Source organism: Corylus avellana, chromosome 7 (genome assembly GCF_965113065.1).
Source record: "Corylus avellana chromosome 7, dhCorAvel1.hap1.2, whole genome shotgun sequence".
Lineage (NCBI taxonomy): Eukaryota > Viridiplantae > Streptophyta > Magnoliopsida > Fagales > Betulaceae > Corylus > Corylus avellana.
The window spans coordinates 22160740-22304477 of NC_142496.1; the positions used below are offsets into that span (position 1 = coordinate 22160740).

A 143738-nucleotide genomic window follows, 5' to 3' on the forward strand; every position below is an offset into this window, starting at 1 on the left:
CTGATGTTGTTGTTGTGGCTATCCTTCGGGTGTGCTGTAACAGTTCTCTTTGTTGTACCATTTATGGTGCACCTTCACAAACCACCTCTTTAGGTGTACCAAGAAGCTATAGGATCACGTCATTTATTTGATGCATTCCATTTTTATTTTCTGTTTATCTACTATGATGATGACCTTTTGGAGCTTATTGTTAGGTTGCCCAGCATGTTGATGTTGTTTCCCATCCCCTATTTTTTCATATTTGCTCAAAAAAAAAAAAAAAAAAACAAACAAACAGAGATACTTCTGCGCTATTTCCATTTAGATTGGGTTCACCTATTGACTAGGATGTATGGGACAATTTTCTTCTAAATCAGGTTGGAACAACTTCCTCCGATTCAATTTACAAAAAAATTATAAAAATAAAATGTATCCCTTTATTAATAGCATATGCACCCAAATTAACAAACTCAAATAAACAAGACAAAAGGCTGGATAATATCAAGGGCCACGTACAAGGTTCAATTTGTAAGGGGAAGAAGCAAAATGAGATAAGAACATGTCTATTTTTTTTTTAAAAAAAGATAAGAACATGTCAAGCTTCTTACCCACCAAGTTTCTGACTACCTCAATTAACGATGCATTGGAATATTAAAATATAGAATTTACATTTTCATTGGATACCGCATTTACCTGCATAGATGGGGCATCCTAAAGCAATCAAAATATTGTGCTGCTATACATATCTTCATCCGCATGAACCGGAGCAGCTTGTATAAAACTAGGGTGATAGAATAGTCACTAGATTGAAGAGAATTCCAGAGAGCCCCTTAAGCCTGTTACCCTTCCCTGACCATCTGATGTCGAATCCTCACATAGTCCGGCACATCTCAGAGTGCTTTGTTAAACCAGAGCATGCTTTAGAAGAGTCCAAGCGGCCTTTTTACCTGACGCCATGGGATCTTCAACTGCTCTCTTCACACTATATCCAGAAGGGTCTTCTCTTTAACAAATCTCCGGCAGCATATGACCAAGAAGGCTTCATCGACACTCTCTTGGACAGGCTTAAGTGCTCCCTCTCGAGAGCCCTTGTCCATTTCTACCCACTTTCTGGTCGCCTTGTGACACAAACAAATGAAAACCCACCTTCTTGCTTGATTTATGTTGACTGTGATAACAGCCCAGGAGCTAAATTCATCCATGCAGCTTTAGACACTACAATATCTGAAATCCTTTCACCGATTGATGTGCCGTTGGTTGTTCAATCTTTTTTTGACCATGACAGAGCTCTCAACTATGATGGGCATACCATGTCTTTGCTTTCCATTCAAATTACAGAACTGAAAGATGGCATTTTTGTAGGCTGTGCCATGAATCATTCCATTGCTGATGGAACTTCATACTGGCATTTCTTTAACTCTTGGTCTGAGATCTTTCAGGCAGAAGGAAATGATGTCTCCCTTGCACGCCCGCCCATCCACAAGCGATGGTTTCCTGATGGTTGTGGTCCAATCATCAACCTCCCTTTCACCCACCAAGATGAGATCATCAGTAGATTTGAGCCACCCGCGCTGAGAGAGAGGGTGTTCCACCTCTCATCCGAATCCATAGCAAAGCTCAAAGCGAAGGCCAATGCAGAGTACAAAACCAACAAGATCTCTTCCTTCCAGTCCCTGTCGGCACTCCTTTGGAGGTGCATAACGCGTGCGCGTCGTCTACCGCTTGATCAGATAACCAGTTGCAAGCTGGCAACCAACAGCAGATCAAGAATGGATCCACAACTTTCTCAGGACTACTTTGGGAACTCAATTCTCGCTGTGGCGGGAGTAGCCACAGCTGGTGAACTGCTTGAACAGAGTCTTGGGTGGGCGGCATGGCAACTGCACCAGGCCATGGTTAACCACACTGACAAGGCGATCCATGGATGGCTCGATGCTTGGCAGCAGTCTCCCATTATTTACCAACTTGCTCGGTTTGTTGACCGATACAGTATAATGATGGGGAGCTCACCCAGATTCAACATGTATGGTAATGAATTTGGTATGGGGAAAGCAGTGGCACTTCGCAGTGGGTCTGCAAATAAGTTTGATGGGAGTGTGACGTCGTTTCCGGGATGTGAAGGAGGAGGAAGCATAGATTTGCAGGTGTGCCTTCTGCCAGACTTCATGAGCGCTCTTGAGTCTGATGAGGAGTTCATGGATGCCACCACTCTGCCCCCATCAGTGGCAGTAGTTTGCAGATGACCATACAAAATCTCCACTTTCTGAGGAAATTAAGAAAGTACTAACATATTTGGAAGGGTCTAAAGGTTCCAGTTATCTGTCCTATGATTCTTATGATGATATCGACAGTGCAGGAAATGGAAAGGAATAATTGTCGACTGGTAATCTTAATTAAGATAATTAATTGCAGAACATATCATACATGTTATAAGACATATCAAGTATTCCAAATACTCAAAACACCTGTTTTAGTTAAATTTTAACTAAAAGATCACCCTTTTTTTTTTTTTTTTTTTTTTTTTTTTTTTTCTACCTACTTTTTTAAGGTACCCATATCCGACTTACCATTTTAACTATTCACTTTCACTTTTTTCATTTAAGTATTATTTCTCTATTCTTTCTCCAACAATCATATTTTTAAAAATTTGTCATTTCTTAACTGTCATAGTTTTCTAAATTTGTCTTTTACTAATGATTATAATTTTTTAATTTTTTTTTTCTAATGGTCATTTTTTTTAAAAAAAAAAAATTGTATTTTTTAAAATTTTAATAGTACATATTACCATTTATTGAATCTTTTATTAAAGAATTTAATAACACCCATGCGAAAAAAACAGATAAAAGATTGAACCAAAATTGCAAATTTGATGATGCCCATCAGATCAAATATGCAAAATAACTTTGATTTCAAGATAAATAAAACCCTTTACAATAATATTAGGTGGGTACTGTGAGGCTGATTTTTTATTTTATAGTAGAAGGATGATAAAATTATTTTTTATTAGAGTAAAGATAAAAGAACACATTTTTTATTATATAAGATATAGATTGTTGAGCTACGGTACTCAGCAAACTATATAAGATATAGATTGTTGACCAGTAGGGACGGACCTTGATAGGGTTTGTTGCTACGGGCTTATCGCAACAAGGGTGGTTCGTCAACGCGGGCTTGCCTCATCAAGATGGCTCGGTGTGATGGGCTGGGATCTTCGTAGTCCAGCAGCGATGGACCTTGATGAGGCTCGTCATTGCATGCTTACTGCGGTGGGATGGTTCGTCTGACGGCCCGTACTGTTTGACAGTTGTTTCTTTGGAGAGCCTTAACGCGGTCCTCCTTTTAATTCGAGGCCTGTGACTGATTCATGGGTGGGTTAAAGCAGAAAACCCCTGATTATTGGTTTTCTCCCCCCAACAAATTCTTTCCTTAGGCAGAGGGCCGGGTGCCTAAAGAAACTAGACTTACCTTGCGGAGGTCTTCAAGTGGGCAGTGGGTGCCGGACGAATCTAGACTTTTAGCACCCTACGTAAGAATAAAATAATATAAAATAATGAAAATGAAAAAAATAAAAAAATATATGTTGGTGAAAATACATGGAGCACGGTGAGTCTTGCAGGTGTTTGATCGAAAGGAGGTTGAAATTTTCGGTTTTAAGTTCATATGTTTTTCAAATTTGTGCAATCTCAATTGGGCTCGTTGGACCAGGAAAGCATCTTCATGTAGCAAGGTCTACATGCGAGAGATGAGATTTAGCGGGTGGGATTTAAAGTTCGAGAACCTCGATCGACCGACCGAGTATGTGTTTTAATATGTACATGAAATGTGTTTTAATAACACCCAAGTGTTTTAAGCATATGTTTTCTCAGAATATTCTTTGGAAAATTTTTATTGTTTTGTGAATTGAAAAGTGTTATTTGTTTAGAATTGTTTATTAATAGTTTTGAGAGAAGTGTGTTTCTTTTTTGTGTTTGTATTAATTAGTTGCAGTTCGTCTGCTGGTATATATGTTAAAATTCTGTGATCTAGCCTTTTGATTTGTATTACCCTCTCTTTATCTTGCCACATTAGTTGTGTAGGGATATGATCTATTCATGTCTTAGATCTAGTCTGTTATGAATAGATCTATGCCATAAAATAAAGTTTGTATATGGGTGAGATCGGAGGTCATGGATACAATTTGATTATTAGATTTTTTTGATGTATTTACGACTTTGTAAGCATTCCTAGCAACTTTATCAAATTTTACTCACCAAAATAACTAAAAGTACACTTTTGGTTATTTTGACAACTCACTTTTTTATAGCACCCCAACAACCTCGCTATTTTAACAATCTATTTTCGCTATTCCATTTAAATATTCATTTTCAAAGATTTGTTTATTCTTTTTTTAACTATTAAAGGAAGAGAGAAACAAAAAGCAAAAAGAAAGAGAGAAATGATTTGTTTAATTAATAGGTGAGCCGTGAGAGAATAGTAATTTTTAAATTTGGTGAGTATTGTTCACCTCACTACTTTTTTTTGTTAAAGTAGTGAGGTTGAAAAGTGGACATTTAGGCCATTTTGGTTAAATTGCCTCACCAAAATAATCAAAAAATGGTTTTTGTGAGATTGCAAGAAGTGCTCTAACCGCATAGCTTTTAGGAGTTTATGGATGCCGCCACTCTTGTAACACCCCAAAAATTTAATTAACTAGTAATTAAATTATCAAGCGCCTTCCAAACTTATCCACAAAATTGGTAAGTCCACATGGATCTGTTTTCCTCAATCAGAGTAGTTATGCATGGGAAGTTGATGAATTTATTTCTATTTGTAAGTATTTATCATTATAATCAGAGCATTACTAAAATCTCAATGTAAGTTGAATCATCAATTTATACATGATACTATAAAGAATATCTGGACCCTCCTAGAATATACAAATACATCGTATAATGCTAAATATCACAAATAACCATTGAAGTTCTACAGTGGGTCTTCAAGTTATAACCTGATCAATACTTTTACGCTGAACGACATCTGCCTCCAAGTCCAGTCTACTCAACCTTAGCTAGCCCCTCTATAAAATGGCGTCATGCTCCCTTGGTGTAGAAAAGTAAGGGGTAAGTCCGAGGACTTAGTAAGTAGGTAATCTCGTGCTAGTGTGTGACAGTGAACAGTTTATATCCAGATAAAAAGGTTAAGCATGGATATCGTTATTCTCAAAATATTCATTGGGATGCCTTCACAATATTATAGCTTTAAATAATATTATCCAGGCCCTTACTTTGTTTGTAACTACTTGTGCCATCTCCAAAGTAAGACCAGATTTCCAAAACATAGCTCGCTCTGATTAACTCCCAGAGGAAGGTTGTGCTTGTCTTGCACATCACCTTTCGGCAAGGACTGGTCCGTTCATCCCCTCTCTTCAGAACTTTATTAGCTTAACCCCCTTTACTTAGGGTTAACGGCTTATGAGGCCACACCAAACAAATGGTGTGTTGCATTGCCTCCAATTATATTCACATAACACACACACGGGGTACTGGTGTCACCACATTTGTCACAATATAAATAGCATCACATCACATATAATATTATAAAGTAGCCCAATAAACAGTTCATGTATATTTTCGAGACAACAATTATAAAAATAGCTCATGTCACATTTTTCATGCATAAAATGGTATTTTATTCGGTTCAAGAGATAACCTGGGTTTGTCTTTAAAAGCATTATGTATAAAATGCACCAGGTCATTATTCATGAAAATACTAACACAAGATAGTCCACTTACATTGATTCTCATATTCTCCTTCGACACACTGATGTGTAGCGTTCTATTGATCCATGGATGGCTCGATGCCTGGCAGCAGTCTCCCTTTATTTACCAACTTGGTCGGTTTTTTGACCGATACAATATAATTATGGCGAGCTCACCCAGATTCAACATCTATGGTAATGAATTTGGGATGGGGAAAGCAGTGGCACTTTGCAGTGGGTATGGAAATAAGTTTGATGGGAATGTGTCATCGTCTCCAGGATATGAAGGAGGAGGAAGCATAGATTTGGAGGTGTGCCTTCCGCCAGATTTCATGAGCGCTCTTGAGTCTGATGTTGAGTTCATAGATGCCGCCACTCTGCCCCATCAGTGGCAGTAGTTTGTAGATGACCATGCAAAATCTTCCACTTTCTGAGGAAATTAAGAAATTAAGAAAGCACTAACATACTTGTAAAGGTCTAATAAAAGCTTTCAGTTTATCTGTGCTATAACTATTATGAATCTATTATGATATTGACAGAGCAGGAAATGGAATGGAATAATTGTCGACTAGTAATCTTATAGTGTACTTTGCGAAGCAATATAATGCAGAATATATCATACATGTTGTAAGACATATCAAGTATTCCAAATACTCAAAACACATGTTTGAGTGAACACTAGCAGCTACTAATGTACCGTATGGAAGATATCGTTATAGCTCCACTTTTTTGATACAGAACAAGAAGCCGGAAAAGCAGGCTTAATTTAGAATCTCAATTAAAGTGAAACCTAACTTCACATTTACCTTCAGCCGTATTGAAGATAAACTCAATCTCTCCTGTGTAGAAGAGGTTAACGCAACAAAGGAGTCTGAACAAAGCAATCCAAAACAAACTGTAACTACTGCAGATGAAGATAAAGACCAACTTGGGTGATGTAAAACACTGGAATTATAAACACAACATAGCCTCTCTGGAATCGTCAACTGGTTGAGGCCTTTCATCAAACACTCGCTACAAAAAAAAAAGAAAAAAAAAAAGAAAAGACCATTCCTAGCGTTTTTAATACTAGAGTCAGTATTTTAAAAATTTCTCATCATATTTTCTAATACACCACTGTTCTTAAAAAAAAAAAGAATGACGTATATATAAACGACATTAAATAAATTCATTTTCCTGGCATAAATTTATACGCTAGGAAAGTGCATTATGTTAAACGCTTTTAATGGCGTTTACCCGTATACGCCAATAATTTCCTATTTGGGGTGCAGGAAATTGGAAAAAAATAAAAAAAGAAGATAATTTTCCCACATTGTATATGTCTATAAATTTAAGTCTTTCAAACGCAATCTCAAACAGACTCTTAATAGAAACTCATAATGTTCAAGATCAAAGCTCCAAATTTGTGTATGTCCCATAGCATAAAAGAACCTACAGAGAATAATAACTTGTGTTAGCAAAATAATAGTTCTTTTTCTAAACCTAGCAGCATTTCCTTGTGTTCTTAAAAGATCAAGGAACATTGTTCTTTCATTCTGATTTGATCTTGTTTCTAATTGTCTTTCATTGAATCTTTTTCATCTTAATTCATTTTTGGTACACAGTTTAACCTTTTAGAATTCTCCTAGTCAAGAAAAGAAAAGAAAAAAATTGAAGGATTCTGTGATGTTATAATTTTTTTTTCTTGTTTGGTAAATATGGTCTAATTCTTTCTCTCGTTTGAGTAGAAGCAGCACCAAAGTCTTGAAGACTGGGTCATCATCCAAATGCAACAAGTTTGCTGCATTTGAGACTGTAGAGAATGAACAGCCTAAAATGCTTCGCATTTGCCGTGAGTCTCCCTCTCCCTCTCTCCATCTCTCTCTCTCTTGCTCAGGTCTTCGTAATACTCTCCATACGTGTCAAAGAAAATACCTGAAAGCCAACATATAAGAGAGTTACCATATCAGCAAAGAGTGTCATAGAGTTTTTCAATATATCTCTTTCATTCTTTAATGGATCTTTTTTTCTGGGCAAGAAAAATGTGTTGAAATCACTATGCAGAGTTTTTCTCTCTTTTCTTTTGTTTTATTATTCAAAAAGATGTATATAGGAGAGAGATGAACAGAAAAATGGCTTTCAAAAGGGATTTTAAAAGACGGCATCTTCCTGCGTTGTTGAAGCCTAGGGGAATCTACTCATTCTTCAATGGCCTTTGTGGAGGTAATGCATTCTTCTATGTTGTCTACTGTTGGTTAGTTTCTCTTTTAACTTTAAAATTGGGGCTACTTCACACAGTTAATATCATTGCCGATTAAGGATTGCATATGAGAAGAATTTTGAAAAGGACAGAAAACCGTAGGATTCACTTCTGTTTTAGAACATGAAAAATTGGGGTGAACTGAACATAAGATTCCATTTTTCACTTCCTCGGCAAAATGGTGCGCATTGAGTTAGATTGACAGACGTTAAAAAATTGGGAAAAAATGTAACATAAGGATTTATAACGGATAAACTTAAGGAGTTATAAGTGAGAAAAAACATTGAGGGTATTATTAATTTTCACACGTTGACTCAGGAATTTATTATAAAATTTCTCAAATAAAAAATATATGTTGGAGAAAATACATGGAGCACGGTGAGGCTTGCATGTGTTTGATCGAAATTAAGAAGGTTGAAATTTTAAGTTTTAAGTTTATATATATGTTTTTCAAATTTGTGCATTCTCAATTGGCTGTGTATGGAGCTTGTTGGACCAAGAGTAAAACGGAAAAGGATCCTCTCTATTTCCAATATTTTCAATTTCGTTTAGCTAGTGCATTTAGAAGGGTAGTGTTGTCCAAAAATTTTAACCTCAAAAAAATTTGAACAATTTTACCCTTTTAAATGCACTAACTTGAGGAAATTGAACGAATTTAAAATGGAGAGGATCCTTTTCCGAGTAAAACATAGTATATAATGTCATAAATATCATTGGAATGATCCATGAATTTTCCACCCATCAACCCATACCCATTCACACCATTTGATTTAATATCATTTTTTTTTCATCATCAAAAAAAAAAAAAAAAAAATTAGGTGGTTTGTGGATTACTTTTGTTCTTTATATTGTTAGTCAAACAGCGTTAATTATGCACCATTGCCATTTAGATTCAGTTCACACCTATTGACTGGGTATAGGCCTACAGCAATATATGGGACAGTTTTCTTACAAACATATCCTTAATCAAAGGCCACGCACAATGTTATATGGGTGAGGGAAGAAGCAAAATGCGATAAGAACATGTCTACTATGACAAGTTTCTTACTCACCAAGTTTCTGATTACCTCAATTAATGATGGACTTTAATATTTGAATTTAGAATTTACATTTTACCTGCATAAATAGGTGGTGCATCCTAAAACAATCAATATTAATAATTTTGCATGCCTAACTTACTGATTAAGAGATTAGATGTACGTAGATCTATACGTGTACCATGATTAACGTTTCGAGGAAAGAGGGCGAAGCGATGACCATGACCAATGGAATGATCAACGAATTTTTCCACCCACCAACACATTCGGACGGTTTGATTAATGACCGAAGAGCATGTCTCATCTGTCTTTTAATGAACATAAAAAAATTAAAATAAAAAAAAGAAAGGTCACCCGTGAACATTGACTAGGTCAACAACGATGGCTGGAATATTTATTATTTTAATTAAATTTTAACGGGATGAAGTGGTGGGGGCATCCTAGAACAGTCCGCACAATTCAAAATTGTGCTGCTACTCAACCAGAAGTCAACATTTGCATATCTTGATCAACGGCATGAACCAGAGCGCGCCGCTTCTATAAAAGTAAAACTACAATGATTGGAGAGATTCAAGAGAGCCCCTTAAGCCTGTTAGCCTTCCCTGACCATCTGATGTCGAATCCTCAGAAAGTCCGGCACATCTCAGAGTGCTTTGTTAAACCAGAGCATGCTTTAGAAGAGGCCAAGCGGCCCTTTTACCTGACGCCATGGGATCTTCTCATGCTCTCTGCACACTATATCCAGAAGGGTCTTCTCTTCACCAAACCTCCGGCAGCAGATGAGCAAGAAGGCTTCATCGACACACTCTTGGACAGGCTTAAGCGCTCCCTCTCGAGAGCCCTTGTCCATTTCTACCCACTTTCTGGTCGCCTTGTGACACAAACAAATGAAAACCCACCTTCTTGCTTGATTTATGTTGACTGTGATAACAGCCCAGGAGCTAAATTCATCCATGCAGCTTTAGACATGACAATATCTGAAATTCTTTCACCGATTGATGTGCCGTTGGTTGTTCAATCCTTTTTTGACCATGACAGAGCTCTCAACTATGATGGGCATACCATGCCTTTGCTTTCCATTCAAATTACAGAACTGAAAGATGGCATTTTTGTAGGCTGTTCCATGAATCATTGCATTGGTGATGGAACTTCATACTGGCATTTCTTTAACTCTTGGTCTGAGATCTTTCAGGCAGAAGGAAATGAAATCTCCCTTGCACGCCCGCCCATCCACAAGCGATGGTTTCCTGATGGTTGTGGTCCAATCATCAACCTCCCTTTCACCCACCAAGATGAGATCATCAGCAGATTTGAAGCACCCGCACTGAGAGAGAGGGTGTTCCACTTCTCACCCGAATCCATAGCAAAGCTCAAAGCGAAGGCCAATGCAGAGTATAAAACCAACAAGATCTCTTCCTTCCAGTCCCTGTCGGCACTCCTCTGGAGGTGCATAACGCGTGCGCGTCGTCTACCGCTTGATCAAATAACCAGTTGCAAGCTGGCAATCAACAACAGATCAAGAATGGATCCACCACTTTCTCAAGACTACTTTGGGAACTCAGTTCACGCTGTGGCCGGAGTAGCCACAGCTGGTGAACTGCTTGAACAGAGTCTTGGATGGGCGGCATGGCAGCTACACCAGGCCGTAGTTAACTACACTGACAAGGCGATCCATGGATTGCTCGACGCCTGGCAGCAGTCTCCCGTTATTTACCAAATTGCTCGGTTTTTTGACCCATACAGTGTAATGATGGGGAGCTCACCCAGATTCAACATGTATGGTAATGAATTTGGGATGGGGAAAGCAGTGGCACTTCGCAGTGGGTATGCAAATAAGTTTGATGGAAAAGTGTCATCGTTTCCGGGATATGAAGGAGGAGGAAGCATAGATTTGGAGGTGTGCCTTCCGCCAGACTTCATGAGCGCTCTTGAGTATGATGAGGAGTTCATGGATGCCGCCACTCTGCCCCATCAGTGGCAGTAGTTTGCATATATATGACCTTGCAAAATCTTCCACTTTCTGAGGAAATTAAGAAAGCACTACCATACTTGTAAGGGTCTATAGGTTTCAGTTTATCTGTCCTGGTAATCTTAAGAGTGTATTTTGTGAAGCAATATTATGTCATTATAAAGATAATTAATTGCAGAATATATCATACATGTTATAATTCATATCAAGTATTCCAAATACTCAAAACACTTGTTTGAGTGAACAGTAGCAGCTACTAATTTACCGTATGGAAGATTAGAGCTCCACTCTTTTGATACATAACAAAAAGCCAGAAAAGGAGGCTTAATTTAGAATCTCAAAGTGAAACCTAACTCACATTTATGTTCAGCCGTATTGAAGATAAACTCAACCTCTCCTGTGTAGAAGAGGTTAACGCAACAAAGGAGTCTAAACAGAGCAATCAAAAATAAACTGTAACTACTGCAGATGAAGATAAAGACCAACTCGGGTGATGTAAAACACTGGAATTATAAATACAACATAGCCTCTCTGGAATCGTCAATTGGTTGAGGCCTTTCATCAAACACTTTCTGTGTGTGCATTCGTTTAAGCCGTTCCATACTGGCTATAACCAATTAGACCCTCTTCTAAAAAACTTTCCCACCACGGAATAGAAAACATACAAAAGCAGTTTGGCATAAACAACGTATAAAAGATACCATTCCGCAGTATACTTCTTCAAGCTGAACAATTAGACTACGCTTCAGTTTAATATTAAACAATTAATCGCGTAAAAATTGTAACAATCAGCTTCAGGGATTTGGACATTGATTAACAATATAAAATACAAAAAAAGGTCATAGATTAGGCAGCCAAGCTAGGACCTGCGCACAGTACTTGAATTGATTATCAATAAACAGCCGAACAGGGAAGACCTATGGCACCGTAGCTGTCTCTGCTACTGATGTGCATTTTCGCACTGCTAGGTTGCCCCACAAGATACTCGCAAAACAGGGAAAGAACCACCCAGTACTGTTGTTAGCACATGCTGGTGATCAGTTATCAACTTTTTATGAGTTTTCTGATTGTTGGCCATACTGTGGACTCTTAGATATGGCCACTGTATCTAATATATTTTTTAAGCAAGTAATCTTCCGCAGAGAATTTGCTCATCCATCTTGCTTCTTCAAGCTTTTCCACCAATACCCAGAAAAAAAATAATAAAAAAAAATTCCAGCAATTTACAGAGAGCTTGAAAAGGTTAATTTCCCAATGTGGAAGGCTGTGTGATTTCAGCACGATAGTCATAGAGTAACCGAATCCATGATCACACATATATTCTTTTCACAGCTGAGGATAACCAGAGCCATTCACCATCTCCCTCTCACTTACTGTGGGAACCAAACTCAAAAGACTCTTAATTTCTTGAGCTCAATAGATTCTTTTTTTTTCTTTTTTCTTTTTTTCCTTCGGATGGAACTCGGAAACAACGTGTTGGCCGCCGGCCGATCAACCTTTCTCAGTTGACGGTTGAGTTAAGAGCATGCATGAAGGTTGTCGGTTGGATTTGTTGAAGAATTTCAGTTGCCCACCACAGCATGTGAGTGATGAGTTGAGAACTTTTGGTTGAAACCGTCGGAAAGAATAAAATATTTCCCCGTGCATTGGCCTCTGCTTTAATAACCTCAACCTACATATCACATAATTGATAATATCTTCATATTTTTTATTGTGACAATATTCTCCAGGGTTTTTTTCTCGTAAAAATGACTTCTTTCTGGATAGCTTTCACGTTAAATCAATTTTAACACTATGACAAAACTTGCTTCCACAAGAAATGAAGCTCGTAAGTAGTAATGTAGGTCCCTATTTTTATAGTTTTTATTTAATTAAAATAAGCCAACGTGGCTGAGCTATATCAGCTTGTACAATTATATTTATGAAAATGTTTAGTGTAGCCATTCTCATTTTGTATTTTGTGAACCGAACTTACTTTTGCAGTGTTGAATCTTGTTCACGTAGTTTCCAGCCAGCAGCCACCTCTAATAAGTGCCTACACACCCACTCCCACGCAAGCTTGATAATGATAGGCTTAATCTTGAACATGCAAGTGTAAAAGAGAGGGAGAGAGAATTAGCAGTGATTTCTGAATTACATGGTCAAAGACCCCATTTTAGTCACATTATCCTACGGTTCTTTCTTAGGGATTCGTGCCAGTCATGCCCAAGGTGGTGACACTTGGGTCGTTTGGACTAACCCGGTAAGGCCTCCGTAGGGGCTGGCCCACCCATTGCACGAAGGGAGATGTCTCTCATGCCTCATGTGGCGTGGATCGTGTTGATTGGATGTTTCACTGTGGCAAAAGGACGTACGCCTCTCTTGATGTGACAGATGCTCCTGTTTACCGTTTGGGGTTAGGGGTTCAGTAGGCAAAGCATGGCGCTTCTTACAACCCTTTTGTACAGTTTGTTGTATTTGAGGAGGCGGTTCATCAGGCGGTTCATCAACCTTGCCTGCGTTGTTGGCCAGCAGGGACGGACCTTGATAGGGTTTGTTGCTACCGCAACAAGGGTGGTTCGTTAGCGCGGGCTCGCCTCATCAAGATGGCTCAGTGTGATGGGCTGGGTCTGGCCCAATGATCTTTGTAGTCCAGCAGCGATGGACCTTGATGAGGCTCGTCACTACATGCTTACCGTGGTGGGGTGGTTCGTCTGACGGCCCGTACTATTTGATAGTTGTTTCTTTGGAGAGCCTTAATGCGGTCCTCCTTTTAATTCGAGGCCTGTGACTCATTCATGGGTGGGTTAAAGCCGAAAACCCCTGATTATTGGTTTTCTCCCCACAACAAATTGTTTCCTTAGGCAGAGGGTGCCTAAAGAAACTGGACTTACCTTGCGGAGGTCTTCAAGTGGGCAGTGGGTGCCGGACGAATCTAGACTTGTAGCACCCTACGTAAGAATAAAATAAAATGAAATAATGAAAATGAAAAAAATAAAAAAATATATGTTGGTGAAAATACATGGACCACGGTGAGTCTTGCAGGTGTTTGATCGAAAGAAGGATGAAGTTTTAGGTTTTAAGTTTATATGTTTTTCAAATTTGTGCAATCTCAATTGGGCTCGTTGGACCAGGAAAGCATCTTCATGTAGCAAGGTCTACATGCGAGAGATGAGATTTAGCGGGTGGGATTTAAAGTTTGAGAATCTCGATCGACCGACCGAGTATGTGTTTTTATTTAATATGTACATGAAATGTGTTTTAATAACACCCAAGTGTTTTAAGCATATGTTTTCTCAGAATATTCTTTGGAAAATTTTTATTGTTTTGTGAATTGAAAAGTGTTATTTGTTTAGAATTGTTTATTAATAGCTTTGAGAGAAGTGTGTTTCTTTTTTGTGTTTGTATTAGTTGCAGTTCGTCTGCTGGTATATATGTTGAAATTCTGTGATCTAGCCTTTTGATTTGTATTACCCTCTCTTTATCTTGCCACATTAGTTGTGTATGGATATGATTTATCTATGTCTTAGATCTAGTCTGTCAGGAAAAGATCTATGCCATAAAATAAAGTTTGTATATGGGTGAGATCGGAGGTCATGGATACGATTTGATTGTTAGATTTTTCGATGTATCTACGACTTTATAAGCATTCCTAGCAGCCTCACCAAATTTTACTCACCAAAATAACTAAAAGTACACTTTTGGTTATTTTAACAACTCACTTTTTAAGAGCACTCCAGCAGCCTCACTATTTTAACAATCTTCTTTCATTATTCTATTTAAATATTTTTTTTCAAAAATTTGTTTATTCTTTTTTTAACAATTAAAGGAAGAGAGAGAAACGAAAAGCAAAAAGAAAGAGAGAGAAATGAATTGTTTAATTAATAGGTGAGTGAATAGTAATTTTTAAATTTGGTGAGTACTGTTCACCTAACTACTTTTTTTTGTTAAAGTAGTGAGGTTGAAAAGTAGACATTTAGACCATTTTGGTTAAATTGCCTCACCAAAATAACAAAAAATTGGTTTTGGTGACGCTGCAAGGAATGCTCTAACTGCATAGCTTTTAGGAGTTCATGGATGCCGCCACTCTTGTAACACCCCAAAAAGTTAATTAATTTGTAATTAAATCATCAAGCGCCTTCCAAACTTATCCACAAAACGGGTAAGTCCACATGGATTTGTTTTCCTCAATCAGAGTAATTAAGCAGGGGAAGTTCATGAATTTATTTCTATCTGTAAGTATTTATCATTACAATCAGTCAATCAGAGCATTACTAAAATCTTAATGTAAGCTGAGTCATCAATTTATACATGATGCTATAAAGAATATCTAGACCCTCCTAGAATATACAAATACATTTCATAATGCTAGATATCACAAATAACCATCGAAGTTCTATAGTGGGTCTTCAAAGTCATAACCCAATTAAGAGAGCCCCTTAATACTTTAAGGGATAAGTCCGACGACTTAGTAAGCGGGTGATTTTGTATTAGTGTGTGACAGTGAACAGTTTATATCCAGATAAAAAGGTTAAGCATGGATATCGTTATTCTCAAAATATTCATTGGGATGCTTTCACAATATTATAGCTTTAAATAATGTTATCCAAGCCCTTACTTTGTTTGTAACTACTTGTGCCATTTACAAAGTAAGACCAGATTTTCATAACATAGCTCGCTCTAATTAACTCCCAGAGTAAGGTTGTGCTCGTCTAGCACATTACCTTTCGGCAAGGACCGGTCCGTTCATCCCCTCTCTTTGGAACTCTATTAGCTTAACCCCTTGACTTAAGGTTAACGGCTTATGAGGCCACACCAAACAAATGGTGCACTGCATCTGATCATATTCACATAACACATAACACATACACACGGTACCGGTGTCACCACATTTGTCATATCATAAATAGCATCACATCACATATAATATTATCAAGTAGTCCAATAAACAGTTCATGTATATTTTTGAGACAATAGCTATAAAAATAGTTCATGTCACACTTTTCATGCATAAGATGGTATTTTATTTAGTTCAAGAGATAATCTGGGTTTGTCTTTAAAAGCATTATGTATACAATGCACCAGGTCATTATTCATGAAAATACTAACACAAGATAGCCCACTTACCTTGATCCTCATATTCTCCTTCGATACACTGATGTGTAGCGTTCTATTGATCCATAGATGGCTCGATGCCTGGCAGCAGTCTCCCTTTATTTACCAACTTGCTCGTTGATGGATACGATGTAATGATGGGGAGCTCACCCAGATTCAACATGTATGGCACTGAATTTGGGATGGGGAAAGCAGTGGCACTTTGCAGAGGGAATGCAAATAAGTTTGATGGGAAAGTGTCATCGTTTTCGGGATATGAAGGAAGAGGAAGCATAGATTTGGAAGTGTGTCTTCCGCCAGACTTCATGAGCACGCTTGAGTCTGATTAGGAGTTCGTGGATGCTGCCACTCTGCCCCATCAGTGGCAGTAGTTTGTAGATGACCATGCAAAATCTTCCACTTTTTGAGGAAATTAAGAAAGCACTAACATACTTGTAAAGGTCTAATAAAAGCTTTCAGGTTATCTGTCTTATAACTATTATGAATCTATGATGATATTGACAGAGCAGGAAATGGAATGGAATAATTGTCGACCGGTAATCTTATAGTGTACTTTGCGAAGCAATATAATGCAGAATATATCATACATGTTGTTAGGGCCGGCTCAATGGCTAGGCCATTGAGGCGGTCGCTTAGGGCCCCCAGTTATGAAGGCTCAAAAAAAATTTTAATAAGGCCTAAAAATTTTTTTAATAAGGCCTAAAATTTTTTTTAATTTTATTTTAACTTAAGGCATAATTTTTTTTTTTTTTTTTTTTTTTTTTTTTTTTTTAAATAAGGCCCAAAATTTTTTCACATAAAAAGTTTAGGCCTCTAAAATAAGGCCTCAGTATATAATAAGCTCATTGTAAAATAAGATCAATTAACCCAAAAAAACAAATATGCCACATCAATTTTTTTGGGCAACTAGTTAAAAGTTAAACTTAAAAGTCATGAAACAACAATGAGAATGAAAATAATAATAATATTATAAGAATATAATAATATTATTAAAATAAATATTATTTAATTAATATTTAAATATTAAAAAAATAAGGCCCAACTTCAAAATTTCGCCTAAAGCCCCCAAATACATTGAGCCAGCCCTGCATGTTGTAAGACATATCAAGTATTCCAAATACTCGAAACACCTGTTTAAGTGAATAGTAGTAGCTACTAATGTACCATATGGAAGATATCATTATAGCTCCACTTTTTTGATACAGAACAAGAAGCCGGAAAAGTAGGCTTAATTCAGAATCTCAAAGTGAAACCTAACTTCACATTTACCTTCAGCCGTATTGAAGATAAACTCAATCTCTCCTGTGTAGAAGAGGTTAACGCAACGAAGGAGTCTGAACAGAGCTATCCAAAACAAACTGTAACTACTGCAGATGAAGATATAGACCAACGCGGGTGATGTAAAACACTGGAATTATAAATACAACATAGCCTCTCTGGAATCGTCAACTGGTTGAGGCCTTTCATCAAACACTCACTACAAAAAGAAGAAAAAAAAAAACCCATTCATAGCGTTTTTAATACTAGTCAGTATTTTAAAAATTTCTCAGTGTATTTTCTAATACACCACTGTTCTTTAAAAAAATGCATGGCGTATATATAAACGACATTAAATAAATTCATTTTCTTGGCATAAATTTATACAAAAGTGCATTATGTTTAACGCTTTTAATGGCGTATACCCGTATACGCCAATAATTTCCTATTTGGGGTGCAGGAAATTGTAAAAACAAATAAAAAAAATAATAACAATTTTCCCGCATTGTATATGTCCCTAAATTTGTTTTTTTTTTTTTTTTTTTTTTTTTTTTTCTTTAAGCCCCTCAAACACAATCTCAAACAGGCCCTTAGTAGAAACTCGTAGCATTCAAGAAGCTCCAAATTTGTGTATGTCCCATAGCATAAAAGAACCTACAGAGAATAATAACTTGCGTTAGCAAAATAATAGTTCTTTTTTCTAAACATAGCAGCATTTCCTTGTTTCTTAAAAGATCAAGGAACATTGTTCTTTCATTCTGATTTGATCTTGTTTCTAATTGTCTTTCCCTGAATCTTTTTCATCTTCATTTATTTTGGTACACAGTTTAACCTTTTAGAATTCTCCTAGTCAAGAAAAGAAAAGAAAAAATTGAAGGATTCTGTGATGTTATAATTTTTTTTTTTTCCTTGTTTGGTAAATATGGTCTAATTCTTTCTCTCGTTTGAGTAGAAGCAGCACTAAAGTCTTGAAGACTGTGGGTCATCATCCAAATGCAACAAGTTTGCTGCATTTGAGACTGTAGAGAATGAACAGCCTAGAATGCTTCCCATTTGCCTTGAGTCGCACTCTCCCTCTCCCTCTCCGTCTCTCTCTCTTGCTCAGGTCTTCGTAATACTCTCCATGCGTGTCAAAGAAAATACCTGAAAGCCAACATATAAGAGAGTTACCATATCAGCAAAGAGTGTCATAGAGTTTTTCAGTATATCTCTTTCATTCTTTAATGGATCTTTTTTCTGGGCAAGAAAAATCTGTTGAAATCACTATGCAGAGTTTGTCTCTCTTTTTTTTTGTTTTAATATTGTTCAAAAAGATGTATATAGGAGAGAGATGAACAGAAAAATGGCTTTCAAAAGGGATTTTAAAAGAAGGCATCTTCCTGTGTTGTTGAAGCCTAGGAGAATCTACTCATTCTTCAATGGCCTTTGTGGAGATAACGCATTCTTCTATGTTGTCTACTGTTAGTTAGCTTCTCTTTAACTTTTAAATTGGGGCTACTTCACATAGTTAATACCATTGCCGATTAAGGATTGCATATGAGAAGAATTTTGAAAAGGACAGAAAACCGTAGGATTCACTTCTGTTTTAGAACATGAAAAACTGGGGTAAACAAAACATAAGATTCCATTTTTCACTTCCTTGGCAAAACGGTGCGTATTGAGTTAAATTGATGGACGTTAAAAAATTGGGAGAAAATGTAGCGGAAGGGTTTATAACGGATGAACTTAAGGAGTTAAAAAGTGAGAACAAACATTGAGGGTGTTATTAATTTTCACACGTTGACTCAGAGATTTATTATAAAATTTTCCAAATAAAAAATATATGTTGGAGAAAATACATGGAGCACAGTGAGGCTTGCATGTGTTTGATCGAAATTAAGAACGTTGAAATTTTAAGTTTTAAGTTTATATATATGTTTTTCAAATTTGTGCATTCTTAATTGGTTGTGGATGGCGCTCGTTGGACCAACAGTAAAATGGAAAATTATTATCTCCATTTCAAATCTCCTCAATTTCCTCTAGTTAGTGCATTTAGAAGGGTAGTGTTGTTCAAAAATTTGAACATCAAAAAAATTTGAACAATTTTGTCCTTCTAAATACATTAACTGAAGGAAATGGAGCGAATTTGAAATAGAGAGGATCCTTTTTCGAGTAAAACATAGTATATAATGTTATAAATATCATTGGAATGATCCACGAATTTTCCACCCATCAACCCATACCCATTCACACCATTTGATTTAATATCCAGCACAAGCTAATAAATTAGGTGGTTGGTGGATTACTTTTGTTCTTTATATTGTTAGTCAAACAGCGTTAATTATGCGCCATTGCTATTTAGATTTAGTTCGATCACCTACTGACTGGGTATAGGCCTATAGCAATATATGGGACAGTTTTCTTCCAAACATATCCTTAATCAAAGGCCACGCACAAGGTTATATGGGTGAGGGAAGAAGCAAAATGCGATAAGAACATGTCTACAATGACAAGTTTCTTACTCACCAAGAACATGTTATATTGTTAGTCAAACAGCGTTAATTATGCGCCATTGCCATTTAGATTTAGTTCGATCACCTATTGACTGGGTATAGGCCTATAGCAATATATGGGACAGTTTTCTTCCAAACATGTCTACTATGACAAGTTTCTTACTCACCAAGTTTCTGAGAGTATGTCTACTATGACAAGTTTCTTCTTACTCACCAAGTTTCTGAGAACATGTCTACTATGACAAGTTTCTACTCACCAAGTTTCTGATTACCTCAATTAATGATGGACTTTAATATTTGAATTTAGAATTTACATTTTACCTGCATAGGTGGTTCATCCTAAAACAATCAATATTAATAATTTTGCATGCCTAACTTACTGATTAAGAGATTAGATGTATGTAGATCTATACCTTTACCATGATAAACGTTTCGAGGAAAGAGGGCGAAGCGATGATGACCAATGGAATGATCAACGAATTTTTCACCCACCAACCCACCAACCCATTCAGACCGTTTCGTTGTGTCGTGCTTCTAACATTTCGTAGTTTATGATTTATATTCAGCAGGAGCTAATAAATGAGGAGGTTGGTGGGATTCCTTTTGTTCTTTATGTTGTTAATTCAAAATTCATAAAGCTTTACTTCTACTCCATTGCTTAATCAACATATAATATATGGGTGATGGGAATAAGCAGCATGCGATAAAATCTAGGTTGATTTGGTTGTCTTTTGAAATCATTTATGGACCAATTTCTAAATTATTTCTGATACTGTGGAGTCTATTCTCTCTCAATTGAAAAAATAGCTTAATTGACCTAAAATCATGTCTCATGAAGTGATAATCACTAGTTCAAAATCTCTCGTCTCTTTTAATGGACGTAAAAATAAAAATTAAAAAAAAAGAAAAAAAAAGGTCACCAGTGAATATTGACTAGGTGAACAACGATTGGCTGGAATATTATTATTTTAATTAAATTTTAACTGGATGCAGCCTTTACCTACTCTGTTGGGGGCATCCTAGAACAGTCCGTAAATTGTGCTGCTATGCAACCGGAAGTCAACATTTGCATATCTTGATCAACGGCATGAACCAGAGCGCGCCGCTTCTATAAAAATAAAACTACAGTGATTGAAGAGATTCAAGAGAGCCACTTAAGCCTGTTAGCCTTCCCTGACCATCTGATGTCGAATCCTCAGAAAGTCCGGCACATCTCAGAGTGCTTTGTTAAACCAGAGCATGCTTTAGAAGAGGCCAAGCAGCCCTTTTACCTGACGCCATGGGATCTTGCCATGCTCTCTGCACACTATATCCAGAAGGGTCTTCTCTTCACCAAACCTCCGGCAGCAGATGAGCAAGAAGGCTTCATCGACACACTCTTGGACAGGCTTAAGCGCTCCCTCTCGAGAGCCCTTGTCCATTTCTACCCACTTTCCGGTCGCCTTGTGACACAAACAAATGAAAACCCACCTTCTTGCTTGATTTATGTTGACTGTGATAACAGCCCAGGAGCTAAATTCATCCATGCAGCTTTAGACATGACAATATCTGAAATTCTTTCACCGATTGATGTGCCGTTGGTTGTTCAATCGTTTTTTGACCATGACCGAGCTCTCAATTATGATGGGCATACCATGCCTTTGCTTTCCATTCAAATTACAGAACTGAAAGACGGCATTTTTGTAGGCTGTTCCATGAACCATTGCATTGTTGATGGAACTTCATACTGGCATTTCTTTAACTCTTGGTCTGAGATCTTTCAGGCAGAAGGAAATGATATCTCCCTTGCACGCCCGCCCATCCACAAGCGATGGTTTCCTGATGGTTGTGGTCCAATCGTCAACCTCCCTTTCACCCACCAAGATGAGATCATCAGCCGATTTGAAGCACCCGCACTGAGAGAGAGGGTGTTCCACTTCTCACCCGAATCCATAACAAAGCTCAAAGCCAAGGCCAATGCAGAGTACAAAACCAACAAGATCTCTTCCTTCCAGTCCCTGTCGGCACTCCTCTGGAGGTGCATAACGCGTGCGCGTCATCTACCGCTTGATCAAATAACCGGTTGCAAGCTGGCAACCAACAACAGATCAAGAATGGATCCACCACTTTCTGAAGACTACTTTGGGAACTCAATTCACACTGTGGCCGGAGTCGCCACAGTTGGTGAACTGCTTGAACAGAGTCTTGGGTGGGCGGCATGGCAGCTACACCAGGCCGTGGATAACCACACTGACAAGGTGATCCATGGATGGCTCGACGCCTGGCAGCAGTCTCCCTTTATTTACCAACTTGCTCGGTTTTTTGACCCATACAGTGTAATGATGGGGAGCTCACCCAGATTCAACATATATGGTAATGAATTTGGTATGGGGAAAGCAGTGGCACTTCGCAGTGGGTATGCAAATAAGTTTGATGGGAAAGTGTCATCGTTTCCGGGATATGAAGGAGGAGGAAGCATAGATTTGGAGGTGTGTCTTCTGCCAGACTTCATGAGCGCTCTTGAGTCTGATGAGGAGTTCATGGATGCCGCCACTCTGCCCCATCAACGGTAGTAGTTTGCATATTACCATGCAAAATCTTCCACTTTCTGAGGAAATTAAGAAGGCACTAACAGATAGGCCACTAACTAATTGCCTATGATGTGGAGAGAAACATGGGTTATTCTAATTGGGAAAGTGTATTATGGGTAGTGTTAGTATAGTCTTTAAATACTAGGTAGTGAGGGTAGTAGGGATATGGAGGATTTGGTGTAGAGTTCTAATTCTGTTGTGGTTCAACTCTCGTGGAGTATTATCTTGTTTATCTTGTTCTGAGTGAGATCCACTAGGGTATCAAAACGTATTATCTTATTTATGTGTTTGTATTGTGATAGAACTCCAACCATAAGTGGAGATTTGTAACATGCTGTTTGGGACCTATCAATTAGTATCAAAGCACAAGGGTATGGCTACTAATCGTGATAGAATTGAATCTTTGGAGGCAGACGTATACGACGTTAAGGAAGGCATTCAATGCTTGGAGGAAGGAGCAACTAGCTCCACTGATCGCATGCAAAGAATTGAAGAAGCCTTAAATGAAATCTCAACTCTTCTTTTAGTGCAACATGGACCAGTTAACTGTCAACCATACTGCACGTATGAGCAGGGTGGTCTTTCAAGAGGTTTTCATGGGGCAATTGGGAAACAAGTGGTGGTGCCACATTATGCCAAAATGGACTTTCCATGTTATCAAGGAGATGATCCCATTGTATGGTTGAAGACATTAATCCAATGGGAACATCTGCCACTGGAGGAAGTGATCTGGAGAGTGGTTACAAACCTTCAACTTCAAATTCTCACGTTCCACCTTTAGGACAAGGTGCTTGTCGAAGAGGGGAGGAATGATAGGCTACTAACTAATTGCCCATGATGTGGAGAGAAATGTGGGTTATGTTAATTGGGAACGTGTATTATGGGTAGGGTTAGTATAGTCTTTAAATACTAGTTAGTGAGGGTAGTTGGGATATGGAGGATTTGGTGTAGAGTTCTAATTCTGTTGTGGTTCAACTCCCACTCTAAGTGGAGTATTATCTTGTTCTGACGATGACCCACTAAGATATCAGAATGTATTATCTTGTTTATGTGTTTGTATTGTGGTAGAACTCCAGCCATAAGTGGACATTTGTAACGTGTATTTTCTTTATATTATATTAAATATTAGTTGTGTTTCTATTATCTATTTGGGACCTATCACTAACATATTTGTAAGGGTCTATAGGTTTCAGTTTATTTGTCCTATAATTCTTATTATGATATCGACAGTGCAGGAAATGGAAATGAATAATTGTCAACCGGTAATCTTAAGAGTGTATTTTGCGAAGCAATATTATGTCATTATAAAGATAATTAATTGCAGAATATATTATACATGTTATAATACATGTCAAGTATTCCAAATACTCAAAACACTTGTTTGAGTGAACAGTAGCAACTACTAATTTACCATATGGAAGATTAGAGCTCCACTCTTTTGATACATAACAAAATGCCAAAAAAGCAGGCTTAATTCAGAATCTCAAAGTGAAACCTAACTTCACATTTACGTGCAGCCATATTGAAGATAAACTCAACCTCTCCTGTGTGGCTATGTAGAAGAGGTTAACGCAACAAAGGAGTCTGAACAGAGTAATCCAAAACAAACTGTAACTACTGCAGTGAGATGAAGATAAAGACCAACTTGGGTGATGTAAAACGCTGGAATTATAGATATAGCATAGCCTCTCTGGAATCGTCAACTAGTTGAGGCCTTTCATCAAACACTTTCTGTATTTGCATTTGTTTAAGCCGTTCCATACCTTTAACCCATTAGACCCTCTTCAAATAAACTTTCCCACCACGGCACCATGAAATAGAAGACATATAAAAGCAGTTTAGCATAAACAACGTATAAAAAGATACCGTCCCCAGTATACTTCTTCTGTTTAATATTAAACAATAAATCACGTGAAAATCATAACAATCAGATTCAGAGATTAACAATATTAAATACTTGAGTTGATTATCAATAAACAGCCAACCAGGGAAGAGCTCTGGCACCGTAGCTGTCTCTGCTGAGGAGGATTTTCGCACTGCTAGGTTGCCCCCACAAGATACTCGCAAAACAGGGAAAGAACCACCCAGTACTGTTGTTAGCACATGCTGGTGATCGTTATCAACTTTTTATGAGTTTTCTGATTGATGGCCATACAGTGGACTCTTATATATGGCCACTGTATCTAATATATTTTTTAAGCACGTAATCTTTAGCAGAGAATTTGTTCATCCATCTTGTTCTTCTTCAAGCTTTTCCACCAGTACCCGTAAAAAATTAAAAAAAAAAAAAAAAAACTTGTTACATAAACAACTACCTTAAGATTATTTTGGTTGTGTGGTAGTTTAATATTCAGCATAAGCTAATACATTAGGAGGTTGGTGGATTACTTTTGTTCTTTATATTGTGAGTCAAACATCGTTACTTCTACGCCATTGCCATTTAGTTCACCTATTGAGTTGGTGTAGGCTTATAGCAATATATGGGATAGTTTTCTTTTAAACCGGGTTGAAAGAACTTCTTCCAATTCAATTTATAAAAAATTTATAAAAATAATATGTATCCTTTTTTTAATAGCATATGCACCCAAATTAACAAACTCAAATAAACAATACAAAAGGCTGGATAATATCAAGGGCCACGCACAATGTTCTATTTGCAAAACATATCCTCAATCAATATAATATATGGGTGAGGGGAAGAAGCAAAATGCGATAAGAACATGTCTACTATGGCAACTTTCTTACGCACCAAGTTTCTGACTACCTCAATTGACGATGGATTGGAATATTATAATTTAGAATTTACATTTTCATGGGATAACGCCTTTACTTTACTTGCATAGATGGGGCATCTTAAAACAATCAAAATCTTGTGCTGCTATGCATATCTTCATCCGCATGAATTGGAGCACCTTGTATAAAACTAGGGTGAATGAATAAATTGAAGAGAATTCCAGAGAGCCCCTTAAGCATGTTAGCCTTCCTTGACCATCTGATGTCGAATCCTCCGAGAGTCCGGCACATCTCAGAGTGCTTTGTTAAACCAGAGCATGCTTTAATTTAGAAGAGGCCAAGCGGCCCTTTTACCTGACGCCATGGGATCTTGCCTCGCTCTCTGTACACTATATCCAGAAGGGTCTTCTCTTTACCAAACCTCCGGCAGCATATGACCAAGAAGGCTTCATCGACACTCTCTTGGACAGGCTTAAGTGCTCCCTCTCGAGAGCCCTTGTCCATTTCTACCCACTTTCTGGTCGCCTTATGACACATACAAATGAAAACCCACCTTCTTGCTTGATTTATGTTGACTGCGATAACAGCTTAGGAGCTAAATTCATCCATGCAGCTTTAGACATGACAATATCTGAAATCCTTTCACCGTTTGATGTGCCATTGGTTGTTCATGTTGAGGAAAAATCGAGCATAAACAATAATTAAAAAAATCAATGCGACTTTGAGGCGTGTATAAATACTATCTTTATGGTGATAATTGTCCCCACTCTAAAGAGTTTGTTGCCAGGTACGTTGCAAGTAATTCACCTCTAGGATACAACAAAGTCACTAACTGCAACAATAATTCTAAATTTGTTCTTCAGAGTTTTTCTACAAAATTGTGTCTTTGACTAAGAAAAAATGAGAAAGTAAAGTCATGAAATTTGTAGAGCAAAAATGTTCTATTTATAGATTTCTGGAGACAATTAATTAGAATGCATTTCATAACTTTACAACTGCCAAGTAGTTGGCTCAACAGTTCACTGGTGCCCCTTTGTCTACAATGGTGCTGGTTCGAATCCTCACAGCAACAAAAAGCTTCTACCATTGAACCACATAAACTCTTTTTTAATTTTACAATCTAGGCAATATTTATAACAATCCCCCACTTAGATCAAATACAGATATCCTCATGCATACAAGAAAGTATCTTTTGATTTAAACTTTCAATTAGTGTTAAGCATTTCAAATTTTTAACAAAGTCAATGGTTGCCTAAGCTTAAACCAAGACTTTATATGTTAGGAACAGAAATACCACACACATGATTCTATCCAATTTTAGCAAAAAACTCACAAATTTTATTGCACTTATTTATGTGCTCCATACTGGTTTTCACGAATATTTACAAAAGTAAACCTTAAACTTTTGCTAGAAGTTGTCTTACTTCTTATATTCATATAGGTAAAGTTCCTTTATTGTCTCGGTTATTTTAGTCACTTTAAGAATTATTGAACTTCATTAAGAGTATAATACTCATCCTTCATTTATCTAATAGCCAACACTGAACAATCTAGAATGAGTTTATATATATATATATATATATATATATATATTTCAGTGCTCTGCAGCCACTTAACTGTAATTTGTTATTACCCTTTAAACCTTAAACTACTTGTAAATAGTTTAAGGTTGGGTTCCTATTACAGGTGACTTTTAAATAAAAGGTTTCAAACCCATTCCACTAGATGTACTTTTCACTAAAGCTCTCAAGAATCCCTTGGTAAATGGATCTGCCAAGTTTTTACTTGACCGCACATACACATTAGTAATAATACCATCGATTATTAAATGTTTGACATATTCATGTCTCAAGCTTATATGTCTAGATTTTCCATTCTAAACTTTACTATATGCCCTAGACATAGTAGCTTCAGTATCACAGCACAAAGAAATGGCTGGCATCAGCTGTGGCCACAACTCTATATCTAATAACAAATTCCGCAACCATTCTGCCTCTTTGCCCGCTGCTGCCAAAGCTATAAATTCGGATTCTACTGTGGAATGTGAAATACACACCTGTTTCTTAGAAGCCCATGAAACCGCTCCACTACCAAGGGTAAAAACCCACCCAGACATAGCCTTGTTATCACTCACACTAGTTATCCAACTAGCGTCAGTGTATCCTTTTAGTACTGATGGAAAATTGGTATAATATAGTCCTAATCCAATTGTTCTTTTAAGGTATCCAAGGACTCTACCAATTGCTTTGCAATATTCCGTACTAGGATTGTTCGTATACCTAGAAAGTTTACAAACTGCAAAGGAAATATCTGGCCTAGTGTAATGCATTGCGTACATTAAGCTACCAATTGCATTAGCATATTCTAACTGAGCAATTGCCCTATCAGAATTCTCAGTTAATTTAAATGCAGAATCATATGGGGTACTTGCTTCTTTAATTCCTAAGTGTTGAAATTTTAGAAGCATTTTCTCAATGTAATGAGACTGACATAGAGCATAGCCCCCACCATATTTCTTTACTTTGATACCTAAGATAGTATCAACTTCCTTAAGATCTTTCATTTTGAACTTTGACGTTAGATACTTCTTAGTTTCAAATATTCCTTCCATATTTGTTCCAATATTAACAAGTCATCCACATAAAGACAGATAATAACACCATAACAATCAGTGAATTTAGAATAAATACATTTATCAGTATTGTTATGTTTAAATCCGTGAGATAAAATAACCGAGTCAAATGTCCCATGCCATTGTTTTGGTGCTTGCTTTAATCCATACAACGACTTAACTAATTTGCAAACTTTCTTTTCATTGCCAAACATAACAAATCCTTCCGGTTGTTCCATGTACACCTCTTCGTCAAAATTACAATTTAAAAATGCAGTCTTAACATCCATTTGATGTACATATAAATCAAAAATAGAAGCTAGTGCCATAAGCACTCTAATGGATGTTACTCTAGCTACCGGTGCATAGGTATCAAAATAATCTATGCCTTCATTTTGTTTAAATCCTTTAGCTACCAATCTCGCCTTAAATGTTTGGAGAGACCCATCTGTATTGTATTTCCTTCTAAATACCCATTTAAATCCTATAGGTTTAGATCCATGATGCAAATCAACTAAAACCCAAGTATTATTTGACAATATTGAGTCCATTTCATCATTAATTGCCTCTCTCCAAAATGCAACATCTCTAGAAGCCATAGCTTCTTTATATGTTTTAGGATCTTCTTCTATATTTAATAAAATGTGTATTTTGTTTAGAACAATTTCTCTGTTTCCTTTCAAAAGAAAAACAATAGCCTGCGATGACACAAAATCAGGATCCAAGTTCTTTTCTTTTCTAGCTCTTTGACTTCTCCTAGGTTCAGTTAAAGCCTCATGATTTTTTCTTTTATTTTCCTCTAATAAACTAGGATTTAAGTCAAGTTCTGGTGTTTGAGTAGGATTTGAAACAGTTTTAGAATCATTATAGAATTTATTTTCAATAAATTCTACATCCTTTGATTCTACTATGATATTAGAATCCAAATTTAAAAGTCTATAAGCTTTTGAATTTTCAGCATATCCCACAAAAATACTCTTCAAAGCCCTTGGTCCTAATTTTGTTCTTTTTGGGTCTGGAACTCTGTAAAAGGCTAAACAGCCCCCATACCCGAAGGTATTCCAGATTTGATTTTCTGCCTTTCCACAATTCATATGGTGAAACTTTAAAAATCTTAGAAGTTATTTTGTTATGCACATGGCATGCTGTAAGCAAAGCTTCTCCCCACAAATTAAAATTTAACTTTGCATTCAAAATCATAACATTTACCATATCAACTAGTGTCCTATTTTTCCTTTCTACTAAACCATTTTGTTGTGGGGTATAGGGTGCACTAGTTTGATGTATAATGCCATTCTCTTTGCAATATAGAGAAAATGCGGTAGGAAAGTATTCTCCACCTCTATCACTGTGAAGTATCTTAATTTTCTCTTCCCTTTGATTTTCAACAACAGACTTATAACATTTAAACATACTGAAGGCCTCATCTTTACTTTTCATTATATATATATCTTGAAAAATCGTCAATGAAAGTAATGAAGTATGTATTGCCTCCTCTAGTTAAAACGCCGTTAAGTTCACAAACATCAGAATGCACAAGTTCTAATAATTGTGAATTTCTGTTTGTTTTTGGGAAAGGCTTCTTTGTCATTTTCGCTTGAATGCAAATTTCACATTTAGCACTATGATCATTATTATATGAAATCAAACCATGTTTTCATACGGATATAAATTGTTCACTATCACACACTAGCAAGCTTTTCAAGCTTGGTGGAAAAGCTCGATAGTGTGTGACAGTGAACAATTTATATCCAGATAAAAAGGTTAAGCATGGATATCATTATTCTCAAAATATTCATTGGGATGCCTTCACAATATTATAGCTTTAAATAATAAGGTTTATTACCTTTTTCCTCATCAACTATAATGCATTGTCACTTTGCCCCCATGAACTGACAATTCTACTGTCCGACCCTATCAAACTACCATTTTGTGCCCAAAAACCCCCTTCCGTTAGTCAAAGACGTTAACTCAGACAGTCAACCTGTCACGTGGTGCCCCACATGCCATCTTGAAATTTTCTACCTCACATTTTTCCCCCATCAACTACAATGCATTGTCACTTTGTCCCCATGAACTGACAACACTACTGTGGGCAAAAGTGGGATAGAAAATTTCAAGATGGCATGTGGGGCACACGAGTTGACAGTCTGAGTTAACGCTTTTGACTGACGGAATGGGAGTTTTGAACACAAAATGGTAGTTTGATAGGGTCGATTGTGTCTTCTACAAAGTAAGACAAGATTTTCATAACATAGCTCGCTCTGGTTAACCCCCAGAGTAAGGTTGTGCTTGTCTTGCACATCACCTTTTGGCAAGGACTAGTCCGTTAATCCCCTCTCTACGGAACTCTATTAGCCTAACCCCCTTTACTTAGGGTTAACGGCTTATGAGGCCACACCAAACAAATGGTGTGTTGCACTGCGTTCGATCATATACACATAACACACACACACACACACGGTACTGGTGTCACCACATTTGTCACATCATAAATAGCATCACATCACATATTATATTATCAAGTAGCCCAATAAATAGTTCATGTATATTTTTGAGATAACAGTTATAAAAATAGTTCATGTCACACTTTTCATGCATAAAATGGTATTTTATTTAGTTCAAGAGATAACTCGGGTTTGTGTTTAAAAGCTATGTATAAAATGCACAGGATCATTATTCATGAAAATACTAACAAAGATAGCCCACTTACCTTGATCCTCATATTCTCCTTCGACACACCGATGTGTAGCATTCTATTAATGTGGATGATCCTTTGAAAACCTTCTTGGAGGCTTTATATAAAAACCCTACATTAGTGTCACATAATATCCTGGTTAGAATAATACAATCTACAACCCCTTTTAGGATCCTAAACCTCAACACAATTGCAACCCCAAGACAATAGCAACTCATGCAATCTTCAATCTCCCTTTCACCCACCAAGATGAGATCATAGTAGATTTGAAGCACCCGCGCTACGAGAGAGGGTGTTCCACGTCTCACCCGAATCCATAGCAAAGCTCAAAGCGAAAGCCAATGCAGAGTACAAAACCAACAAGATCTCTTCCTTCCAGTCCTTGTCGGCACTCCTCTAGAGGTGCATAACACGTGTGAGTCGTCTACCGCTTGATCAGATAATTAGTTGCAAGTTGGCAACCAACAACAGATCAAGAATGAATCCACAACTTTCTTACGATTACTTTGGGAACTCAATTCATGCGGTGGCACGAGTAGCCACAACTAGTGAGTTGCTTGAACAGAGTCTTGGGTGGGCGGCATGGCAGCTGTGCCGTGGTTAACCACATTGACAAGGCGGTCCATGGATGACTTGACGCCTGGTAGCAATCTCCCATTATTTTCCAACTTGTTCGGTTTTTTGACCGATACAGTATAATGATGGGGAACTCACCCAGATTCAACATGTATGGTAATGAATTTGGGATGGGGAAAGCCATGGCACTTCGCAGTGGGTATGCAAATAAGTTTGATGGGAAAGTGTCATCGTTTCTGGGATATGAAGGAGGAGAAAGCATAGCTTTGGAGGTGTGCCTTCCACCAAACTTCATGAGCGCTCTTGAGTCTGATGAGGAGTTCATGGATGCCGCCACTTTGCCCCATCAATGGCAGTAGATTGCATATGACCATGCAAAATCTTCCACTTTATGAGGAAATTAAGAAAGCACTAACATACTTGTAAAGGTCTATTAGAATGTTTCGGTTTATCTAGCCTATAATTCTTATGATGATACAGACAGTGCAGGAAATGGAAAGGAATAATTGTCGACTGGTAATCTTAGAGTGTATTTTGCGAAGCAATATTATGTCATTATAAAGATAATCAATTGCAGAATATATCATACATGTTATAAGACATATCAAGTATTCCAAATACTCAAAACACATGTTTCAGTGAACAGTAGCAGCTACTAATTTACCATGTGGAAGATTAGAGCTCTACTCTTTTGATACAGAACAAAAAGTTGGAAAAGCAGGCTTAATTCAGAACCTCAAAGTGAAACCTAACTTCACATTTACCTTTAGCCATATTGAAGATAAACTCAACTTCTCCTGTGTAGAAGAGGTTAATGCAACGAAGGAGTCTGAATAGAGCAATCCAAAACAAACTCTAACTACTGCAGATAAAGATAAAGACCAACTCGGGTGATGTAAAACACTGGAATTATAAATACAACATAGCCTCTCTGGATTCGTCAATTGGTTGAGGCCGTTCATCAAACACTTTCTGTGTGTGCATTCGTTTAAGCCGTTCCATACCTCTAACCAATTAGACCCTCTTCAAAAAAAAATTCCCACCACGGAATAAAAAACATATAAAAGCAGTTTGGCATAAACAACGTATAAAAGATACCATCCCCAGTATACTTCTTCGAGCTGAACAATTAAACTATGCTTCAGTTTAATATTAAACAATTAATCGCGTGAAAATTATAATAATTAGATTTAGGGATTTGGACATTGATTAACAATATAAAATACAACGAAAAGCCATAGATTAGGCAGCCAAGCTAGGACTTGTGCACAGTGCTTGAGTTGATTATCAATAAACAGCCAAACAGGGAAGACCTCTAGTACTATCAGGAACTTAAAGTATTTAGAGTTGTTGTTTTGTATAACTTCTAACTAACGAACCAATTCAGTTAACTTAGTTGCATTTAGTTAGCTGTTAGTTAAACTTATAGTTAGTTAGTTAGATAGTTCTATGTTATATAAACTCCTCTGTATTGTAATTACATTCATTCAAGTAATGCGAACAGAAAGTTTCTCTCAATTCTTGAGTTCACAAGTTTTCATTATGTTGGTTTTTATTCTTGTTATGGTATCAAAGCTCTTCACGAGTTTGTGAAGAATTCATCAATGGAGTTTGTTCCGTCATCCTCAACCGGCGTTCCTTCTGTTCCTTCTTCTCATCCTTCTTCAGCTGAATCCAGTCCATTCTTTCTCACCAATGCTCATAATGCGGCATTTTGTTGGTGTGCACACCGCTTTCTAGAGATAATTACAATTCTTGGAGTTGTTTTTTGCTCATGGCTCTCAGTGCCAAGAACAAGATTGGGTTCATAGATGGTTCTTTGAGAGAAATAATGAACACAGCTAGTACTGAGTTTAGAATTTGGAATCGTTGTAATGATCTGGTTGCATCATGGATTATGAATTCCATCTCAAAGGAGATTGCAACTTCTCTTATCTACATAACCAATGCTGAAGATATTTGGTTGGATTTGAAAGAAAGATTTTCACAGAAAAATAGTCCAAGAATTTTCCAGTTGTAGAAGTCTCTTTCCACTCTCACTCAAGACAACATGCCTGTAAGTCAATATTTCACTCATCTTAAAGCCTTATGGGATGAATGGAACAATTTCAAACATCTGGATTTATGCGATTGTTGTCAGTGTGGAAAGATGAAGAAAATTATTGATCTTCGAGGCCAAGAATATATAATTCAATTCCTTATGGGTCTCAATGATTCTTCCTCCCAGATTCGGGGCCAAATCCTTCTTAAGGATCCAATTCCATCTATAACTAAAGTTTTTTCTTTGATTGTTCAAGAGGAAAAACAAAGAGAAATCTCTCTTAGTTCATTATCTCATGAGACCGCTACACTTATGACAAGAACTCAACAAGTTGGAAATATGTTTATTCAACCTGCAAAATAGAGCATTACTAGGAAAGAACGCCCAATATGTTCTCATTGTAAGATTCTTGGACACACTGTAGACAAATGTTACAAGCTTCATGGCTACCCTCCCGGTTTTAAGTTTACAAGAAATAAGATAGCTTCACATTCAGCCAATTATGTTCAAGAAGTTACCAATATGGAAGAGTTTTCTCCTTCTCCTCAACATTTCTCTCCACAATTGCCAATTACATCTAATCAATGTCAACAATTGATAAGCATGCTGAAACAATATTCCCCAATGCCCTCTGTAATGTATCCATCAATGCCTTCTATCATGTCTCCAGCTTCCGCAAACATAGTAGGCAGTGTGTGCATAATCTGATGATTTTTTTTCAAAGAGGACACGTTCTTATTCTGACATTGATCTTCTTCAATACTCTATTTTTTTTGCTAATACAATTTACCCTCCTACTCACAATGATCCAAAACACAATCCTTGGATCCTAGACACGGGTGCTACAGATCACATGATTTGTTCCTTATCATTTTTTACTTCCATTACAACTCTATTTTCCACTCATGTCAAATTACCAAATGGCACTGTTGTTTTTGTTACACATATAGGAACTGTCAAAATTGCAAAGAGTCTTACGCTCACTGATGTGTTGTTTGTTCCTTCTTTTACTTTCAATTTGATTTCTGTCAGTAAACTCATCAAGAAATTACATTGTTGTCTTATCTTTCTTGCTGATTTTTGTTTCATACATAATCTACACCATTGAAAAACGATTGGTGTGGGTAAGGAACAAGGTGGCTTATTTCATTTACTGCAGCAATATGAAGGTTTGGTTTCATCATCTTCTCCTTCTTCTTTGCATGTTTTTTCTACTCAAATAATAACACCATCAACTAATGTGTGGCACTATAGGTTAGGTCATCTGTCTAATAATAGGTTACAACTGTTGCAAAGCATTGTACCTGAATTTTTTTTTTTTTTTTATTCCAAACATGTATGCACTATCTGTCCACTTGCTAGACAGCATGGGTTACCTTTTGTTTCAAGTTCTTCTGTTTCAACTTCCCCATTTGATATGATACATTGTGACATTTGGGGACCTTTCTTTACCAAATTAATAAATGGTTATAGTTATTTCCTTACTGTTGTGGATGATTATAGCAGATTCACTTGGGTACATCTGTTACAACATAAATCACAAACTAGAACAATTCTTCAATCTTTCTTTAATCTAGTCCAAACTCAACATAATACCAAAATCAAGTGTGTGAGATTTGATAATGGTTCTGAATTTAAAATGGATGATTTTTTTTTTAAAAAAAAACAAGGACCATACATCAGCTTAGTTGTGTTGAAACTCCTCAACAAAATTCTATTGTTGAGAGAAAGCATCAACATCTCTTGACTGTGGCTAGGTCTCTTAGGTTTAAAGCTCATCTTCCTTTACCTTTCTGGGGAGAATGTGTTCTTACTGCCACACATCTCATCAACCGAATTCTTACTCCTAATCTTGCAAATAAATCTCCTCATGAACTGTTATTTTTATAGCCCCCATTATACTCCCACCTTAGAGTCTTTGGTTGTTTTAGTATATGCTTTCACCTTAACCAAAAATTGTACTAAGTTTGAACCTAGAGCTGTACCATCCATCTTCATTGGGTTATCCATATGCAATGAAAGGTTATAAACTTTACAATCTTTCCACAAATACTGTTTTTATCTCAAGAAATGTTATCTTTCATGAAACAATCTTTCCATATGCCTCCAATCTTACTAATCCTAATGCAAATGGCTGTTTTAGTCATAGTCCAAATAGTCATACTGATTCAGTCAACATTGATCATTCTCTATTAGCCAATGACCTTCATAGCTCTCCATTTGTTATTCCAAATCTGAGTTCTCCTGTTGTTATTCCAAATTTGAGTTCTCCTGCTACTATTCCATTTCCAAATCCTAGCTCTCCTACTGATATTCAATCTACAAATAGTTCCCCTGCTTTAGTTAACAATTTTGTTGACCTACATTTCAAATCTAACTCCAATCCTACCATTCATGAGAATCAATCTTCTCACCCCATCATTCAACCTAGAAAATCTTAGAGGATGAAACAAACTCCAAGTTATCTGCAAGATTATCACTGTCACTTGGCTTCTTCTCCACTTATTTCTAATTCAATGGTCAATGATTCTTCTTCCATTTCAGGTATTACTCATACATTGTCTCCTTCCATTTCTTATGATCGTTTATCTTTGAATCATAAACACTTTTGTTTGTCTATTTCATCACAAGTTGAACCACAATTTTATCACCAAGTTGTTTCCAGTCCAGAATAGAGAGTTGCCATGAAGAAGGAGATAGAAGCTCTTGAGGAAAACAAGACATGGGTTGTCACTGATTTTCTTGTAGATAAACATCCCATTGGTTGCAAATGGGTATATAAAATCAAACATAATTCTAATGGCAGTATTGAGAGGTACAAGGCAAGGTTAGTTGCCTACACCCAAAGTGAATGATTGGATTATCATGAGACCTTTTCTCATGTGGCAAAGATGACTATGTACTGTCTGAACCCTATTAGCAATTGCAGCTGCAAAATGTTGGATTCTACATCAGTTGGATGTGAACAATGCATTCCTTCATAGGGATCTTGATGAAAAAGTATATATGATCATGCCACCTAGTTTCAACACTAAGGGAGAGTCTAAGGTGTGTAGATTAACCAAGTCCTTATATGGCCTTAAACAAGCCCCAAGACAGTGGTTTGCTAAATTTTCTACCACAATTCTTGGTCTTTGTTTCACTCAAGAAAAGTCAGATTATTCCCTTTTTACTAGGGTTCAAGGGTCTTCTTATATTGTATTATTAGTGTATGTTGATGATATTGCAATTGCAAGTAATGATACTACAGCAGTAAAGGCTCTGACTTCCCTTCTCAATGAAAAATTTCGTCTCAAAGATTTAAGTACTTTGAAATTTTTCTTAGGTCTAGAGATTGCTAGATTTGATAAAAGGAATTCTGTTTCTCAAAGGAAATATGCTCTAGAAGTGTTACAAGATTCTGGTCTATTGGCTTCCAAGCTAGCTAAATTCCCAATGAAGCAAAATGTGAAGTTATCTAAGGATAATGACCCTTTGTTAGCTGATCCTACAAGCTATAGACGTTTCATTGGTAGGTTACTTTACTTGACAGTAACTAGACCAAATTTGTCTTACTCGGTTCAAACCTTGAGTCAATTCATGGATAAGCCTTGTCAGCCATATTTGGATGTAGCACATAGAGTTCTAAGATATATAAATTTTGAACCAGGGCAGGGATTATTTTTTCTAGCTCTTTTAGATTTTATGATCAAGGCTTTTTTTAATTCTGATTGGGCTGGTTGCCCTGACAGTAGAAGGTCTATCATAGGCTTTTGTGTGTTTATTGGTGACTTTATGATTTCTTGAAGACCAAAGAAGCAGCAAAATGTCTCCAGGTCCTCTGCTAAAGCTGAGTATAGGTCTATGGCGGCGCGGCTATTTCTTGTGAATTAACATGGTTGTTTTCTCTTTTGGATGATTTGCAAGTCTTTTGTCAGAAACCTGCTTTGCTTTTCTGTGATAGCCAAGCAACCCTTTACATTGCTGCAAACCCTGTTTTCCATGAACGAACAAAGCACATAGAGATTGATTGTCACTTGATTCGTGAGAAAATTCAGTTAGGGCTACTTAAGACTTTGCATGTTCCATCTCATCATCAATTGGCCGAAATCTTCACCAAACCTCTTGGTTTCGCATTGTTTCATGATCTTTTTTCCAAGATGTTTGCAATTGATCTCCACCATCCATCTTGAGGGGGAGTATCAAGAACTCAAAGTATTTTGAGTTTTTGTTTTGTATAACTTCTAACACTAATTCAGTTAACTTAGTTGCATTTAGTTAACTGTTAGTTAAACTTATAGTTAGTTAGTTAGATTAGTTCTATGTTATATAAACTCCTATGTATTGTAATTACATTCATTCAAGTAATGCGAACAGAAAGTTTCTCTCAATTCTTGAGTTCACAAGTTTTCATCCTATTGGTTTCTATTCTTGTTAGGCATCGTAGCTGTCTCTGCTACTGATGTGGATTTTCGCACTGCTAGGTTGCCCCACAAGATACTCACAAAACAAGGAAAGAACCACCCAGTACTGTTGTAAGCACATGCTGGTGATCAGTTATCAACTTTTTATGAGTTTTCTGATTGTTGGCCATACAATGGACTCTTATATATGGCCACTATATCTAATATATTTTTTAAGCAAGTAATCTTCAGCAGAGAATTTGTTCATCCATCTTGCTTCTTCAAGCTTTAAAAGAAGGCATCTTCCTGTGTTGTTGAAGCCTAGGAGAATCTACTCATTCTTCAATGGCCTTTGTGGAGATAATGCATTCTTCTATGTTATCTACTGTTAGTTAGTTTCTCTTTAACTTTAAAATTGGGGCTACTTCACACAGTTAATATCATTGCCGATTAAGTCCCATATGAGAAGAATTTTGAAAAGGACAGAAAACCGTATGATTCACTTCTGTTTTAGAACATGAAAAACTTGGGTGAACAAAACATAAGATTCCATTTTTCACTTCCTCGGCAAAACGGTGCATATTGAGTTAGATTGATGGACGTTAAACAATTGGGAGAAAATGTAATAGAAGGGTTTATAACGGATGAACTTAAGGAGTTAAAAAGTGAGAAAAAACATTGAGGGTGTTTAAATTTTCACACATTGACTCAGAGATTTATTATAAAATTTTCCAAATAAAAAATATATGTTGGGGAAAATACATGGAGCACGGTGAGGCTTGCAGGTGTTTGATTAAAATTAAAAAGGTTGAAATTTTAGGTTTTAAGTTTATATATATGTTTTTCAAATTTGTGCATTCTCAATTGCTGTGGATGGAGCTCGTTGGACTAAGAGTAAAACGGAAAAGGATCATCTCCATTTCAAATGTCTTCTATTTCCTTCCATTAGTGTATTTAGAAGAGTAGTGTTGTCCAAAAATTTTAACCTAAAAAAAATTTGAACAATTTTGCCATTCTAAATGCACTGACTGAAGGAAATGGAGTGAATTTGAAATGGAGAGAATCTTTTTCCAAGTAAAACATAGTATATAATGTCATAAATATCATTGGAATGATCCACGAATTTTCCACCCATCAACTCATACCCATTCGTTTGTAAACATTGTTCAACTACACGTAAATTTCATCCTTTTAACACCTCGCTCTCTCCCCTACAGCTCTCCCTTTTTCCTTCATGGAAAACTCCTAGGACGTAGTCCTCTCCATCTCCCTTAACTCCATTATTCCTCTACTTTTCCTTAAACACTAACCCCCTAATCATCCTGCATCCTTCTATATCTTTCTTAAACACAACCCACTGATCATCCTGTATCTTTTCTACTTTTCCTTTTCTGTTATTTTCTGAAATTCTATGGAAGACTCAGTAACGTCCAAAGTTGATCTCCAAGCTCTCATTGCTGAGACTGAGGCGTTGGGATGGGAGAACTCGGATCAGCTAGAAATTCATGATGGTAATCCAGCTTCTCAAGAAGGTTTTGCGTTTATTGGTAAGCTCCTAGCTCTCAAACCTCTAAGTACCTATCATGTACGTCAAACTCTCTCTTCGAGTTGGAGTTTTGCAGCACCTCTTTCTATGGAGGTTTTGACTCCAAATAAGTATCTTTTTACAGTTCCTCTTGCAAGTGATTTCACTCGCTTAATCAATCAAGGCCCTTGGAATGTTAGAGGATCTCTCCTACTACTTCAACCTTGGTCTCCTAATCTTGTCATAGATGAAGTAAAGCTTCTCTTATGTTCATTTTGGGTCCAAGTGCATAATCTGCCTCATCAATATATGACAACTAAAAATGCCATCAGAATTGGCAAAGGGATAGGGACCCTTCTAGAGCTGGATATTAACAAATCTGTTGGTCTTATATGTCGACAATATATCCGTTTCAAGGTTGAAATCAACACATTCCTACCACTTGCACCGGGCTTCTATCTTTCACGTTCAGGTATGGAACCTCATTGGATTGCTTTTAAGTATGAAAGGTTGGATGATTATTGTGTTTCTTGTGGGCTTGTTGGACATAAGAAAGGTGTTTGTTCTGCTCCTCAAAATCTGGTTCCCCTAAAAAAGTATGCTATTTCTCTCCAAACTACTACCTATAGCAGCCCAAGGTTGGTAACACCAGTCCAACATGAAGACTCGGATTCAAGCTTGTCCTCTGCAGCTTCTGTGGGAAACTCCTCTTGTAGTATTGAGCCTTCTCAGAATGACGCTTCTTCATGCAAGAACCATACTCAAATGGTCCCATACGTGGCTTCCAAGCAAGCTCTTTTGGCCCCTCATGTGGTTCTAATTCAATCAATATGGTGCCACACGTGGCCTCCTATCAAGTGGGTCTTCCTTCTTCTTCATTTAATCTGGAGCCAGTACTACATGTGGAAAACCCAACCCCTTTGCTTGGAAGCTAGGAAAATTAATAGAAACGCAAACTTCTGTGCCCACTCAGTGGCACGTTGAGCCGTAGCCAGATCTCACTCTGGCAGCATTCTCTTTTCCTCTACTCCTTTCCTTTCTTCCCCTCTAGCTAGTGGGAATTAAGGATCCTCCCCTTTCTGTTTGTCTCTTGTAGTTTGTTGTTTTGTTGTTTGGTTTCTTGCAATGTACTTATAAAAAAAAAAAAAAAAAAAAAAAACCCCATTCCCATTCACACCATTTGGTTTAATATCCAGCATAAGCTAATAAATTAGGCGGTTGGTGGATTACTTTTGTTCTTTATATTGTTAGTCAAACAGTGTTAATTATGCGCCATTGCCATTTAGATTCAGTTCACCTATTGACTGGGTATAGGCCTATAGCAATATATGGAACAGTTTTCTTCCAAACATATCCTTAATCAAAAGCCACGCACAAGGTTATATGGGTGAGGGGAAGAAGAAAAATGCGATAAGAACATGTCTACTATGACAAGTGTCTTACTCACCAAGTTTCTAATTACCTCAATTAATGATGGACTTTAATATTTGAATTTAGAATTTACATTTTACCTGCATAGGTGGTGCATCCTAAAACAATCAATATAGAATTTTGCATGCCTAACGAACTGATTAAGAGATTAGATGTAGATCTATACGTATACCATGGTAAACGTTTCGAGGAAAGAGGGCGAAGCGATGACCATGACCAATGGAATGATCAACGAATTTTTCCACCCACCAACCCATTCAGACCGTTTCGTCGTGTCGTGCTTTTAACATTTCGTAGTTTATGATTTATATTCAGCAGGAGCTAATAAATGAGGAGGTTGGTGGGATTCCTTTTGTTCTTTATGTTGTTAATTCAAAATTCATAAAGCTTTACTTCTACACCATTGCTTAATCAACATATAATATATGGGTGATGGGAATAAGCAGCATGCGATAAAATCTATGTTGATTTGGTTGTCTTTTGAAATCATTTATGGACCAATTTCTAAATTAATTATGATGTTGCGGAGACTGTCTACTCTCTCTGGGTCGTTGTCTGTTTCAAAAATAGTCTAATTATTAAAAATTATGTCTCATCAAGTGAAAATTATTAGTTCAAATACTTTTTTTTTTTTTATGGAAATGAAAAATTAAAAATTAAAAAAAAAAAAAAATTGAAAAGAAAGGTCACGAGTGAATATTGACTAGGTCAACAACGATGGGCTGGAATATTATTATTTTAATTAAATTTTAACTGGATGCAGCCTTTACCGACTCTGGTGGAGGCATCCTAGAACAGTCCGTAAATTGGGCTGCTACGCAACCTGAAGTCAACATTTGCATATCTTGATCAACGGCATGAACCAGAGCGCGCCGCTTCTATAAAAGTAAAACTACGGTGATTGAAGAGATTCAAGAGAGCCACTTAAGCCTGTTAGCCTTCCCTGACCATCTGATGTCGAATCCTCAGAAAGTCCGGCACATCTCAGAGTGCTTTGTTAAACCAGAGCATGCTTTAGAAGAGGCCAAGCGGCCCTTTTACCTGACGCCATGGGATCTTGCCATGCTCTCTTCACACTATATCCAGAAGGGTCTTCTCTTCACCAAACCTCCGGCAGCAGATGAGCAAGAAGGCTTCATCGACACACTCTTGGACAGGCTTAAGCGCTCCCTCTCGAGAGCCCTTGTCCATTTCTACCCACTTTCCGGTCGCCTTGTGACACAAACAAATGAAAACCCACCTTCTTGCTTGATTTATGTTGACTGTGATAACAGCCCAGGAGCTAAATTCATCCATGCAGCTTTAGACATGACAATATCTGAAATTCTTTCACCGATTGATGTGCCGTTGGTTGTTCAATCGTTTTTTGACCATGACAGAGCTCTCAACTATGATGGGCATACCATGCCTTTGCTTTCCATTCAAATTACAGAACTGAAAGATGGAATTTTTGTAGGCTGTTCCATGAACCATTGCATTGTTGATGGAACTTCATATTGGCATTTCTTTAACTCTTGGTCCGAGATCTTTCAGGCAGATGGAAATGAAATCTCCCTTGCACGCCCGCCCATCCACAAGCGATGGTTTCCTGATGGTTGTGGTCCAATCATCAACCTCCCTTTCACCCACCAAGATGAGATCATCAGTAGATTTGAGGCACCCGCGCTGAGAGAGAGGGTGTTCCACTTCTCATCTGAATCCATAGCAAAGCTCAAAGCGAAGGCCAATGCAGAGTGCAAAACCAACAAGATCTCTTCATTCAAGTCCCTGTCTGCACTCCTCTGGAGGTGCATAACGCGTGCGCGTCGTCTACCGCTTGATCAGATAACCGGTTGCAAGCTGGCAACCAACAACAGATCAAGAATGGATCCACCACATTCTCAGGATTACTTTGGGAACTCAATTTACCCTGTGGCGGGAGTTGCCACAGCTGGTGAACTGCTTGAACAGAGTCTTGGGTGGGCGGCATGGCAGCTACACCAGGCCTTGGTTAACCACACTGACAAGGCGATCCATGGATGGCTCGACGCCTGGCAGCAGTCTCCCTTTATTTACCAACTTGCTCGGTTTTTTGACCGATACAGTGTAATGATGGGGAGCTCACCCAGATTCAACATGTATGGTAATGAATTTGGGATGGGGAAAGCAGTGGCACTTCGCAGTGGGTATGCAAATAAGTTTGATGGGAAAGTGTCATCGTTTCCGGGATATGAAGGAGGAGGAAGCATAGATTTGGAGGTGTGCCTTCCGCCGGACTTCATGAGCGCTCTTGAGTCTGATGAGGAGTTCATGGATGCCGCCACTCTGCCCCATCAGTGGCAGTAGTTTGCATATAACCATGCAAAATCTTCCACTTTATGACGAAATTAAGAAAGCCCTAACATACTTGTAAGGGTCTATAGGTTTCAGTTTATCTGTCCTTTGATTCTTATTATGATATTGACAATGCAGGAAATGGAAATGAATAATTGTCGACTGGTAATCTTAAGGGTGTATTTTGCGAAGCAATATTATGTCATTGTAAAGATAATTAATTGCAGAATATATCATACATGTTATAATTCATATCAAGTATTCCAAATACTCTAAACACTTGTTTGAGTGAACAGTAGTAGCTTTTAATTTACCGTATGGAAGATTAGAGCTCCACTCTTTTGATACATTACAAAAAGCCAGAAAAGCAGGCTTAATTCAGAATTTCAAAGTGAAACTTAACTTCACATTTATGTTCAGCCGTATTGAAATTAACTCAACCTCTCCTGCGTATAAGAGGTTAACGCAACAAAGGAGTCTGAACAGAGCATTCCAAAACAAACTGTAACTACTGCAGATGAAGATAAAGACCAACTCGGGTGATGTAAAATACTGGAATTATAAATACAACATCGTCTCTCTGGAATTGTCAATTGGTTGAGGCCTTTCATCAAACAATTTCTGTGTGTGCATTCGTTTAAGCCGTTCCATACCTTTAACCAATTAGACCCTCTTCAAAAAAACTTTCCCACCACGGAATAGAAAACATATAAAAGCAGTTTGCCATAAACAACGCATAAAAGATACCATCCCCAGTATACTTCTTCAAACTGAACAATTAGACTACGCTTCGGTTTAATATTAAACAATTAATCACGTGAAAATTATAACAATCAGATTCAGGGATTTGGACATTGATTAACAATATAAAATACAAAAAAAAGCCATAGATTAGGCAGCCAAGCTAGGACTTGCGCACAGTACTTGAGTTGATTATCAATAAACAGCCAAACAACTGATGTGGATTTTCGCACTGCTAAGTTGCGTGCCCCACAAGATACTCGCAAAACAGGGAAAGAACCACCGGTACTGTTGTTAGGACATGCTGGTGATCAGTTACCAACTTTTATGAGTTTTCTGATTGTTGGCCATACAGTGGACTCTTATATATGGCCACTGTATCTAATATATTTTTTAAGCAAGTAATCTTCAGCAGAGAATTTGTTCATCCATCTTGCTTCTTGAAGCTTTTCCACCAATGCCCAAAAAAAAAACAATAAAAAAAAATTCCAGCAATTTACAGAGAGCTTGAAAAGGTTAATAATTTCCCAATTTGGAAGGCTGTGTGATTTCAGCACGATGAAGCTTATAATAGTCATAGAGTAACCGAATCCATGATCACACATATATTATTTTCACAGCTGAGGACAACCAGAGCCATTCGCCACTGACGATGAAGCTTATAATAGTCTTGCGAGTCATTCACCATCTCTCTCTCACGTAGACACGTACTGTGGGAACCAAACTCAAAAGACTGTTTCTTGAGCTCAATAGATTCTTTTTTTTTTTTTTTTTTCCTTCGGATGGAACTCGGAAACAACGTGTTGGCCGCCGGTCGATCAACCTTTCTCAATTGACGATTGGGTTAAGAGCATGCATGAAGGCTGTCGGTTGGATTTGTTGAAGAATTTCAGTTGCGCACCACAACACGTGAGTACGTAATTTTAGCCCATTTAACAATTATAGTCACCTTAATTAAAGCCATTTAATTAATCCTTGGTGGATCGAATTAAAGAAACATTAAATCACGAAATAACAATTTCAATTGTCAAAACTGTACCCTACTAATTATCGCAATTTTAATACTCCTAAAATATGTCACTAATTGTCTGGATTTTAGACCTCCTATATTTATTTTCTCAAGTTTTCTATTATATATTATATGCATCCTATAGAATTGGAATAGAATGTCCAATTCAATTTTAAATATATATATGCATTTGACACAAGTTAAAGGCCCAATTCATTTTTAAATATGCCAGTAGTCGTAATTTTAGTCAACTCTCTTAAGCATTCGACTGTTTTATATATATATATATATACACACACTATTAGAATATTCTATTCTCCATCATATCTCACGTCAAATATTCTGGATTTGGGAGTTGTAACCCGCATTCAATCTCCATCTTTAAAGTTAATACAATACTATATAGCTTTGAGATGCACAATGTAATAGAATTGCTACCTAAAGCATTCATCTCTATTAAGAAATTCAAATTTGAATTTCAAAAAATAATTTGTGCCCCTTCCATCCACTGCGATCCAAAAGGGAGTCCATCCTTCCTCCCTTCTCTTTTTGCTTGTTTTTGTTTTAGATTTTGTTTAAACTCCAGCAGTAGCACCCAGCTTCTTCCACCGCTTTGACCATCTACTCCACCTTGCCGTTCATTGTCCTCCCCAATCTTTTGGTTTTGTCGGTTTCTGCAAGGGGTCTTAATTAGATTGGTTTTTTTCGTAGCAAATTTGCATTTTCGCCGCCGATCCAAGTCCTATACGTGTCATTACACCTTCTTTCCCGGCGTCAACGAGTCCTGTAGACAACAAACGTTTTCCCTCCGGTCGGCACACGATAGTTGTGGTTCGAACTCGTCAGAGCATGGATAGCGTGAATCTTAGCTTTTGCCTATATTTTTTTAGAGCTTTAAACTCTGTGATGCAATAGCTTTATGCTCGTAATCTTTTATGAAATGAGAAAAGATTTTCCTATTTAACAAAAAAAAAAAAAAAAATTCAAATTTGGGCCTTCGCTTGATTGGTTGGCCATCACTATCTCTCTCTCAGTTGACGATTGGGTTAAGAGCATGCACAAAGGCTGTTGGTTGGATTTGTTGAAGAATCTCGGTTGCGCATCACATCACGTGAGTAATAAGCTGAGAGAACTTTTGGTTGCAACCGCCGTTCGTCGGAAAAAATATATAAAATATATGCTTTTACCACCCTCGTCGTCTTCCGGAACCTACAAACAATTCAACGAATTCATGCACGCGTTCCATTCCGGTCACTGATCAGATCCATTATTGTGTATATAATAATGGTTGCAACCTATTCTTTAATATATTGATAATATAAAATAATGTGATTGTTGACTTGGAAAATTATGATTGTCACATCAGAAATTATCTTGCTCTCTCTCTCTCTCTATATATATATATAGAAATGAAGAGGAATCGTACACATGTATGAAATAAAATGAACTCCAAGAACATTTATACGATGATAGAGTATCTGGGCATTATGCTGCTTCTTGGACAGTCTTTTTGCATGGTTCAAGGCGATGTCCATTTCTATGATTTTATTGTAAGTCCGTCCTTATTACCATTTTCCTAGCTAGCCTGTAATTGGTGTTTCAAACATTCATATATAAGCTTTATCGGAATCATGCACCTTCATGAAATGTTCTGTTCTTCTTTTGTAGCTTAGGGAGAAAAACTTCACCAGGCTGTGTAAGACGAAGAGCATGCTGGTTGCAAATGAGAGTTTTCCAGGGCCAGTAATCCGGATTCACAAAGGGGATACGGTGTATGTTAATGTCCACAACCAAGGATACTATGGGATCACTATTCACTGGTAATTAATTAATGACAGTCTCCCCCAATTACCCCCATATTCTTTGCGTTAATTAAGATTGGTGAAAGGTAATTCCTTTATTTATCACCCATAAACGGTGAATATATAAATTAATTGGCCATTAATAAGATGCAAAATAATTAAATTCAAAGGCCAGTTTATTAATTATTGCCATCCATATTATCTGTTCTTTTTTCCTTTGGAAGAGGTTCTTTTGGTTGTCGTGTGTGTAGAGATCCTGTTGCATTGATTTCTTGCTGCTATTCTTGTTGGGTTTGCAGAAGATAAAAGAATAAAAATTAGTTTGCTAAACAGCACACCTTTATTTTACTATGCATTTTGTGCTTTTTAGTGTGTGTGTATATATATATATATATACACTAATGGGAAGACTTTTTTTTTTTTTTTCTAATTATGGGAAGACTTAAAGCCTCCTTGAGAAGACCATATACTACTCTCAAAAAAATAAAAAATGACATACAATATTAGTAAACAATTCATCTAGGCATGGACTTTAACGAATTGAAGAAGCCACAAATTAAGAGAAAACAATATTAGAAAAATATTTATAAATAATTCAAAATTAACGCAAGACACTCAAAATCATTTAAATTTTAGAGAAAAGTCTACATATTCCCCTTAAATTACCACCCAATTAACAATTTTAAGAGTGTTCAAACGGGGCGGTTATAATCGCCTCGCCACCAACCGCTAACTGCTTTGATAGGCGGATATAAAAAACCACTAACCGCTTAGGGCAGTTGCGGTTAGCGGTTTTAAGGGTTATATATAATAATATAAATATATATTTTATAATTTATATTAATAATAATTATAATATAACATCCAAAACTATGTCGTTTTGGCCATGTATGACTGTATGTATGTGAAATATAATGTGATATGTTATGTTTTGGGCCAAGTCTATTCAAAAACATTACCTGGCCCAAAAAAAAATAAAAAATAAAGTTTTTTTCATCTTTTTGGGAACACCTTGACCAAAAATGTTTAAAATAAGCCAAAAAATATAGGTTAGGGATGGCCCAAAACACTTTAAAAGCCCATGTAAAAAAAACGGTTATAAAACCACCGATTATTAGTTTGAATAACTGCTAACCGCCTATGCGGTTGCAATTATTAAAAATCGCTAAACGCAGTTGCGGTTGTGGCCAATAACTGCTAACCGTAACCACTTGTACAACCCTAGACAATTCCCCGCCCCTTGACTTTCAATTAGGACAATATCCCATTTGAATTACCAAAAAATTGACAATGTCCCCTCAAAGGCTAGCAAAATGAAGAAAAAAAAATGATCCTAAACTTTTTTTTTTTTTTTCAAAGATTAATTGGTAATAGTTTGAAGAAGGTATGTGGACTTTCTCCTAACTTTATCTCACCTTAAAATACAACAAACTAATTAAAAAAGAACACCTCCTAACACACATTAACAAACTCACCTTGGTTTCTAGGCGATCTTTAACATTTTGTCATAATTTAGAAGAAAGACATTAATTCTATGGATTGGGTATTATAATGCCATTATAGGCACGGTGTGATGCAACCAAGAAATCCGTGGTCAGATGGTCCAGAATACGTCACACAGTGTCCCATCCAACCCGGAACAAACTTCACGTATGAGGTTATATTTTCTGACGAGGAAGGAACCCTTTGGTGGCATGCTCATAGCGATTGGACACGAGCCACAGTTCATGGTGCCATAATTGTCTTGCCTCGAGTTGGATCCACCTATCCATTTGCCAAACCGGACGCAGAAGAGATCTTAGTTCTTGGTATGCAAAGATGTATATTTGTGTGACTAATAATGAATTTGGTACTATGATTTCGCAAACAAAAAGTATGATTTTAAATCAAATCACAAATAATGTATCATTTAGTAGTGCGTTTTTTTTTATAAAAAAATTGTGCGATTTAAAAACGTAGAAAAAGTTTTTGTTTTCAAATCGTAAACAAAGAGTGCGTTTTAAAAAATGCATGATTTTATAGGTCAAACTATGTTTTCAAATAGCAAACCCTGGCAAATCGTCAATGCAAGTCCGAGAAATAAGTTCTTGTACATTTAGCATAGATCTAATTCAATTTTGTTGAACGTACATTTAGCGGCATGGTACACTGGGGATTTGAAGGAGTTGGTGGATGAGGCCCTGGTAACCGGTAACGACTTGCCGAGTTCTGATGCTTATACAATCAACGGTGAACCGGGAGATTTCTGTGCTTGCTCCAACGGTATGCCTTTAGCTTTTGATTTTGTTAGCAAGGATCTTCAGCGATAGTACTAGTTAAAATACCTAGTGAAAAAATGTAATTCTCTAGTTTAGCTACAGATTTTATATTATATTCTCTACTTGCTTTTAAATATAATTTTTCATTTTTTTAAATTAATATATTCTATTTCTCATATTTTCATTTGGAAGAGAGAGGAATGGTGAGAAACAATTTTTTATTTGGACATTATTGTATATAGTGAATAGCATACTAGCAAAATAAAAGGAGAAACTTCACGAAACCCCTTGAACTTCTATGTGTTTTGAAATTATTCTCATATCTATTTTTTTTTTAAAAAAAAAAATTACTCTCACAAAGTTTAAAAATTTTCAATTTTTTGCGATGTCCTCCTTTTATTAGGATTTTCTGTTAAATCTGATCAAAATTCCTAAAATACACATTTTTTTTTATTAAAAAAAAAATTGCAAAGATTCAGCTGTAGGTATCTTTACAAATTTCGTTAAATCTTGATCAACACATGAATCCTTACAATTATTTTATTTTATTTTTATAATAAAAAGCAGGGATATTTTGAGAATTTTGACTGCATTTAACGAAAAATCCTAACGGATGGTAACATTGCGAAAAAATTGAAAGTTTGATATCTTAAGGTGAGAGTTTTTGAACTTCAATAGAGTAATTTCAAAACGCGTGAAAATTCAGAGTTATTTAGCGAAATTTTCCCTATATAAAATGTAAACATTAGCTCTGTTGTAAATGCTCTGATGGAGGCGCCGTAGATCATTTTCATATATTATGTCTCCAAGTAAAATTGTGGTATTTTCATCGTTCAAATTACCTAATGGACTCTGATTCAACGGCGATCTTAATACTGCAGAAATGACCTACCATTGGATGGTTGATTACGGCAAAACCTATCTTCTCCGAGTAGTCAATGCTGTGATGAACGCAGAAATATTCTACGCAGTTGCTGGACACAATCTCACTGTTGTCGGGATGGACGGACATTATATCAAACCCATCTCCACGTCATACATCATGGTAAGCCCAGGACAAACAATGGATATCTTATTCAAAGCAAACCAGTCTGTCGGCCAATATTACATGGCTGTCAGACATTACTCAAGCGAAGACCCCTCCGTCACAGCATTTGACCACGTCAATACAACTGCAATTGTAGAATACAGAGGGAATTATACGATCCCATCATCTCCTGAGTTTCCAAGTACACTTCCTTCTTACTTGGACTTCATCTCTGCCAGGAACTTCACCAATCGTATAAGGAGTTTGGCAAACAAAGAGTACCCAGTTGATGTCCCCCTCAACATTACTAAGAGAATGTTTATTACAGTTTCCATGAATTCCCTCTACTGTCCAACCTGTACCGGAGGGCTTGATGATGCAATTATTGCTACAAGCATGAATAACATAAGTTGGGTCAACCCTAGTACTACTGACGTGCTATATGCCTACTACAGGTTTTTCCCCATTTCTCAAATATTAATTGCATATGATTGTTGTATAAATGGAATGCCGTTACAGTGAAAATTAGTAAAGACTTGTAAAAAAAAAGGTTAATTTTTACTGCCATGTCATACCAGTTAGAACACTAGCAGCAAATACCTTATATATGTCATTCACTTCCTTATATTTAGGAATTTTTTTTTTAAAAAAAAAAACCACAAAAACCTATTCACATTAGATTCTGTACATTTAACCAATCTTCAAGGGTCACTATAATATTTCCAAATGTGTAGGGAGCCAAAAGTGATTCCTTATACATTATTTTAATATAAACATTTCTCTTGATTTTCTCCTCTTTCATATTTTTGTCTTTAATGGGAGATTGTGTTAGAATTTTATGAAAAAAAAAGTGTGAGTAGGTAGAGAACTTGTATTTTATAAAGAAATAATATTTTAATGGTATAAGAAAAATGTAAGGGAAGGTATTGTGAAATATATTTTCATAGAGAAGTAAAAAGTAATTTTGTACTATAAACTTGAGAAAAACAAAGAGAAGCTGCCTGCTGGTACTCCAATGATCTAAATAGCACTCTTGTATTATTGTAGAGGTGTATGTTGCTATTGAATATGCCGGTCTGTTTAAAAACATGATGAAGCAAAATCCTCTTGCGCATGCAGGAATATCAGTGGGGCTTACACCTCAGACTTCCCAGACTACCCGCCTTCATTCTATAACTTTACAGGTGATGAATTTTCAGAAAACATTGATTTAACAGTGCAAGGGACGAAGGTGAAGGTGTTGAACTATGGCGAGGAAGTGGAGATAGTTTTTCAAGGGACCAGCCTGCTATCAGGCTCGATGAATCATCCGATGCATTTGCATGGATATAGCTTCTACGTAGTTGGAATAGGTTCTAATAATTTTGATAATGAGACAGATCCAAAAGGGTTTAATTTGGTTGATCCTCCAGAAGTGAATACTTTCGGAGTTCCTAAGAAGGGATGGCTTGCCATCAGATTTCTTGCAAACAATCCAGGCATTTCTAATTACTCTTGTTGTTATATATTGTCGTTTGCCTTTCTTTCTTTCTTTCTTTCTTTTTTTTTGAAATTCCTTTGATTTAATAACTCGTAGGAGCTAAACACATCAAATGATTTTTCGCAGGTGTGTGGTTTTGGCATTGTCATTTTGATCGACATCTGAGCTGGGGTATGAACACTGCATTTATAGTAAAGAATGGGGCCACTACTGAGACAAGTATTCGCCAGCCACCTGTTGACATGCCTACTTGTAAAGTTCCGTTAAAATCTTGGATACGAAGTGACGATGGGTTGGATGAGGAAGAGACGGGGAACAAAACAAAATTGGGTTATTGATTTTAATCTATGCTTTATATAATATTTAGGGGCGACGGGTGTTTTTATAATTCAATAAATAGGCCGGTGTTGCCCTAAATTAATTTAAGTAATTCAATAGATTATGTTAGGTAAGTACTCAAGAAATGAAACATTGCCCCATGTTTTAGTTTTTAGTCTCTAGTTGGGCACGTTTTGTACTCCAATGGAGGCATATTTAAAATTATGAGAAAGTGATTTTCTCTCTTCTTTTCCTTCTCTTTAATTTCCCTCTTCTCTCTCTTTCTCTCCCCAACTTCTCTCTTCTCTCTCTCTTTGTCGGCTTGTTGAAGACATCCGAGAAAGAATAGGCCAATGTTGAAGACAATATCAGTGATGACCAGCTCGTCTTTACGTGTCGCGTGGAAGAATAGACCAGTGTTTGACTGTTGTTGGCGGCAGACTGAGCTCGGACCTCTTATGAATTTTACCAAGCCCGCCACTTGCCGGAGTCAACTTCCTTTTTCGGAGGGAGGGAATTGATGGGATCCTCGTTAGTTGTCCACGTGATCTGAAGAATCAGCTTTGCAGAATTGGAGTTTCTTTACGTTCACTAACTGCATATGTGAATGCGGTTAACAAAAAAATTATTAATAGTATATGCAGATGTGAATAGTGGTTTAAGGTAAGCGTATTCACTTACCCTTATAAATAAACAAAGAATAAGAAAATAAAAATATCCCAAACATCTTAGAAACTGCCATATATATCTGTTGGCTTTCCCTTCCTTATCAAGAACCCTCAAACCTTAAGTCAAAAAAAAAAAAAAAAAAGAACCCTCAAACCTAAGGAAACAACTTCCTCTATCAAAGACTCTTTTTCTTTCCCTCATTGCACTATGACGCAACCCATGGCAAACAAAAGAGGTAAATGGGACAATGGTATGAGATAGCCTCATTTCCACCAAGGTTCCAGCTAGCCCAAAAGTGATGAAAACACAATGACTATATTTTCCAAATTGTTTAAACTTTAAACAAAGGCCTCTATTAGGGCCCAAAAGACTAAGTATATGCCACTACAAAAAAAGTGCTCACCCCTCTGTATATGCTCACTCCTCTGTATACGACACTACAAAAAAATTATCAAATAGTAATTTTTGGAACGTTTTAAGTTAAAAAACGTCATTATTAATGTAGTGACGTTTGCATAGTCACATTTGTCAAAAGACTCTAAATATAGTGATTGGATTCAATAGTAGTGACGTTTGTACAATAAAAACGTTATTACAATGTGACATTTAGGGCGCGTCACCTTGGAATGTGACGCTTGAACAGCGCAAGCATCACCTTTTTGGAAGATGACGCTTGCACTATATATTCAAGTGTCCCTACTCTTTCATAAAAAGAAAAAATAATAATAATTTTTACCAAACAAATATTTATAATACCAAAAAAAAAAATAATAATTAAATTAAATTAATTTTTTTAACAAAAATAAAACAAATTCATTTTTTTTAAAATATATATATATAAATAAATTAGAGGGGTGGTTGGCAGCCACACCCCAACTCCCCCGAGGGGTGGCTGCCAACCTTTTTTTTTCAAATCTTTTTTAAACAAAAAAAAAAAAAAAATCATTTTTTTATGTGTGTAGATAAGAGAGGAAGAAATTTTGAAGATTTTGGGTGCGTGGATGTTATAAACGCAAATTTTGAGCGCCAATTTTTTTAAAACTTATGTAGTGTCGTTTGAACAGTAACACACTATTCAAATGGCGCATTTCAAACATGAATAGTAACACTATTGAAACATTGTCTTTTCAAAAACGTGAATAGTGATGTATGAATAGTAATATTATTTAAATATGGTCTTTCATGGGTAAATAGTAACACTATTGAAACATCACTTTTCAAAAGCGTGAATAGTAATACTATTGAAACATCATCTTTTCAACGCGTGAATAGTGACACTTAAATAGTAACACTATTGAAACATGGTCTTTTTAATGTGTGAATAGTGATGCATAAATAGTAACATTATTCAAACGTCACATTTCAGTGTGTGAATGGTAACGCATGAATAGTACCACAATTGAAACATTGCTTTCCAAAAGTGTGAATAATGACGCATAAATAGTAATACTATTCAAATGTTGCATTTTATGTGTAAATAGTGATGCATGTATACTGCACACTCTTGAAAATGTCGACTTTCAAGTGTGAATAGTGATGTGTAATAGTGACACTTGAACGGTTAAAAAAAAAAAAAAGCTCAGTTACTGATTGAGCCTTTATTTATTTTTTATTTTTATTAAGGGGTGTCCAAAAGGCCTATAACCTAATATGTGAATGATAATTAATAACCACTATAATCATGCGGATAACCATTAATATGCAGATGCAGTTTTTGCGAGTAACCACATCTACCTACTAAATGCATCACATTATACTATATTAAAAATGCATTTAATAACCATATGTATTTTAAATAGATGTTAGTTTAATAGAGTGAAGTAAATAAATTTCATTTTAGAAAAACAGTTGTCCTAATATTGTTATCGTCCTCATATCAATATCATCAAATCCAACGGCTGAAATTGTGGTACTATGATTTTACGATGTGGCGGGGGATACAAATAGTTTCTTCCAGTTCTCATCATGACTAAGTTAAACCCCAGTCAACCTTTTACTATCACACAGCTAATGAAAACTTGACATAAGAAGGATCCTCTTCCTCTAAGACGTCAGTCAACCTTTTATTTGTTGCCACGTAGCGTCTATACTGAGCGCGTCCAGCATAGCGCACGCATTAACGGCGTGGAAATAAGGAGGACGTGCACTTTAGTACCAAGCTATCACACAAACACTCTCTCTCGTAGAGGTGGCTTCAGGGGCACGCTTCCTTGTGCCATGTACAAAAACCCCAGTTCCCCTCTTTCCGATTCTGCTCTCCAATCCAACCCTATGAACCTCTCTCCCATCCATTCATGGGAGACCCTCAGGACCCCAGAGCGACGTCGTTTTCTCTCCCACCTGGTTGCCGATTCTACCCGTCCCACCAACAGCTCGTCTGCCACTACCTGACCAACAAGAACAGTAACGGTAACAGTAACCCACGCATCGATGACAGTGTCAACGGCTACGATTTGATCCGAGAGCTGGAGCTGTATAACTACGAGCCGTTCGAGTTACCAGACACGGCGTGCTTTTCGTACGGTTGCGGAGGAAGGAAGAGGCACTGGTACTGTTACACGGTTAGGGTTGCGAAGGAGAGAAAGGGGAGGAAGAGGAAGACGATGAATGGGTACTGGAGAAGAAGAGGAACGGTGAGGGATGTGGTGGGTTCCAGAGGGAAGGCGGTGGTGGGGACCAGGACGAGCTTCGTGTTTTATCTGGGGAATTCACCAAAGACCGCGGTGAGGACCGACTGGGTCATGTATGAGTATGCCCTGCTTGATAATCTTAAGGTACCTGAACGACATCCTCACGTCTTTGTGTCTGTTGCAATTCGATGTGAATTAGCGAATAATGTTGATTTGCTTTTGTGTGTCTAGGTATGGATTGAATTATTGAAAATGTTGGGAATAGCATCGTTGAATTGGTTAATTGATGGGTACATTAGTCAAAGAATGCAGGAACGGTTTAATTTCCATTTTCATTTGTAGTCTAATTCTGCAAAGGGCCATGGGTGTTGAACAGAAATGTTCTTTAATTTGGATGAAGTATATGATCCAGTTGACCATTTTTATTTTTTTAATTTGAAGTGTGCGTCTAAATCCTTTAACTGTGCAGAGCTAGAAAATTCATTTATAGTTAATAATGCTCGATTGGGTGTTTGTTGCGATTTGTAGTAATGAAGTGTGAAATATCAGGGGTTCATTCTGTAAGCTTTGGTATGCTTTGGTTATAGAAAATTGCCTGGCGAAAACCCAAGAGGTTATTCTCATGTTGTGAAGTGCTTTTTATAGGTGAGACATTAAGAGAAGCAAAAGTACTTATTGGAAGCGTCTGCTTCAGACAAGTGCCACTTTTCCCTCGTTGACCAAAAGACAGCTATACTTGTGATTAGGATCAAGATATATACCATTGGTTGCTTTCTTTACAGGCAAAATTTGCTTCCTAATTGTTCATGAAAAAAGTATCTTCTGGTAGATGCTCTCAAAATCATGAAAAGGGTATATGATGGATAATTATATCAAAGAGGGAGAAGTAGTTAATGACCTATTTCTACATTTCTGTTTTTTCTAGTCAAATCCATGATCAATGGACTGAGTCGTTTCATCTTGTTTGGTTCCCACAGCTGTCCTTCTCTCTCTCTCCCCCACCCCCCACCCAAAATAAATAAATAAATAAAAAGAAAAAGAAAAAGAAAAAATCTCTTTCCCTCTAAGCCCATCAAGAATGTCACATAATATTTTTGATATGCACTTATCACAAAAAATAAAAATATATCTGGGATATTTTTTGTTTATTTTCACAATATTGTATCTTTTAGAATATGTAGGATACCTGCTTATCAAAAAGAATATGTAGGATATATTTCATATTAGCCTTTATATATTTTCTTTATGGTATTTACCATTGTTGTCTATTTGTAATCAAATGTCTAGGATTTGATCAACTTTTCTAGTGTACCTCACCTACCACATTTTCTCTATAAATAGACCATGTGACACAGTTGTATGGTCAAGTCATTAATGAAGATGTAGACATAAACTCCAAGGGGTTGGCCCAAGTGGTGAAGGCTTTGGACTTGGTGGCGTCCACATCAAGTCTAAGATTCAAATCCCATTAGGTGCAAACAATTTCTTGGGGCTACGCCAGTGGTGAAGCCGAGTCTTACCCAATCCGTGTGTGTGAGCATTTTGGGGGGTTGGGGGGAGGCTTGCACGAGACCGGCGTTTGCCATTTAAAGGTGGGTACACGAAGTGACCTTGCCTTGGAGGGTTTCCCGTCATAAAAAAGAAAAAGAAAAAGTTGCATAGTTTTCTAAGGTAGAACTACTCCAAATTTTTGTGTTCTTTATTTTTCTTGTTTTCACTATTCTGTTAAGTTTTACAATTTATTATAAAATTACAATGTAACCATTAAGACTATGAGTCTTAAGAGCATTTCCAACAGTATTAGGTAAAGTAGCTAATGAAAAAGTACAACTCTATTTTAACTGCTCATTTTTTCGTATACACTCCAACAGATTATCTATTCTATTCTCTATTTGATTAAAATATTATTTTTTTCGAATTTTTTTATTCTTTTCTTAAACTCTCCCTCTCTCTCACGATTCTCCGCCACAATTCTCATGGAAGAGATTGAGATGGGGTTTCAGCTCTGCACCACGTTTGGTTTGATTCAATGTTACGATTTTGATGGTGGTGGTCTTTTGGTTGAGAGGATGCCGAGAATGATGAAGAGAAAGATCCCCATTTATCCTGAGAGTGTTGAGAGAGAGAGAGAAGAGAGAGAAGAACATTAAAAAACTTGAACATTGTGCTATAGTGAATAGCTACTTTTTGCTATTCACTGTTGCAAAGTATGTAGTTTAGCTACTCTGGAGCTATTTTGCTGGATGCAAAAAAATGGTCATAATAGCTAAATATAGCTATTATGAGCATTTTAACTACTCTGCTGGAGATGCTCTAAGGAAAGGAAAGAGCATAGAATAGCTAGTTAGAGGTAGAGTCTTAGCTACGATAAGGCAACTTGCTTGTAGCGTAAGGTAGAGTTGGTTGACTCTGCTGTTTTTGCAGAATTATGCCTCCCTAAAGGAACGTGCCCACTGAGGACATGATTGTGGACTAGGAGTGGTGAGGACGCCCACCTACTTGAGCATGATACCGTGGAGATCCCTATTAATGAGCCAGTTAACACCGGCGTGGCTCGGGTTTTACCGTGGCTGCCCACTTGGTGGAAGCTATGTCTAATGCCCATGTCTAGACCTCATACGGGCGGGAGAGCAAGGGTACCTGTTCCGAGATACTTTCCTCCTCTTGATGGTATTGGAGGACATCTTGATGGAGAAAATTGGCTCAACAATATTGAGTTGCGTCTGGAAGCTACTGGCTGCATGGAGGAGCAGAAGGTAACTTGCATTGCCTATAAGCTTTTTGGGGAAGTTAAGAGGTGGTGGTAGGCAAGGAAGGAACTGTTCTTGTTGGAATTAGGAGCTGGACGAGCCATTTATTGGGCCTCATTCAAGATTTTCTAAGGTGGTACAAGAGGCGAAGGCCAGGGAGTTCATGGACATGGTATGACGGTGACGGAGTATGCCACCAGGTTCATCTAGTTATCACAGTTTGCTGTATACCTAATACCAAATGAGAAGAAGGCCCATAAGTTCGAGAGAGGTTTGAATCCTTGCATTAGGACCCAGATGAACCGGGCTTGAAATCAAGAAGTTCTCTAAACTAGTGAACCGGGCTTCCTTGTTTGAAGAAAGCTCGAAGGAGACTGCGGGAGTGGTTAAGAGGATAGCCACAAGAGGCTACCCAACCTAGAGACCAACCCAAAAAGGGCCCGATGCCCACTTCAGTCGTATCTTAGCAGCAGCAGCATTGGCAGAATCGGCCACTGCCACAATGCAGACAGTGCAACAAGTTGCATTGGGGACCTTGTAGAACAAGCACCAATACTTGTTCTCATTGCAGTCAAATGAGACACTTCAGTAGAGATTGCACTCCACCTGCCACCATCGATACGGCTCAGTTGAAGAGGAATGATTTGCAGCTGACAGTTCCTGTCCGAGTTTATGCAATGACTCCTGCAAATGTGGAGACCAAATCAGAGTCGCTGACAGGTAAGATACCTATTTATGGAAATAAGGCTACAATTTGGTTTGATTCTGAAACCATTCACTCTTTTATGTCAAGCACACGAACAAATAAGGTTGTGGTAGAGCCCTTTGATGTTGAGATAGCAGCGGCCATTCCAGTAGGAAGTATTGTAGTTTGTAAGTGTGTAGTACGAGGTTGCCTGATCAGCATGAAGCGAAGGACGCTTCCAGCAGATATGGTCGTATTTCAAATGCAAGGGTTTGATGTGATCTTGTGAATGATTGGCTAGCAAAACATTGTGCAAGTATGGAGTGCACACGGAAGAAAGTGACTTTTAGACCACCTAGAGGTGCGGAGTTTACTTTTGTTGGATAGCAAGTACGGACGATCCCTTTCCTCAGCCTTATTGGTTGTCTAGGCTAGGAGACTAATAGCAGTTGGAAGTTAGGCATTTCTTTCTTTTATTATCTAACCACTTAAGGAAGGGAAAGAGTTGCACGAGATTCCTGTGGTTTGAAAATTCACTGACTTTTTTCAGGGGAATTCTTAGGATTGCCTTCGGAGCAGGAGATCAAGTTAGGCATCGATCGTTTTTTGGGTACCACGCCACTGTTTAAAGCACAGTATAGGATGGCACTTGTGGAGTTGAGAGAACTGAAAGTTCGGTTGCAGGAACTGCTAAACAGGGGCTTCATTTGCCCTAGCGCAACTCCATGGGGAGCAATCCTTTTAGTATGTCTAGGTATGAATTGAGTTATTGAATTTTTAGGCTTTATGTTGGGAATAGTATCGTTGAATTGGTTAATTGATGGGTACTTCAGTCAAAGAATGCGGGAATGGTTAAATTTCCATATCTATTTGTGTCTAATTCTGCAAAGAGCCATGGGAGTTGAACAGAATTGTTCTTTAATTTGGATGGAGTATATGATCCAATTGCCCAAAGGTTCTTTTTTTTCAATATTTTTTGAAAGGTGCGTCTAAATCCTTCAATGGTGCAGAGTCAAATGCTAGAAAGTTAATTGCAGTAAATAATGCTCAATTGAATGTTTGCTGTGATTTGTATAATGAGGTGTGAAATAAAATGGGTTCATTCTGTAAGCTCTGGTTATAAAAAAGTGCCAGTTGAAAACCGAAGAGGTTTCTCATGTTGCGAGGTTCTTTTTATAGTTTGAAAGACACTAAAAGAAGCAGAAGTACTCATTGGAAGTGTCCGCTTCAGACAAGTGCCACTTTTCCCTTATTGACAAAAGACTGCTATACTTGTGACTAGGATCAAGATATATACCATTGGTTGCTTTCTTTACAGGCTACAGACTAAATTTGCTTCCTAATTGCTCATGAAAAACATAGCTTCTGGTAGATGCTCTTTGGACACTTCGATATCAAAGAGGGAGTTCTGCATCTCTGTTTTTTCTAGTCAAATCCATGATCAATGGACTGAGTCATTTTATCTTGTTTGGTTCCCACAGTTGTCCTTCTCTTTCTCTCTCCCACACCCTCTGCACACAAAAAAAAAATCTCTTTCCCTCTAACCCTGAACAGTGCTCTTCTCTCCCGAACCTTTCTCTCCCAAACAGGGCTTTACTCACTGTGATTATGAAAACCTGCTGTGCCAAATCATGTATACATGTCCCTAAACCTAACAAGTACAAAATTTTTTTTTGATAAGTAATAATGCATTAAGAGCGCAGAGGGGCGCAACCCTAGTACACAGGAAGTATACAAAGGAGCGACTAAGTAGGGGAGAAAGAAGAAGAGAACAAAAAGAGAAAATCAGGAAAATCAATCACTAAAGGAGCAAGCCATCCTGCTGTCCATGTGAATAAAGTGTACAAAAAGAAGTGAATAAGATCCTCTAGGTTCCTCGACAAATCCTCGAAGCATCTCGCATTCCTTTCCTTCCAAAGACACCATAGAAGACACAAGGGAGCCATCTTCCAAACCACCGCACTACTAGATCTACCTCCCGCCCACCAACTGGCAAACATCTCCATGACGCTTCTAGGCATAACCCAACTCAAGTTAAAGCGAGAGAAGATGACCTCCCACAACTTGCGCGCGACCCCACAATGAAGGAAGAGATGATCCACAGACTCCCCATCCACCTCACACATGCAACAACGATTAACCACAACAATACCTCTCTTCCGAACATTATCCAGAGTGAGAGATTTCCCAAGAGCGGCCGACCAAGCAAAAAACGCCACTCGCAAAGGAGCCTTAGTACGCCAAATCCTTCTCCAAGGGAACTGATTAGGCTCCTTAAGGGCAAGCCTCTTGTAGAAAGTGCGGACCTCAAACTTCCCTTTCCTTGAAGGAATCCACCACATACGGTCAACCCCTTCCCCCCGGATCGGAGACGAATACAAGAGTGAGAAGAAAGAGGCTAAGGCCAACTCCTCCCAATCATGGATACTACGGGTAAAAGTAACGTTCCAGTGCACCATCCCATTTACACACTCCCGAATATCCGCAATGGAGGCATCCTTGTTGCGGGCTATAATAAAAAGGCCCGGAAAAGCATCTTTGAGGGGCGTCTCGCCACACCAACAATCCTCCCAAAATTTGACCTTCCCCCCCAAACCGGGAACTAATCTGAAGTGGCACCGAAACGACCTCCAAACCCCACAAATGAATTTCCATAGCCCCACCCCATGCGTTCCACGAGGAACATTTGAACGCCAACCACCCCAAACCACCCCATACTTAGCCACCAAGATACTTCTCCACCAAGCTTCTTCTTCATTTGCAAATCTCCATAACCATTTCCCCAAGAGGGCTTGGTTGAAAAGGCGCAAGCTCCGAATCCCTAGACCTCCCTCAGAAATCGGAGAGCAAACCTCGTGCCAACTGACCAAGTGGAATTTGGGTTCATCCTTGAAACCTCCCCATAAAAAATCCCGTTGAATCTTCTCAATACGGTTCGCCACGGATATAGGGATGGGAAACAGGGACAGAAGATAGGTGGGCAAGTTGGATAAGGTGCTCTTGATGAGAGTGAGCCTCGCCCCCTTGGACAAATAAGAACGCTTCCACGAGGCCAACCTTCTAGCAATTTTCTCCACCATATCATCCCAAACAGCCAACTGCTTGAAAGAAGCCCCTAACGGAAGACCCAAATACTTCAAGGGAAGCGAGCTAGTGCCACAACCCAAGACGCCGGCCAGCTCATCCGTCTCAACTGAATCTCCGACTGGGACCAAAACAGACTTGGCCCGATTAATCTTTAGCCCGGAAACCGCCTCAAAGCCTATACTGAGAGCTTTAATATATCTAACATGTTCCGGTTCTGCCCCACAAAACACCAAAGTATCGTCAGCAAAAAGAAGGTGGGAGATCGACACCCGCTCATGCTCCCTGGCACCCACATAGAACCCATTGATGAAACCCCTACTTATGGAGGCATTAATCATCCTACTAAAAGCCTCCATGACCAAGATGAACAAAAAAGGCGATAGAGGGTCACCTTGTCTAACCCCACGCGAGCTCACAAAGAAACCGGAGGGCGAACCATTGATCAACACCGAGAACCGCACGGACGAGATGCAATGCTCAATCCAAGAGCACCATTTGTCACCGAAACCACACCTTCTTAAAAGATAGAGAAGAAACTTCCAGTTCATATGATCATAAGCCTTCTCCATATCCAACTTACACAAGAGGCCGGGGTCCCCGGATCTGAGACGACTGTCCAGGCATTCATTGGCAATAAGCACCGAATCCAAAATATGTCTACCTTTGACAAAAGCGTTTTGCGGATTGGATATGACCCGATTCATGACTCCCCGCATTCTGTTGGCTAAGACCTTCGCAATTATCTTATAAATCCCTCCCACAAGACTAATAGGACGGAAGTCCTTCAAATCGGAAGCCTCATGCGACTTCGGGATGAGAGCAATGAAAGTAGCATTGAGGCTTTTTTCGAACTTACCTCGATCATAGAACTCCCCAAAAACAGCCATGACGTCCTTTTTGATCACCTCCCAACAATCCTGAAAGAAAGCCATAGAAAAACCATCCGGGCCTGGAGCCTTGTCCCTATCCATTTTTTTGACCACCTCCCACACCTCCCTCTCCTCAAAAGAAATTTCTAGACTAGAAGACTCTTCCTCCTCCAACCTATCAAATTGAAGATTGTCCAACCTTGGTCTCCAACTTAGGGTCTCTGTGAAAAGAGACTCATAAAAGCGAGTAATATGAATACTAATAGCCTCTTGATTAGAGGTAGTAGTTCCATGAATGTTCAAAGACTCAATGTAGTTCTGTCTACGGTTGGCATTAGCGATCCGATGGAAGAATTTAGTACACTTGTCACCCTCTTTCAACCAACGGATTCTTGATTTTTGTCTCCAACTAATTTCTTCTTGAAGGAGAGAGATTTCTAACTCCCTAGCAAGCTCCTTTTTCTTCTCAATCTCTTCCGCGGATAACCCTCTTTCTTCCTCCACCCTATCTATAGCTTTGAGATCTTCCATACGATCCTTGATCCGAACCCCCACATTGCCAAAATCTTGCGTATTCCATCTCCTTAAATCCCACTTTAGAGCTTGCAACTTCTTTGAAAGAATGAAACTCGGCGTACCCTGAAAATGATACGAGTCCCACCAGCTGCGCACTTTGTCCACAAATCCCTCCACTCTAAGCCACATGTTCTCAAACTTGAAAGGCCTTTTACCACCCTCATGAGAGCTACAATCCAAAATAATAGGAGCATGATCGGAGCAAACCCGAAGCAACCTCTTTTGGCGCAAGTCCGGATGGCGTACTTCCCACTCCGGGGTCACAAGAAAGCGATCAAGCCTAGACCAAGAATTGTTGTTTGACCAAGTAGAAATACCCCCCACTAAGGGAAGGTCCATGAGGCCCTGATCCGAGATGAAATCGCCAAAATTCCTCATAGCCGACCGAGAATGAGCTCCCCTAGACCTTTCACTAGAATAAAGAGTGACATTGAAGTCCCCACCAATACACCACGGGACGTCCCAGCAACTCATAATCCCTGCCAATTCCTCCCAAAGTAAACGCCTAGCAATAGCTCTGTTAGGACCATAAACCCCCGCAAACGCCCACTCGAAACCATCCTCAATATTCTTGAAAGAACAAGCCGCCACATGCCTTCCCAGCGCTATATCTACCTTCTCCACAGCTCTCTTGTCCCACATGAGCAATATACCCCCCGAAGCCCCAATGGAAGGAACACAACACCACTCCACATACGGGCAACCCCATAAGCTCCTCACTAAATTATACGAAAAGAACTCCATCTTAGTCTCTTGGAAACAAACAACATCAGCCTTCCAACTTCTAAGCAAATTTCTAACCCTCAACCTTTTATCCCTCTCATTCAAACCTCTCACATTCCATGAAAGAATTTTCAGCTTCATGATTTAACTCGGCTGGCCCTCCCCTTATTTCTTTCCCTTGATGAATGCTCCAGAAAATTTACAGAGGACTGCAGACTAATAAGCTCCCTCTTGCCTTTTTTGACAATAGGAGTGTCCACTGCCCTCTCCACTTCTTTGCCTCTGTTGTCAGCCATAAGCCCCCCAATGGTCTCCTCAAGCTTACCTTCCTCACCATCACAAGTTAGGCCAACTTCCTTACAAGCCTGAATGATAAAAATTTTCTCCTGCACCTCCAATTGTGTCTCCTGAATAGAATCTGGGACAAAAGACTCCTGAATGCTAGAACTCACCTCTTCTGTAGAATCTTCAACCATATTATCCGCCTGTGGTATGCCACACCCCATCTCCTTACCCTGAAGACCCTTCCCAGAATCACCCTGACACCCTCCCAAACCAACCTTCTCACCGACACTGGTAGCAGGCCCAGAGAGTTCCGGAGACACCCCACTGCTGGGGTGCTTACCCAGAATCCCAGAAACAGCGACCCCCAAGACCCCCTTACGATCACTTTGGTCGACCAGCCCCTTCTCCAGAGTGGATAGAGGCCCCTGCCACTTCATCGGAGAAGCCATCGACACTGTAAACTCAGCCAAGGAGTCCGCCGAAACTGTATCACCCAATGTGTCGACCCTTATCGGGCTCGCCGCCCCCTCACTGGACACATCTACCTTAGTCGGCACCTCTGCCGGAGAAGTGGTTGCTAACTCCCGGGCCGGAGCAACCTCCCTGTCGCAGGACAGCAAACTCTCCACAGAATGGGCATAGATGCCGGCGACACCCACCAAAGACTTTGGGTCTCCCTTCAAACAGTCCAGCTCACCGGCCGGAGGCGCCGAAACTTGATCACTGGGTGTCGGCACCTCTGCCGGAGACGAAGCACCAGTTTGCGCGATAGACCCGGCATGGGGCACCCTGTCGCGAGGCATCAGCCTAATCTCGGGACTACCGGCGAGGTCCACCGGAGCTAGAGGTCCACCCGCCGAACACTCCGGCATGTCCACCAGCTTCGCACCACCATTCGATGTCTCCCTTTGCTCCACGGGCCGGACTGCTTTTCTCCTGAAATAGGTCTTAACCGGATGGTATCTCTTACCATGCTTGGGCCTACCCCAGAAGACCTTCCTGGGCTGGGCTATTTCCCCTCCTACTAGCCCATAAGCTCCCGAACCCCCAGGCCTAGGTAGAGCACTCAGGCCTTCCACAAAACTGATAGTCCTCTCCAATCTGTCGAGCCCCACGTCGACCTCGCCTCTCAGTCTTACCAACGTCTCCTTTGCATTAATTAAGTCTTCTTTAACACGAAACCAGGCTTGCACGACAGGGCTACCTGCCCCCTCCCATCCCTTCGCCTGATCAGCACCGCAAACCGAGACTGGCAGACTCGACGTGGTAGTCAACCTGCTCGCCTGAACCGGAAACCTACTCCCCGGAGCTCCGCCGAGAAGACCCAGTGTCTCCCCTGCCTTTGGATTGCTCGTTCCCTCCCCATACAAACTCTGATTCATCTTCGGACCCTCCATGCCGCCCCTGTCCGACCTCCCTGCGGCTAGGGACACATGCAGACCCTCCCCCTGAGTATCCGAAAGCTGGTCTTGCTTATTCTTCCCTATAGAAACCTCCTTCAACCACCTTGGGACCCTGGCGATTGGCTCAGTGAAGGTATCGAAGCAGTCCTCTGTCCTCTGCAGCGATGACCCCATAACTTCCGCGTAGCTCCTCCTTCTCCCCCCGACATCGTTTTTCTTACTAACATCCCTAACCTCCCTAGGCTCACACAAGGAAAGCTTGGCGAAGTGCACCTCCGTAATGAGACGTTTCCATCCTTGACCATGACGTCCTTCTGGTATAAAGACCGAGCCACTCCTATGCCTCCCATCAAATTCTTCAATAGTCAGGAACCTCCCATGTCTGTTAGCACATTTCTGTGCAATTATCCGTGGATACCTTGCTCTGGATTGGTCCCAAAAAACCTCAGAAGAATCCACTGCCACCAGGTCCTCAACAATTCGTGCCAACCACACCACCTCATCCTTGTGCAAGAAGATGGTTTTTTGTTTCCTATTGCCTCTTTCGAATATTCTCACCCCTGAAACCCCACTCTTAATCAGAAATTCGAAAGATTTGGACTCCACATTCCACTTTCTCGACATAGCCATACCGCTCCCTATATCACCAGCAAAAAAACTAGACCCCCAACCAGTAACCACGCGCCACCTACGCGCCTAATCTCAGGCGAGGTTTGGAAGAGAGAGAAGAGAGAGAAGAGAGGCCTTATTCTTCATTTAGAAATGTTATTCACAGTACATTCCTAACAAGTACAAAATTACCACAAACATCCACCAACATTTTTTTTTTGCTTCATTCCAGTGATGCATATTTGTGGGAAGACTATATTTGTCTTCTTTTCTATCTCTGCATCTTCTTTAATGCTTTTAAAAGTTTCATTCTTTGCAACCTCTCAGGGAACTTGTTCAATTTGACACTGACCAAGTAAGAAAGCCTTGTAAATTGTTGATTGGTGGAGACATCTTGATCAATGTATGTCTAGACTACAAATGTCATGAAGCATTGTATCTTATGCGGGTCAACTAAATTGTGCATTATGCCAATCAATGAGGCATTGTTTCTTTTTATGTTTACTATATTGATTCTCTTCTATATATTAGCTTCAGAGCAGTTCAGATAATGATTATTTTCTTTTTTAGATTGGGTTTTACAAAATCAAGGTGGGCAGAGTGGGATGTGAGTGTTATCAGGTTTTCTAATGTTTCTCTTGTGAGATCTTATACATTTATCATCTACAGGCTTCTTTTGTCCTATGTCGAGTATTTGCCAAATCTCATGCTGGAAATAGCATATCGGATAATGGTCTAAGTTGTTGTGCTGAAGAAAGTGTACCGGCAGTGCGTCACATTGGTATTCAGCATGATGGATACCTTACACCTGATACTGTTGAAGCTGCAATGTATGATGACAACTCTGTTGACAGGAACAGCGAAATTCCAAAATATCCAAAGCCATTGGTTAGTGAGCTAGACAATCCGATTATGACTGGGCCTGTTTGTGTTCCCAGCTTTCCATTTCCTTCAGGCTTGCAGCCTAGGGAGCCGGTAACATTTCTAAACATCTTCTCTCTAGTGATCATGCTATGTATATAATATTTGGTGCTAGAACAAGTCCTCACTCTGTGTCATTTAATTTTAAAGATGTATTTTCATGCTCAAGTTGTATTTTATATTGAGGATTCTATGTTCATGTGCATAACATATACCATACACTCCAATATTGTATTATTATTGTCGGCTATATTTATTACGCAATGTCAAAAAATTCTTCTAGAAAACATTTCCCACAATTTTCCTTCAACAAATTTTCCTTCTACAAATTACAAGTTGCCACATCAGCAATAATCTGTGATTTTGTTCAGACCTAAAATTGACATGCAGTTTAAATTACCTAAAGTTTTGCCTAAAGATCCATAATATTTTTATTAGCTATATTTCATATATAATATTTTTATTAGCCATATTATGTATAATTTGTTTGAAATGACACTTGTTAATATGATGATAAGTATAGCTTTTCCTACCGCTACACATTCTGCTGATATTTGTGAAATTTGAAGTTCTGTGCTATTGGAAACCTTTAATATATTTTCCTTATTTCACCTTTGTTTCTTCATGCTCCTTTTACTCTTAAAATTTTCTAGTGAATTTACTGTCTGGAGTGTGCAAAACAAATACTTCAGTGGTTATCTCATATTTCTACCAAGTAATACAGGAATAACGTAGCAGTTTTATATAAGAGTTATTTTTTACTTTTTTGGCATGTTTAGTACGCATCCTTTCACAAATACACTGTGTTTCCTTTCATATTAGTTATATTCCTTTCTGTGGTGTGGCCGGTGTGCAGGTGAGCTCATCTGCACTTCCTGGAAGTGACGCAGTGATTTTTGAAGCTCTGACAGACCAACAATTACTCTCCATTTTAGAGGACGATTTTATTGAGTTGGACGATCTTATGCGCTAACTATTCAATAGAGACATTGAATCAGTTGACTTCAATGATATGTGAATGCTAATCCTAGTGGTCAGGCTATTGCTGGAAACAATTGTTATGGGAGAAGGTTTATATACCCAAAAAACAGATGAGAAGGGTCTTAAATATTGCAAAACCTTGAGAAACATTTAATCCTAGTGGTCAGGCTATTGCTGGAAACAATTGTTATGGGAGAAGGTTTATATACCCAAAAAACAGATGAGAAGGGTCTTAAATATTGCAAAACCTTGAGAAACATTTAATTAGAAAAAAATAAGATGTCAGCTTTGAAGTTGAGAGAGATGTAGCGACAGAATAACTTCTCCTGTTAAGGTAATTACTATATTATTATCTTGTAATTGTTTTCCCAGTCCCATTTGAGAAACATTCAGCAATTATTCTTTTGGTCTGGGCATGCAGATTTGTTATTGTGCCTGGTAGAAGGCAATTTTCTCCAGCGGAGTGCCACAAAACGATTATTATGTTTGATGAGGATAATTCCAGAGTGAGTTATGCAAGTATTAGCTGCGTCGCCTAGCTTGATAATGCTGCAATTGTTCCCTTGATGGTGGAGGTCATCGTTTTCATTCATTTGCTTCTGTGGCAAAGTTAAAATTTTCCACCACCTGTCCAGAGCCTTCCCTTAGCAGGGCCACTTTTCCTTCAGCCTTTCTTTCTATGTTTTTGAACTTTATTGTTGAAGAGATGGATGGAGCTTATATAAATTATGGATTTTGGATATAGATGAGTGTATTTAATTACTTGAATTGTGTATTTTAGTGCTTAACATTCTTGTTTCTTGCATATAGCTAAATGGAAAAATGTTTCATAATTGTGATGCTAGAGGAAGCATTATCTTTAATGCTTATTATCACCTCTTTGATGCTACATATTAGTTTTTTTTTTTATTACATTTGTATTGCTTATTTTGTTGTCTTTTTAGTTGCAGAACCTGAATTATGGAGCCAATTTCAACATTTTAGGTGCATATTGTATTTCAGAAAGTCTAGGGAAACCCTAAAATCATCTGGATCTGCGCAACTCTCTATATATTTTTCTTCTTTCTGTTATACTTTGCAGATTGGTGTAGAGATGTCATAATCATGTCACATATATGTCACCTTTGTGGCACAAGCTTGTGATTAATCATGCCAGTGATATCAAATTAAAGCCATTGGGGTGGTGGTGGTGGTTTGGTAAGTGCAGTAATTGCTATTTAGAAGCAATGAATATGATTTTTCACGTAATAGTGGAAGAACTTTAAAGCTGTCAGGATAGTACTTTGAATAATTTTGAGATTCAATTACCATTACTGAGAGAGCTGTGCTTGTTAATCAATCAATCTCTCTAGCATTGCCTGTCATCACATTGAATTATGCGTGAAGGAGTTTCTGATGGCCCCCGGTTCCTTTTCAAGTTCTTGCCCCAAAATTATATTTTTATATACTTCGAACAAAAAAAATAAAAGGCATTAACTAATGGAGACAAATTTGTGTACAGAGATGGATTGAGCTAGGGTTTTTCTTTTGAAGAGTCGGACTTATGAAATAATTCTATTAGAAATAAAATTTATTCTTTAGAACCGTGGAAGAGTATATAAAAGTATTTGGAGTTGAAAATAGATGTGGAGTCATAAATTTCTTATAACAGTGGGACATGACGATGATTTATACCATATAAATAAATAATCTTTCTACCTTTTTGTGCTAAACTTTTCAGCGACTTTTTCCTTAATTAAATAATTTACAAGAAGCTTATCCTTCATCTTATTGCAAAGTCTTATTTTAATGATTTTTATGGACAAAAAATGCTTGTTTGTGCACTAATTGTTAAAACTGAAAGAGTTAAGACTGACATTCTGACAATTGATTACAACACAGTTAAAAACAATCAATTGGTGGGTAGGCACCAGTTTCAAAGATTTTTTATTGTTTATTTTTTTTTTTTATAATTTTCATCGGAAGAAAAAAAGGAAAATTCTTTGGAGTAATTACTTTTTGCTCCCATGAATTACAGTGCCTTGGCACTTTTTTCCCATGAACTACCAACTATGATACCTAATTCCATCAAACTAATATCTTATGAAAAAAAGCCTATTTCCGTCAGTTAAATAGGTTAAAATTGATGGTCAACAGTTATGCGCAAGTCATGTGCCATTTTAAATTTTTTTCTTCCACTTTTGCCCTCACTTTAGACTAAGAAAATGACACTTATACCCTCTTAAACCCTAATCCAACACATGAAAACAATTTAAAATGAGGACAAAAGTGAAAAAAAAAAAAAAAAAAAAAAAAAAATTAAAATGGTACATGACTTGCACATGACTGTTGATTGTCAATTTTAATCTCTTTAACTAACGGAATGAGACTTTTTATCATAAGATGATAGTTTGATGAGGTCAGGTGTAATAAGCAAAAGGTAATTACTTCAAATTCTTTCATTCCCATAGGATTTGATCTATAAAAAAACAAATGTTGTAAAATACATTTCAAATTGGCATCACCCCACTTACAATTTACAAACCAAAAGAGAAGGGTATAACTTTTCTCCATAAAAGCACCAAATTTTTTGCCCTAATAAAATAAAATTAAACATCTTATTATAACTTGAAAAATAATTAGTAGAAATAAAATGAATACCCACGGGCGGTGGTGGTGGTGGTACGTGGCAATCTTGACCTCTTCAAAGTTTGAAAGTAAACACAAACGTATAAACCATTTTAACATTAAACCTTTCGTTATCCCTCCCTCTTTCATGTGCACGATCATTATCATACACACAACCTCCACCTTCCCCACCATATGCTCATACAAGTGGGTCATTTCAATCCCTGCAATTTTTGCAGGTCATTAGTTTTGCTCTGTGGGAATAAATTCACCCAATCACTATACCACCCAACTTTTAGAAGAAAAAGAAAAGGGTTTTTTTTAAAAGAGATTTAAAGAGATGAAAGAGTCAAATGTGCAATTTTTGTTTTCAACTTGGTACATGATTGAACCCAAATGGGGTGAGCTGTGTTTTGTAGGTTGCCTGATTTTTCTTCATTGTCAAAAGCAAGGAAAATTTCTAATATTCTCTTCGGTGGGGGAATCACCACCCTTATCTTAATAGTATATTTATTAGTTTTAAATAGCCCATACGCAATGGGTTATATAAGCAATCCATAGGGGAGGATGGGGAGCTTGTTTCCAAGGCCAAAAATTAACATATAATACAAAGTTATGAAAGCAAAGCAACCACCTTCAAAAGGTGAGAGAAAAAAAAAAAAAGAAAAAAAAAGAAAAAATGAAAGGGACAAAAATGATGAAAATATAAAGAATAAGAGGCCCACGATGGAGAAGTGAACGGTAGGAGACGGAAAAGAAAGAGATACTTATTAGGGGCTTTGGGTCTATCTATTCACACCTCTTTTAAGCAAAGTTATATACAATGTCAGCACTCAGCAGCCGCATTGTACCAAAACACAAACACCTAGAGTGCAGAAAAACCTTACCCAAAATTTGACAAATCACTCCCTGAAACTGTACCCGACACAATATTTGATGCTTCTAATTTGGTAATTGGCTCGTAAACCCATTACCCCTATGATGGGACCATCAGCCATGGTCTTTTAATGTATAGCCAACCAAAAATCAAACGAGCACCCAGATTCTTTTAACCATATTGAAGAAAAAAAAATTTAGTCATTAAAAACAGGGACCCAAAAAAATAAAAGGAAGAAAAATGATTAATTTTTGGTCTACAAGGGAGACTCTTCAAAAAAGGAGGGAGGCGAAGGGAGAGGGTGTGATGGGGACTAGGGTGGGAGGGAGGAAGGGGAGAGGAGGACAGGTGCTTGGCGTGAAGGAGATGCATACATGATACAACGTAACATATAACAACAAGTTTTACAACAGCAACATCATCAACAGCAACAACAAACAACAGCAATAAACATCAAAAGTCTTTAATTTTGGTTTAGTTTAAGAGAGAGAGAGAGAGAAAATATCACGAGGAAAGAGGGGGACCTTAAAGCCCATTTGGTAAGCAGCCGAATAGTAGTGCAAACTTTTGCCTCTACCAGTTGTTGCTTGCTTGCTTTTTTATTTTTTTTGTTTTATTTTATTTTATTGTATTCAATTCTTTGTTGGGAAACTGCTCTGTTAGGACTAATCCCCTGGTATTACTCTCTTTCTCTCTCTTTCTCTCTCTTTTGGGGTTATTTCGTAAATTAAAGATTGTTGTCCTCTTTAATCTCTCTTTCCCTTTCTCTCTCCATTCTCAAATCCTCCACCCAAGGGCCAAGGCTCTCTCTCTTCCTCCCTTTGCTCCTTGGGTTTGGTTTTTTCGCCTCTTTCTTTTTCTCGAGCTAAGCGTAAGGAAAATCAAAGAGGCAGCGGAACGAAAATACAGCTTTTTTTTTTTCATCGTTTTCTCTGGGCTGGTTCTTTGTTTTCTGGCCCATATTTTTCAGGTAGATCGGTGTTCTATTTTCATCTGCTGGGTGAGTTTTTCTTTTTTTTCTTTTTGGATTTATCCCTTTGTTATCTGCACTTTTTTCTTTTGGATTAATTAGTTGGTGATAAGATCGGATTGGAATTAGTATGTTTGATCTCTCGGTTCTATATTTTCTTTTTATATTCTTGGGGTTTTAGAAAAATTTCATGAGGAATTGTGGATAAGTTTGTTTGAAGCTTTTAATAATATTTTAAACCCAATACCTGGATGGGTTCCGTGTGTTATGTCTGTTTTCTGATGTTGGGTCTTTATCTGCTCTTTGATTTGTAAAATCATTCTGTTAAAGCTTGGTTCGAGTGATATTTGGCTCATAGCTTCTTCTATCCTAAAATGACCCAAAAAAAAAAATAAAAATCTCCCTCTTATGTATTACTTTTCTATAAAAGGATTGAGTCCGTGTGTGTATGTGTGCGCTTACACCAAAATAAACAAACAAGAAAGAAATACAGACAGTTACTGAAATTTGTTTGGAGTGCCTTTGTGGGTCTGTTTTGCCGTTGCCTGTTTGAAAGGGTGCAACTTTAACTTGGTGGTTTTGTATCATTAGATCTTTCCCTGGTGGGTGCCTGGTTATATGTGATTGTGATGAATTGCTTTGGTGAGATGTCTAGCATGGGTGCTTCATGATTCTTTACTTTGTAGGTAGAGGTTTAGGTGGTGGGGATTTGTGATTTTCAGGAATGTGTATGTGTGTGTGTATATATATCTTTTGTAGCTGAGGTTAATGATGCCTAGTTGATCTATTTGCTTCTGCAAACTGTTGCTTTGATTCTTAACATTCACGTTGTTGCCCTTTCCTTGTTTGTGTTGTCATTTTATTTGTACTATTCAATTTTTTGGGTAGAAATGATGTTATGAGCTTGTAGTGTTTGTGAAAAATATGTTGACCTATGGATTAGCGACTTATGTTTGGATGATTCTACGCCCTTTATGGGTCAAGTAGTATTTGGTGTTGATTCTCAATGTTACTTTGTGTCTGGGATAGTTTGCCTTCTATTTTTTTTTTTTGGGTCCTGAGTCTGGCTTCATTGATGGAGTTTCTTCATATCTAAGAAGACTAGAGGGGATGCTTGAACCTGCCAAAAGATAACTAAATGAAAGCAAGATAATGACTTGGTACATATCAATGTTACGAATCTAAGCTCAATTTGCACCTTTCCTTTAGGTCGAGTTAGCTACATATTCCAATGCAAATACATATTGTAAATTTCAACCCCCCCTCCTCCGCCACCAGTACCATTACCACCAAGACCACCAAAAACGAAGGAAGTAAAAGATTTGAAGAAAAAAAAAAAAAAAAGAATAAGAAAAGAAAATGAAGCATCGCTACACGGCATAAAAATTACTTTTGCATCAGCAACTTCATTTACACACCATAGCAAACAGAAATGAGTCCAACATAGTGTTATATTGGTGAATTAGATTATAGCTCTCTGACTTCCAAATCTGATGATTTGTGTTGTCTTCTTGTATCAGGTGTACCAACAGTGTACTTGATTTTTTCTGTTGGAATTTCTTTGAGATCGTTACCTATATCTTTATAATAAAGTTGTTAGTAGCCCTAATGCAAGGGCAGAGGGGTAGAGTTGGTTCCTTGCCTGAAACCTTGGAAATTGACCATGGATCTACATCAAATAATGTTCCTATAAGTCAGCAGCTTTGCTGGAATAACATGCGAAATACTGCAGGAAACCAATTACCAGACTATATGCTGCCACCTGGTGATATGAACACATATTTGAATTCTGTGAACCACGAACGACAGATGTCAAGTGGTTGGAGCTTGGGTGAGCCTAGTTCTAGCAACAGCCAGAGTGAGGTCAGGTGTGATGAGCAGAAAGCAGAACTTGGATGGTCATCTTCTGAAAGTGCTTGCCCCAGGGCTGGTCCAAGGTTGGAAGAACGGAGCTATGAACCACCTAATACATTTTCAGTTGCCAATGTCAATACGAACCCTCTGTTTCTGCAAAGTTCCAATTCTGATGTGCTTACCCAGAATCTCAACATAAACACAGGTTTTGTGGGTAATGGTGGTGATAATAGTCAAGTCATGTTATGTCCTAATATGCACAAGTCTAGTGGATCAGAAAATCAGTGGATCCCACCTGCTGGTGGCTCCATTCATCATGCACTGCCTTCCAGAAGTGGTGGATTTTTGGTGGAAGACAATGATGGCAGATCAGGTTGTTCACTGGAAGGTCGCCGTGTGTCCTGTAAAAGAAAAGCTATTGAAGCAAATGTTGGACAGTCTTCTGTATCTGGAAGTTCTAGCTACTTTCAGCGTACTGATAGTGCATGGTCTGCTGTTCCTGCTCCATTTAATCTGACCAGCAGTTTAGGGATTTCTGCTCCACCAGAACAGGTGAACCCAAGACTCATGCTAGGTGCAACAGAAGTCGCTTTTGATAACATTCCCGATTTAAGTGGGGCAGGAAGCTCCCATAGAAATACCCGTTTGAGGATAAATCCGCCAATTCAACAAGATTCTATTTCCCCTACTTTATTCCCAACAGAGAGTGCTGTTAGGCATTCTAGTGTTTCTTCTTCCCAGCTTTCACAGAGACATCTTCCAGTTGATTATTCTTTGGACTTGAGGTCAGCATCTACTGCAGATAATATGATTCCTCAAAGTCAACCAGTTTTGATTCATGTTCCTACATTGCCACGAAATGTGCAAGCTCATAGGTGGAATGGAGGATCGAGCTCAGGAACTGGCAGTTCGACAACGTCTATTGTTTCTGGAGACAGAGATGCTGTACCACGCGTAGAAACAGGTTCAAGAAGCGTTGCAAGAAATCTTTTGGAGCATCCTATGTTTGTGTCTGCTACTGATGTCAGAAATTTGGTTCAAAATCCAGCAAATAGAAGTTCAACTGGTGTAAATTTAAGTATTCCTGGAAATGTTGCTTCTACTTCTCGGACCAACCCCAGTTCAGGTGTCCATCCATCATCAGCTCCTACTTTAGTTCCTCGACAGAATCCTCCGCAATATCCTCGAAGATTATCTGAATATGTTCGCAGGTCATTGTTTTCTTCTGCTGGCTCTGAGTCTGGAGGCCAGAGCGGTAATTATTCTCCACTGCGTTCAGGCCCTGTTTCCTCACAAGAAATGGGGTTTTCATCTGGACCTGGTAACCAGGGTCATCTTCAGTCACACCCAAGGTCAGCATTGTGGATGGAGAGACAAAGTAATGGTGGACTTGGAATCCCTTATTTGATGCGAACGTCTGCTGCGGCCGGTGAAGGAAGTAGCAGGCTTGTATCTGAGGTATGTTCTTGAACTCTCTTTTTTTGCTATGATTTTTTCATGGTGTCAAAGTTCAGCTATTTTGCATATCCTTTTTCCTTTCATCTCTATATCTTTAAACATGAAATTCATGTGGATGATTGTCATTTTTCTGATTTTCATACAAGATGATTACCTGACATGATTTTTGCCCAATTATCATCATTAGAATCAAGGCCACTATTTATATACTTGACTCCTGCAAGTTTGATTTTAATTGTTGTTTGATGTGAAGATGTTTCTGCTCAACTTTTATTTGTTTCAACCTTACGTGTTCAGTTATTTAATTTTAAAGAAGGTTCACCGTCTTTGTCACATATTATGATATCGTCTCTTGTGACTGTAGTAATGGCCATCATCAAATGTGTGGGCTTGTGTTTCATCAATTACTTGTGAATGGGTCATGCTTGTTTTTATTTAGTGTAATAATTTTTTTAGTTGTTTGTAAATCTATGCTTGTATGTTATACATCAGCTCAACCACTTGAATAGCTTTGGCTATGTTTGGTAACATATTCTCGAAGTGCTTTCTTAGAGACAAAAAGATGCATTTATCATGTACATTAACAAACAACCAAACACACAACACTTTCAAGAAAACTTTTAATAAAAAATTATAAAAAGAAAAGATAATTGTGTGGTTACCCTCAATGGAGGAGAGGGCTGGTCGTGTGGCTGCCTCTTTCCTGATCAAAGATATCTGTGCGGCCACCACAACAGGCCAAGGGCGTGGCCACCTCTATCCTGGTCGGAGGTAGCCGCATGCCACAACAATAGGCTAGGTGGCCGCCCTAACCCGGACATATGTGACCACCCATGTCCAGGTTGGGGTGCCTGCACGGCCTTCCTTCTCCATTGAGGGTGGCCACATGTCTATCGTTTGGTACAAGCTGATGGGAAAAAGAAATTTATTGGAAATGTTGCATTTCTTTTTTCTTTCATATTTGGACTTTTTAACAAATTTTCTAAGCCAGTTGGATTGTTTTTCTGTTTACTTTAATAATTCTTTTTTTCTTTTTTTGTAGCAGATTCGAAATGTCTTGGGTCTCATGCGCAGGGGTGAGAGCTTACGATTTGAGGTCAGATTTTTACCTTTAGAGTTTCTTCACCTAGAACATCACCAACTTGTCAAGAAAATTTTAAAAAGGCCTAGGAGAAAGACAATTTTATGGCATGCAGAAATATTCTGCTGTCTTGTTTACGATCCTTGACCAAGCAATTTTAGTGGCAAATGGCTACTTTTCTGACGCGTGCTTCCACCTTGTCAGGATGTCATGATCCTTGACCAGTCAGTCTTTTTTGGGGTGGCTGATGCTCATGATCGACACAGGGATATGCGACTAGATGTTGATAACATGTCTTATGAGGTAAATATCCAAAAAACTGATCTAGACATTATGTTTACCTGTTTAAAACAATCTATCTTTGTTCTTATATAATGTTTATTGGAATTATAGGAGTTGTTGGCTCTGGAAGAGCGCATTGGAAATGTGAGCACGGGATTGAGTGAGGAGACAATTTTAAATCGTCTGAGACGGCGGGAGTGTTCAATTGCAGTAGGTTCTCCACTCGAGGCAGAGCCATGTTGTATCTGTCAGGTAAATGACCCACTTGACTCTCTGTGTGATACTGGTTTTCTTCTCTTTGCCTGAAATATTGTGTTATCATTTGCAGGAGGAATACAATAATGGAGATGATCTTGGGACACTGGAATGTGGCCATGATTTTCACGCTGGCTGTATAAAACAATGGCTGATGCACAAGAATTTGTGCCCCATTTGTAAAACAACAGCCCTGACGAAATGAGAGGCTGCCGATAATTTTCTGGCTGTTTATTCTTCTATTGGAAAGAGGGCTAGCCATGAAATTGCGTTGCCTATTATGCCTGCGTCACCTTTCCTACCTGTTCTTCCATGTGAAGCTGGTTCACTCACCCAAGATCCAGAGGAATACTTTTAATTCATAATTTTATTGAAGCCAGCTATTTCCTTGTGGAGGCGGCAGAAAATTTGCAATTGGAGAAAACATGATTAGTTTCAAACTTTCCATTTAGCAACAAATGAGTAGTTTTCAACGTTTATTAAAAATTCAGCCTATTGGCATTACACATTTCTGATGATCATATGAGATTTTGGATGTCTTGTTAAATTAGGAACGGTGGCCATCTCCAAGCCTGATTTGGAAGAGTCGCCATTTTTTCGGAGCATGATTGACAATTTCTTCTTAGCTCTCTCTCTCTCTCTCTCGCTTTCTGCCGGCATTCAAGTCTACCACGAGTTTCAAAACTGGGTTCTCTTGGATCTCCATTACCTATAAGCAACATTTACCTTGTACAATTTTTCCTTTGATCGAATCATTTTTTTCACCAAGTTTTTTTAAGAGCTTCTCGAGCCACCTAAGAATGTTCAAAGCTCTTAAAATTTTTCCATTTTAGCCACCTAAAAATGTTCAATGTTGGTTTAAGTTAAACTCCGAACAAAGTTTTTTTTCAAATTGAGTTAGAGAAAGTGTCCTCTAACCCAATATGTTTTACACATGATCTTGAAGAAATTCTCACAATGTGTGATTTAGAAACCTTTTAAATAACACATCAAAGGTAATACCATTTTGGGTAGTTAGGCCCAGAAAACCAATTCACCAAGGAAGATTTGTAGTAAAAACAAAATACACTTACAACCCTAATAAAGATTTAGATACCTGTACATAGACAAGTACCCCCACTTGCCTCCTGTCACAACAACTCCAAATCCTCTTTTGACAATCATTCTCCTTATTTTCCTTGCCGGCTCATTGGTAGACTTCAATTGATTGATGATGATAAGGCGCGGTTTAAATCACAAACTCTAAGAGATATATGCAACAAACACTCACAACAAAAGTTTTCTTGGCACACCACAAAATAACAAAGGCTAATTTATAATTACTTTATATAAGAAGTGAATAAGTTAACTAAGCAGTACGTGAACAAGTTCGAGTTTGTTCGAAAAATAAATGAGTTAAACTTAAAACAAATTATTTAGCTTGGTGGTAAGTTTAAACTTGCGTCATCTTTGAAATAAAATTAAACGAATAAAGCTTAAATATTCAATACTCAGCTCAATTAGGGTCATAAATGTGATTGATCTAAGAGATGAAAGATAAGTGTGATTATGGCAGATAAAAGGAAGCATTGGAATTGGTGGAGGAAATTAGTAAAGTTTGTTAGAGTATGGGTCTTGAGAAAGATGAAAGAGAAAGACCACCACAAAAATAATAAAGTAAGAGACAAAAAAATACATTAAATACTTATGCATTGATACATAATACTTCTCTACATTTAGATAAGCAATTAGATCAAATGCATTTAATGAATTGGATAGACCTGTTTTTTAGACTTATTATTACCTAAACCTATTTTAGGAACACCTTTAAATACGTATGCTATTATAAGTACTTTTAATACCATTATAATCCGCTAATGATTGGAGTTCGTAGTAATTAACTGTTTTTTTTTAAATAGTAATTAACTATTAGATAGGTGACAAGTGCAAGAAAAATCATATAAAACTCACATGTCTGAATACGTAATTACACAACTCAAAATTTATTAAAAATAAATAAATCTCATATAAATATTTTTACAAAAACTTTCCTAATTAATTGTTTGAGATTTTAATCTTATGTCCGAATTCGTATTTTAAGCCAAAGAATAAAAAATAAATAAAAATAAAAACTGAAAAAGCACGTAGGCATAGGAAACGTGCTAGCTAACCTGACACGCGACCACTAAAAAGGGACCTCGGGATTTGCACTTTTTGTCTGATAATAAATTCTGCTTTCAGGCTTAGGTGATGTTTGGTTGGATAAGGCGGTGGATGATATGACATGTTTGACTTCTTTCACCTCGAGATGACCAATAACAAACCAACATTCAATAAAAGAGAGAGAGAGAGAGAGAGAGAGAAAAAAAAGAAAAAAAGAAAAAAAAAAGAAAAAGAAAATCCCAGTGAGGTGATTAAGGCGGGAGAATTATTAAACTTAATGCGACGGCGTTCTGACTCTAAAGATTTAAACGTTAAACCCTCTCTTAACACTTCTGCGCAGAAAGAAGATGCGGACAATAAATTTAGTACCTGATTGTTCTTCGTCCTTTCCGGCGGAGGATCTGCACGGAACAGCTCCGTCTCCGGTCGCTCCGGAGATGCAAGACATGTCTACCTTTCTTAACCAATTCTTCCACCACAAGCCCATGCTTTACCATTCTGTACCACAACCAGAGCCAGAGCCACAACCACCTCCACTATTTTCACCATGCGGACTGTTCTCCGCGGAGATTTGTCAGCGGTCGGGCGGATCCGAGTGGGAATGCCAAGTCAGAGACGGGAACTCGGGTGCCGCTGTTGAATCGTCGTGCGGTGTCAATGTCACCGATCCCGGCTACTCTTTTGAGGCCGAGGTGAAAGCCTGCGCTCAGAACTCGTTTTATTCGGCCGGTGTTGTGGATTCTGATGCAAACGAGAGGAGAGTTTCGCCTGAGAATTATCTCGACGAGTTGAGTTGTGATAGCGAGGTATTTAAATTTTCCGATTTCTGTTTGGCTGATGAGAAATTGAGATTTGGGGCGTCTGATTTATACGGAAAACTAATAAAGACTTAATATTTGAAAATTTCGTTTTTTTTTTTTTTAAACCCTTAAATTGAGTGAAAATTTTGAGTTAGTGGATTCTTCTTGTTCACTCAGAAAGATTCCGAGGGGTTAGAGGTTTTAGCAAAATCAGTTTCGCGTCGTTCTTCATCGAAGAGGAGCAGAGCTGCGGAGGTCCATAACTTGTCAGAAAAGGTTGTCTCTCAATGCTATAATCTTTCGTTTATTATGCGTGTATGTTTTTACATATGGAGTTATGATTTCTGGGTTGTGTTAATTTGGTTGATTGGTGGGCAGAGGAGGAGGAGTAGGATTAATGAGAAAATGAAAGCGCTACAGAACCTAATTCCAAATTCTAATAAGGTACTCTATTTACTACTGTTAATGAGGTTGATTTTTCAAATGATTGCTTCGGTGAATTTTTTTTTTCCTATCCTTTTTCTATTTGATAGACGGATAAGGCTTCTATGCTGGATGAAGCGATCGAATATTTGAAGCAGCTTCAGCTTCAGGTGCAGGTGAGTTTTCTCTTTCAGGCGATGCTGTTTTGGGTCTGTCATTTTGACCTGTTTATGTAAGGTTTTTTTTTTTCCTCTTTATTGTCTGATGCACAGTTAATTGAAGAATATTTAACATTGATTATTTCATATACATGGTAGATGAAGCTATTTCTTAATTCATAGCAAGTTTGAACACTTTATTGTATATGAAGACATATTTAGCTTTCTATTTAATTTCAAAAAATTAAGAGCTTTTGATGATGATGGTTTGAAAGCGAGTATTATTTTGATCTTGCAAAATTTCTAAAACATACAGTATGTTTTGCATTGGTGGTCTAGATTCATTCTCAGAATTATAAGTATTGAAAAACGTTGAAGAAATTAGTACTCCCATTGAAGCACTGAACCATGTAATGGTTGCTTCTGCAGAAGCAAGTTTTTCAAAACTAAAATCGACCATGTAGCAAGCAGTGGTGGAGACAGGGGGCTGAGGAGCATGGCACCCTTAAGCCCCCTAAGATCCCAAAGTATTATTCTATTCTGTTATAGACTTATAATGTTATTTTGAAATTAGATTTGGGTCACTCTGTTAATTCCCCACACACCCCATTGCCTCAGTCCCCTGCCCCATGGATTGACCTATTACATAAAAATTTTGAATGGAATATTAGTTTGGAGAATTTGAGATAATTGCATGAATGATGTATTAGATGATTTTGAATGGAACATTCACGTGTGATGCTCATTCTTTTTATAGTTAAATGATGCATGTTTCCTTTTTCTTCTTTTTTATAAAAAAGATTCTAATATATGGTACTTTTCCACTGTTAATTTCTTTGAATTTTCATGAAGTCTTTTTCCAATGTGTTCCTGCAAGCAAAGCACTAGAGTTAAGTGGGTTGACACTGTTCCCTAATAAAATTCCTAGATTTTAGTGCTAGTTAGCTCCTAGTTTCTGGATAATCTGTAAAGCATAGTTGCAGTTGGAATACTTACTGAGGTTATGTCAGTGCCTGGGTGCCTGTTCTCTCTTTGACCTTCCTTCTCCTTATGTGTTCTGATGATCATTTATGAAGCAAGAGAGAGGGGAAAAAAATTGCAAACGAAGATTATCTGGTCAATTTGTTCAGCTTTGAATGGCTACCTCTTATAGTCCAAGTGATTTATGTGATCCTTGCATTTGGGTTGTCGACCTTGAGATTGATATTATAGCTCCACTCTGTAAACTTTTCTTCTTCCCTTCATCTCAAAATGCAGAAAGAGTGGAAACTGGAATGTATTACAATTGTTCACAACAATGTCAATATGCTTAGTCATTTGGATTGGTTTTATAGATGCTAGCAGTGAGAAATGGATTGGGTTTGCACCCGATGTTCTTGCTGGGAGTACAGCAGCCTATGCAGTTGCCTCAGGCAGGAGTCAGCTTTGATGAGGGAAATGGATATCCGAATTCGAGCAGAGGAACAGGCACATTTTCTGGGAATCACGAAAACTGCAGGGAATCTGTTTTAAATCTCTCCAATCAGCCATTTGTTATACCTTCAGTGACGAACATCACCATTCCAGAAACCTCACTTGGTTTTGAAGAAGAATCAGCTCAGGCACATTATGAACCATTGAATCATTCATCTTCCAAGGTAATTCTATTAAGATAGGCAACTAAATTGTCAGATTTTTGGGATTAATTCATTTTTTTCTTTCCTTTTTCATAATATGAAGGAAATTGCTAGTGATGGCAAGCTACAGCTACAGTCTGATACCAGTCAGATTGGAAAGATCTCTTCATCAGACTTGTCTTAGCCAAAAGCTGCCGTCAGAGAGATAGGATGTAAGAAGTTTCTGCCGTCTCAAACAATTCCTTTTGGAAAATTTGTTCTATTGTTATCATATTTGTCTCGATCGCTATAGTTCTTATATAAACCTTTCAATGAATATGATGAATATAATAGAGGTGAAGAAAGAAAGGTATTACCATTTGGGTTGTGGATTGTAGTTGTACATTTCGAACCATGCAAATCTTTTATGTTTCACATTGTCACGGTCTTTACTAGTGTTTTTTTTTTTTTTTTTTTTTTTTTTTTTGTCTCATATGACACCATCTTTGTGGGGACGGACGAGGAATTTTTGCATAATCTTAATCCTAGTTGATAACGAATAACCATTATTAACTAAAATTCTACTTCAATACTAATTCTAATCCCCTCATAATTCCCTTCCTAGCAACGTCATAGACATTGGGTAAAAGGTGGCTCAACCACTCCCAGGGGCAGGATCAGAATCTTTTGTGTGGATGTCTGAACCTACTTAAATAAATACATAGATACATATAGTTCTTTTATGTGTGTGAGCGTGCTTATGTAAAATAAAAGTAGACAAATCTTAAACTTACTCTTATACTAATAAGTCATAACTTAATACAAAAGTTATATATCTATAAAATCATCTTTAAAAGGAATTTTCATTTTGAATACAAAAGTTTTCTAGTTTGTTATAGACATGTACAACTGTAGAAAGTTAAATCATCTAGGGGTGAAATAGTTGTCATTGTTCGGGCCATGGTATAAAAAACAATAATTTTATAAAGGTTTTAAAATTTTTTGGGTTGCCAAAAACCGCTCAACTACTAAGGTAATTCCGCCCCTAATCACCCATGTTCCAATTTTTTTTTTTTTTCAATTGTTTATATATATATATATATATATTGTTATGGTTTTGGGTGAAGTTGATTGGTGCTAATGCTGCATTTGACAGTATCCGTTAAAAAATTAGACGGATCGCATAGACGTTTTAGTTAATTTTACATACTATAAGAAGCCCTCAAAACATTTTTATACCACATGGAACTTATTGCAAATCGATATATCCAACAAGACTAATTTTGTATTTTATTTTTTTATTTTTTTCCTTTTTATTAGCAACTGCTACATACTTGTGAAGAATATGTAATGAATTTTGTAACTTTAAGTTCTGCAAGTTGGGGTGTTTCAAGATTCTTCAGAATAGCCTTCGCCCTCCCCCCACCTTTGAGATATGTTGTAATTTACCACCTAACGAACGGCCTTTGGAGATGCAATTAAGTAAAATATATATTCATAATTTGTAAAAAATATTTAAACATGCCCTTTCTTCTCTTCAAATTATATGAATTTCTCTTGTAATTAGTTATTGATAATCCCCAATAAAAATGCCTGAACTTGTAATCACCAATCGCATTAATCCTGCTGAATTAAGATCGCGTGTCTATTATTCTTTTGTTTTTAGGTGGAGAGCAGATTTTTACACCTATCTCTTTAATCCTATCTAGGGCTAAAGCTGGTTCCATAATTAGAATATTGATAAAATAATTAAAAAATGAGGTTTAGAAAAATCAGTATAGTAATTCACCACATCATTAACGTGCGCCACAAATAACAATATTAAATTAGGCTAATTTCGTATCATGATGTAATTTTCTGGTTGATAAGAAACTGATTGGATCAAATAGAATATGACCGGCCAATTATTTATGTTTTTCTTTTTTCTTTTGATTACTTCACTATATAAACAAATCACAAAGCCCTTAATTACGAAAATTAAGCAACAAAAGTAGTTTGAGTTGAAAGAGTAAGAATGGGATGTCTTCCATGCTTAATCTTTCTTGTGTCGTTAACGTTTTTTCCGTGGCTCCATGCAGAAACAGCACAAATAGAGAGGATGACGTATATTGTCCACATGGATACTTCTCTCATGCCTAAAGCCTTCAGCACTCGTGATAATTGGTATTCCTCCACCGTTGATTCCCTTAACTCTGCAAATTTTGACGGCCATCAAAGTTAGCATTTTTTTCATTTGTCACATGTGTCTCACACAGTCAGCATTCTACCAATGCCATGTTAGCAAAAGCCAAGTCATTTATAAATAAATAATAAATAAATAAATAAATAAAATAAAAGAAGAGAGAAAGACCCAACAGACGATCATGCAAAAACGGAAAAACCATCATCTTTGTCATCCCAACATGGATATTTCCTGCATTACTATAAAAGGGAGTGAGAGGGTTACATATAGGGCTGTTAAGTGAGCGAAGCGTCTCGCGAGCAAGCTCGGGCTTGGCTCGCATACTCGGGCTCGGCTCGCATACTCGGGCTCGGCTCGTATAAGCTCGACTCGAATATTAAATGAAGCACTTCATGAACACAAATTCTGGCTCGAATATTAAACAAAGCAAGCTCGGTTCGACTCGGCTAAGCTCGTGAACAGCTCGTATAAGCTTGAGTGTGTGTGTATATATATATATATATATATATACACACACTAAGTAATAGATAATTAATTATAAATCTCATAATTATTAAAACCTTAAAATTGCATTTATATTTAAGCGTTAGAGAATGAAAAATTCTAAATCCTTCGTGATGAAAGAGAGAGAGAACAATCAATAAAAGGGCCTCGATTCAATTAAAGCAGATCCAAACGAAAGGAAGAAGAATCAAGCAGAAACTATTGAGAGAAATTGCGAAAGGCATAAACTATTGATGAATCAAACAGACCCAAACATTATCACTACATGTCTGGTGAGTGAGAGTGAGAGAGTGGGAAATGAGAGTTCAGGTGGAAGATCCGTTGTGACTGGTGAGGGGGATTGAGAGAGAGACATTAAAAAAATATTTTTTTGTAGGGGGCGTTGTCCCAATGTAGTCTGAATGCAACCTGTTAACTTGTCCCACATTGTTAACAAAATATCAATCTCCAAGTTTGCTTATCTATAAAAGGATGCATATCCTCTCTCTTTGAAACCAAATGCCTTACTGTATTGACTCAGGCTCTATACTCGACTAGCCAGGCTAAGCAAATACTCATATGCAAACTAACTTCTTAAGCCGTTTAAGAGTACTTGAAGTTAAAAAATTTATTTAAAACAAAAACATTAAATATAAGAGCCAGCTCGCGAGCTGGCTCGGCTCGACTTATTATTAGCTCGAGCTCGATTTTTTTGGCTCGCCATTGAGCTCGAGCTCGAGTAAAATTTAAATGAGCCAAGCTTGAACAAGGGAAGCTCGCTCAAGCTCGGCTCGTTTACACCCCTAGTTACATACAAAGGGGGTTCTTCCCCATTCTTGATTTGAATGGAAGAAAGAATTGGAGACCAATTGGAAATGCTTCTAAACAATAGGTTGGAGGCGGCTCATTTAGCTAACAAGTATACTCGAAAATTAACACTTTTAGAAACTCTACTAACTTTTTAGCTATGAAAAAAGAGTAAGCAAAAGTTGATATCCGAAATAATAGAAGCAAAGCTCCAATCCTTGAAGAGATCCGGGTTTTGAATGGCAAGAATGATATTGTTGAGGGCATCCCCTTCTAGGATGAGAGAGTACACTTCAAGAGAAGTTACTAATTGAATAACTAAAAGAGCCGCTTGAGCCTCACCTATAGTAGCATCTATGACTTATATTGAACATTTAAACTGTCTAAAGAGTTAAAATATTTGTTTTGAGATGAGTTTGGGAGTATGTTAATAGTCTCATCCACTCATTCCCTAGAACTTAGAATTTTTTTTTTTTTTTTTTTTTTTTAAATGATAAGGTTTAAATTTGAGTGGATTCTATTAGCCCTGTGATGCAACTTGTTTCTAAGATTTAACTACCAGACCTGGCATTATCAACAATCCTTCATTTTCTAATAAAAACAAATAGACATTTGCAACATTAACATTGAAAAGATGTTAGACGTACATGTGTTGTTTTAAGGTTGTGCCTCAAAGCTAAAAAATTGGGTTGGTGAAGAAGATGGTTTTTGTTATCGAGTCCTTTGTTGTTGTTGTTGTTTTTTTTTTTTTTTTGTAGTGACCTGTAACTACTTGTATGCTCACATGTCAAATGAGACACGTGTAACAGATGACAAACTATTAACTTTAACGGTAAAGTGACAAAGTGGTCTATCTAAATACAGGCAAAACATAAAGACATTATTCTTGAAATTTAAAACCCAATGATTAAATCTCAAATCAAACAAAAATGTAGAAACTAAATATGATATTTTCCTAAATCATGTTATAAATGTTATAGTACCCTACATTTTTAATTACTTTTTCAACCAATTCGATCTTGATAGACTATACATGAAATGAGCCTCTTTTCTTTTGCCCTTCATACTATGAAAGGATGCATTTCTTTGTGTTTTGGTTTTGGTTTAGGGTTTTTTCTTCCTATTGTTTTTTTGGTTGAGTTTGCTAAGTCAAATGGGTAATTTAATTGGCCCTTCATACTATGAAAGGATCTCATTTCTTTGTTTTGCCTTTTTAGTTTCCTATTCTAGATGTGACATGGTTTTATGGTTTTTTTTTTTCAACACGTACGATTTTATGGTTGACGGCAAATAAGTAATATTTCCACAAGTTAAAAGTGAGGCTCAATTTGACTTCCAAAAGGGGTTGATCGACTTTTCAATTATCTTTGCTTTCATTCTCTGTATTGTCTTCACCAGCAGTTTTTTTTTTTTAAAAAAAAATGTTTAGCAAAAGGGTATCGCTTGTCCTAGAGTCATTCAACAAAACTAATTAATTATTTGTGTGTTAATTTCTTTGGGGACAATAAATTTTTTTAAATGACAATATGTTAGTACAGAAAAGAGTCATTAAAGCTTAATTTAAATTATTATTTTTTAAATATTAATTAGCTGATTGGGTTTGTCTTTTCATTTTAATTAGTCCTACAAAAGCTAGCAAATAAGGACAATGTCACCGTCGATCGTCATATGCTCCTAAGACGGCATTTTAAACTTTATAAGAATAATGATCGGTGGAAAACAGATTTTGGCACCTACTAGCTACCTTTGTAATCCTATCTAGGGCTGGGCTATACTTTAAGTCGATAGGAAATGAGTGATGTAATAATTTAACTAATATTCTAACAATCGCACCGATTAGATTCAACTTTAAACGAAGGCCTATTGTTGTAAGTTATGTTTATTACTTCACTATATAAACAAATCACAAAGCCCTTAATTAGGAAATTAAGCAGAAGTAGTTTCAGTTGAAAGAGTAATAATGGGATGTCTTCCATGCTTATTCTTTCTTGCGTCGTTACCCTTTTTTCCGTTGTTCCATGCAGAAACAGCACAAATAGAGAGGAGGACGTATATTGTCCACATGGATACTTTTCTCATGCCTAAAGCCTTCAGCACTCGTGATAATTGGTATTCCTCCATCGTTGATTCCTTTAACTCTGCAAATTTTGACGGCCATCTGTCCTCTCACTCCTCTGCAACCTCGCTTATATACACCTACAATCATGCTCTTGATGGTTTTAGTGTTTTTCTTTCCGTAGATGAATTAGAGGCCTTGAAGAAAACCCCAGGGTTTATCTCAGCTTATAGAGATAAAATTATTAAGCTTGACAGCACCCATACCCCTGAATTCCTCTCCCTCAATCATTCTGATGACTTATGGCCTGATTCCAATTTCGGTGAAGATATCATTGTTGGTGTCCTTGACTCTGGTATATGGCCAGAGAATAAGAGTTTTAACGACAAAGGAATTCCTGCCAATTATCCATCGAGGTGGAAAGGAAAATGTGAGGAAGGAGAAAGTTTTAATTCCTCTTTGTGCAATTTCAAGCTCATCGGAGTTAGGTACTTTCAAATTACAACTTATTCCAAATGTTTAAGTCAATATATAGATTTAATCATTTAATTTATATTCTATCACTATCTTTCATGTTTAGCTCTCCAGCCTCTTTACACTCCTTTATACGTGATCGAGGTCCAACAATTCAAGACTTCTGCTCTAAAAATGTATAGATGAATTTAATCTTTTAATTTATATTCTAATAGGTACTTCAACGATGCTCTCAAAAAGGAATATCCCGGCTTAATCATTGGCATGAATTCTGCTAGAGCCACCGATGCGCACGGGACCTATGCTGCTTCTATAGTCGCTGGGAATTACGTAGATGATGTCTCTTCTTTTGGGTACGCTAAAGGAACAGCAAAAGGTGTTGCACCACGTGCGAGGCTGGCTATTTATAAGATCAGTTGGGATGGAGAGGCTAGCTTCTCCGACATTGTTGCCGGTATGGACCACGCTATTGCAGATGGCGTTGACGTGATCAACATCTCCTTGGGCCCCGAAGATATGCCATTACAAACTAATCCAATCGCAATAGCTTCATTTCGTGCTGTGAAGAAGGGTGTGTTGGTTTCAACTTCAGCAGGAAATAAAGGCCCAGCCCTTGGGACAGTGCACAACGGGTTTCCTTGGGTCTTGACCGTCACGTCAGGATCCGTGGATCGTTGGTTCGCCGGACATCTGGCTCTTGGAACCGGCGAAACCATTATTGGATGGACCATGTCCCCAAGCAACGCCCCATTGCAAGACCTGCCATTGGTGTATAATGTTTTCCTTTCAGCATGCGACAAGAGGCTCTCGTCTAGAAAAGTAGATGGCATTATCATATGTAATGACATAGGATCTATCGACTCTCAAATATCTCAAATTACTACATCGAATGTGAAGGGAGCTGTATTGATTGCTGATAATCCTAAGTTTTTTGAAGTTGGGGGTCCTCTTTGTCCTTGTGTTGTAATTAACTCAATGGATGCATCGTTGGTGATCAATTATGCAAAGACCAATATTAGACCCAGTGCTACCATCACCTTCCAGCATACCATTTTGGGGATAAAACCTGCACCAATTGTGGCTAGCTACGGTTCAAGAGGTCCGTCGCAGAGCTTTCCGAGCATATTGAAGCCGGATATTATGGCGCCAGGGTCGTTGGTTTTAGGTGCTTGGATACCAGAAAAACCAATTGGTCGATTTAGGTCAATTTTATATTATAGTGACTATTATATATGGCGTGGAACATCTGGTGCTTGTCCTCAAGCTGCTGGCGTGATTGCACTTCTGAAAGCTATGCATCCAGATTGGAGTCCTTCCGCTATTAAATCTGCTATTATGACAACCGCAAATCCATTTGACAACTCTTTCAAACCAATTAGAGATAATGGCAATAAACTTCAACCTGCTTCGCCTTTAGCCATGGGAGCAGGTCAATTCAGCCGAATCATGCACTTGATCCGGGTTTAATGTATGACGCAACCCCACAGGATTATGTCAATTTCTTATGCTCCATGGATATTGACATGAAGGATATTAAGGCCGTTATCGGATCGGAATATGATTGCAAAACTCCATATGCTGATCTAAATTATCCATCGTTTGTTGTTTTATATTGTGAAGGTGTGGGAACAAGAATTCCATAGAATTGTAACTAAAGTTGGACAAGGCTCTGCAACTTACGATGCTTTGGTGAGAGCACCCGAGGATTCTCAAGTTGTAGTCTCACCGACGAGATTGGTCTTCGGAAATAAGTACGATAATCAATCATTCACACTTAACTTAACTTACAAAGGCAACCGTAATAGCCATGTTTCATTTGGTGAACTTGTTTGGATCGAAGAAAATAGAAACCACATGGTAAGAAGCCCCATTGTTGTTTCACCTATGGTCCATTCAAGAAGTTCCACTTTATGTCGGTAGTAAAAGTTTCAATTTTAGAACAATTTACATGATTGTATCTCTCTTCTTTTCTTACTGCAATGGCATTCTTGCAGTTTGTGTCCTAATTTAAATTTGGTTATCTGTAGATATGATTGCATAAGGATCCTCTGTACGTATTGTATTATAAAGTATGATCATCATCCTTTTGATGATGGTGAATCATATCCAGTACAATCCTACCATGTCAGATTGTTTATTTGCAGGAGTAGGCGAACCGGATCGATTATGTGAAAATTCTTGACTCCCATTTAACATTTAAGGATGATTGGTATTCGATGTATAACTCTTTGAGATACTTTTAGACTTGAGTTGTAATATTTTGTCCTTTTCTTCATGATCGGTCCAAGACCGAGACATTTGATGCCGCCGTTATGTTAAATTAGGTTATGATGTTTTAGTACTGTTTTGGTTACTATTTACATGTAGAATTAGATATAAATCTTATTATATAAGTGACAAGTCTTTCGTTGTAAGCTATCTGGAGGGTCCCAATATCCTTTAGAACTTATTTACTCCGTATAAATAAGTCTGGAGAGATGCACCAGTAATTAATTACCGATAAATTAATGTCTCGAGACATTACAATTAACCACCAAGATATTAAACAACAGATGACATTGAGTTGCATATAGTCAAAAGGAACCATATAAAAAAGTTTCTATGGGTTGAGAACCAAAACACTTTCCTAAATCTTCTTGAGGTATAAATTTTTATCAAATCCCTCCATAAGGTTTAAAAATTATTAATTGCTCCTTAATATTTGAATTGTTAACCTTTAATTAAATTTTTTTAACGTTGTTGTCATGTGTTATATATACCCAATTAGAAGACTGCGAGTGTAAAAATAATATGGTCAGCATGTCTAGTTAACTAGTGGTCTTGCTGAAATGCCACGTCATGCCACATCATGGTGAAAGGTTTTAAGAAAATAGATATGTTAGAATCTAATAAAAATTTCATATTTTGTCCATAAAAATCCATGCTGCATGCTGCAAGATGCCACATCTTCTTTTTATTTTTTCTTTTTCTTTTCACCAAAAGTATGATGTGGCATCTTGCCACATGGACTTTTATGGGTAAATATGAAATTTTTATTAGATTCTATCATTTCTCTTCAGAAAAATGATTGCAAAGACCAAAAGGGCTCTTTGGATTAAGCCCCTTAGTCCTCAATTGTGCTTCCACTGTGTTTCTCTCAATCACAGTGGAAGCAAATTTTGGGTCTTGATCCAATTGAAGAACAAATGGGTTTCCTGCCATGGCTTCAAGCTGTATATTGAGTATCAAAAGTCTTTTTTTTTTTTTTTTTTTGTGGGTGCATTCCATATTTTATTATTATTATTTTTTATGTTATCAGTAGTCAAGTGCCACATGGTATATTACTAAATTGTTCTGATATCATTTGTAACGACTTAAAGAAAACATTAGTCATATTTGTGCACTGTCATTCCAAAAAGATTAATCAAATTACAATTCAAGTTCCCTTTAATTATTTATAAAACTCAGTCTCACCTAATCAATAACTAATATGAAATTTAGCACTCATGAACATCTTTATAGTCCACCCATACTAAATTAAGATGCACAATCTACCCATCCAATAAAAGACTAACTTTTTAAAATGTCACAATCCAAACTTTTGATACCTCTTGCATACATAAAACTATTTCCCAAGTTGTTTTATTTAGTGTTTATCATAAATATAAGTGTTAAATGTAATTTTGGTACCTATGGTTAGGTAAAAAATCAAACAGACCTCTCGGTTTCAAAAAGTGTCACAAGTGGTACCTGTAAATATTAAAAAGACATATTTAGTACTTTCGTCCATGATTCGTCCAAAAATTTAATGGAACTACATTTCAACATTTTTAAAATGGTGACACATGTCCCCAGATGCCACATATTAATGCCTAGTCAGCAGATTGACTAACGTGACATTATATCATAGGTAGTATCTATGTTTTGGATGCCACATATTCTTAAAAAAATAATAAAATAATGAAAAAATATAAAAATAAAATAAATTTTTGAAACATAAGAATTGAAAAAAATAATAATAATAATAACTCCAATTAACGAACTTAATATATATATATATATATATATATATATATATATATATGGGAAAAATGTAATTTAGCCCTTCAAACTATCAGCCATTTTTATTTTAGCCCCTTAATGTTTTAAAGGTGATAAAGTAGCCCCCCAAACTACCAACAAGTTGCAATTTGGCCACTCCGTTAGTCATTACCGTCAAATAGGATGAAAAATTCAATACTATGTGGGTAAAGTCCACATACTCCCCTCAAACTATCACCCAATTGACAATGTCCCCCCAAACTTTCAATTATGACAATGTCCCCTCCAAACTACCAAAACATTGTCAATGTCCCCACCAAGACTAGCAATAAGACAAAAATGCCCCTATAGATTTCACAATAAGACAAAAATACCCCTATAAATTCAAAAAAAAATTGATTTAAAAAAAAAAACGAAAAACTTTAATTTAAAAATAATATTTTTTTAAAAAACAATTTTTTTTCAACAAAAATTTTTAATTTTTTTTAAAACGGAAATTTTTATTTTTTTAAAAAAACTATTTTTTATTTAGTTTTAAAAAAACAAAAAATTTCATTTTATTAAACGAAAATTTTATTTTTTTTAAACGTAAATTTTTATTTAAATAAAATTATAGAACAAAAATAAGAAATAAAAAAAAATTAAAAAAAAAAACTAAAACTAAAATTTTCAATTTTTATTAAAAAAAAAAATCGAAAATTTTTAATTTTTTTCTTATAAAATTGATTTTAAAAAAATAAAAAATAAAAAAATTGGCCAACGTTTGGATTTTTTTTTTTTTTGTTAGTTTTAGGTTTTTTCTAGAAGTTTTAGTTTTTTTTTTTTAATTTTACTGAGGGTAATTTCGTCATTGGGGGAACATTGACAATTTTTGGTAGTTTGGAGGGGGGACATTGCCACAATTGAAAGTTTGGGGGGGACATTGTCAATTGAGTGGTAGTTTGAGAGGGTTATGTGGACTTTCCCATATATATATAGGAAAAATGTAATTTAGCCCCTCAAACTACCAGCCATTTTTAATTTAGCCCCTTAATGTTCTAAAAGTGATAAAGTAGCCCCTCAAACTACCAACAAGTTGCAATTTGGCCACTCCGTTAGTCATTACCGTCAAATAGGATGAAAAATTCAATACTACGTCGTTTTGGCAATGTTAAGTTACTAAAATATCATTTTTTTTTAAAAAAAAAATGAACTTAAAAAAATGCCCCCAAAACGACGTCGTTTTAAAAAAAAAAAAAAAAAAAAAAAAAAAAACCAACGATGGTTTGGGGGTGGCTCGAGCCACCCCCAAGCCATGGGGATGGCTGGGTGACCACCCCATGGCCTATGGGGCAGCTGGGCAAGAAGGTAGACCTGTTTGAGAATGGGCTTGTTGCAATCACTGAGATCTTCAATCCAATACTAAACAAAGTCCAGATGGTCAAAATTCAGTTACCCGGATTACCACAAGAATTGCTGAGGAAAATGGAAGAGAGGAATGTAGACTTTGCGGCTCATCCCTTGGAAATCAACCAGTGGCCTACAATACTCGATTTGTTAGGGAATTTCGCTTTTCCATTGATTTTGCTTGGCTCTTTACTGCTTAGAACATCATCTACAAACACTCCAGGAGGCCCCAACTTGTCGTTTGGGCTCGGAAGGTATAATACTAAAAGAAAATTATCAATCCACTCTAAAAGCTAGTTTCTTTTCAAAATAGTAGAGTTTTACTTGATCCAAATTTAACAATTTATGCCCATATAACAACATCTGTACGACAGGAGCAAAGCAAAATTTCAAATGGAACCCAACATGACGGGAGTGACATTTGACAATGTTGCTGGTGTTGATGAAGCAAAGCAAGATTTTCAAGAGATTGTCGATTTCTTAAAAACCCCATAAAAGTTTGCTGCAATCGGAGTGAGAATTCCCAAAGGAGTTCTTTTGGTTCAAAAAGTGATAATGTTCGAAAGGGCATTTTAGTAACTTAACCTTAAAAAGCGATGTCATTTTGTATTTTTCATCCAATTTTACGATGTTAACTAACAGAGTGGCCAAATTATAATTTTTTGGTAGTTTGGGAGGCTAAATTATATTTTTCCCCGTATATATATATATTTGGAGAGTTGGGGTGGCTAGCCACACCATTTTGGTCATAGGGGGTGGCCGGCCACCCCCATTTTAGCTAGGGAGTGGCTCAAGCCACCCCCAACTTGCAAAATGAGCCGCCCCCGTTTGCCCTAACAGTGGTTTGGCCACCCCAAGGGCCAAATAATATATATATATATATATATATATATATATATATATATATATATTTCCTTTTGGCTCTTAGGGGTGGCCGAACCACTCCCAAACCGGCCGACCTGGGGTGGTTGAAGCCACCCCTAGAAACAGGAGTAGTCGAGTCACCTCCAAAGGCAAACTCTAATTTTTTTTTCATTTGGTCTTTAGGGTTGGCCGAACCACCTCAACGGTCATCAAGGTGGTTCGGCCACCCCCAGGCCAAACGGGGGTGGCTTAAGGCTTTTGGGGGTGGTTCGGCCACCCCTTGGCTGGCCATTGTGGGTGGCTTGAGCAACCCCCTAGCTAAAATGGGGGTGGCCTATAACCAAAATGGGGTGGGCAGCCACCCCAACTCTCCTTTTTTTTTTTTTTTTTTTTTTCATTGGGGTTACCGATATGCTAGAATCTAATAAAAATTCTATATTTTGCCCATAAAAATTTATGTGGCAAGATCTTACATCATCTTCTTTTTATTGTCTTTTTCTTTCAACAAAAAAGATGATGTGGCATCTTGCCATATAGACTTTTATGAGCAAAATATAGAGTTTTTATTAGATTCTAACATTTCTCTCTTTTTATTATTATTATTATTTTTTGCAGCATATGTGGCATCAAAAGCATACGTACCACCTATGATATATTGCCACATCATCTAGTTTACTGATTTAGCATTAGGACATGTGTCACCATTTTATAGGTGCTAACGTAGAAATCCGTTAAATATTTAAACAGATCATGAACGAAAGTACTAAGGGATGTCTTTTCAATATATATTCATATGTACTACTTGGAACACTTTTTGAAACCGCGAAGTCTATTCGATTTTTGGGCCTAATCACATGTACCAAAATTTTATTAAACCCTAAATATAAAGCCATGAAGACACGTTTTCGTAGGTTCATAGGTTGGATGGAAATTGCTAGATTTTGTCATTTGGTTAAAATAACAAAACAAAGAAGTGGAAGAATAATTCGTAGTATCAAGTTGGTTTGTACATCATTTCTTCTACGTATTGCTCGTCCTATAGAGTCGTTCAACAAAACTAATTAATTATTTATAGTGCTAATTTCTTTGGGGACAATAAACTCTTAAGAATTGCAATATTTTAGTAAAAGAGTCAGTCAATAACGCTTAATTTAAATGACGTTTCTTTTGTTTCTTTTGTTAGAATATTAAATAAGTAATTAGAATAAAAATAATATTTTTTATTTTTTTTATTAATGGGACAAATTTTTTATTTATGGCTTCAGGATCTCTTTAAACAAATCCTAGCCATTATTAACTGGAAATTCTCCAGTCCATTTTGGACTGGAGAGGATCCAGATCCCCATACATAAAGTATGGATTTTTATTGCAAAAGCCACGTTTTTTTTTTTTTTTTTTAATGTCATTCCACCCTTTCAAATGTTGGATAGCTTAAAGCACTAGTAGCAGTTTCCCAACAATTTTTCTTAAATTTAGGGAATAAAATTACTTTTTAATTTAGTATAAAAAAACACTTCACAATATATTTCATTATTTTTCCCTATATCAATAAAATACTATTTTTTACTCTTATCTTTATTATTTTTTCCTATATCAATTAAATACTTTTTTTTAAAAAAAAAAAAATCATTGCAACCTGTTCCAAGTTTCCAACGCCGCAAAGAGAATGAAAGAGGAGAGAGAATTGTTGGGGATGCGTGAAGGAGAGATGAGAGAGGAGAGAGAATGATTTGTTTATAATTTAATAAAGCATTATGTATCTACAGTGTTTTCCAATACATTGAGAAATATTGTAGATACCCCTTGGTGTAGGTTAAATATAAAGCTTCTGGTGTGTTTTTGTGATTTTTTTAAAATCTTTCTTAAACATATGAAATGAAATAGCATATATGGTATCTGCTACTAGTGCTCTAATAAATGAGTAAAGGACAATTTGTTATATCAATATATTCTTAAGATAGCATTTTTAAACGTTCTTAGAGTGCCAAGATTCTAGTAGGGTGATTTTCAGGTCTCACAATTTAACTGTTTAGCCTTTCCTTTATATGAATGGAAAGGTTTCTGAGTTTCCCATTCTGATGTGACTTAGCAAGTTGATTTCTTCAGAGAGTAATCTTTCCACATGCTAAAGAGAGGATCAATTTGACTTGGAAAAGGGGTTGGCTTTTAAATTATATATCTTTGCTTTTCATTTTCTGTATTGTCGTCACCAATTACTCACTATAAATAACATAAGCAAATCAAACACCCTTTATTCAAGTGTAGGCAAGCAATAATTTTGGTTGCTAAAGCAAGAATGGGGTCTGTTCAAAGGTTTCCTCTGTCATGCTTGTTTGTTCTAGTGTGGGTTTTCCTCTTTTTCCATGCTAAATCAGCATCAATCAATAGAAATACATATATTGTCCACATGGATAAGTCTCATATGCCCAAAGCCTTTACTAGTTATCATAATTGGTATCACTCCATCATTGATTCTCTCAGCTCTGCAAATCCTGCTCCATTAGCTGCCCATTTACCCTCATCATTCCTTATATATACCTATGATCATGCTCTTCATGGTTTTAGTGTTATCCTCTCTCCAGATGAACTGCAGGCTGTAAAGAAGTCTCCAGGCTTTATTTCTGCTTACAGAGACCAGATTGTCACACTGGATACAACCCATACCCCTGAATTCATCTCCCCCAATCCTAACACTGGCCTATGGTCTGTTTCAAATTTTGGCAAAGATGTTATTATTGGTGTTGTTGACTCTGGAATATGGCCAGAGAGTGAGAGCTTTAAAGATGATGGTATTTCCATGGAAGTTCCAGCCAGGTGGAATGGAACATGTGAGGTAGGACAAAGTTTCAATTCCTCCTTGTGTAACAATAAGCTTATAGGAGCTAGATATTTCAATAAGGGATTCATAATAGCAAATCCTCACAAGCCAGTTACAATGAACTCTGCTAGGGACACTATGGGACATGGGACTTATATTTCCTCTATAGCTGCTGGGAATTTCGTAAAGGGTGTCTCTTTTTTTGGTTATGCTGAAGGAATAGCAAAAGGTATGGCGCCCCATGCTAGGCTTGCCATTTACAAGGTTTTCTGGGATGAAAACAAAGGTTACATCTCTGATGTTTTTGCTGGCCTTGACAAGGCTATTGCAGATGGTGTTGATGTAATTTGCACATCTTATGGCAGTGATGATATTCCATTGGAAAACAACCCAATTGCAATAGCTTCATTTGCTGCTATTAACAAGGGTGTGCTGGTTTCAGCTTCAGCAGGAAATAAAGGCCCAACACTAGGAACTGTACACAATGCATTTCCATGGGTTTTAACTGCCACAGCGAGCTCCATCGATCGTTTGTTTACAGGAAGATTGATTCTCGGAAATGGATTAGTCATTGATGGATGGACCATGTTTCCAGGTAATGCCTCATTGCAAAACTTTCCATTGATTTACAATTTTTACCTCTCAGCATGCGACAACATGCTGCTATCTAGCAGCCCTCACGGCATTATCATATGCAATGTTGGATATCTTCCCTCTCAGATATCTTATATAACTGAGTCCAACCTGCTGGGAGCTGTATTAGTTGCCGACAACTCCCGATTATTTGAGACAGGGGGTGTTCCTTGTGCTTGTCTTGTAATTAGATCACAGGATGCACCTGTTTTGCTCAATTATACTAAATTTGGCCCTGAACCCTCGGCTAGCATGACATTCCAACTTACTCTTTTGGGGAAACAGCCTGCACCAATTGTGGCTAATTATGCTTCAAGGGGTCCTTCATCGAGCATTCCAAGCATCTTGAAGCCTGATATTATGACACCTGGGTCACTTGTTTTGGGTGCTTGGACGCCAGAAACATCTACAGCTCAAATCAAGTCAGATTTTCTTCATAGCGATTATAATATCAGGTATGGAACATCTGTTGCTTGCCCTCATGCTGCCGGGGTGGCTGCGCTTTTGAAACGCCTGCACCCAGATTGGGGTTCTGCAGCTATAAAGTCTGCCAGTATGACAACTGCAGAGCAATTTGATACTACTATAATCCCCATTAGAGAGTACAGCACTAGCATCAAACTTCGACCTGCTTCTCCTTTAGCCATGGGAGCCGGTCAGATTTCTCCGATTCAAGCATTTGACCCGGGTTTAATCTATGATATAACACCACAGGAATATGTGGATTTTCTATGCTCTACAAAGCTTGAATTGCAGCAGATAATGACCATCACCGGCTCAGATTACAATTGCATTAAAGCAAATCCTGATCTTAATTACCCATCATTTGTTGTCTTCTATTGTGACACAACAACGTTGGTGATAAAACAGTTTCGAAGGATTGTAACAAATGTTGGACGTGGCAACTCGACTTACAGGGCCATGGTGACGGCACCAAAGAATTCTGAAGTTAAGTGTTGCCTATGGAATTGGTTTTCAGAAATGAGAATGAGAAGCAGGCATACAGAATCATTATAAATTACCGGGGGGATGCAGAGGGAGAAGCTTCATTTGGTGAACTTGTTTGGGCTGAAGAGAATGGAAAACACACTGTGAGGAGTCCCATTGTGGTGTCACCTGTGGTTCATGCCGGTGACACTAGTTTATGTTACTAATAAATTAGAAAGTTTATTAGTATTGAGCAAATTAATCTACCATAATACTAGGTGAAGTTAGCTGACCGGTTAATCTAGAGGTTAGTTTAAGGTGGACAAACCAATCTACTTGTCAAAAGGGTGGTTCAGCAGCCCTGCCAGCCCCCAATTACCATGGTGGTTGCTTGCTACCCTTGTGGCGGTATAAGCTATCCCATCTTTCTCTCTCCTATGTGATGTTACAATCTGGACAATTTTATTTTAAATGAACAGAATAAATTAGAACTATTGCAGTAGCTTTTACCATGGTCGTTCATTTAAAATGATCAACATGGATCGCGATTGCACATAAAAGAGAGAAAGAACAAAAATTGTTGGCATGCAAGCCAAAAGGGTGGTTGTTGGGAAGGTCAAACCTCCCCCTTTTGCCATTAGAGTATAGTTCTGCCACCCGAAGCCGACCTTTAGGAATTGCAGAACCATCTCCTTAACCACATAGGTGGTTTGCTCCCCTTTCCTCCCCCCAATTGGCTTTGGGAAAGGGGGATCCCTATGGGCAATGAGGTAGCTTGGTCACTTCCCAAAGCTAGGTTGAGTTAGCCAAAGCAATGATCTTGCCAAATGAGGTGGTTCATCTTAATGATCTTGCCAATGAATGTCTCAAAGGCTAAAGCATGTTTGTTAGAGTTTTGCAAAACTCTTTTCATTTATCAAATGTTGAAAACTATTCTCAAATAAGTTATTCAAATAGATTTTCAAATGCGTCCCATTACTAACACATTTTTCAAAACAAATTATAAAACTCTTCCCAAAACACAAAATATTTTCCACAAAGTCTTTCTTTAAAAACAAAACACAAAATACTTCTAAAAAATAATTACCATAGACTTCTGGCACCCTTGCGATGGTTGTCGTCAACATCTAGCAACCCCATGATGGCAATCATTATCTCTCTACGACCCCACAATAGCTGCTATAAACTTTCAACCACTTTGCAAAGTGGTTGTCGTGAACTTTGGACGGCCATCATGAACTTTCGGTAGCCCTACATTGACTACCAAGCAAAAATGGAGCCAGAAAATATTATGGGCAGAGGCCAAGGCATAAGCTTAGAAAAAAAAAAAGGGTCAAGGCATAAATTTATTTATTTTTTATATTATCATCTAAAGTGGTGGTTTAATAACTCAAGGAAATACCCAAAGTGATTAGGTACACACTAGGGTATAAAATAGAAGAAAGAAAAAAAAAATAATAATAATAAAATAAAGACTTGAATTGAAAATCACACGAAGAAGAAGTGACAACTATGAGACGAGAACAGAGTGAGTTTAAGTTGCGTTTACGATAAAAACAAATTACTTTACACTACTTCTATGTTGCAAATTCCGTTTTTTTTTCATTTATTTTTCGTTTAGAAAATAAATCAGGAAGTAAACTCTAAATTTCAAATTTTATGGTTCTTGATTGTGGACTTGTGCTTGTTTAGCGTCAGAATGGTAAGAGATGTACAACAAAATGCTCAAAAAAGATAAAATTTAATGGGTATGGTCAAATATCAAAAGGGTAACCAACTTAATGGGTTATGGCCAAAAATAAGGTTATTACATTTTTTAATGGGTAAGGGCCAAAAGATTTGAGAATGAGTAATCAGCTTTTAGGTTTTAATAAGTATGGCTCAAAAGATTTTTTGGGTAAGAGCAATAGGGCCAAAAAACTTAGTGGGTGGGGTTGAAATTTTTATTGGGTAAGGCCAAAAATATTTATAAGTAGGGCCAAAATAAAATTGTGGGTAGGGACCAATTTTTATTCTTTCTGGCTTGGGTAAGGGCCAAGGACTTAAAAACTAAATTTTGACCTTAAACCTTTTTTTTTTTTTTTCCTTAAGAATTAAGGAGGGACCATAGCCTATACCAATCCTTCCTTTAGCCAAGCGCGAACAATGCAATGGCTACTACCAGGCAGACACTACCATGAAGTGTAAATTACTGTTTTTTTTTTTTTTTTTTTGGCTTTTATTGTGGGAGAATACTCTATAATTTTTTTTTTTTTTTTTTTTTTTTTTAAACTCTTTTCATTCTCAACTTTTACTCAAAAAAAAAAAAAAAACTTTTACTTTCTTTTTTTTTCCTCAAAACTCAAAATACTTTCTTAAAACTTTACCAATCACACCTAAAAGGCTAGCAGTCACGGGTTCATATTTGGAGATTTGACACTGCTTCTTCGAATTTCAGCATTAGAATTTAGAGCATATCAAGAGAAGAAAGTCGTGGAACTGTCGGAATTTTAGTGAAATTCGGGCAAAGTAAATCCAAGAGATCTTCGTATGGCAGTCACGTGGGGTACGTAGTAGGTTTGCTCAAAAAGTCAAAGAATCGTCTTTATTTCTTCACCGAGTCACATGCACGTTGTTCCTCATTTACTAGCAAACCTAACCTTCGCATTCAATGAGGCTCGAAGAATCATGAAAAAAACAAAGCTACAAATGACTTTGACGTTTAACACTGAACTAACAACATGTTCAACTCTGGTGGAGAGTGTCTATACGATTATGAAAAATCTAAAACGACTCCAAACGACACCTATTCAAATGTCTAGGTGATTCACAAATATTAAGCGGAATAAGATCTGACCTAACAATCAATAATCAATCAAATACAGATATGTAATGAAAATTAAGAACACAGATATTTGGTTACGAAGAGGAAACCATTTAGAGAACTCTCTAAATGTAAAACCTCTCCGGGGCAGCCAAACCCAGGAAATCAATCCACTATAAGAAGAATAAGGAATACAAGAAGAATTACAAAACCTTTGCAATTTACTCTTCCTTGTACACGACAAGCGACCCACTTGACTTCTACCGCAGTAGCCCTTTCCAGAACATCTGGCACAATCCTTCTACTTGATCTCCTTTACCGGAACTCCGGTAGACTTCGGTTGTATATGATTTGTGATGAAGACACAACCTTTAACTCTAAGAGAGACTAACCCTAACACTCAATATCTTAAACGCTCTCTTAGCACATGGAATTCTTATGTGGAATTCCTTACAATTTCGTGCATAACAGCTCTCTATATATAGACTACAAGAAAACCTAGTACTAGTTGAAATGGGAAGAAAAACTAGTTCTAGTTGGAATAGGATTCATCCAAATTTTCTTCCTTATCTTGCGAGACGATTTTGGCATAACTAACTTTCGAATTTTGAAAATCTTATTTCACAAAGATTTGTAGAATTTTGTATTAGCTTTCCAATGCCGCTGGTTTCACCTTAATCCGATTCTTGAGCCGAAAGTTATGGTCTGAATACTGATATATGTGCAGGATACGAAATTTAATCAAATCCTATTTTAACTCTAATTAAAGAATTCCGATTTGATTAAACTTAACCATATCATATAGGTTTTCTATTATGATTGGTTAAGCTTAACCACATCTTGTAGGTCTTCTCTTGACACAACACCTCGTGTATGCACTGCTGACTGGATTGCAGATGAATGTATTTTGTTATTGAATTTGGCAATTCAAAATCCAACAAACTCCCCCTTTGACAATTCTGTGACAAAATTTACAAGTTATATCTGAATAGATAACTCCTGTTTCCTGAAACACTCACAAAACATATTAAACGTATGTGGAATAGAAATACCCAATGTACCAATAATATAACAGATTTGAATAGAATATAATCATGAATAGCTCACCAAATCAGTTAAAACACAAAACAAATATCATTCATAGATGCAACAAGTATATCAAAATCAAAATCAAAATCATCTATGGTGTTCTATCTATCCCAATCTGCACTGTCTAAAACTTTCTCTCCCCCTTTTTGTCATGAATGGACAAAGGGCAGTAAAATACCAATAAGCCCAAGGAAAGTCAGAGAAACATAAACAAAATCAAAACTATGAATGCATAATGAGTGAAATGCAAGAGCATGATAAAAAACAATTCTCCCCCTTAGTGAATGACATAAAAAAAATGAAGAAAAAAGTCAAATTTTTTTTTTTTTTCCTCAATATAACAGTTGTTATATCAAATACACTCACATGATAAAACATAAAAGACTCATGTATTAAGCAATGATTATCTGGTAATATCTCAAAATGTCCAAAATATATATGAGAATAAAAAAATATGAAACAAAAGTTTTTTCAACACAAGCAAAGCAACATGTTCGACTCGACCCATGCTTGTGTGTTGTGTGTGAAAGCTAACTATCAAGTAAGTTTAAGAACTTATACGGTAATGGGATAGGCTAGCAAGCAAAAACTTAAATTACCTCATGGGAAGATTGACATGTATATCTAAACAAAAGTCAAACCTTGCTAGGGCCGTGTCACCCTCATCCAATACACTTCCCATGTAGTAGTAGCACATACTCAAACATTGTCCGGTAGTGACCGTTTCTTTCCACAATGAATATGGTCACAACTATTTCTATAGGGACAAGTTGAGCACAAATAAGACATAGTGAAATAGATTCCTTTTGGAATATGTTCATATGTTTTCTTGTTTCACTATTTTTTTCTTTGAGAATGTGTCTTTAATCATTTAGTGCTTAAACCAAATTAGAGGAATGCTGGAATTTTTAGGTCCTAGGTTCAACTAGCATTTGGTCAATTTGATAGACACAACTAGTCAATCTTCTTCATATGGTTGCCTAACATAACTCACCCTTAAGGCCAAATCCATACTCAATTTAAGCTTAAATGTGCACAAGAGTTCAAGCATAGGTAAAATGTACCATAGAAGCATAAGCTTAGGCCAAAAAAACAATCAGTCCATTAATAAATATTCATCCCATGTATAGTAAGCACATTTTGAGATATAAGGAATTGGATCCATGAAGTATACATGAGAAATTTATGGATTATCAAAGTGCATATGACAAAAATAAGGAGACAACCTAAAAACTATATTTTTGTCTTTTTGAATTTTTTTTTTTTAAATAAAATGCACAAAATTAATGCAATGCATATATATGCAAAACTGAAATTAAAAAAAAAAAAAACAAACAAAAACAAAAAAAAATAAATGCAATGCAATGCAATGAATGCTACATGCTTTAGGATATGAAGAAATATGCAAGACAACCAATCCTAAGCATGTTATGGACCACCTTACTTTAGGTGAGTTCACCACCACTCCCCCTCAAAGGGTGAATGGTATCGACCTTCCTAACCCAAACCTTCTTAACCCTAGGTACAGATTTGTGACTCTTGTCAAACTCATCTAACCTAGATAACACTCCCTTCATCATTATGCATAGTCCCTCAAAACCTTTCCTAGAATATGAATTCTCACTCTTATACTCACGAGGTCTCAACTTAAAACAGTTAGGTCGAATATGACCAACTTTTCTACAATGATGGTAGGTAGGGACAAATTTCGGAGAAACTTGTTTCATATGAGGAGGGATATACATATACTTAGATCTAGACAAACATGACTCTACACCACCTTTTTCTTTCTTAGGAGCAGCCTTTTTATTCCAAGGTCTTTGGGATTTCAACTTAGAACAATTTGGTCTAATATGACCAATAATCCCACAATGATGGCATGTAGGAACAAACTTTGCATGAGTTTGTTTCCTTGAAAGAGCCTTGAATTCGGGCTTCACACAAGTATTTATACAAGAAGTTTTGCCCTTATCCAAGCAAGCTATATTGGCTTTGACTTCTTCAACTTTCACATGCTTAACAAACAAAGTTTTTCTTTCAGAATTAGAAGCATGTGAAGTAGAGGCACCCAATTTATCAATAAGCATAGTATTTTCAGATTTCAAAGAGTCAATTAAGGCATGTGATTTAGACAAATTAATAACCAAAGACTCTTTCTCATGCTCAACATCATTAAGCTTTTTAAGGGAAATTTGATGATGATGAGTTAATTTAACAAATTTCTTAAAGAGCTTGTTATAGGCCATCTGAAGGTCAATCTCCTCATCAGAATCCATGCTAAGGGATTGAGGAGTATTCATAGCAAAGGAGTCAAGGATCTCACTCAGGAATTTAATCCAAACAAAGTGAACCCGCTCTGATACCAATTGAAAAATCTAAAACGACTCCAAACGACACCTATTCAAATGTCTAGGTGATTCACAAATATTAAGCGGAATAAGATCTGACCTAACAATCAATAATCAATCAAATACAGATATGTAATGAAAATCAAGAACACAGATATTTGGTTACGAAGAGGAAACCATTTAGAGAACTCTCTAAATGTAAAACCTCTCCGGGGCAGCCAAACCCAGGAAATCAATCCACTATAAGAAGAATAAGGAATACAAGAAGAATTACAAAACCTTTGCAATTTACTCTTCCTTGTACACGACAAGCGACCCACTTGACTTCTACCGCAGTAGCCCTTTCCAGAACATCTGGCACAATCCTTCTACTTGATCTCCTTTACCGGAACTCCGGTAGACTTCGGTTGTATATGATTTGTGATGAAAACACAACCTTTAACTCTAAGAGAGACTAACCCTAACACTCAATATCTTAAACGCTCTCTTAGCACATGGAATTCTTATGTGGAATTCCTTACAATTTCGTGCATAACAGCTCTCTATATATAGACTACAAGAAAACCTAGTACTAGTTGAAATGGGAAGAAAAACTAGTTCTAGTTGGAATAGGATTCATCCAAATTTTCTTCCTTATCTTGCGAGACGATTTTGGCATAGCTAACTTTCGAATTTTGAAAATTCACAAAGATTTGTAGAATTTTGTATTAGCTTTCCAATGCCGCTGGTTTCACCTTAATCTGATTCTTGAACCGAAAGTTATGGTCTGAATACTGATATATGTGCAGGATACGAAATTTAATCAAATCCTATTTTAACTCTAATTAAAGAATTCCGATTTGATTAAACTTAACCATATCATATAGGTTTTCTATTATGATTGGTTAAGCTTAACCACATCTTGTAGGTCTTCTCTTGACACAACACCTCGTGTATGCACTGCTGACTGGATTGCAGATGAATGTATTTTGTTACTGAATTTGGCAATTCAAAACCCAACAGATTACAACCAGGTTGTCGTCGTTTAAGCCTGAGCTTAAACCAATCATCCCAGAAAAAAGAGAAGGAAACGGACAAGAGCTTCACAAATGATGACCAACATGATATTGCCCAAAACAAAATCATCACCCTCGTGACAAAATGATGAAATTCATCATCAGTTGGAGAAGCAAACTCAGATCCCAAAAAACAATAATAACAGTAACGATAATAATTTATTTTTTTTAAGGAGCAAAAAGCAAGGATAATGAATACATTATAGTGAAAATTTTGATGAGCTTCATTCACCCGATTCAGAACTTCCTTTTCTTTCCTTCTTTGTTTCTGTCGTTTTGGCTGATTAAAACAGAGATATCACATATATTTTCCTCGTGGCAAGTAAACACAATATATGATTCTGCATGTGTGTGTATCCCGGCCCTGTCGGTTGCTTTATGTATTAATGTCGCACAAGATGCGGGGGCTAATGGAAGTTACAAATTAATGCTTTGAAGATCACCAATCTGTTAAAAGATGTAATGATTTTTAGGGTTTAATTTTGGGATTGGCATTCCTTTTTAGTAGGCTGTCCGAACTCGATTTGCTCGAGTTTGATTGGGGCTTTTTATAAACCCTAGTTCATAGTCAATGATGAAATTGGATATTTATCTGATAAAATTATAACATATTAATCATGATTATTTATCTTGATCATGAAAGTTGAGGTTTTTTATTGATATGTTAGTGTGGTTATAATGCAATGAACTATACCACATGAGTTGTTATTTTATAAATTACTATCAATTGAATAACTTAAACTAATGACTTTTAATTTTAAGAGGAATATATGTAAACTCAAATGTGACGTAAAGATCACTTTGATACGCTTAGGGGTAAGATCTTTCATATTCAAAATCTTGGTGTGTGATCATATATATGTAGCATTGTAAAAACACTGTTCTTCAATGTGAATATAATTAAGCCATTATCAACAGAAATACCAACTATATGGGTGGGAACTTACAATGAGGAATTTTCGATAATAAAAAATGCGTAAAAGCAGGGGGGGGGGGGGGGGGGGGGGGGGGGGGGCTATTCAAGTTCCAATTGTGATCAAGATGTTTTAATTTTGTGGAAGACCTGTAATAACTTGTTACTGAAAAAAAGAGAACTTCGTCAGACAAAGGATAGTACAAGGATAAGAACCTTCTTGTCCTATTTGTGGTTTAGAAGTGGACACTATTACTCATATTCTATACAAGTGTCCATCTGGCACTGGTGGCAAGAAAGATCAGGCTCGATTGGTAGAAACAAGGTGATTGTTGGGAGAAACTTCACCAATCCTTCTTAGTTGGTATGAAGTGCAAAAGAGTTGCTTTAAAAATTTCAAAAGGTTTCTGTAAGAGGGGATAATTGAAATTTAGTAAAGATTTAGGATTGCAACGAATTGTACTTAAAGGTTATGCATTGTTAATAATGCAAGCATAATAAGTTAAGAGTAGATATGAATAGTAGATAGAAGATACTCAAATTGTGTTAAATAGTATGCAAAAATTAGCCTATTGGTGATATTAAAAAGGCGCAAACTCAACAACCCATTATCTTGCAAAGGAAGGAGTGCGCACTTTCCTTATTTCATTCAAGTCATAATTGTAGGTGAATAACAAGTTGTTTATTCATAATTTTTAATGAAATACTTAGCCTTATCTCAACAATAAAAAAAGAAGCAAACAAGCATAGAAACAAACCAAGAAAGTCCACCGACATAGTCAAAACAATCTCCCAACACACAATAAAAAAATTATTGATACCCAATAAGCTAATATGACACAAGTCTCATACAATGCTGCGATCACCCACCTTCTTTTTATTTCCTTTGTAATTTTATTATAATATCGACATGAATGAGGAGAGAAGAAACAAAAACAAAGTAAACAACCACATAAATCGGCAAAACAAAATCTGGCCAAACTCAACATCTAATAATGACCCACAATTGACAATTCAAACTCATGATAATGGCAAGTTATTAATACAACTTAGACTACACATAGATCCGACCATCGCATAAACTAGCTAGATTCGCATTCAACAATAATTTCCTTAAATTAAAAAAGACAACAATAAGAGACGAAAAATTTAGTGGGAGTTTTACTGTTCTAGAAGTCCTAGTATGCCAGCTCTTGTATCAGAGTGTGTCCCAGCCCCAGCCCCACTCACACTCTGTGCAGTCTATTTTCCGACCACCTCATTTATCATCTGCCACACACTCGCTTTGTCCCCCTCCTGCTTCTTCTTCTGCTTCAAATTCTATGGGGGTGTTGATAAGGTGACCGATTTTGCCACCACGTGAAGAGGAGGAGGAGGAGGAGGAGGAGCAAGAAGGAGAAGAAGAGAAAGTGGAGAAAAATGACCGATTATACGTTCTTGAACGACCAGCTCTCAAAGCGCACCTCAATCTTCGGTTTGCGGTTGTGGGTGGTGCTTGGTATATGCGTAGGAGCAGGCATAGTTCTCGTACTTTTCCTCATATCCCTCTGGTTCACCTCAAGGCGAAACAGCTCGTCGTCGTCGTCTTCTTCTTCAAAGCTCAATAACAAGTCCTCTCAGAACCCCACCATCCCAAACGTGTCCAAGGAAATCCAAGAAATCCGAATCGATCATTCTCGGAACCCGACCCAACCCAACCCCAACCCCAACCCCAACCCGGACACGAACCCGAACCCAAATGCCTACCACCAGGCCTCCAACCCGGACCCATTGCCGGAATCGGAGCCGTTATGCAGAGCTCAACCCTTTCTTCTTCAGCCAGAGGAAGGGAGCCCGGTGGGTACGCGAACCAGAATTCACATAGAAATCGGGAAAGACCACCGAATTTCGTACCCGGAGAGGGCTGGCGGGTCGTCACATGGCAGCGGAGAGGCACGGTCCGGTGACCAGTCGATGATTGCGGCGCCGGAGGTCTCGCATTTGGGCTGGGGGCACTGGTACACGCTCAGAGAGCTCGAGGAGGCCGCCAATGGGTTTTCTGATGAAAATGTGATTGGGGAGGGTGGGTATGGGATTGTCTACCGGGGCGTTTTGAAGGATAATACCATGGTTGCTGTCAAGAATTTGCTCAATAACAGGTAATATCATTGCATGTTTGTATAACACTCTCGAAATCTTAATCTATTCACTTGGGGTTTAACTGCTTTGGTGTAATTTAAGATCATGATGATGTTATTAATTCTGAACCCAGTTGAGAATTTAATGTGTTTGTTAGATTTTTGTTGCTATTTTATCGTTTGTTGTTATGAATTTGAAAGCTAGTTGGTGGAGCATATGTTAACCAAGTGTTTCATGAACTCTGTATTGGGAAGTTATGGCAGAAAAAGCTTAATTGTGGTAATTGGTTTGCTTTAGGGGACAAGCTGAGAAGGAGTTTAAGGTTGAAGTTGAAGCAATCGGACGTGTTCGGCATAAGAATTTAGTGAGGTTGTTGGGTTATTGTGCCGAAGGAGCGCACAGGTATTTTAATCTTCATTGGTAACATCTTTTCTTTCTGATCTTCAACATTTCTGCGGAACCTTGCAAGTTTAGACGATTTTGAGTTCATAAACGAAATGAATGGATATGATTAGTGGAGTAAAAAAAAATTGGGGTTTTCCCCTTCTAGTGTGCTTGGGAATTAATATTAAAGAATGAAATTTTTTGTTTCTTTTCATCTTTTTAACTTAAATATCCTTGTTTTATTTATTCTCAAGAAAGGGGAAAAATTGGCTGTCTTACATGGGAGGACTGATGCACTTGAATTGTTATAGGATGCTTGTTTATGAGTATGTTGACAATGGAAACCTGGAACAGTGGATTCATGGAGATGTTGGCCCTTGCAGCCCTCTTACTTGGGAGATTCGTATGAATATAATACTTGGAACTGCAAAAGGGTATGTGTTAGTTGAATAAGTTTATTGATTGGTGGCTCTATTCATTGGATTGTTTGTTGTGTGCAATAGCTGAACCTTAATTACAAACATAGGTTGACATACCTGCATGAGGGTCTTGAGCCCAAGGTTGTTCACCGTGATATCAAGTCGAGCAATATCTTGCTTGATAAGCAGTGGAATCCAAAGGTGTCTGACTTCGGCCTAGCAAAGCTCTTGGGCTCAGAGATGAGTTATGTGACAACTCGTGTGATGGGAACATTTGGGTCAGTCCAACCTCTCTTAATTGAAAATTATCATAGTCACTTATCATTCTGAAATTCAGGGTTTCAGCCATCCTGATTCTTTTGTGTAGGTATGTGGCTCCAGAATATGCCAGTACCGGCATGTTGAATGAAAGAAGTGATGTATATAGTTTTGGGATTCTTCTTATGGAGATAATTTCTGGGAGAAACCCAGTAGACTATAGCCGCCCTGCTGGAGAGGTATATAGTCATCAATCAAAGTTACTTTATAACATCGTCTTCTGACCAGCTCAAGATAAGCCTTATTCTTTCTGATATCAACTCACAAGTCAAACTTTCAGGTGAACTTAGTTGAGTGGCTTAAAACCATGGTTACAAATCGGAATGCTGAGGGAGTTTTGGATCCTACATTACCTGAGAAACCTTCGTCAAGGGCGCTGAAGCGTGCTCTGTTAGTAGCATTGCGCTGTGTGGACCCAAATGCTCAGAAAAGGCCAAAGATGGGGCACGTGATACATATGCTTGAAGCTGATGAGTTCCCCTTCCGTGATGTGAGTTTGCATTTACTTCTACCCCTAATTTATCTCATTGGTTGTATCATTATCTCCATTCTTTGATGGTTATGAAGTTAGACATATTTATTTTGCTCATAAATATAGAAAGATAAGCATTTCAATACACAATAAGAGATGCAATTAGTTGTTATTGTCACTTCATTCACTTTGGGGCTTTTCACTGAGAGAACATGTTGCCTTCATATCAGATTCAAGGAAAGTGAGACGGCACAATTACAAAATTCAAATCCAATCTTCTAGTCACATGAAAAGCACATCAAGAAATGTTAAACTGTGTGTTATGCAATGCTTCCCTGACTGGACTTAACTTCTAACCAAGGATTGTCTTTGCAATTGATTTAGGAACGTAGAGCTGAACGTATGCGGGATAGGTTGATGGAGAAGCGCATAAATGAATCCGGTGACAGTAGTGGATATGAAAGCAGTGTTCTAAATATTAGGTCTTTGGAAAGAAAGCACGAACCCGAAGAGCAGTAGCTTCTCCAAACTAATGTATAAGGTAATACACATGCCTTGTCTTTTGCCTCCTTATTTCCTTCCAGTGCTGGATTGTACAACACCATTTACCTTGCCTGTAAATGTTTTTTTGATAAGTATTTTCCTTGCCTGTAAATGTGATTCGTCTAATATGAATTTGCACTGTTTGTAGATTCTTTAGTACTTTGCACCCGCTGACCTTGAATTTGTGTAATGTTGTAGAGGAAATGCTCTGATATGAACTTTTATTTGATAGGATTTCCTTATGTTTGTCATCCAAATTATGCAAATGACATTAAAGTTGGAATTTTGTTCATTTCTTGACATGTTGAGTTTTGGTGCTGTACATAAGTGGGAAGAATGTGAAAACCCAATCAATATCTTGTTCTGTACATGTGAATTTGTGTCCATATACACATGTAGGTTTCTTTGTCTGGAAATCTGACTAGTTTGATTTCATCACCGACAAAGAATCAACACTATTGAGATCTATGGATTTGCCAGTCAAGGGCGGAAGAGGGGGAGGGCAGGTTAATTCCGACCAGTTATATCATAATCCATAAAATAAAAGCAACATGATCGAGTATTATATATATATATATATATATATATCGGCAGAAATGCCATTGATTAAGGATGGCTAATACAAAATCACTTTTCCTGCGAGGTTAGGTGGGAATATTGTGATCATGGGTCCTACAATTCACAAGCATCAATCACTGTAGGCAATCTACCATAGTTTTTAAAGGTGTGGGGGCATGTTTGTGACAGACTGAGGACAGAATCCTGGGACCCCTCTGTTTTTCTTGTTGCTGTTTTTGGTCTTAATACGAAATGTCCTGTGGGAACTCAATCTCTTTCTGCTTTCCGCTTTTTGCTTTTGACTTCTTGTTCTCCATTAAGATCCCCGCTAAGCATTCTGCATTTGTTCTGTTTTTCTTGGTTTTGAATTATGAGTTTGTGTCATTTTTTTTTTTTTGACTGAATCTTTATTATTGACATGTCTCTCTTTTTCCCTGCCCTTAGAACACATTTAAGAGTCGTACATTGACTATCCAGTCTATCCCTGCAGTAGGGCGAAATAACCGCTCCCTGCAGTAGGGCGAAATAACCGCTCTCTAATTGCCCTAACCATCCTAACCGCTTTTAAAGACTGTTATAAAAAATCGATAATATAAAACGACCTCATTTTGGATTTTTTTTTTTTTTTTTTTCTTTTTTTCCTTTTAAAAAGCAGTTAACAGGGCGGTTGTAGTTATCGGTTTTAACCAATAACTGTTAACTGTAACTACTTTTTCACTCCTATATAAACCTAGTAATTCGTAATTGGTGGATATAATTTTCATTGTCTACATTTTCTTTTTCTTTCTTTTCTTGGATTTATTTCTAGGAAAGCTAGTATAAAAATGTTGAGAGCTGAATGTAAAATGCAAAAATAATAAATAGGTCTTTGCATTCAACTTCAGTCTAATTTTTGACAAAAATTGTCAAATGTCACATCTAATTATAACACGTTACTCAAAAATTTTTTTAAAAAAAAAATTATAAATTTATAAGTATATACAATAAAATTCTTATTAACAATATGTTGACACGCACACACAATCAGTTTTTTTTTTTTTTTTTAATACCTCAATCTATTAATCAAAGATGGTTTACAAGAAACAAAAGATCCAAGAGGGGTGGGCTCTCAACAACAAATCCAAACGAAAGATTAAAAATGGAAATATCAAACACCAAATAGGAAATCCCGTGTTAATGACTCCATATGGGTCAGAAAAGTCCCCGTCCTTTATACCTTGGGCAAAAGCTAAGGAATGGCTGGATAAAGTGGTAAAGGCACTATAACAGAGGAAGGCAGGGCATGATCCTCTCGAAATCCTTCAATCCTATTTGAATTCTCAAAAAAGGGGACACGAATAGGGGCATGACCCTCGAAAGACCCTTCAACCCTACCCGAACAGGCAAGGGTAAGGGCATGACCCTTGAGAGACCCTTCAATCCTATTTGAATTCTCAAAAAAGGGGACACGAATAGGGGCATGACCCTCGAAAGACCCTTCAACCCTACCCGAGCAGGCAAGGGCATGACCCTCGAGAGACCCTTCAACCCTATCCAAACCTCTGGAAGGCAAAAACAACTCCCATGAGGAGGTTGAGGGGGTGGAAGCACTGTTGATCTCGAAATCGGATCTGTCAACTAAGACTGACTTACTTCATAAACAAAAGTTTCTTCCACAAGATAAAACAACAAGATCTAAGGAGACCAAAGCGCAAAAAATGTAACATAAAAAGCATCATTAGGAAGCTACAGGGGTTGGCGGAGACAAAGGAAGACGAGCCGTCCAAGGCTGAAATCTCTAATTGAACTTGTTCACAAGACTACTAATAACATTGCATTTAGTTCACAGAATCTAACTTCCTGCCATGACCATCCATATTTCCAGAAATGCAATGCTTGAGAAAACTAATTCCCAGGAATGTGACTATTTTTACGTTTAAGATGATTATAAATTTGGTAAGATCCCCAAATATATTACTCATAGGCATCCTATAGGGATTATTTTTATTCTTCCCAAAATATCATTATGTTTATTCCCTTCAAGTGCATGAGACTGTCTGATACAAAATTATTTAAGAATTAAATAAAAAATTACAAGGAAGAAAAGCTATATATAAAACATGGGTTTTCTTTCATTTTCCAATATTAAAATTATCCATCTTATTTGATTTATTTTCTTTATTTTTCATCTATAACCAACTTTTTTGTGGTTATACTCGAATCCATTCATTCAATGCAATCAATTTTGGCAACAAGCAATTTTTTAATGGATCTTATTTGTCCAAAATGTAGGGCAACTTTAATTTCATGCAAAACATAGGACTAGTCTTCTTCCAAAAGCTTATATCAAAGAGAATCCAAAAGCAACCGCAAACCAACCCAATTGGAGAGAATGGATTTGAGTCCGTAGAAAGACATGGCCCATATAATATTTCATTAAACGAGTGTGAAGCCCAAAGTTGAATTAAAAATATTAAATATTTTCCATTTCAGTCCTTTGGATGACACAAGGATTCAAAGGAATTCAATTCATAACCCCAAAATACAGAATAAGGTGGGAAAAGGGGAGAAGGGGGGAGAAGAAGGAAATTGTAATATCCCACTTAAGAAAAATACAAAAGGAAATAATAATATGGAAATATAGTGTGACGAAAATAAAGGAAATTCACGGCGTGAATATAATGAGAAATTGAGCTCATAGGCATTTGATCGCTAGAGTGATTAATATTGGATGTTCCCTTTTAAAATAAAAAAATAAAAGAATTTTTTTGGAAAAAAACTTCATTTTTAAGCGTTTTTTCAAAAGTGTATTTTAACTTTTTTTAGGGTAAAAAAAGTCGAAGAAATATTTTTGAATTTTTTTATCAAACATGTCAGCTTTTTGTTTGGAACTGTTTTTTAGGTACTAAAAGTATTTTTTAACCTCTCTAACTTTGATTTCGTCAATTCACCCTATTTAAATTAAATATTTCACGTGTTAGGTATCACCTATTAAAAGAAAGTTTGAACTCACACGTGAAAGTGAGTGTTAAAGTATTGATTAAGTGATTAAATTTAACTCTTCTTTTTTTTTTTTCTCTGGTTTACGGGAAGCTGGTGCAATTTGTCTATCACGGCTGGTCGGCTGCCGTACCTGCACTGCATGCAGTAGTTCTTATTTTTCTGCTTGTTGACAAGGGCCACTGCTTTGTTGTGATTTCTCTGAAGAAATAAATAATGAAATGGAAAAATAAGATAATAGCAAAATAAATAAAAATAGAGACAAGAGATTTTACTACAGGATAAAGCCTTAAGGATTACGTTAAGCATTTTTCTTGCTTTTGCCATAAGCACTTCACGAATCAGCCATTACATGTTTTAATTTCACTCAGTAGCACCTCTCATGCATTTAATTTGAACAAAATCGTAATTGGCCGCTGGTACGAGAGACAACTTGCTGACTGTTTGTTTCCTTTCTTTGGTATTTTCTTTGCTGACAGTAAATATATTTATGCTAAATATCCTTCCCATATTTCTGTTGTGTCCCACAATAAAGACATTTAACATTACCCTCGACAATACGGCAGTAATATGAGAGAGGATATGTAATTTTCAAAATAATAATAATAATAGAAATGAACAAAATATCTTACTTCTAAAAGGATCCCATGCCTTGTTTGTTTTGTTGAAACAAATATAATTTCATTGAACGTAAATTGATTTTACCATGATAACATAATCATTAGCTACTGAAAGTTACTGCCACTTTCTTTTATGTTGTTTTCATTCCCTCGCGTGGGATTGGATTACCTTATATATTGGCATTTTAATAATTGGAAACATGAGCGAGAGGGCACATGGTGGGGCTCTAAGGCCATCAATCAGTTTTGTCTTCGTTATTGTTAGCCAATCTGAACGGTCCTTACAGAATCATTCCAGCGCGTCAAGCTTCTTGATGTTAAAGGCCGTGTTTCCTGTCGATCGTCCACGTACCGTCCTCAACTAGAATGCGTATAGCTTGGGTCGACGTCGTTTACGCAATGATAAGGGCATCGTCACATGCATCCATTCCCCTATCTAGCAATCGATAAGGTTAAAAAGATGCACAGCGCGGAGAACGAGAAATAAGTTAAAACCCAAGCTGCGCGCCCACCACAGCACGGGATTCAAATCATACAGGTCCCCTACACAACTTGGCTCCATCCCCTTATAAGTAACCCCAAACAATTTGCAACTGTGGTCTAAAACTACGCCCATCCAATATGGCTTCTCATATTCCCTTGTTTCTCTGTCTTTTCTTTCTCTCTATGATCTCCTACCTTCCCTCTATCTTGACAGAGTCCGACAACTACATCGTTCACATGGACTTGTCAGCCATGCCTAAAGCTTTCTCCACCCACCATAACTGGTACTTGACTACTCTTGCCTCCGTATTGGAAAATTCCCAACTCAGCTCCACTAAAACAACTACTCCCTCTTCCTCTAAACTTGTCTATTCTTACACTCATGTTATAAATGGTTTCACTGCAAGCCTCTCCCCCTCGGAGCATGAGGCCCTGAAAAGTTCTCCGGGATATGTTTCTTCGATGCGGGACTTGCCTGTTAAGGCCGACACAACTCACTCGACCCAGTTTCTTGGGCTCAACTCCAACTCGGGCGCGTGGCCCGAGTCCAACTATGGCGAGGATGTCATAATTGGGTTGGTGGATACAGGAGTTTGGCCAGAAAGCAAAAGCTTTAATGACAAAGGCATGTCGGAAGTTCCATCACGATGGAAAGGAGAATGCGATGGTGGCAAAAATTTCAGCTCCTCTTTGTGCAACAAGAAGCTCATTGGGGCTCGCTTCTTTAACAAAGGTCTGATTGCCAAAAATCCCAATGCGACAAAAACTATAAGTAATTCCACGCGCGATACAGATGGGCACGGGACCCACACATCAAGCACGGCGGCTGGAAATTATGTGGACGATGCGTCCTACTTCGGCTACGCCACAGGAGCCGCTAGAGGCGTAGCCCCAAGGGCGCGGGTGGCCATGTACAAGGCCCTGTGGGACGAGGGTGGCGTCACCTCCGATATTATTGCTGCCATTGATCAAGCAATTTTGGACGGTGTAGATGTCATCTCGATATCGTTGGGTTTGGATGGAGTCCCTTTGTATGAAGACCCCATTGCCATAGCCACGTTTGCAGCGTTAGAGAAGGGTATTTTCGTCTCTACATCAGCGGGAAACGAGGGGCCTTTCATTGAGACCCTGCACAACGGCACGCCGTGGGTTCTAACCGTTGCTGCCGGTAACGTGGACCGTGACTTCGGCGGAGTTATTACTCTCGGCAATGGGGATTCTGTCCCCGGCTTGACTCTCTATCCGGGGAATTCATCTTCCAGCAAAATCCCAATTGTTTTCTTGGACGCTTGTGACAATTTCAAGCAACTGAAGAAAATTGGGAACAAGATTGTCGTATGCAAAGACAAGAATGGTTCCATTACTGACATCCAAGCTGACAATCTTAGACAAGCTCAAGTGGGTGGTGGAGTGTTTATAACGAATATTACTGACTTGGATTTTTCAATCCAAACCACATTTCCAGCAATTTTTTTCAACCCACAAAGCGGAGAAACCGTTGAAAACTACATCAAAACCAACTCCCAGCCAAAAGCAAGCCTGGAGTTTCGGAAGACAATTCTCGGTTCCAAACCAGCGCCAGCTGTCACTAGCTACAGTTCTAGAGGGCCATCTGCGAGCTGCCCATTTGTCTTGAAGCCTGATCTAATGGCTCCTGGTGCGTTAATCTTAGCCGCGTGGCCCCCACAAACTCCAGTCACCACACTGCAAAGCTCGCAGGTACTATTTTCTAACTTCAATCTTTTGTCTGGTACATCCATGTCATGCCCGCATGCAGCGGGAGTGGCTGCTCTTTTGAAGGCGGCGCACCCTGAATGGAGCCCCGCCGCCATCAGGTCAGCCATGATGACAACATCGGACACGGTGGACAACACAGGGGGCCCCATCAAAGACATAGGAGACGACAACAATCCGGCTAGTCCTTTTGCCATTGGTGCCGGGCATCTCAACCCCAACAAGGCAGTAGACCCCGGTCTAATTTACGATGCCAAGATAGAAGATTATGTGAATCTTCTCTGCGCACTAAATTACTCCACGAAGGAAATTCAAACCATCACCAAATCGGCTTCATACAATTGTTCATCTCCGTCGTTGGATCTTAACTACCCTTCTTTTATTGCATTCTTCAATTTGAATGACTCGAAATCGGATACGAAAACCGTACAAGAATTCCATAGAACAGTGACCAATGTTGGAGGAGGGCAATCAAGCTACATTGCAAGCGTGACAGCCATGAAAGGGATTCAGGTCCGTGTCACGCCGGACAAATTGGTGTTCAAAGAGAAGAACGAAAAGAAAAGCTTCAAGGTGAGCGTAGAAGGCCCACGGCTGCTAAAAGAGCTAATAGTATTCGGTTATCTCAGTTGGGCGGATGCTGCCGGTAACCACGTGGTCAGAAGCCCCATTGTGGCCACTGGAATCAGCTCGGATGTGTTGCCGGAGAACTGACTTGTTTGCTAAGTAAAAGTTATTTTAGGTTAAGAATAAAAAAAAAAAAAAACGAAACAAAACAAAACCAGCTCTTGGTGATGAAACTTGCAGCAATGCAGTTTGATGGATAGGCTATTCGATCGTGTGGTTGTTATACAATAGCATTTCCTATCGTGAAAAAATATCAATCATACGATTTTCCCTATTTATTAATTGTTATAATATTATATTTTGGGGGACGAAAGAATTAAGTATAGATATACATTATGCATATAGAACAGGAAGACGGGCAAATTCATGAGTACATAAAAAATGTGGACGTTTTGATGGCCACATCATTACTTATGTGGTTAATCCCGTAGTCCTGGAAACAGGTTATATGATTATTTCGCAATAATTCATGTTATCGCGGTAATCTCAGCATAATTAATATCTCATTAAGTTAGGTTAATTAGTAGTACCTTTTTTTTGTCACAGTTAATTAGTAGTACTTGGTCTGAAGTCGGAGGCTTGTTCTGAGCTGTAATTAATTAATCATGCAAATTCATGACCACATTAATTAATTAGATATCAATCTATCGAAATTTAACGAAATATATATATATATATATATATATATATATATATATATATATCTTCTCGTCCAAACAGCTAGCCTAAAAATAAAAAATAAAATTAAAATAAAATAATAAAAAAAAAAAAAAACAAAGAGAAAAAGATTGAAACCAAACAATAAGCATGTCTACTCTCGTTCAATTGAATTTTGTTAGGGTAATTTTTGGGCCACAACAAACTATAAGGTAACGGCTATATTACGACTCAACTAAGGTGGTCTCCCAAGTATGAGAATGTAGTACCTTCAAAACATAAAAGTCTTCAAAAGGGTGCTCAGCCGAGGCCATAGCGGAAGACACTTTAATGCTTAAGTTAGCATGAGTGTATTGAAGTGTAAAATAATGGTTTTAGTTATTGAGAGAACTAGCCTCTAGACTATAGAGCTCGAAAGAGATAGCTTGAGATCAATCAAAAAGCTCCCTCCAAAAGGGATATCAATTAAAGGGCATTCTAGGCCGATGCTAGTGAAAATGAGAAAATATCAAAATTTATCGCTTCTTGAGATTTGATATGCTTATTCTGTAAAATCCTATATTTGTCCTTTTTTTTTTTATTATACCCCTATCTATCGAATCGATCAGAGAGGAACCCATAGGATATATACTTTATTGTTGTAGATGTGGCGCTAGAAGAAGGGCCCAAGTTCCGACTTTGCGGCTAATGTTAGAGTGGCCTCTCTCTCTCTCTCTCTCTCTCTCTCTCTGTGTGCAAGCCTAGTGGGACCCTTAGGGCAAAAAGAAAATTTTTAAATGTCCAATCAGAAAGAAATAATGTGTGACTAAGAATCAAGCAATAGACAAATCATGATAATTTGATACCAATTATAATTTAAATCTCGCACAGACACAATCATGCAACAAGTTTTTGACATTTTGTAGAATAGTTAATTTAGATTCCGTCAATGCATGTGGAGATTGGAGCTGTAGTTGATGATAACGCCATAGCCGTCTAATTAACCGACGATAATATATATTTGATAGAAACGGAGAAGATGGTAAGCTAATTAATTAATCCAAAGTTCACTTGATTCTTCCTGTCTACAACAAAATTTAGAGGCCTTTTAAAAAAAAATATATATATATACAGCCTGATATTTAGATATCATGCATGTATTATATATGTATATATAGCATGAATATTGATGAACTCGTAGTTAGGATAAAACCAAAGGGTGTTGAATCTATTGATTTATAATAGATTTTGATTTGAAAAGGTGTTTTGATGTAATATATCTATATATATATATATATAAGGTGAGAAGTGTTTTTTTTTTTTTCTTTTTTCTTTTTAATTTCACAGGAAACTTTATATATATATATATATATATATATATATATATATATATATATATATATATATATATATATATATCGATTTTATAATCTTTTTTAACAAAAAGAGGAGAGAATCAAAAGTTTCATAATTGAACTCTTTGGGACAACTGATCAACCAAAGACCTCACTAGATCATCGACTGCTAGCTAGGACCAATGATAATTTTGATATAGTACTGATTACTGGAATTCAATGATTATCATTGGTCAATTTGAAGTTAATTAATAAGACGTGTTTGCTACAATAATATTGGCCGGAGATTGAAAAAATTTACGACTTTATTGGGAGAAATTTTTCTTGAACTTTTGATATCAATTACAATGTTTCCTGAATTCTTGAAATTGAATATTAATCATCATGAGCCTCCAACTATAGGGTCAGTTCCCATATCATAAGTTTCTTAATTTAATTTTCTTCCTGCTTATTTTTCTTTTATGGTCACTTGATTATGGATATATGGAATTAATTACCGCTAAATATTACAAAAATAGGATAGTAGAAGGAGTATAACACAAAGAAGAAGAAATTAAAAAACAAATACGACCTACACACAAACCTAGCTTTTCTACGTTGCATAGGCCACCAAAAACAAATAAACAAGACAGCCCATGTAATAGAAAGCGACTTGTCCATGCAACGACACAAATCGATCACATGCAGATTGCAGAAGTAGATCATCTCGGCAATTTCCAGAATACAGGATGCTTATAAAGCATAACAATCATTAATAATAATAATAATAATAAAGCACAAATATATTAATTTAGACTGAGACATTTGTAGGGACCGATGTCGAAGTTGTGATCGAAGGGTCCATTCCAAAAAAAAATGGAGTACATAGAGTGACAAATTTTCATTAGGTAAGAGATAATGGTAAATGCTTCCAAGATATTCTTTCACTTCCTCCTTTTCTTTTTATTTTCTTTTGAGTTATAAATGGATATTAATTCTTGATATATAAATAAAATAGTAGAAATGATGTTATTGGTGATTTTTAAAAAGAATTAAAATTATTTCTCAAAATTGGAAAATATATAGAAGAAAGAAAATGTTCTGTTGCAAGCGATATGATTGAATTGAACCCGTGGTGCAGGCTCTATGATTAGTGTATTTTACCATAACACCAAAAGTGGACTAAAAGAAAACACGAGGAAAGACTTTGAATAAAAATAATATTAAAAAAAAAAAAAAGGTTTAACATTTTGTGTTAAAACCAATTTGTAGTTAATTTATGTATGTCTAAATAAGATTGAATCATACTAATTACCCTTTTGTAGATTGAATCATGACCATAGATCATGATAAAAACACGTACGATAAAAAGGATTAGAATTTAGATCAGGTGAAAGATTGAAGAAAGAGAGATCACTTATTGTTTTAATTAAAAAAAATAAAATAAAAAATCAGTGTCTCTTTGAAAAGACACTAAATGAAACAGAAACGAAATTAGACAAGCTGATTAATGCTGGGTTCATCTTATCGTAAAGAGATTCTATCTGAAACTTGTACACATGTGTGGGGATCACCCATATAGTTTCAAGACAAGAAATGGAACATTAATTCACACGCCTGACTTCTTCAATTGTCATCTTCTCATCAATTTTCAATAATCATACACAGCGTTAAATCATTAAACTCATTAAAACATCTAGATAAATTTAATCATTTAATCAATATTTTAATATTTTTCTTTATGTGTAACTTCAAACTCAGCTTTTAATGTCTAACACCTAAACTATTTGATAAATTATAAAATCAAGATTCGAATTCATGACCTTACAAAACATCTCTGTATCCAATATATATAATCCACGGTTGTTACAACAGCCGTGGTGAGTGGTGATCACTGATGTATGAATGTCACTTCTATGTTGTATGATTATTGCCTTCTCCTTTACCTCATGATACCACAAACCACAATCTATATCGATCCATCTCTTCATGTTCTCTTTACTTTAAACAATAAAGTGGAAAAGGAAAGAGACTTTGGAACTTCATCATATCCTCCAATATTTATATATATATATATTAATTAATTAATGATTGTGGGAATCTGCATATATATATATATATATGGAGGTCCCAATAGACACGTCTTTCAGATTTAAGCTCAGATGGAATCTGCATATATATATATACACATAACTATGTTGAATAAATATTGATGGAATAGTTTGGATTGTAGTCCATGAACATAACTGCTCCTTTTTCAATGGCGGTCCATCTCGTATAATATCATTGCCGCATGAATCAACATCTTTTTCAACACCCACTCAATCAATCACTCAATGTTTTTGTTAAATCATTATAATGTACGATATAGAAGATGAATAACGGAAATAAGGTTCAAACTCATGACCTTTGAATTTGATATCATGTTAAATTACCATGTAATGTATTTTGAAAGTTTAGTCTATAGAAAGAGATAATTTTAATTATTTAATTAATACTCTAACAATTTTTTGTAGGCTACTATTTTTGATAGTTCGGTGGGGATTAGGATTCCCTACAATTTCAAATTCTAAAATTAAAAAATTTAGATTGTTTTTAAGCATCAAAATGTTTGAAAAATGCCACCTATTAAAAGGGTGGCATTTGATCGAGACAACGAGAAAATAATTTTCATCACAATGAGCTCATTCTTCACTTTTGTAAAGATGCTTCTTCTTCAGAAAATCAAAATATAGTTTTTGGTTTGAAACTTTTTTACAACATAGAGAGTAAGAACATCATAAAAATATATATACTCAATTCTAAATTGTAGCATGCCACATTTTTAATATGTGGTATTTTTTAAGCATTTCGATGATTAGAAATGGCTTAAATTCCATAATTTCATAAGAAATTGTAGGAAATCTTGATCCGTTGGATCTATTTGGCCTCCTAATTTTTTTTTTTTTTTTTTTTGTTAGCTAAAGTTGACGTAACTTTTAAAATCACCACTGGATTTGAAATAGATCATTATTAAGTTTTTATCCAATATTATAGTCCCTCGAGAAATAAGGCCCAAAACAAATTTGGGTAGAAATAATGGGCCTCAATTAATTTACTTTTTCAATGTGCTTGCTTTGAGACCTTTCCCAAATTGCGCATGAATTTCTCAAAAGGGTTAGACGAGCCAGAACTCAGAAGCACCACGCGGTGAATGGTCCCAAAGCACTAGATAGGACGACCGACCAAGATGACAAAAGAGTTGTCTGCAACTTTTGCCAATGAGTTTTTTCCGAAAATGCTAAAAGTACAACTATTTTTTTAAAAAATTGTCACTATTATGAAAAAAAATTAAAATTTTATTTTTTAAAAAAATACCAAATAAAAGAAGGGTCAAAATAAAAATTATTGGTTCGATCAGAAACTTTTTTAATTTTTAATTTTGTTATTTTTTTAAATTAAAAAATAAGAAAAAAGTTGGCTCCAAGTTGACCCTCAGTTGAGGCTTAATCATTCCTCATTTTTTTCAGTGCGAGGACCAGAAATGACCTATCCAAATGGAGTTTCTTTTTCTCCTTTTCCCTTTGTCTATGTAGCTTTAAATCATAGAATTCAGTTAAATAACTTATGATGAAGATGATATGCATGGCATGCCTGCTTTGAACAGAATATCAATATGAAAAAATAAAATTTTCTTTCTTTTATTTCCTTTTGGTTTGATGATTTTACATTATTAAATTAGATAGGAGAGGCTATATGGAAACTTGGTGAAAAAAATCTGAAAATCTGTGGCAATGATCAGCGTTTTCTGGTCCACCAAATAGATGCAACGGTCATTTATCTTCTTCTTCTTCTTCTTTGTTTTTTTTTTTTCTGTATATATTCTTTATTGGAAGTAGCCCATGTCTTCATGATCAGTTGAGGAAAAAGGGCTAAAGAAATTAAGCAAAGAATATATCTACAAGCTAGCAACCAACTTGGATCCGTCACTATGCTCGTTGAGGGGATGAGACTTGGCCAATTCTTTCTTTCCTTATCTTGGTATTCATTTACGTCAACTGAATGACTCGAAAAATATCTCATCATCACGTGGAATCTGCTGGAAAAATCAAAATATCACGGAAATATGAAAAAATGTAACAATTTGGCGGTGAGGATAGGAGTGGGGAATGGGGATGGGATTGATATCCAATAATTGTGGCTATCCTACCTAGGTATGACTATAGTAGTTCCTATCCGTTTGGAGCCGCTTAGAAGAGGTCTAGACGGTGAGAACTGCAAGCGCTCCTTCAAGTTCGACTGAGCCATAGTCTATACCCAGGTCCACCAGGTCATCAATGAGAATTCAAAGCGACTAATACTAATCAAGCATATATGAAAATTTCCATTGCAGAGATTTGAACCTACCTTTGATGGTATATCCACGAGATTGTAATACTGAACTATATTATTATCCTTGATAAATAGAGGATTCCCCATTTATGTCCAATAGCTATAAGGAAAAAAGGAATTATTTGGCGTTTTTTTAGTGTTCTCTTAATTTTAAGTGGACATTATTTTTAAAAACACCACAAAAATAAATAAATAAATAAATAAAAATTATTCCACCTGTCCCTAAAAAAAGAATAGTTATTAATAAATATCAATAGTTATTCTATTATGATTTATTCCATTCTCGACAATAGCTATTTATTTTTATAATGAAATGCTAAATATGACACATGAATGATCATCTCCAAACACACTGAAATTGAGAATTTGAGATAGCTATTTCTCCTATTAGCATACATTCCCCTGTGCATTTATATTCTCAATCAAGGGAATTTTCGTTACTCTAGAACAGTATTATTCTAGAGTAATTTTGGGGCTTCATTATAGTATTTCGTAAAAATTTAGAAATATGAAGAAATATGTTTTAAGAATATCGTCATGAAGGTTGACGAAAATGGGGTAATGCTAAAGGAAACGTTGGCGTGCATGAACAGTTTATGCACATCAGCCAAATTTTTTTTTTTTTTTTTATAATTAAAAATATTACAAAAATAAAATAAAATTTGGCTGGCGTGCCCGGCGTTCCTTGTATCATTACCCGACGAAAATGTATTTTGAAATGCTCCATGCAATAATTTCGCAATGCCATGGGAATGTGCGCCCAAGTGGGTACCTTATGCTTTGTCAAGGGCCAATCGATTGCTTCCAATTCAGGGGTTGGTCCAGTCATACATGGCCCATTCGCAAGGTACATATGGGTTACCAATTCCTCATGTACGGACAAATGGACCTCCGGTAATTAGACACCCAGTTGGTTCATTTTTGAGTTCCCATTTGTTTGCATTTTGCGAGCAAATAGTTGGGCTCTAACTAAGAGATAGGCTTGGGCCTTTGACAATTATATCTGATAATTGAAGAATTGTTGGTCCTGGAAAGTTGCTGCCGTGTCCAGGGCCAGGGAGAACAAGAGCCCCTAGGATCCAAAACCTTAAACCCGAAACATCAATGTTCATGGACCATGAGGCCACCGCCGGTTGACATTCTATACAAAGCCACATGTCAACAATCACTAACTTGAAGCCCCATAAAAACACCCAACTAACTCTCTGGCCCAGTTCCTCCGAGAGGGATGATAGGGACCTAATTATTTTGCTAAACTTTTGGTCAACTTTTGTCTTATTTTTTAATTTAAAACAAATAAATAAATAAATAATAAAAAAAATGTGTGAAGCAATAATATATTTTTTTTGTCCTTTTAAAAAATAAAAAATTGTATTTTTCTTCATAATAATTTAAAGTTATTGGTGGCTACCTGGGCCTGCAAAAATATTTTACTAGTGATTTAGGTTGTATATGGTGGGGTTTTTGGCTGGATAAGCTTCCAACAGAGTCAAAGTTAAGCTTCTTCCAAGGTGGATTAATAGCTGAAAACACTTGATTGAGAGGGCGATTGGCAATATGAAGGAAAATGTTAAATGCTCAATTATTTTGCATAACTTTGGGCTAATTTTGAGGAAGGAAATTGTATTTTTCTTCGTAATAATTTTAAAAAATAACATTATTATAAAGAAAAATACCAAATAAAAGAATGACAAAAAAAAAAAAAATTATTGCTTTACACTTTTTTTTTTCTTTTTTTTTTTTAATTAAAAAAATAAGACAAAAGTTAACCTAAAGTTATGCAAAATAGTTGAGCGTTTAGCATTTTTCTTCCCCCCGAAGATTGCCAATCGCCCTCTCAATCAAGTATTTTCAGCCATTAATCCACCTTGGAAAAAGCTTAACTTTGACTCTGTTGGAAGCTTATCCAGCCAAAAACCCCACCATATACAACCTAAATCACTAGTAAAATATTTTTGCAGGCGCCAGCTATCGACCAATTACTTCTAGTTGTCGGTGAGAGTTTCAGGCTTGACTATCCCTAACAACCCGAGCTCACAGAATTACTCATCCAGCAGTTGCCAGTTGGACAGCAACCAAGGGTGCTCCAACCATGGTCAACCTTAGTTCTTCAATAGTTTATTACCATGATCCATCATTCACCCATAAGGCAAGAAAAATAAATAAATAAATAAATCCATGTGATTTTCCAATAAGTTTCATCTCGTAAAAATTGGATGGAATTTATATTAATTATCTGTTTAAATAGTTAGTAATTTAGATAGTTATTGTGACTTAGGGCCCGTTTGGGAGTGCGATTTCAATAAGTGCGATTTTAAAAATTGCGTTTTTAAAATTGCTACTTTTTAAAATCGCACAGGCGTTTGGTAAAACATACTTAAAATTACTTTTTTTATCAATTGAGTGTTTAGATAACATTAGCATATAATTGCGGTTTCATAATCAAATTACCAATAAATATGAACAAGACAGAGGATAAAGAAAAAAAAAAAAGAGAAAATAAAGGTTTTAATATATTTTAGGTGGGTATTGTTGGTATTTTTTTTTCATTCCCGTTCTAAAAAAGATAACTATTGCGCCAAATATCTTTTTAATAAAAATCGTGATTTTGTTTTAAATTCGCACTTTTTCAAATAAGCACCCTCTAATCAGCTCATGGAAATCGCAGATTTTTTTACGATTTTAAAATTTGCGTTTTTAAAATCGCAATCTCAAACACCCTAAAGTTGTAATTTGGTTTAAAATCGTAAATTATTTTTTAAAAAACACACTCCCAAACACACCCTTAAGCTATTCAAATCAATTATGAATTGTTAGGACATTTAGGAAAAATCTAAGTACTTTATTTTTAAAATTTAAAACCCAAAAATTAAAAAAAAAAAAAAAAAAAAAAGATTAAAATACCATCTTGCCCCATGATCTCATCAGAAGGTCTTCATTTTCCACCTTCGGATACGGGCGCTTCTCTTTCACACTACCGCTAATTTAGTACGGGCGTTTCTCTTTAAAATATTAATTTATTATTGATTCGTGGTTTGGTGCTGCCAACTGTATTTTGGCTGTCGGATAATTAGTTCCTGGCTTCTTCCTCTTGCCCAAAAGACACGACCACTTTTATTTTTCTAGGGCATAAATGCATAATTGTTCTTTTTATTTTTGGTAAGGTACAGTTGTAAGACACTCTCTTATTGCCAACCCCCCATGTGATGAGATTATGATTATCTCAGATTCCTAAGTTGATTGGGAGCTTAATTAAGTATATTTATTTTGTTAATATTCACAATTTGCCGGCCGTATTTTTTATTGCCTTATTACTTTTGAGATTTTTTTTTTTTTGGGCTAAAGCTCAATTACTGTCAACATTAGATATTCTTTTTGACCTATATATTTTGGATTATGTAATTTTTTATTTTATTGTTTGTATTCCATCTATTAACAAAATGGTTAATTACTTTTTTTTAGTACCTAGTTTCTCAGTTTTTTTTTTTTTTCCTAGATTTTAATTCGTATCACAGATGATACTTAATTGGGTAAATACCAATTTAGTACTTCTGTCACCATTTAGTTAGCCAAACTAATTGAATGTTATGAGGTGGTTTTGGCCACTTCTGCAGCCCATCTGGAGGTGGTCGAACCACTCCTAAGACCCTTAGAGGTGATTCGGTCATCACTAATGGCCAAAAAGTAAGTGGCCGAAACCACTCTCAAACGCCTTAGGATTGATCGAACCACTCCCAAATTGGGGCTGTAAGGGTGGCCGAAACCATTCTCATTGCAATTTATTAATTTGGCTGATAGAATGATGATAGAGATACTAAACTGATATTTAATCATTAGTCAAATATCATCTCACATGTAATACGAATTAAAACCTAGAAAAAAAAAAAAAAAAAACGTGAAAATCTAAGTAATAAAAAAAAAAAAAAGTAATTAATCCTTAAAACAAAAAAAAAAAACAAAAAAAAAAAAAAAAAAAAGTTTATTACTGGAATCTATAATTGCAATATTCCACGTTTCACGTACTCTAGAAGTCCCAATTAACGCAATTTCTTAATTACCCTCTGTCCCTCCAATCGACAAGCAAGTAACCATCCATAAAGTCAGCAGTAAGCACTAGCAGGCCTGACCGCCTGAGAGGGAAAGAAAAAGATAGTCGTTCAACTCCCATCAGTTTCTAAAGCTGAAGAAAACCCGCCGTCGGTGTTAATTTGGAATCCTAGAGAATGCACGCAAAGACGGACTCGGAGGTGACAAGCCTCGCACCGTCTTCGCCGACTAGATCTCCTCGCCGGCAAGTCTACTACGTGCAGAGCCCGTCCCGGGACTCCCACGATGGGGAGAAGACGGCGACGTCGTTCCACTCCACTCCGGTGCTCAGCCCCATGGGCTCCCCACCGCATTCCCACTCCTCCGTGGGTCGCCACTCCCGCGAGTCCTCCACCAGTAGGTTCTCTGGGTCTCTCAAGCCCGGATCTCGCAAGATCTCGCCCAACGACAGCTCGCGCGACGGCCACAGAAAGGGTCAGAAGCCCTGGAAGGAGTGCGATGTGATTGAAGAAGAAGGGCTTCTTGAGGATGAAGAGCGTCGGAAGGGTCTCCCTCGTCGATGCTATGTTCTCGCTTTTGTTATTGGCTTTTTTGCTCTCTTCTCAATATTTTCCTTGATTTTATGGGGTGCCAGCAGGCCTATGAAACCCCAGATCACCATGAAGGTATAATTCTACTGTCTTCAAATAATTGTAGTTTATACATTTTTCTTGGCAAATTGTGAAATGGGTTTTGATGAATTTGCTTATTTTTCTCGCAGAGTATAACATTTGAGCAGTTCAAGATCCAAGCGGGTTCAGATTCGACAGGGGTCGCCACTGATATGATCTCCGTGAATTCCTCCGTCAAGTTCACATATCGTAACACCGGCACATTCTTCGGCGTCCATGTCACATCAACACCGCTAGATCTATCTTATTCCGAGCTCACTGTCGCCTCTGGATCGGTAAAACAGAAAAACCCTTATTTTTTCTTCACAGCCCAAAATTTAAGAGATCCTGGTCTCAGTATTCTACTTCCTCTAATTCTGTGAATTGGGTATTGCAGGTGAAGAACTTTTATCAAAAAAGGAAGAGCCGAGCATCAGTTACTGTGACAGTGACAGGCGATCAAATTCCTCTGTATGGAAGTGGAGCCGGCCTGAACAGTGCATCGGGAACGTCGGCTTCGCCGGTGCCTTTGAAATTGAACTTCGTGATTCGATCTAGAGCTAACGTTCTGGGGAACTTGGTCAAGCCCAAGTTCTACAAGGGGATTGATTGTTCTATCACCTATGATCCGAAAAAGCTCAACGTAGCAATCTCGCTCAAGAATTGCACATACAACAATTGATTCTGGAGCAAAGCAGTGAAAAGAATGCAATACTTCTTCTTTTTTTTCTTTTTTTTTTTAAATATTTATTTAAATTGTTTCTTGGTTCTTTTTGTCGGAGAGAAGTGGAGAGACAGCTCAGCGGTCAACTTTTGAGGTATGGGCAGCGGGCGAGGAACGTGGTTTTGGACTTTTTGGCTGCCCAAATGCCCGACGAGTGGGAAACAGGTTGGATTCCGTTGTAACTTGGAGTGGTGGGTGACCTTTTGTGTAATTTTAAATATAGTGTAAAATTATGAAGGAATTATTTGCCGTCCGGCCATGTAATGCCATTATTAAGTTTATAATGATGCAATAAGATTAATCTTCAGAATTTTGGCTGTGTTACAAATTGTCGGTGAGGATTGTGTTTGGGAGGCTTCAATTGACCTAAATTAAAATATTAAAGTAGGTCAGGATAAGACTATGTTATTGGTTTCTAGCTGTGTTTTTCTGTCTCATAAACATGTACTTACAAACGAAGTTGAGTGAAGTTATGGTTCACTTCGGTTTGAAGGAGTGTTCGTAATTTCTTGCATTGCATACCCGTTTAGGCCTTTCTTCTTAGAGTCATAATATAAGGAAGATTAGAGTTTTTTTAGAATTTTTTCAAAAGGCTTCAATTTGAGATAATTATTATTGAATTTTGATCTATTAGTGATTTTAAAATCTACGTTACATTTGAGAGGATTCTAAGAGCATTTTCAGCAGCTTTCTCATCATTTTTCCTATATTTAAGGATCCAAATTACTTTTTATTTCCCTATGTCAAAATACACCCCAATAGCTTTTCTTAATTATTTCATATATCATTAAAATATTTGTTTTTTAAAATTATATTATATATATGAGAGGAGAGAGGAGAGAGTAGAGAAGAGAGAAACGTTTTTTATTTTATTTTAATAATTATAAAGATTGCAATAGTGAAACCCTATACTTTGGGTTCCACTGTAGCAATCCTTATGGTTGAAGCTCATTTAAGGAGTCTGTTGTAGAACTTTTTTGCGATTTTTTAGACATATTCCTTACACATAGGGAACAGACTCCCTTATAGGGAGTCTACTGAGAATGCTCTAAGAAGACTCTGGTCATTCTTCTATCATTACTCTTCTTGTTGAGGTCTTAGCAAGTGATGCTACTTTGGTCTCACTTAGAGATGGGTAGATTAAATGTTTACAGTCTATCAACCACCACCAAACCATCTCCGACTGACAATCGACTTCCGGTGATTAGTAGGCAGAATAAAAATATTGTTTCGATATCAATTCGATCCCGTAGGCGGTAGAAATTTTTTCATTGGTTAATCGACTTTATCAATTTTTCAAATGAAATTTGAATTTTATCTAGTAGATTTCCCTATTATTTTGTCTACTTGATTTGTGATTGTCCTTTTGATCTGTGTTCTATGGATTTACTTTTTATTTTTATTTATTTTTAGTTATAAGAAAGTTGATAAATTTTAACATAAAAACTTGTAATTGACAATTAACTCACATAACTGACCGCCTATTAACCGATTAACAAAAAAAGTTTAAATTATTCCTTGTCGATATGAAGTTAGAATTAACTTACTTCAACGGTTAAGTAGGCAAAAATATCCCTACCGACGCCAAGTGAACCAATATCCACCCCTAATCTTACTCTTACTCAAGTAGAAAGTCACATGTGGTTTTTCTCTTTAAAAAAAAAAAAAAAAAAAACCTTAACCACCATTGCAGTAAAGTGAGGACTCTTTATCCTTGTAAGAACTTCTAAAACAAGAAAATACAGCAAAATTTAAACCAAAAGAAAGATAAAAGGGAAGAAAGAAAAAGACTTCAAATCATGTCCATGGCTGTTGTAAATGTATGAGATCAAAGGGCAACAGGTACTCTCATGTTATAATGCAAAAATCACATGGACTGCACCTTATACCTTCTATCTGCAAAAATCCTCTGTTCTAAATGCATCCTTCTTTGTGCTCTCCACACTAATTGCGGTAACAATGAACTAATTAAGCTACAAGAAGTCAAGAAGAAACAGCAAAAATGGAGAACCAACAATGAAAATACAAAGATGTTGGTATTAAGAATAGAAGAGAGAACGATGACACAGGCAATATACAGGGCCCAATTCCCAAATGCAGGCCCGGTTGAAGAAGCCCCCGCTGGCGGGCCCAATAAAAGCTTTGAGGCGCAGATCAAAAACCCGCTTGACTTAAGTTCCAGATTCCCCAGTAAAGTAGCACACTAATCACCTAAGGGAATCACGGACTACAGGAAGGATCAATTTCGAAAGGAGCATTCCAAAAGGCCCAAGCTCTAGATTACTTAGAGTATGTTTGGGAAATAGAGTTTTTAAGTCAAAAAAACGTTTTTTTGGTAAAAATTTCATTTTTAAACTTTTGCCAAAAGTGTGTTTTGGCCATTTTTTGTTTTTGTTTTTTTTTTTTATTCTTTGGACCTTCAAAAGCGCTTTCAAATTTTTTACCATAAGAGTAATTTTTTCTTCAAATTGATTTTTTGAATTTTAAACGCACTTTTAAACTCTTCAAATACACACCCAAATATGTTCTTAGTTGATTAGCACACTAATCAATTAGGGAATTGACCAAGTACTGGTGGGCCCAATTCCCAATATAGCTTTCCAGTAGGCCCACCAGTCCAAGAGTGCTCCAGGGGGCCCCTCAGGCTTAAAAAGCACGGAAGCAACATCCATTACTGTCAATGCCCATGAAAAACACATTACTGTCAAGTTGGATTTGTTTGGTCGAGAGCTTCTGAGCCCCATCCTGGAGTAGCCCAGGCCCAAACCATCTGCCTGCTTCTAGACACCATTGTCAACGAGGAAAACCGGGCTGCAATTGAGCCAAGCCCAGACCCACCTTTACAAATCTATAAGAGGGACAAAAATAAAAAAAAATAATGTTATTTAATAAATTGTTATAAAATTGAAATGACGTGGTACGTAGCAAGTAAAAAATTAGCGATTTTTTTTTTTTTTCCCCTTCTTATGGGGCTACCCTTGGTTGGAGAGCACTCAGTATTGGCTATAGAAAAATTAAAATAAATAAAGAGAATACAACGTTAAGAAACCTGTATTCTTTGTAGTTTTCCTTACATATAAAAGATGGTAAATATTGTAGGCTATGGGAAGGAATTGCATATATGGATGAAAACTGAAAAGGCAGTTGAATTTGGAATAGGAAAATTGTTTTTACCTTATTTACTCTCTCATCAAGCTATGGCCCGCAATTAAAACGAAAAATTGAAGGGTCAAAATTAGGACTTGAGTCAAGGCAAGAAAATGAAAAATAGCGTAATTATCGTTGTACTATCGATAATTATACTTGGCTTGATTAACTTTTGTCCTGTAATAATGTTCTATATTTAGTGTGGTAGAAGAAGGCTTGGGAAGCAAGTTTGTATTGGACAAAGTGGAGGAGCTAGAGTGCTTTTCTTTAGGGGATGAGAAGATTGATGAACTTTTTTCTAATCATGCCTTAGAAAGTGATGACAAAGAGGAAAGTGAATATGCTTCCCCCATCATTATAACTATCTTGCATTCTATTATTATTATTATTATTGTTATTATTATTCCCACCACCTCCACTTTCACCTTCCACCGCAAACCCCAGCCGATCTAAGTCCTGTCATACTCATGCCCTTTGCTTTTCAGTTTTTTCTTTTTTCTTTCTCTTTCTCTCTCTCTCTCTCTCTTTCAATAAATATTTTTATTTTTGATTAGTAAAAGGGAAAAGAAAATAAATAAATAAAAAGAAAAAGAAAAATCAATGAAGATCAGTGTAAGTTTACTTCAGTTCAATCATCCAACTCCCCTCCATATTCCCTATAAAGCTGTTTTCTCCTTTCTTTTTCTTCTTTCTCTTTGTGGGGTCTTTGGCCCGCCATGCATCTCTAAGGCTTCTTCCTTCCACTTTGTATATATCTCTATACCTCCTTTTCATAGGCGTTATACATCAGTGGGATAATTTTTGGGACTCCTTTATATTTTCTTTTGCAGCCAAAGTTATTCCTTCTTTAATCTCAGCTTTGGTTTCCTAATATTGTTTATAGATGTAGGAGTACTTCAAAAATATAAAAGGCACTTGTTTTTTAGGCTACAAATAACCGAATGTTTCTACTGTTAAATCACTCACAATAGCTTAAATTAATAAGAAATTAATGACAAATTTAAGCATTTAATTAATAACACTTTTCTACTCAATAAGTGAGGTCTAACACGTAAAATATACTGAAATGAGGGCCGAAACAATGGAGTCAGGATTCGAAATCAATACATCTCCCATAATACTGTGTTAAATCACTAATTATTTCAAAAGCTTAAAATATACGTAGCAGGAAATAATGAATTTAATTGTGTATTACATAACCTAAAAATTAGTTTTACCTAGCTTAGAATATTGGATCCTTTTGGATTGACTCGAGCGGGTCTAGCAGGATTCCACTTGCATCCTATGGGCCTAATTTTTTTGGGGGTTAAATAAACTTACGCCCCTTGAACTAACAATCATTTTTAAAAGAGCCTCATAAACTTACAGATGTGATATTTGGATATATCAAACTACTATTTTATGGCAAAAAGGGCTCTCTGTTAGCATTGATAGTTAAGATTGATCAAAAATAAAATTTGACCAAAATCTTCTAATAATACCCTCACCTTGACCATAGAAAAATCAAATTTGCCCTTTATAATAATTAATCAATAAAAAAGACTATTTTTTAATGTAGTTTGTTCTGTTATTTTTTTATCTTATTAATTATTAATTTGATTTTCTTAGGGAAAAATGTGTATTTTAAGAAATTTTAGGTCAAAATCTCACATCGGTTATGGAGTTTTTTTTTTTTTTTTTTTACCAAGAGTATATTAATGTACATAGTTAAACACAACTCTAGCCTAAAAGCCTAAGCTAATGAGTTAAGGTCGACTTAAGTATATTAAGTATTCTTTTCTTTCTTATATTTTTTCAATGTGGGATTCAACACTCATAAGTGAACTCCCTCGGTTTGTAAGGCTGTTTTGAAAATTACAAACTTAAGTGAATTTATCCCTTATTTTGGATGTATATGAGATGTCTCCGGCATAAGGAACTTGCGGTGTAGAATTTCTTCATGTCACTTTCAGTCAAGGAGGGTGTTCCCCGAGAGAATCTCAGTTAATGATAACCTAATTTACATGATTTGTTTTCTATTTTTGGTGGAGAATTCATTGTATATCTAAAAGCAGGTGTTATCTAGTGATGATGATAATATATATCATAAACCTGCATGCAACATTGTGTTAATTAATTTCAGTAAAGCCTTCAAAAAAAATATACCTGGAATACGTTTATATGGGTAGAAGGTTTCATGGGTCATATATGCACATTAACCTCTTTTTCTTGTGTGTTTTAAGGTATAATTAATTAAAAACCTTAATCTTGGTTATAGAGTAGCCTGAGTAGGGTTTGTCTGATATGGTTGTATTTATCTGTTCTTTTTGTTGGTCTAGTACGTATCCATGCTTCTTGGTGGGACGTGAAAACAGCTTCACTGATCTTCATCTGTAAATAAAGCCAATATAGCATATCAGAAGAATGATACGTATAGTTTCTGGGTTCCACTTTTGGCAACAGTGGTTGTGGTCCTAGAACAACAAACCCCACCTTAACTTTCACGTCCTTTGTTAATTCATTCATTAAACCAAAGGAAAAAAAAAACAAAACAAAACAAAACATCATTGTGCATTAACCCTAGCTAGCTGCAAATCTAGATGACTTTCATATTATCCTCTAGAATCACCAAATTTTCCATCTTCAATCATATCACAGGTGTATATCTACATAGTGGGGTTTGATAATTAGCAGCTAGCAAGGCTAGCATGGGGTTTGAAGAAAATTAAAATGATAATAATGAGGATAATGATTGTTGGATCTCCTATAATTGGGGCATCCTTAGCACCTCCGGTTGAGGTGCGCGTGAGAACAGAACATGAATGCAGATATGGACCAGATTGTGGACCGTCAAATGTTCTGCATCAGATAATATTCATCACTTGCAAACTTTATGCTTGACATGATTGAGTAGAAGCAAAAGGGTTTTCTTAGTGGATAATTAGGTGGCAATAATATTAGTATGATTATAGAAATATGTGAAATTATTAAATCAGTGAAAACCAGACTGTCCGGATCAACCAAACAACGCATGCAAATGATTTTAGTATAACGGCATAATAATAGTAATAGAAGAAGAACAATTATATTTACCCGTTATTATTTGATTTGGATTTAGTTATTGAATTTTCAATTTTAATAATACAGTCCTTATAGTTTGCCTAAATTTAAAATAGATCTCTTTATGATCACTTTATTGTCAAAATTAACAGTTTGTCATTTGCCACGTATATATGTCTCATTTAACACGTTAACATCCATCTTAACACCCCAATGTGATATTGCCACACGAACAAAACTGAAGTCTTTTTGTTACTGTGTGTTTGCTCTTTAAGTTTTCTGATTTTATGTTTCTTTAAGTTTTATATGTTAGATCGATTATTTTTTGTTGGCCTTTTGTGTTTTTTTTTTTTAATTTTTTTTTAATAAATGACATAACACTTGTTGACGTGATATTGCATTGGAGTGTTCCTGACGTGTCAACTTTAGTGGTAAAGTAACAGGGGAACTTATTTTTAAACTTTCTCTTAACCTAAAGATTGTGTATTCTTAAAATTGAAATAAGATGAAAACTTATGTGGCTTAATATGATTTTTTTTCTTAATAATAAAAATAAGTGTGAAATTAAGGTAATTTTCACCGAATTTCGATGAGGTAGATGAGATTGGGGATTTTGATATGGTGCATTATTGGCTGTCATCAGAAAAAAATGGCACTTTAAGCATTTGCTTTGTAAGTAATGGACGTGAGAGGTGGGTCTTGCTATATATGCATGAAATGATGGTGAAGATGATGGAGGGACCCAGATTGGGGTGATGATCACACGGAATCCCTTGGATTGAGGAAGTATTTTTGTAGCAGCCTTGAAGTGTGGGGCCCTTTTCCAAAACACCTTTTCCTCAACGTTCATCAGCCACAGTATAAAAAGAAGAGAAGAGAAGGGAGAAAAAGAATGTGATGTGCATGTGATCCAACAGCCTTTATGTTCCCCCCCTCCCTCCCCTCTTCTTCTTCTTCTTCTTCTAAACCAAAATACACCATTCCCTTCTTCTGTTGTCTTTTTTGACATTCGGTGACTAATACTACTTTTTCCGTTAATCATATTTAGGTCATACATGGGTGTCCATGTTTTGTACTAAAAACTCCATTTTGGGACCCATCTTTTGACATGCGAGGTCGGCCATGGTCTGATTATGTTAAAAAAGCATGTTATTAGTGCGATTCAAAGGTCCGATATCACATCAATGGGATTATCTAAAGCTCTTTTTTTTTTCTTTTTCTTTTTCTTTTTTAAATTTGGGGTACTGCATGTAATAATGTTAATATATAGTTATCTTGTTGTAGAATATACTATGAACCCTAGCAATTATCCTGTATAAATGGCAAAGTTTCTGACGTTTATGGAAGGATCTTTTTCTCACGTAGAAGTTGAATTGGGTGTCTTTAACAAAAGAAAAAATAAAGGGAAAGGAAAAAAGAGAAGGAAAAGAGGAAAGAAAGATAATGGGAGGAAAGACAACTCTTGTTGTTCTCTCCTTTTAATGCAACTATAAAGTGAGTTAAAATGAGCTTTGTTATTTGATATCAAACAATATATATATATAGGGCCATGCAAGTCTACATATATTTTTTTCTTCTTCTTTTTTATGCGGAAACCCTTTTGGACTAAGATTTTGGATAGATTATTCCTGGAAGAAGCTGCTTTTTTAACGTCTTTTTTATGAAAAAAAATTTAACTTTTGCATGGACGCATCAGACCCTCTCTCTTTTATTTATTTAATCTACTTTATTAATTAATAGGTCCCTTCAAAGTAAATATCATTGTTTACTTCATATGGGACAATTTATTTGTTAATTGTGACAACTAAATGTACATATATATATATATATATATATGAAAACAGTAATCAACTAAATGCACCTGGTAGCTAGATCGATGGATGGCTATGTTGTAAAACAAAAAACTCCCAAGTACTGAGGGTAGATTAATTTAGAAAAATGCTATTTTGCATTTCCTAAGCATTCTTATATTATACTCAGTTAATGCTTAATTTACTCTTAATTTTTTTAAAGCCTCGTTAAGTTATGGGATTTCCTGAGTACACCAGCTTGCAAGTGTGGACATTATGATTGGCTTAACCACCGTCTAAATAAATTAATCTTGGATATGATTGACATTTAAAACTATCAAAATAAAGCTTAATTTGGTCACTAAAAAAAAGGAATAAAGCTTTGATCCCTAATGATTGAAATCCGACTTTCCATATTGAAGGGTAGCTGAGGACATGAAATTGATTTGTTCTTCAGCCTTTAAGGTAATTTTTTTTTTTTAAAAAAAAAAAGCTTCTTTCCCATGGAGTAATGCTAGAAAATAGAAACCACACACACACACACACTCTATATATATATAATGCTGACATAATAGTTTCAACCAACCTTAAATTTGTCATTGTTAAAAAAAATAAATAATAAAAAAAAAAAATCCAGTCAACATTGGAAAAATAATTATACAATAAAAACGCAGTATGTAACATTACTTTTTCTGATTAAGAACATGTCTATTGAATCAAATCCAATAAAGTAATGTTAGAATTTTTTTCTTGTTCTTATAACTGTCCCACAATGCTGATGTGAAAATAACCCTTCTATGAATCATTGTTTAAAAAAAATTTAAGGGCTTAATGGGACTGTTACGTTAACATTGTAAGATAGTTATGTGTGGTATTAAAATATAGCATTACTCAATCCAGTAAAAGGACCAAAATAAAGGAGCCAATTATAAAATAAAGGGAATTGCAAGGTCTAAGAATATAATATTGTTATTATACCTAACATTGGAGTCCCTTAAACAGACAATATAATTTGCATATAAATGCCCCTATTTAACTAATGAGATTGCCACCATTTATTTTATTTTATTTTAGAAATATGGAACTTCCATTGATAAAATTTCATAAACATAAAGTTCTTACATCATAGAGCATACAATTATGAAAAATCATAGCCGAAAGTTATGAAAGTTACAAAGTCATAAAAATGACTTTAATCTTCCGTTAACCCATGTACAATTACATTTAAGGAATAGATCTGCTTCGAGCAGATTACATCTAAGACATGGGTAGCCCAAATAAAAAAAAAAATTAGAAACTAAAAATCTGGTTGTCAGAGTTAATTGCCTTCACACTGATCTACTCTATCCTCAACTCGAAGGCCAGGACAACAAATTCATCCTCAACCCGAAGGCCAGGACAACAAATTCATCCTCAACCCGAAGGCAAGGATAAACAAAATAAAAAACAAAAAATAAAAACCCCATAAGCAACAACGGAAGAGTACGGCATCATAGACATCCATTCGGAAGACACACCTTAATTGAAGAAGACGATTAGATTTAAGGTTGAAGATATTAGATCTAAAATAACCCGTCAGAAATGAAGACTGGTGAAGCCTACAGAGAAGACGCCGAACACTGCTACCGTGAAAGGGGAGGATGGAAGATCTAGATCTAAATCTTTCATTCTCTTGAAGTTCTTATTGGTGTTGTTTAGAAAAAAAAAAAAAAAAAAGAGAGAAGAATTTTAGAGAAAAGGCAAAGCCTCTAATTCATTACTTTTTAATTGAGATTGCCACTTGATTATATATGATTTGATATGTTGTCAACTACTTAATTACCTCTCTTACCCACAAAAAAAAAAAAGAAGTACTTAATTACCTCAAATATAGAATGGTTTGAATGATAGATCGCCCGATAAATAGAAATATTTGGAGACTTCCATTGACCAATTTTGTTAGAGTAAAGAAAAGGAGCACAGCCTGCAGAGACTAGCTGGCCGGCCGGAAGTTAATCAATTCAGCCGAGCTAAAGCTTGAAATAATGGAAAACTTCTCGTGTTACATTAATGGAGGTGGGTGGCTATTAATTACAACTAGTTGTAGCAATAATATTAGTACAATGCATGAGTGTTTTGATGGGTGTGTAGCAATAATATTAGTTCAATGTATGAGTGTTTTTAAGGGTGAATAAGAATGCTAAGAGCATTCACATCCAGTTTAACAAATATTTAGCTAAATTATCACTTCTTTTTTTTTTTTTTTTTTTTAACTATCAAGTTTTCAAAAGTACTTATGTTCAACTCAGCATTTTATCTATTAATTTTCACTTTTACATTTAAAATATTGTTTATTTATCAACTTTCTTTATTTCCAAAAAGAGAGAGAACGAGATTGGATTTTTTTATTTATTATTAGGTATGGATTGTTGAGCTACTATAACAGCTAACCAAACTCTTAGCTACTTTGGCTAGGTAGATGCGGGGTATTTTTGCTACATGTTGAGCTAGATGCTAGTGTTCTTAATTAGCAACCATAATAAGTGTTGAGACTTTTCTTTAGAGAAGTACGGGTTTATAACTCAAGCTATATTAGTTGACTGGTGAGTGGCATCCATTTATCTATAATTTGAAAACACACATTTTTCTATTTTTAAAATCATAATTTTTTTTTTAAAAACGCACTCCTTAACTATATATTTTTTGGATTTGCTTCACCATTAAATTTCGCTTTTTATGGGGCACACACTCTCTCTCCTATGTGTCTCTGTGTCTGTAGAATAATTGAATAATTGAGATGAAATGTCCTTGACTCAAGTTCAGAAGCCTACTTAAGTCCTTGACCCTATGTTTATTAATTTATAGACGAGGAATTTATTAGTCTATAAAAGAAGAAGAAGAAGAAAAGGTGGGGTAAAGAAAAGAGATGATCAGCATGTAGCAATATATATATATATAAATAGGAGAATTTTGCATGGGAGTGGGTACATGGTATAAGATGAGAAAGACAATATATATGTGAGTGACTGGAAGAGGATGTGATGGAGAGGGACAGATATGTCAATCTCATACACAGAGGACAAAGCCTGGAGCTGGTTAAGTATATTAGTGCACTAGAAAGACAAACGGGTATCTTGTCCGGTCCATTATCATCAGATGCCATTAATTTCCTCGTGGGATCCATCTCCCCTCGTGACTTCTTAATGTTTCTCAAGAGTTTGAACCTCTTTGACTCACCCTCCCTACCTCCATAGCGTTGCTTTTTCTCAGTTTAATTAAATTATCATATATATATATAATATATGAATATTAATAATAGGGCCGGGGCATGAGATGGTTGTGTTTCTCACGGTGCAGGAAAGGGACCAGTGAAACGGACAAAAGAGAGTGCAAGAAGAGACAGAAGAAAGAACCTTGTAGCTTGTCGTATAGAATACAGATTTTGATTCTTTCACTTTAGAAAGAGTGAGATAAAGAAAGTGTTTTGTAATATAATAATCTCATCATCTGCCACCATTACTTTTTTAAAAAAATAAATAAATAATTCAGAGTTTTTATCCGTATTCGCTCTATGTTTTAAGTTGTCTCTCCTTGAAATTCTCGTTTCACATTATATCAAACTAAAAACTAGGGTTATTTTTTTAATAATAATTATTATTAATAGGGAGACGTATTTTTCGAAAGGTATCGGCGGTGGTCATGTGAGGGGAGGTGGGGCTGGTTCACTTTCACTGCGTTTTAGAAATTAGAATAGAATCTTCTTGGCTCTCAACTTGGTGGAAAGAGAAAGAGAAAGAGAAAGAGGAAGGTTGTGTGTACATGTTTTTGGGTGATTTTGCTAGTCATGCTGGTGGGCTCGCTAGGATCTGTCTCAGTTGCTGACAATTTGAGAGGGAAAAATCAGCCTTTGTTTCTAGATTTCCATACTTTTGTGGACCCCTTCCTCCACTCTCTCACACATGTCTTGCATTATTCAGGCACAAATTAATGCTTCATCAAATTACTCACCCCCCACCCCCTTCTTTATAATCATAAACTCTTTTAATTATCTTCTTCAATATCCTCACTTAATGAGATTGATTATATTTTTCTATAATCACCAAAATTTTACTTCTGGGTGTGGCATCTACACACACAGTAGATATAAGCTATGGTGCCTTTTTCTGTGCGAGAGAGAGAGGGAAAAAAAATAGTTCTAAATTGATGTTTGGTGAGGAGGTACATGGGAAATATTCCAGAAATATGCACGTAACATGAACAAGGGAATAGGGTGGTGGAAATAAATATATGTAGTCTGAGGAAACAAACAAAACAGGAATCACGAGAATGGGATACCCACAGAACCATAAAAAATAAAAGGACTACTGTCTCCATGACAGCCGCTGCAATTGCTCAGAGAATGCAGGCAGGGGTAGGAGCGTGAAGGGGGGAATTAAGCGGGGAAGAAAAATAAGGGAGAGAAACAAGAGGGTTTCCAAGGTCTTCTTCTCATACACAGGAAGGCCATTTCCCATTATAATTGAATATCGGGACTTGAAGCTGACAGTGCTAACTTCGTGCTTCTGTCTGTTTTTATTTATTATTATTTTTTTATTAAGGAAAATATATATATATATATATATATATATATATATATATATATATATATATATTTGAGTGTCACATGCAAATGCTAATTTCGTACCTCTTCTTCTTCTCTACCCTGTGACAAATTAATAGATTGCTTTGCATTTTCTCATTACTTTATGTGTGTGATTAAACTTAAGTAGTTTTCTTTTTCTTTTTTTTTCACCAATATATGTGAGATATAAACAAGCTCTTGATAAAAAAAAAAATGTATATAGTGGTTTTGCTTTTTGATTATAACGTGTTATAAAGGTAAAAGTAATTTTATGTGTTTTATGAGTATTTTACGTATTAAGTTGTTTACTAATGCCTCCTTTTTTTCTTTTTGTTTTGGTAAAAAAAATTAACCTAAAATCCAATGCCAAACAAGCCTTTCCCTCAAAAGGAAGACAAAAAGCTTAAACATTTGATTTTCTATTTTTTATTCTAATTTTATCTACATTAATTATTTTTTATCAATTTGAATTTTTAGAATAAATGATGGTTTAACGTAATATCAAAAGTAAATATTTTGAATTCAAACCTTATTTTAGTCGTTCACATTTTATTTTAATTTAAATATTTCACGAGTCTAGATTTATTTCAATTAGGCTTTACTAATTAAGTAAGAGTTTTAAATTAGAAAATACTTTAAAACTTAAACTTGGTGATTTGACCAAACATTTTACTTTCACCTGAACAGTAAAAAAAATACAAAAACCGCTCTTTAGCTCTTTCTCTCTAAAAGGTATTGGGTAACTAGTTCTCTAACCTATTTCTAAAGGAAAAGAAAAGCATTGGCTTGTTAAGCAATGATTAATGTCGATCAAATTTATCCCCATTTCGAAATCGGAAAAGAGCTAAGAGAATTACATGTAAAAGTAAGAAATTATGCGGGTGGGGAACCAGGACAGTTTAACTTTGTTTTTCCAATAATGAGAATCATAGGCATGATCAAAATAATCAGTTGAGTATCTATGTGAAATAATTAGTCATCATTTTCCTATTCTTTCACTTTGCCCTGCTTCTGTCCCTACCGCCAATACACCCATCCCCCTCCCCCTCTCTCACACTTAGATGAATCCCTCTTTTATTGGATCCCTCATTAACCACTCATTACAATGTTTTTCATCCAATCTTGTTCAAATTATGACACCTGTTAATGGGAAGGGAAATTATCTTGGACACGTCAGTAATTGGATTAGAAGGCATGGAAAGTGGGTGCCTCCAAAGGACACAGAGAGAAAAGGGGGGAGGTGGGGATGTACGTATATAAAAACAAATATTTCTCGGG

At 36.7% G+C, this 143738-nt stretch overlaps 11 protein-coding genes and 5 pseudogenes across 15 annotated transcripts; 15 read left to right on the plus strand and 1 right to left on the minus strand.

The window, feature by feature from the left end:
* The first annotated feature begins 839 nt into the window (after positions 1-839).
* On the plus strand, positions 840-6114 carry LOC132185092 (putative acetyltransferase At3g50280). Its single transcript, XM_059598912.2, has 2 exons — positions 840-2050; positions 5952-6114. The coding sequence occupies exons 1-2, from the start codon at positions 840-842 to the stop codon at positions 6112-6114; spliced, it is 1374 nt and encodes a 457-aa protein (XP_059454895.2).
* A 3284-nt stretch (positions 6115-9398) lies between these two features.
* Positions 9399-11143, plus strand: LOC132184405 (putative acetyltransferase At3g50280). Its single transcript, XM_059598032.2, has one exon. It carries the CDS (start codon positions 9549-9551, stop codon positions 10974-10976), a length of 1428 nt encoding a protein of 475 aa, XP_059454015.2. The 5' UTR covers positions 9399-9548; the 3' UTR covers positions 10977-11143.
* A 9806-nt stretch (positions 11144-20949) lies between these two features.
* LOC132184868 (putative acetyltransferase At3g50280) lies at positions 20950-23377 on the plus strand. Its single transcript, XM_059598650.2, has one exon. It carries the CDS (start codon positions 20989-20991, stop codon positions 22354-22356), a length of 1368 nt encoding a protein of 455 aa, XP_059454633.2. The 5' UTR covers positions 20950-20988; the 3' UTR covers positions 22357-23377.
* Positions 23378-26983: 3606 nt separating this feature from the next.
* Positions 26984-27718, minus strand: LOC148584672 (secreted RxLR effector protein 161 pseudogene; annotated as a pseudogene).
* Positions 27719-30322: 2604 nt separating this feature from the next.
* LOC132185091 (putative acetyltransferase At3g50280) lies at positions 30323-31351 on the plus strand (annotated as a pseudogene).
* Positions 31352-32877: 1526 nt separating this feature from the next.
* Positions 32878-33741, plus strand: LOC148584673 (uncharacterized; annotated as a pseudogene).
* Positions 33742-39478: 5737 nt separating this feature from the next.
* Positions 39479-51339, plus strand: LOC132185090 (laccase-15-like). Its single transcript, XM_059598910.2, has 8 exons — positions 39479-39496; positions 45889-45984; positions 46103-46254; positions 47800-48044; positions 48373-48498; positions 49376-49976; positions 50641-50999; positions 51128-51339. The coding sequence occupies exons 2-8, from the start codon at positions 45901-45903 to the stop codon at positions 51337-51339; spliced, it is 1779 nt and encodes a 592-aa protein (XP_059454893.2). The 5' UTR covers positions 39479-39496; positions 45889-45900.
* On the plus strand, positions 41184-42853 carry LOC132184111 (putative acetyltransferase At3g50280). Its single transcript, XM_059597615.1, has one exon. The coding sequence runs from the start codon at positions 41326-41328 to the stop codon at positions 42694-42696; it is 1371 nt and encodes a 456-aa protein (XP_059453598.1). The 5' UTR covers positions 41184-41325; the 3' UTR covers positions 42697-42853.
* A 2815-nt stretch (positions 51340-54154) lies between the features above and the next one.
* Positions 54155-68251, plus strand: LOC132184005 (NAC domain-containing protein 104). Its single transcript, XM_059597483.2, has 4 exons — positions 54155-54762; positions 66275-66580; positions 67383-67841; positions 67929-68251. The coding sequence occupies exons 1-3, from the start codon at positions 54283-54285 to the stop codon at positions 67497-67499; spliced, it is 903 nt and encodes a 300-aa protein (XP_059453466.1). The 5' UTR covers positions 54155-54282; the 3' UTR covers positions 67500-67841; positions 67929-68251.
* Positions 68252-71687: 3436 nt separating this feature from the next.
* On the plus strand, positions 71688-77399 carry LOC132183847 (putative E3 ubiquitin-protein ligase RHG1A). 3 transcript variants are annotated; one of them, XM_059597302.2, is made up of 6 exons: positions 71688-71991; positions 73482-75273; positions 76316-76369; positions 76559-76657; positions 76748-76888; positions 76965-77399. In XM_059597302.2, exons 2-6 carry the CDS (start codon positions 73570-73572, stop codon positions 77094-77096), a joined length of 2130 nt encoding a protein of 709 aa, XP_059453285.2. In that variant the 5' UTR covers positions 71688-71991; positions 73482-73569; the 3' UTR covers positions 77097-77399. The 3 variants fall into 3 exon arrangements, with proteins under 3 accessions (XP_059453285.2, XP_059453286.2, XP_059453287.2); XM_059597303.2 differs by having other exon boundaries at positions 76319-76369; XM_059597304.2 differs by having other exon boundaries at positions 71690-71991; positions 73694-75273.
* A 1916-nt stretch (positions 77400-79315) lies between these two features.
* Positions 79316-82444, plus strand: LOC132183702 (uncharacterized). Its single transcript, XM_059597089.2, has 6 exons — positions 79316-79839; positions 80011-80109; positions 80212-80277; positions 80367-80432; positions 81749-82051; positions 82134-82444. The coding sequence occupies exons 1-6, from the start codon at positions 79381-79383 to the stop codon at positions 82212-82214; spliced, it is 1074 nt and encodes a 357-aa protein (XP_059453072.2). The 5' UTR covers positions 79316-79380; the 3' UTR covers positions 82215-82444.
* A 4997-nt stretch (positions 82445-87441) lies between these two features.
* On the plus strand, positions 87442-91232 carry LOC132185088 (subtilisin-like protease SBT3). Its single transcript, XM_088518563.1, has 4 exons — positions 87442-88025; positions 88227-89472; positions 89632-89868; positions 91158-91232. The coding sequence occupies exons 1-4, from the start codon at positions 87442-87444 to the stop codon at positions 91230-91232; spliced, it is 2142 nt and encodes a 713-aa protein (XP_088374689.1).
* Positions 91233-96577: 5345 nt separating this feature from the next.
* Positions 96578-98886, plus strand: LOC132185087 (subtilisin-like protease SBT3 pseudogene; annotated as a pseudogene).
* A 9167-nt stretch (positions 98887-108053) lies between these two features.
* Positions 108054-112014, plus strand: LOC132183701 (Protein kinase superfamily protein). 3 transcript variants are annotated; one of them, XM_059597088.2, is made up of 8 exons: positions 108054-109005; positions 109283-109387; positions 109681-109803; positions 109896-110066; positions 110156-110285; positions 110387-110596; positions 110963-111119; positions 111521-111683. In XM_059597088.2, the coding sequence occupies exons 1-7, from the start codon at positions 108287-108289 to the stop codon at positions 111095-111097; spliced, it is 1593 nt and encodes a 530-aa protein (XP_059453071.2). In that variant the 5' UTR covers positions 108054-108286; the 3' UTR covers positions 111098-111119; positions 111521-111683. The 3 variants fall into 3 exon arrangements, with proteins under 3 accessions (XP_059453071.2, XP_059453069.2, XP_059453068.2); XM_059597086.2 differs by lacking the exon at positions 111521-111683 and adding an exon at positions 111770-112014 and having other exon boundaries at positions 108055-109005; XM_059597085.2 differs by lacking the exon at positions 111521-111683 and having other exon boundaries at positions 108055-109005; positions 110963-111421.
* Positions 112015-115866: 3852 nt separating this feature from the next.
* LOC132184876 (subtilisin-like protease SBT3 pseudogene) lies at positions 115867-118632 on the plus strand (annotated as a pseudogene).
* A 9942-nt stretch (positions 118633-128574) lies between these two features.
* Positions 128575-130194, plus strand: LOC132184220 (uncharacterized). Its single transcript, XM_059597767.2, has 3 exons — positions 128575-129175; positions 129271-129456; positions 129558-130194. Exons 1-3 carry the CDS (start codon positions 128687-128689, stop codon positions 129840-129842), a joined length of 960 nt encoding a protein of 319 aa, XP_059453750.2. The 5' UTR covers positions 128575-128686; the 3' UTR covers positions 129843-130194.
* Positions 130195-143738: the final 13544 nt, after the last annotated feature.

Bases quoted from the DNA above. Each gene is read 5' to 3' on its own strand.
- LOC132184868 (XM_059598650.2), top strand. From the start codon at position 20,989: ATGTCGAATCCTCAGAAAGTCCGGCACATCTCAGAGTGCTTTGTTAAA.
- LOC132183847 (XM_059597302.2), top strand. From the start codon at position 73,570: ATGCAAGGGCAGAGGGGTAGAGTTGGTTCCTTGCCTGAAACCTTGGAA. The intron at 75,274-76,315 runs GTATGTTCTTGA...CTTTTTTTGTAG, and splicing joins GTAGCAGGCTTGTATCTGAG to CAGATTCGAAATGTCTTGGG. The intron at 76,889-76,964 runs GTAAATGACCCA...TATCATTTGCAG, and splicing joins AGCCATGTTGTATCTGTCAG to GAGGAATACAATAATGGAGA.
- LOC132184005 (XM_059597483.2), top strand. From the start codon at position 54,283: ATGGGAGACCCTCAGGACCCCAGAGCGACGTCGTTTTCTCTCCCACCT. The intron at 54,763-66,274 runs GTACCTGAACGA...TATCATCTACAG, and splicing joins CCCTGCTTGATAATCTTAAG to GCTTCTTTTGTCCTATGTCG. The intron at 66,581-67,382 runs GTAACATTTCTA...GCCGGTGTGCAG, and splicing joins GCTTGCAGCCTAGGGAGCCG to GTGAGCTCATCTGCACTTCC.
- LOC132184220 (XM_059597767.2), top strand. From the start codon at position 128,687: ATGCACGCAAAGACGGACTCGGAGGTGACAAGCCTCGCACCGTCTTCG. The intron at 129,176-129,270 runs GTATAATTCTAC...TTTTTCTCGCAG, and splicing joins AACCCCAGATCACCATGAAG to AGTATAACATTTGAGCAGTT. The intron at 129,457-129,557 runs GTAAAACAGAAA...TGGGTATTGCAG, and splicing joins TCACTGTCGCCTCTGGATCG to GTGAAGAACTTTTATCAAAA.
- LOC132183702 (XM_059597089.2), top strand. From the start codon at position 79,381: ATGCGGACAATAAATTTAGTACCTGATTGTTCTTCGTCCTTTCCGGCG. The intron at 80,110-80,211 runs GTTGTCTCTCAA...ATTGGTGGGCAG, and splicing joins TCCATAACTTGTCAGAAAAG to AGGAGGAGGAGTAGGATTAA. The intron at 82,052-82,133 runs GTAATTCTATTA...CATAATATGAAG, and splicing joins TGAATCATTCATCTTCCAAG to GAAATTGCTAGTGATGGCAA.
- LOC132184111 (XM_059597615.1), top strand. From the start codon at position 41,326: ATGTCGAATCCTCAGAAAGTCCGGCACATCTCAGAGTGCTTTGTTAAA.
- LOC132185088 (XM_088518563.1), top strand. From the start codon at position 87,442: ATGGGATGTCTTCCATGCTTATTCTTTCTTGCGTCGTTACCCTTTTTT. The intron at 89,473-89,631 runs GTTTAATGTATG...TATATTGTGAAG, and splicing joins GAATCATGCACTTGATCCGG to GTGTGGGAACAAGAATTCCA. The intron at 89,869-91,157 runs GTAAGAAGCCCC...TCTCAATCACAG, and splicing joins AAGAAAATAGAAACCACATG to TGGAAGCAAATTTTGGGTCT.
- LOC132185092 (XM_059598912.2), top strand. From the start codon at position 840: ATGTCGAATCCTCACATAGTCCGGCACATCTCAGAGTGCTTTGTTAAA. The intron at 2,051-5,951 runs GTCTGCAAATAA...GGCACTTTGCAG, and splicing joins GCAGTGGCACTTCGCAGTGG to TGGGTATGGAAATAAGTTTG.
- LOC132183701 (XM_059597088.2), top strand. From the start codon at position 108,287: ATGACCGATTATACGTTCTTGAACGACCAGCTCTCAAAGCGCACCTCA. The intron at 109,006-109,282 runs GTAATATCATTG...GGTTTGCTTTAG, and splicing joins AAGAATTTGCTCAATAACAG to GGGACAAGCTGAGAAGGAGT. The intron at 110,067-110,155 runs GTCAGTCCAACC...TCTTTTGTGTAG, and splicing joins CGTGTGATGGGAACATTTGG to GTATGTGGCTCCAGAATATG.
- LOC132184405 (XM_059598032.2), top strand. From the start codon at position 9,549: ATGATTGGAGAGATTCAAGAGAGCCCCTTAAGCCTGTTAGCCTTCCCT.
- LOC132185090 (XM_059598910.2), top strand. From the start codon at position 45,901: ATGATAGAGTATCTGGGCATTATGCTGCTTCTTGGACAGTCTTTTTGC. The intron at 46,255-47,799 runs GTAATTAATTAA...ATGCCATTATAG, and splicing joins TATGGGATCACTATTCACTG to GCACGGTGTGATGCAACCAA. The intron at 48,045-48,372 runs GTATGCAAAGAT...ACGTACATTTAG, and splicing joins AGAAGAGATCTTAGTTCTTG to CGGCATGGTACACTGGGGAT.